This window comes from Ornithorhynchus anatinus, chromosome 8 (genome assembly GCF_004115215.2).
Source record: "Ornithorhynchus anatinus isolate Pmale09 chromosome 8, mOrnAna1.pri.v4, whole genome shotgun sequence".
NCBI classification, from domain to species: domain Eukaryota; kingdom Metazoa; phylum Chordata; class Mammalia; order Monotremata; family Ornithorhynchidae; genus Ornithorhynchus; species Ornithorhynchus anatinus.
In genome coordinates this window covers 3,966,914-4,088,809 of record NC_041735.1, presented here as the reverse complement: position 1 = coordinate 4,088,809, position 121,896 = coordinate 3,966,914, and the positions used below count along the sequence as shown (strand labels likewise).

Here is a 121,896-nt window from a genome sequence, read left to right as displayed (position 1 = left end):
CTGACAGGTGGAATCTGAATATATGGCGTCAACCAAACAGGTTCCATTGCTAAGGCCAGCTGTCTCAAATCAAGGAACTCCAAGTGTTTTCCAATAATAATGCAGAAATGTACCTACTAGAGAGGGCATCCGCTCTGTCACGGTAGCTGCTGCCTTCTTCGACTCCGCCGGGGAGGAGCAGAGCTAACGCACCGCCGTCACGTTATTTGCACGCTATCATGGTCCAGTGGCAAGAACACGGGTCTGGAAGTAGGAGGACCTGGGTTCTAATGCCAGCTCTGCTGCTTTCCTGCAGGGTAACCTAGGGCAAGTCACTTAACTTCTCTGTGCCTCCGTTACCTCACCTGCAAAATGGGATTAAAATCCCTGCTCTCCCTCCCTTTGTTCAGACTGTGAACCCCCCGTGGGACAGGGACCAATCCATTTATACCGTAGCTACGCCGGCGCTTTGCACGGGGCTAGTTCGGGGCTTTGCACATAGTAAGTGCTTACCGGATAATAATAATAACAATAATACGTCTCTTGCGGTCTTCAAATTTCACCCCTACCCACTCAGTGCTATGGGCCAGGCAAGTCCAAGAGGAGGGAAGCCACGGTTTCCTTTCTTCATTTGCTTGTATTAATGTGCAGGATTAAAAGAAAACCCCAGACGACGGTTTAATATAAAATGTTTTTATTGTTTTTGAAAACATTTAAAAAACAATTTTTGAGCACTTTCAATAAAAAAAATAACTGAAATGCTACTGCAATATTCGACTACCGTAGTTTCAGCAGGTACAACAGACAACAAAACACGGGGGTGGGGAGGGGAATCTGGTTTTCTGTACTAAATGAAAATGTGAAACAGGGGTTTTTTTTTTTTTCCTTTACGGTGCAGTAAAGAAAGCACAGTATATAGTACAAGACTATTATATGAACTTCAGATGCACTGCACAAGAATCACTTTCCTCCTCAGTTCAAAAGTCAGTGCTTATTGCAATGATTTGCAAAACTCTTTACTTCATGAAGTCTTTCATCATGATAAAATGAGGCAAAATATTTTAAACATCGGAACAATGAAAACAATCTGTCAAAAGAACAGTCAACAATAACTAAGCAGAATTAGTAAACATAAAAAAGTAAATAACTTGTGAATATGTCTGCCTGGTTCACTTCCAACCAGTTCCAATACAGCCAAAAAGAAAAAAAAAAGTGGTTACAGGAATATACCTAGTACTGTACAAGATAAGTCAATAACACTCATGCACTCTTTGTGATCATGTATTAACATGGTGAAGCAAACTAAACTTAATTTCTTCCTGCTGTAGGTTTCTCATGTAAGAGAATAAGAAATAGAAATATCTCATTGAGATCAATGCACATTGCTACATAAGACAATTTTATCTGTCACTCGGATGACATTTTGCCTTTTCATAACGAAATACATTTAAAAAGGTTTTTTTTTTTTTATCTGTGGGCCGTATTGGTTGCATTTATCCTAAGAGATGTGCCTACCACAGGTTCAACAGAAATTTAGTGCAATAGATGAACCCTAGAGAAGTTTGCGGGACTAACCAACCGAATTTCAAGTGTTTGCTGCAATACTGTAGAGGGGACAGACTTCGCTCAGTCTTGCCGTTTTAGGTTAAAAAAAAAAAAAGAAAGAAAAGAATTTGGAGCTTTTTCGTCGCATTAGTAGGAAGCCAATAATGTAAACGCGAGAGCAGAACTGCCTCCAATTCCCCTCTTTCGGAGTCTTTCGCCCAGCAAGGTTCCCGTCATATATCCCGTTGGAGCATTCATTTGGTATTCCTTTGGATTTTGCATACTTTGGTGTGCAGTAGTGCTGTGTCTCAGTGTACAGTGAGGAAATAACTAGCATTAGGAACGGGCAGCTAACGGGTCGGAACAGCAAACACACACGGATGCCAATAACTAGGACGTGATACCAATGTACAAAGCTCTGAGCTAACCCTAGCACCATTTGATTTGTGAAAATATCGGAACGTTCCCCCTCCTCTCGGTTTTAACGGTAAACCTGTATTCGGTCGTCTGCTCTACTACACGCGTTTCCCACCCGTCCCGCTTGGCTGGCCGATGACTTTACGGGTGAGGTCGGGCCGAACTTAAGCACCTCGTCGGTGGTTTTAAAAGCGCCGCCGTCGGCAGACCAATCTCTAGGGTTCATTTTTAGAGACTCCGTTACGGAGTTCCAAGTGGGGAAGCTTCCGTGTCGCCTCGAAGTTTAACAGATAGATACTCATTAAAAATCCAACGGGAGGGGTAGCGAGGAATTGATTTTAAAATTAAATCCACAAATATGGATTTCCTCTTCAAGTGAAGACGGTGTAACGAACGAGTGAAACAGAGCACTAAAAAGACTCCTCTCTTCCCGAGTATTATTGATAACCCCTCTTCTTGCGGGAGAAGAGTGGCTTGCGGCGAACTGGGTTTAGCTAACGAAACGTTTTTGCAGTCCAGATTTTTCCATCCCTCCTGCTGGTTAGTTGTTATCTTTCCAAGCGATCTCATGATCAAATTTCATTTTTGCTCATGGGAAGTCAATAAATACGATTGATTGAATGAATGAGTGGAGAGCGTCAGCTGATCATACAGGCCGTGCGAGGGAAAAAAAAAAACACCTCGATCCCCCAGATACATTATAATTAAAAAGGGTTTAAAAACAAATCTCAGATCTCAATGATTTAGTATTTGCCTGCGGCCAGGGTACTTAGGAAAGCAAATATTTTTATTTTCCCCTTACATTACCTTTCCCAAACTGTCAAATAAAAAAAACCACCACGGAACAAAATGGTTTCTAACGTGGGGCCGGAAATCCTCGGCTAAGCCTAGAAAGCTCAGAATGATTTACTCGTTTCGGATGATTTTCAGCTCGGATTAAAACCGACTTTAAAAAACGGTAACTAAAAACACTCGCGGGAGGTCACGGGTGTAAATGGCTTCGAGACGAGGTGTCAGCGCACCTTTGGCTCTGCTTAAATGAAGAGATTTTCTCCTATTTAAGTCCTTCCCCGGGATGTCCAGCTGGAGGAGGGGAGCGTTCTCGAGAGGTCTCTCCCAGTAAACCATTCCACGGGAAGCCGCCGCTACGAGAAAAGCCTCTCCGCCTCCAGCTGGCCAAGCCGGAGTTCCTGACCTAAAGGAGCTCGCGGCGGTGAGACGACTTAACGTCTCCAACCGAGCAGGCCTGCTCAGGGAGAGGCGAGCTCCGCAGAACACGACAGGGCCCGCGATGGCCTGGGAGGTAAAAGTGTGAAGGCCGGTTAATCAACTGGTTTCTGAGCAAACTAAACGTGGGGGCGGTTACACAATCCGAATCTCAATATTGACTCTTCAACGGCCCTTCACCTCCGGGAACGGGCCTCGACCTCGTTCCGCGGTGAATCTGCCCGTTTCCCGCTTCCCTGCTGAAGGACGAAGCCCGGTGCAGCAAACCCTTTGAAAAACGCCGCAATTAAGAGCAAGTGTTTCTGCTGCGGGAGGCACTTCCATTAAGACAAATACAATACGTCTGGTCTTTAGATACAGTGTGCTACATATCAGAAACCGCGATTCAACCCAACATCTCGACGGCGGGATGGTCCTTGCTCTCCATCCACTCGAACCCCGACGACGTCATGGAGTTGATGGACTCGTTGCAAATCTGCTGAAAGAGCGGATCGTTCTTCAACTCCTCCAGGGTTGCCTCGTCGTCCTGTCCCTGCTGGCGACCCGGGTCGAAGAGGAGATTGGGGTCAAGGGTGTTCAGATCGTTGATGCTGCCCGAGAGCTCGGAAGACAACCGGATCTCGCTGGAGAAGTCGGCGGCGACGTTATTGAGATCGGCCGCCACCTGCCCCGCCAGCTGCTGGTTGGTCGGCAGGCCGTCCCCGCCCAACAGTTCTTTCACGGTGCTGCTGAAATCCAACTGCTGCTCTCCGATCTCCGCCTGCGCCTGGCCGTCCCCGGCGGGGAAGTGGATCTGGTCGGCGCCGCTGTTTTTCGTGAGGTAAGTCGGTGTCGGGAACTCGTAGAGCGAGGCGCCCGAGTGGATCAGACCCTGCGGGTTGGCACCGGAGAAGGCCGCCGACGTCTCCAGGATCTGCGTGAGATTCATCCTGGCCGTGTAATTGGAGGGCAGGTTGTTCATCCCCAGGCCCCTCACGGCGTCGTCGCTGTCCGAGTCCAGTTTGCTCAGCAACACGTTGGTGATTTTCTTAGTGTTGGTCTGCTTCTGGAGCGAGGGGAAGGCCGTCTGCATCATGACCGTCAACGGGACGGACTGGCTCCTCTGGGCTAGGCTGTTGGCACTGACGTCGGGGTGGATGCCTGCCAGGACGCTGTGGATCTCGGGCGCCAGCGGGCTCCCGAAGGGGGTCAGGTTGGACCGCGGGATATTGGACACCGGATAGAGCGTGCTGCCGCTAAGGTTGCGCTGGCGGTGGACGGCGGGGCTCACGCTCCGGCATCTGAAGCTGTTGCCGAGGGAGGAGCCGGCTCCTTTGTTGTCCAGCGGGGCGGGGACGGCGAACCCTTCCTGTTTGGGGGCGGCGTTCCCGCCGGCCCCCTGGTGCTGCACGGGGGAGACCGGCGTCAGGCGGCCCAAGTGGGGGTCGTGGTGCCGGGGCTGAGACTGATAGGACTGGCTGGGCACCGCGAAGGCGTGCGGCTTCCGGAAACGGTCCTCCACCAGCTCCTGGTAGCTCGGGAGGATGCCGTGGCCGGCCACGGCCGAACCGCCGACCCCGCCGTACCCGTTATTCATCCACTCCAGCTTGGTCTTGTCCGGGTGGGTGGCCGTGGGCCGCTGCATCGGTTTCACGGGGCTGCTGGACACCACGCTGGCGTCGTGGTAGGCCAGGCTGGAGCTGATGGGGGTGAACGCGAAGGGGTTCCTGCACTCGACGGGGCTCGGGGGGACGCTGCTGCTGCAGTTGGAATGCGGCGTGCCGATGGGCGTGTGCCGGCTGCTTCCCAGCGCGCTGTCCACCGGCGTGGTGGGAGCCAGCCTGGAGCAGGGGCTCTCCCGGGACAAGCCCTGCGAGCCGGCGATCATCTCCGACGTGGGGGTGGGCGTGGGCGTGGGGGTGGGGGTCGGGGTCGGGGTGGGGGTGGGGGTGTGGATCGGAGTGCCGTTGCCGTGGACCGAGTGGAAGAAGTGGGGGTTGGCGGGGTGGGACGCCACCGGGGCGCTCGGGGTCACCGCCTGCCCCTGGAGGGCCATCCCCAGGCAGCCGCCGTACGGATGGGAGTTGTTCATCGACATCTGCTCCTCCATGAGGACCAGCTCCTCCACGATGCTGTCCTGGGTCAGCTCGTCGTCGAACGGAAAGTAGTTCTCGTTCGCCTGGGGGCCCGGAGGCTCGAACGCCTTCAGCTCGGACGGCGGGGGTACCCGACTGGGAGCCTGGGCCGCCATCTGGCCCAGGGCGGGTTCCTCCAGCTGGCTCTGGAGCTGCGGGCCGAAGGGGCTCTGCTGGAGCCCCTCGAAGCGCAACGGCTCCCAGACGGATTTCGGCAGGTCGCTCCCGCCGGGGGCTTCGGCCACGTCCATGACGCCCACCTCCCGCCGCTCTTCGCGGTCGGCCGGCGGGAGCCCGGAGTCCTTGGCGGCTTCCGCCTGCTGCCACGAGTTGAGGGTAAAGCCGTCGTCCGGCTTGGATTCGGTTTCCGGGGCGAAGACGTTTCTTTCTACTTTCACCCTGACGCCCGGGGAGGCGGCCGCCGACCGGGGCCCTCCGGCCGAGCCGCCGGGGCTGGCGCCCTTAGAGCTCGGCGGGCAGCTGGCCGCCGGGCGGGCCGGGGCCCCGGGGCCGACCTTCGCGGCCGCCGCCTTGCCGGGAGGCTGGGCCGCTCCCCCGGGGCCCTCCGTCTTGGCCGGCGCGGGGGCTTTCGCGTCCCTCTTGACCCCGCCCGCCCTGGGGCCTTCCGGGGTCCCGGCGGAGGGCTGCTCCACCAGGGACTTCTTGACAAGAGGCACCTGGGACTCTTGCAGCGTGGGAGGCTGGCGCTTCCGCGGGCTTTTAGTGCATAACTTAGTGTCTTTCCCGGCGGGGTCTCCCCCGGGGGGCGAACCGGTGTCGGTGCCGGTGCCGGAGAAGTTCTGAGTGGCCGCTGAGAGCGTGAGAGCGCCGTGATTATTGCCCGCGGAGGAAACCGGCAGCATTTCGCCCGAGCGACTCTTACACCTGGTCCTCGGGTCACACGTCTTAGCCGCTCTTGCGTCGTCAGCGCCCTCGGCCGGAGACTTCTGGGCTCCCCCCTCCAAATGATTCTGCTGCCCCAAAACCACGCCGGGCGTCGCCTTGGGAGCTTTCGACGCCTCGGCGTTCTCTTGGCACGCTACGGGATTCTCCTCCGCCAGAGCTTCCGGTTCCACCTTGATCTCCACGGCCGCCGCCCCCCCGGTCCCGCCCGCCTTGGCGCCGGGGGACTGGAGGGACACGACCGACCCGTTCTTGATCTGGGGGACGGCGCGGGGCTCGTCGGCCGCCCCCGCGCCGGGGTTGGCCGCGGCGGAAGGTTTGAGGGGGGGGCCGCCGCCGCTGGGCGTCAGGGATATCGCCGTCATCTTCACCACGTTCAAGGAACTCACGTGGGGGGCGGGGACGACGGTCTTGATGGGGCTGCTCGTGAAGAGGACGGTAGTCGGGGAGCGGATGGTGAGGGCACTGGTGTTGGCTGGCTTGGGTAGGATCTGAGGGTAGCGGGGCCGGGCCGAACGGTCGCCCCCGGGACTGGCGGGGACGTTCTGAGGAGTCTTTGGTGCCTGCTTCACCGACTGCATGTGCTGGGTCACCACCTGCACGTTGAGGGGAAGAACCTTGCCATCCGGCGAGCCCATCGGACTTGGCGACGTCACCAGCTGCCTGGTTCGGGTTACCTGTTCGGAGAGGGACACGGAATTAGTCACTCGGCCCTTCGGCGTGGGCTGTTTTTGAAATACCCGTTAAGCATAGTTTTAAAATGCGTCCGTTTCTTCCTAAAACTCCACTGCTACAGAATCGAGAACCCACAAGTCGTCAAACGGTAGCATACGTTTTTTTGAATACCAGATGATCTTCAGAATAATAATGTTGGTATTTGTTAAGCGCTTACTAGGTGCAGAGCACTGTTCTAAGCGCTGGGGGAGATACGGGGTAATCAGGTTGTCCCACATGAGGCTCACGGTTAATCCCCATTTTACAGATGAGGTCACTGAGGCCCAGAGAAGTGAAGTGACTCGCCCACAGTCACACAGCTGACAAGTGGCAGAGCCGGGAGTCGAACTCATGACCTCTGACTCCGAAGCCCAGGCTCTTTCCACTGAGCCACGCTGCTTCCCAGAAGATACCTACCTTCACTTCTCTGTGCCTTGGTTTTCTCATCTGTAAAAATGGGGATGAGACACCTGTTGTCCCTCCCCCCTTGACTCTGAGCCCCATGAGGAATAGTGGCTGTGTTCAACCCATGGTCTGTCTATCCCAGTGCAGAGTACAGTGCTTGGCACATAGTAAACGCTTAACAAGTACCACAATCATTACTGTACTGTACCGTGGTGGTCGTTTACCGGGTAGAGAGCACTTCTAGGAGTCCTACGGAAAAGGCACGGTTCCATCTCTAGAATAAGCTCGTCGGGGGCGGGGAAGGTGTCTCTTTACTGTTCCGGTGTAATCTACCAAGCGCTTACTACGGTGCTCGGCACACAGCAAGCGCTCAATAGATTCCACCGCATGAATGAATTTATGGAGATTCAAGTTTTTCTAGAGAGCATGACCATCTGTTCGATTATTAGGAACCAGGAGCTGGCAGAGTAATTTGGCTAGGACAGAGGGAAGCTCCCAATGAAAATCAACTCCTGCAAAGAAACAGACCCAGGCTTATTACCGAGGAAAGAATAGGGTAAAGAACAGTAAACAATAACTCTTCTAATAATAATAATAACGTTGGTATTTGTTAAGCGCTTACTAGGTGCATAGCACTGTTCTAAGCGCTGGGGGAGATACAGGGTAATCAGGTTGTCCCACGTGAGGCTCACAGTCTTAATCCCCATTTTACAGATGAGGTCACTGAGGCACAGAGAAGTTAAGTGACTTGCCCACAGTCACACAGCGGACAAGCTTGTTGTGGGCAGGGAACGTGCGCACCAGCTCCGTTACACTGTACTCTCCCCAGTGCTCAGCACAGAGCTCTGCACCCAGTCAGCACTCAACACCTAGGATCAATCCGGAGAAGAGAAGCAGTGAGGAAGAAACCTGTAGGTCCGTGAATGCACTTTTGGTTTCTTGTGATTTTTTTAATAGCATTTGTTAAGCGCTTATTTTGTACCAGGCACTGTATTAAGCCCTGGGATAGACACAAACTAATCAGGTCGGACACAGTCCATGTCCCACAGGGGGCTCGTAGTCCTCATCCCCACGTTACAGATGAGGTAACTGAGAAGTTAAATGACCTGCCCAAGGTCACAGAGCAGACAAGTGGCAGAGCAGGATTAGAACCCAGGTCCTCTTGACTCGCTGGCCAGTGCTCTATCCGCTAGGCCGTGTATTTCCTGTTTAACGCCCCCATACAACCCTACCTAAAAATGTCTTACACGTGGCCACCTTATAATTTTTAAATTGGGCCTGATGTTCAAAAACTGAGAGTTTCCAAACTGGAAAAGAGTTCAAACTCTTTCACTCTGGATAGACCACGGAGGGGGGCAATTCTTTATGCAGCGCATCAATCAATTAATGGCATCGACCGGAAAATAATATTTGTCACAGGTGAATTTCACCATCAGGGGTGTCTCCTTTGAAAAAAAAAATTTCTACCTGCCACTTATGACTACAAATAAGATTATGGGTAAAACAACTGCCTGATAATACACTTGAGAGCATTCAATTAAAAGGTACTTGTTGAGCGCTTACTCTGTGTCAGGCACTACTGTACTCTGATGCAAGATGAACAGGTTGGACAGTCCTTGCATAGTGCTCACCATCTTTCTCCCCATTTTACAGACGAGGCAACTGAGGCACCAGAAGTGACTTGCTCAGGATCACACAGCAAACAAGGGGTGGAGCTGGGATTAGAACCCAGGTCCTCCGACTCCCAGGTTCACGCTCTTTCCACCGTGCCAAGCGGCTTCTCAAATTCTATGCAGATTCTGGGCAGAAAGTGCAGTTGGGACAACAAATCTTGAAAGTTTGAATACGCACCATTCCCGGGAAGAACTCGGTATGGCGTGAATGGACTTAAGTTTAAAAAATCAGCCTACCTATGAACAAAGCTAGGTTTATGCGTGATATTCCATTTAAACCCTCAGTGGGTTAAATGAGAACATTTAAAAGAGCCTGTAGAGAAGCCTAAACATCATCATCATCTCAAAAGCCACATTTAATATGAATACACCTATGAATCTAATAAAGAAAAGCCTCTTTAAGGAGGAGGATTCTGATTATCGTCCCGGGCGGTTAGTTCATCTGCTATTCTGTATTGGGCTGAATTACGGCAACCCTGAGAGAGTCTTCGTCACCATCCTGGTATTACCTTCTACCTACCCCAGGATTTAGGACAGCGCCTGGCGCACAGCGAGCGCTTAACAAATACCATTACAAACCACCAACGAACACCGTCCATCCCACCGAATGATTCGAGTTTGAGAAGGCAATTCCGTTCAAGAAATAAAAAAACCATTGGACAGACAGGACGGAGGCAAGATTGGTGCTCCTTTGTCACTTAACTGAACTATTTAATTCCTTGGAAGACCACGGTGCTCGGGGATACTACCAAGCAGCGGGGCTTCGTGGAAAGAGCACGGGCACGGGAGTCGGAGGTCGCGGGTTCTATTCCCGGCTCCCCCACTTGCCTGCTGTGTGACCTCGGGCAAGTCGTTTCACTCCTGGGCCTCAGTGCCCTCATCTGCAAAATGGGGATGAAGACTGTGAGCCCCAGGTGGGACAACCTGATGACCCTGTACCGCCCCCAGCGCTTAGAACAGTGCTCGGCACATAGTAAGCGCTTAACAAATGACATTATGATTATGATTATTATTACCGGGATAGGGCTGGGGACAGCCGCCACCACGATTCCGATTGGCTGGGGAGAGAGGATCGCAGAGTTTCCGTTAGAGATCCCGGCTACTCCATTGGTTACCGCTCCTTCCGGTTTCTTGGCTGAAGCCTCTCCTGGCAAAGGTGACTGCAGCTTCTGCTCCTGCTGCTTCTTCTGGATTTTCCGCTGCAGCTGCTGCTTGGCATCAACGGGGGACGGCAGTGTCTTCACTTGAGGCTGAAAGGAATTGCTCTCGGCAGTGGGCACGAAAGCAGAGGGTTGGATGATCCCTTTGATTCCTGGAAACGAAAGGTACGAGGAATCCAATCGATCGGCGGTATTTACGGAGAGCTCCCGTCTTGCGGAGCGCTTGGGCGGGGACGACAGAGTCGGTAGACGCGTCCCCGGCCCACAACGGGAATACTTGCTTATAACTACTAATGATAATAATGTTGGTATTTGTTAAGTGCTTACTATGTGCAGAGCACTGTTCTAAGCTCTGGGGTAGACACAGGGGAATCAGGTCGTCCCACGTGGGACTCACAGTCTTAATCCCCATTTTACAGATGAGGTCACTGAGGCCCAGAGAAGTGAAGTGACTCGCCCACAGTCACACAGCTGACAAGTGGCAGAGCCGGGATTCAAACCCATGACCTCTGACTCCAAAGCCCATGCTCTTTCCACTGAGCCACGCTGCTTCTCTTTCTCCTCTCTTCTGCTTCTTCTCCTACTCCTGCTTTATATTACTGGCTAAAGCCACACCCCACTGGTCTGTGCACACACAAGCAGTTATCCGCCGGTCAAAGCTATCCAATTGTTTTAGGAAGCATTTCTGGCCATTAATTTTCCTCCGACACCTCGAAGGGCAGCTCCCGGACTGAAATTCGCACCCAAATCAAGGACAGGCTTTGCCCGGCATCTGCAGGATCAAACGCCGCGTCCTCAGTGCTGCGTGCTTTACAGACCCATCAGTAGATGGCAGTGAATACTCTTTGGCAGGTCACTAGAAAATAAATCTCTTTAAATATTTTAACATGGTACCAAGGAAATCACCTCTCACCCAAAAAGACTTGTTACACAAAAACTGCTTTAAGACTAGAAGGTGCCTTTTAAAGCTAGGAACTGAGGGAAGTTCTAGGTTACCGAAACCAGAAAGGGCGTCGAACAGGACCCCTAACATTATTTCTCCTAAAGTTATATCCGAAGGGCCGCCATTCGAAAACCTGATTTCAACGATGGAAGGCACAGGATCACCAAGACTTGGCTCAATCTTCTCTTCCCCTTTGAGGCAGGAGATCAAAATTGGGGGGCAACGCCAGCTTTTTAAAACCCCAACTGCTAACTCCAATCACTACACTGCTGAGTGTCACAGAAAATAAATGGAAAAATGGGGTGAATTTGGAGAGACACACCCATTGGCAAGTCCCTTAACTTCTTTGCGCCTCCGTTTTCTGATCTGGAAAATAGGTGTAAGGCCCGAGAGTAATAATTATAATCATAATAATTATGAAATCTGTTAAGCACTTACTATGTGTTCTAAGCGCTGCGGTAGCTACAAGGTAACTGGGTAGGACACAGTCCCTGTCCCACGTGAGGCTCACACTCTTAAACCCCATTTTCCAGATGAGGTAACTGAGGTACAGAGAAGTGTAGTGACTTGCCCAAGGTCACAAACCAGACAAGTGGCAGAGCCGGGATTAGAACACAACCTCTGACTTCCAAGCCCGCGCTCTTGCCACTGCAGGGACCAGGTTTGAATCATGGCCTTGTAGCTACCCCAGCGCTTAACACATAGTATAATGCTTAAGAAATGCCATAATGTCTGTTCTAAGGGCATTTGCATCTTATTCCTCACAAGAAGGAAAAGCTGCTCCTAAGGGGCTCTAAGTGCGGCAAGATCAGGTGAATCGAAGATTTTTTTTTCTGTGACTACTGGCTAGTCTGGGAGTGGCCCTAGAAGTCAGTGCCCAAATGGCTCTAACTTTACAGGTCACCAAATGGTCTTTTCAATCAGACGTCACCAGCACAAGAAATACCAAAACACAAATATTGCACGTCTTTAAATGGATGCGGATTAACAGAAAAAGGGGTGCAGTCAGAGGAGATCCGGGGGTGTCTCCGGAAATCCGACTTTCAGCTCTGTGGCATCTAATACTGAAGGACATTGGTTGGTTAAATAAAGTTCACCTCAGGCCATCATTTCAAGACACTCTATTGTGACTGTAGGGTGGATTACAAAAAAAAAAAAAGGTGGGGATAGCAATTACAACAGCCATCACTGTCACCATCTGTGTTTATCTGAAACTTTCATGTTCATTTTTCACGCAGTGAAGAAGCCTCTTCCATTTTATTACCCAACAACTAATTCCCAACTTTGACCTCCCCTTTCTTTAGGTATTTGGAAAGAGCCCGGGCTTGGGAGTCAGAGGTCACGGGTTCTAGTCCCGGCTCCGCCACCTGTCAGCTGGGTGACTTCGGGCAAGTCATTTAACTTCTCTGGGCCTCAGTTACCTTATGTGTAAAATGGGGATGAAGCCTGTGAGCCTCAACCTGATCACCCTGTATCCCCCCCAGAGCTTAGAACAGTGCTTTGCACATAGTAAGTGCTTAACAAATACCAACATTATTATTATTATTATTTATACCTGAAAAGGGAATCTTTAGGCTTGTGGGCGAGAAAATGCCTCCGGTTTGGAGACCAGGAGAAAAGCGAGGTCATAAAATAACAACTGAGTCATCTATAAAAACATTCTCCCGTAGAGCCGATAATTTTGCCTGGCCTCTCTACCCAGGGAAGCAGTGTGGTCTAGTGGAGAGGGCGCAGGTCTGGGAATCGGGACAACTAGGCGTTAATCCCAGCTCTATCACTGGCCTCACCTGTCTGCGCCTCTCCTGGAAAATGGGGCCGATGCCTGCCCTCCCTATTTCTTAGATCGGCAGTCCCTTAGAGGATAGAGACTGGGTCCAATCTGATGATCTCGTTCCCTACCACAGCAGTGCCCGAAACCCAAGTCGGTTCTTAATATTACGATCATAATCATTATTATCACTGAAGAAAGACGCTGCACATCTGGGGAAGTCGGGAAGAGAGGGAGTGAACTTTGCTAATATAAGTATAAATCGCACATCTCCTGAAAAAGAGCACTCTACATTTATCTCTAGACTCTGAGCTCCTTGTGGGCAGGGAATGTGACTGTTATATTGTAATAATAATACTACTAATAATGTTGGTATCTGTTAAGCACTTACTATGTGCAGAGCACTGTTCTAAGCGTCGGGTTAGATACAGGGGAATCAGGTTGTCCCACGTGGGGCTCGCAATCTTAATCCCCATTTTACAGATGAGGGAACTGAGAAGTGAAGTGACTTGCCCACAGTCACACAGCTGACAGGTGGCAGAGCCGGGATTCAAACCCATGACCTCTGACTCCCAAGCTCGTGCTCTGTACTCTCTCAAGCACTCAGTACAGGGCTTTGCACACAGTAGGCGCTCAATAAATACAACTGAATGAATCAATCTCTGATTCATCAGAGCCTTCTGGCTGAATTTAATGACCATCTTTCCCCCCAAATGCCCAGCCTCTTTCAACTAAACCTCCCATCTACCAACCATAAAATGACAGTGATAATTATTGTGGTATTTGTTAAGCGTTTACTACGTGCCAGGCTCTGGACTGAACACTGGGGTAGATCCAAGCTAGTCAGGTTGGACACAGTCCCTGTTCCACGTGGGGCTCAGGGTCTTCATTCCCATTTTACAGATGAGGTAACCGTGGCACAGAGAAGCTGAGTGACTTGCCCAAGGTCACCCAGCAGACAAGCTGTGGATCTGGGATTAGAACCCACGTCCTTCTAACTCCCAGGCCCGGGCTCTATCCTTTAGGCCCCGCTGCCTTTTATGTCCAGCGTGGCTCAGGGGAAGGAGCCCGAGCTTGGGAGTCAGAGGGCGTGGGTTCTAATCCCGGCTTTGGGCAAGTCACTTCACTTCTCTGTGCCTCAGTTCCCTCATCTGTAAAAGGGGGCTGAAGACCGTGAGCCCCACGTGGGACAACCCGATGACCTCGTATCTACCCCAGCGCTTAGAACAGTGCTTGGCACACAGTAAGCGCTTAACAAATACCATTTTTATTATTTATTTCTATTACTGTCCGTCTCCCCCTCTAGACTGTAAGCTTGCTGTAGGCAGGGAATGTGTCCGTTTACCGTGGCGCCGTCCTCTCCCAAGCGCTTAGTACAGTGCTCTGCACACAGTAGGCGCTCAATCAACGGCTGAATGGATGAGTGATTCTGCTAGGCGACCACCCCAATCCCTTCCAGCCCCAGTGTCGATAGTTGACTGTCAATTGGGTACCTGCTGGTGATGCTGCCATAACGGTAAGAGCTGCCATCGACTTGGTGCCTATGTAGTGACTTTTTACAAGGAAGCGAGCTAAGTCCCAGACCGAATCGAAGGGCTGGCTCAACACCTTCTGGGCCCACTCACACACCAGGCGGCAGGCCGCGGAGACGACTTCCTCGTCCACGCTGCGGAGCTGGCCGGAAGGTTCCGCTCCTTCCAACTGAAGCAAAGGAAAAGGGACGGTTAGCCTGTGCGAACTCGAGCGGGAGAAGAGCCATTCAAGCCCAGCGGCAGAACGGGTCTCCTCCGCGGACAATTCGATGCAAGCGTTAATAATGTTAACAGTGCCAAGCGCTGTTCTAAGCACTGGGGAAGACACAGGGTCATCAGGCTGCGCCTCGTGGGGCTCACAGTTTTCATCCCCATTTTAAAGATGAGGTAACTGAAGCCCAGAAACGCTAAGTGACTTGTCTAAGGTCACACGGCAGGCAAGTGGTGGTGTCGGGAGTAGAATCCACATCCTCTGACTCCTAAGAATGACTTTATCTCTACCTAATAAGGTGGTGTGAAATCTAATGGCATCAGGGAGAGGGCTCAAAAGAGATAACTAACCCAAGCTATGAGGGCATGGTGGCTGATCTAGGCTAGGTATGCTGAGGCCTGGACCACACTTTCTTTTTTAAAGTATTTGTTGAGAGCTTACTACGTGTCAAGCACTGTTCTAGTAGTTATAAGTTAAGCAGGTTGGACACAGTCCCTGTCCCTCCTGAGGCTCACAGTTTAAATAGGAGGGAGGCTGGTATTGAATCCCCATTTTGCAGCTGAGGAAACTGAGGCACGGAGAAGTGAAGCAACTTGACCAAGGACACCCGGCAGGCAAGCGGCAGAGCCGGGATGAGAACCCAGTTCCCAGGCCCGTGCTTTACCCGCTAGGCCACATTGCTTCCACACTTCCCGTAAGTGCACAGTGTGTTTGTGAATGGACAGAATATGCTCAGGGGCTGTTGGAGGATGTACTCTCAGGAGTTCACGGAGACTCCTCTGGGTTCCCCAAAATACCGTACACACAACCCACCCACCGGACAGCAATTATCAAGCCTAGAATGTTGAGGCATCGCTCCCTTTTAAATCGTCCTGACTCGCTCCCTTTAGCATCCTCCTTCCCAGCCCCGAAGCGCTGATATCCATATCTGCCACTTGTCAGCTGTGTGACTGTGGGCAAGTCACTTTACTTCTCCGTGCCTCAGTTACCTCATCTGTAAAATGGGGGTTAAGACTGTGAGCCTCACGGGGGACAACCTGATTACCCTGTATCTAGCCTAGCGCTTAGAACAGTGCTCCGCACATAGTAAACGCTTAACGAATACCAACATTATTATGTCTGTCACTTATTCTTTATATTAATGTCTGTCTCCCCCTCTAGATTATGGGCAGGGAATGCGTCTGCTCTATCTAGTGAACTGTCCCGAGTGTTTAGTCCAGTGCTCTGCACACGGTAAACGCTCAATAAATACGACTGACAGACCGGGCTTCTAGGGGAGCCATCTGGGTGAGGATCCGAGGGCTGATAAGGCTCAGAATCTGTGGGCAAAGCCCGGGGGTGAGGGTAGGGCACAGTTTCTTGAAGCGGAAGAGACAGGTAATGATAAATCTGGATGCGGCTAATGCACTTTTCAGGGCAACGAGAATTTCCGACGCGCAATTACTTTGGAGAGCGCTATATAAGATGCCGCTTAATATAGTTTCCCGGATCTGCCAGTTGCCTGCTGTATGACTCTGGGCTGGTCACTGAATTTCTCTGTGCCTCAGTCTCCTCAACGGTAAAATTGGGATTCCAAACCTGTCCTCCCTCCTCCTAGGACTGTGAGCTCCATGTTGGACGGAGACTGTGTCCATCCTGATTAACCTGTATCTACTCCAGAGCTTAGAAGAGTCGTTGACAAAACGTGAGCGCCTCACACACGCCACAAAGAAAATAAAGCACCAACCTAAAAACCCTGACCTTTAAACCTCCACACTGTGAATTTTTCTGCAAACAGGAATTTAATATACCCTTGTCGCTTAGTGGCATCCATACCAACTTGTCATTCGAGTATGAGGGCAAATGGGCTTTTAAGGTGGGAAGCGAACGGGAGGGGATCGAAGGAGGCGCAGACGGGTAGACTCCAAAGAGTTACGAGGCTAGAAGGGCCGAATCTGGGGACTTTTCAAGCCCTTCTCAGAAGCTATTGGGTCTTCCTAGAGGATTGGAATAAGTGATCTAAGAAGTCCTGCCCCAAAAGTCTCGGGGTAAAAGCCACAGCTTCACTCTCTCAGTGGAAAGTCCAAGGTGAGAATGACTATCGCTGCCTCTGGGGAGTTGGCATTAAGCCCAAGTGCTCCCTGCAACGACATAACTGCTTTAGAGTTTCCGGGAGAGAAGTGCAAATACGATAACATTTTTCCATATGTGGACCAGGCAGGGTAAAAGACATGACACAAGATATAAAACCCCACTCCATTTATGTCCGTAAGATAAGGAGGACTTAAAGCAGGGACTAGAATGGACACAGAGAATTTTAATAAAAATAAATACAACACACGGAGCTCCTCCACTATCTACTCGGTCCTCGGCTGACTCGGCAGAGACACGAAAGTTGGCCAAAATGGGTACTGTTTTAGACAATCCTGTGAACCTTTTCGCAGTGCCATTTACAACCATTCAACTACCACTAGTCGAAGTCGCTCGAGAAAATGGAATATTCCAAAACTCATTCGGGTGAAGTGAGTCACAAATTCCAGGTGTCTGCAGGGGGAGGGATGGGCTGGTCTCAACGGGCAGAATTTTTCATCTTTGGTTTCGCTGACATTTCAATGACGTAAAATACATTTCTACTTAAAATTAAAGGCCTTACCCCATCTCCAGCTTTATGAAAGTCAAGATTGGGCAGTGTCGGCATGTGAACGAACGCTTTCTTCCTCAATCCACTGTAGCAGTATGTGATAAAGAGTTAAGGGCTGAATACTCAATAAAATAACGCGACTTTTGGTAGCATCCAAAATCATTCGAGACGAACGGCATATGAAACCGAAAAAGATCATTTCTACTCATCGTCTTTAGATAGACAAGCTACCATCGGGTTGCCACAAACATTTTGAAAATGATAAGCGAGGCGGAATTTTATCTGGCAATCGTAGATGAAACTAAGGGGGCCCAACCAGCTGTCAGTTTTGTGCATAGGCTTCTCCATTTAAAGTTGTGCCAGTTAAGTGAGACGGGACAGGAGGAAAAAAAGAGCCAGATAGAAACCTGGCCCAAATCAGGGAAACTCTGGCCAAGGACACTGGGGCAAAAACCATCTTATATCTCGTATGTCCCAAGGGAATCTACACTTTTCTCTCCCCTGTCGTTTCTTCCACTGGAGTACGTGGGGCTTCATCTCCATCGCCGCGTGCTTCCGTTTGGTTACTACCTGGGGGGATAAGGCCAAGACCTTGGCATTCCTAGAGGGAGTTAAACTCTTGGGCCTCTCTTCAAAAACCTCACGGGAACAGCTTTGCTTTCCTTGTTCTTTCCCCCCCCTTTTTTTTTAAACACCAAAGTTGCTAATTTTTTACTTTAAAGTCTACGGGTTCAGCAGGCTTTTTCTGGGGTTCAAAACTAAGTCTCATATTCATAAGCGCTTAGTGCAGTGCTCCGCACACAGTAAGCGCTCAATAAATACAACTGAATGAATGAATCCAGCCTGACGTTGAGGGTTCGCTTCCTCTGCTTCTCTTCTTTTAAAGGGCAGAGTTCATACTCGGTCCTTGTTTCAAAAGTCGGTTTCTGGGTTACAAGAGTCACATCTTCTCTTTGACCTGACCATGATTCATATATGCTATTTTTGCTTGCTGAATATATTTGAGGGAGGAGGCTCGTTTAAAGTCAGCACGTACTACCAAGATCGATTTTCTCACCGAATGCTTTCGTCTACGGCAGATGCGTCTCTAATTTGATGTGCTCAACTTGTGGAGGAGGGGAAGAAGCCTAAGGTGTTAAATGGGCATTTCTCTCCACTCCTGTTGAGATGCTTCGCCAAGTTTATCACCACACAGCACGGCTTCAAATATATGTTTTTTAAAGATAGGCTGAGGGATAAGACAATTAGGACACCACAGTGATGGACCCTGAGACGGAGCAAAGGTGACCAGAGTCTTATTTATACATGCACGATTCTTAGTTAAAAGCATTTACCCCCGTCTTTATTCTGATGGCTTCTGAATTCACAAAAAAATTCCCCGGATTCCACCCAACGCTCCTAAGAAGTTGTTTGCGTTTGTTCATTTCACGGTGTCTGGGAATTTAGTCGCTACTTGAACGACAACAACAGACGTTTTCAAAGCGAGTTCAGGAGGGATTATTGAAAACTGTTTTTAACAAAGGATATTTTGATTTGCCTCTTGTGCCCAGGCGGCGTGCCTTCATGTTTGGAAAGACGTTTTTCATGATCTTTCCAAAATCAGCAGCACTTAACGGATGATAGCCAAGATTGTCGCAGTAGCTCCTGTAAAACAGGGAGAGCTAGTTTAGACAACATCATAACTCAGTATCACACAAGGGAGCTTCCTCAATAATTCCATTCGCGTAGGGTAAAGCGAGTTAAATTAATTTACAAATGACCTCCACGTCGTTAAGGTAGTTGATCTGGTGTCAGCCGGGTAACTCCTTTCTGCAAATATGGGTGATCGTAGTGAGCGGACTGTCCTATCAGCATGTCATCTGGATGGGCTGACTACATCTTCTCCCCATGATGCAGGATGGTTTTGAAATACTCTCTCAGATACTAATTTTGTTGTACTGTATTATAATAATAATAATAATGTTGGTATTTGTTAAGCGCTTACTATGTGCCGAGCACTGTTCTAAGCGCTGGGGTAGACATAGGGGAATCAGGTTGTCCCACGTGGGGCTCACAGTCTTAATCCCCATTTTACAGATGAGGGAACTGAGGCACAGAGAAGTTAAGTGACTTGCCCACAGTCACACAGCCGACAAGTGGCAGAGCTGGGATTCGAACTCATGAGCCCTGACTCCAAAGCCCGTGCTCTTTCCACTGAGCCACGCTGCTTCTCCTTTATCCCACGTGCTTAGTACAGTGCTCTGCACATAGTAAGCACAAAATAAATCCATGATTGACAGACTGACAAAGCCAAGGCAAGGCTTCAGGGCCAGTGCTATCTTCGTCTTGAAGAAAGGGAAGGACTGTTTGTATCTGTTGCCGAATTGTACATTCCAAGCGCTTAGTACAGTGCTCTGCACATAGTAAGCGCTCAATAAATACTATTGAATGAATGAATGAAAGGGAAGCAGTGTGGCCTAGTGGAAAGAGCCTGGGAGTCAGAGGACTTGGGTTCTAATCCTCGCTCTGCCGACTGCTTGCTGTGTGCCCTGGGGCAAGTCACTACCTTCCTCTGTGCTTAAGTTTCCTCAACTGTAAAATAAATTCAATTCCATCATTCATTCATTCAATCATATTCACTGAGCGCTTACTGTGCGCAGAGCACTGTACTAATCATTTGGGAGCGTACAACACAACAATAAATGGACACATTCCTGGACCCCATTGAGCTTAAAGTCTAGAAGGGGAGGCAGGCGTTAATATAAAGAAATGAATGACAGATAGGTACAAAAGTGCTGTGGGGCTGGATGGGGGGGATGAATAAAAGGAACCAGTCAGGATGACACAGGAGTGGGAGAAGAGGAAGGGATGGCTTAATCAGGGAAGGCCTCTTGGAGGAGAATACCGGTTCTCCCTCCTACTTCATTCATTCAATCGTGTTTATTGAGCGCTTACTGTGTGCAGAGCATATACTGCGCGGTTGGGAAGCACAATTCAGCAACTTAGACTGTGAGCTCTATGAGAGACAGGGAGTGTGTCCGACCTAATTAACCTGTAATAATAATGTTGGTATTTGTTAAACGCTTACTATGTGCAGAGCACTGTTCTAAGCGCTGTACCTACCCCAGCACTTAGGACGGTGTCTGATACATAGCGAGCGTTTAACAAATAGCACCAAAAGTGGGGAGGTGGGGAGGGAAAGGCTAAGGAGTCCGCTCGGTATACCACCTTTGAGTTCATCGGGGGTAGGCTGAAAGAAAAGCCACAGGAGGACGTTGATGGAGAAGAGAGGTCAGCTAATGGCAGGGCCAATCTGGGCTCCTCTTGCCTGGGATTGTTCTGCGAGGAGTCTACATGAGCCACCCTTCTCACGGACCAGACACCACAGCGTGGCCTAGTGGATGGAGCCCGGGAGTCAGGAGGACCTGGGTTCTAATCCTGGCTCTTCCCCTTGTCTGCTGGAGGCCCTTGGGTAAGTCCCTTCACTTCTCTGGGCTTCAGGAACCTCATCTGTAAAATGGGGAGCGAGACAGTGAACCCCACGTGGGACAGGGACTGTGTCCAATCCAATTTGCTTGTATTCATCCCAGCGCTTAGTTGGTGCCTGGCACAAAGTAAGGGCTTAACAAATACCATTATCATTATTATTATTATTATTGATTCCTCATCGGAGCCACAAGTTTCTACACGGGAATGGAAAAGACGCACTCTGAGACGCTTTCCAATACGAAGAGTGGGCAATGGACTACATATAACATGAACGTGTTATCTTGGGAAGCAGCCTGGGAGTCAGAAAGACCTGGGTTCTAATTCCAGCTCTGCCACATGTCTGCTTGTAACCCTGCGCAAGTCACTTCACTTCTCTGGGCCTCAGATACCTCATCTGTAAAATGGGGATTAAGAGTGTGAGCCCCATGTAGGGCAGGGACCGTGGCTTGCATCTATCTCAGTGCTTAGAACAGTGTGTGGCACACAGTAAGTGCTTAACAAGCACCATCTTGATTATTATCATTATTGTTATAATTTTGACTTCAGAGAAATTTGCCATGGCTCACTTTGGGGAGGGTGGGCCAACTTAGGGCAAGCAATTTCTTTTGTGCTCTACACTCGTATTTTGTGCCTGTAAATGTCATTTTATTTCTCTTTTCTGGTCTGTCAGCAGGCTCCCACTTCCCGTCGGAGAATCCGGTATGGGAGAGAGGCCAATCCGACATGGGTGGTATTAAAAATTTCTTTTTAAGAGAAGCAATAGCAGCAGCACGGCATGTACACTGAAAACAAATAAAACCGGTTGAAAACGATAATGCCATTCAACTCTGAAGATTTCTAACCACGAAAAAATTGGGATCTAGTTGAATAACCCATGTTTACAATTCAGTTTAACTTAAATCTTAAAGACCCATTGAAATGCATATATAGATAAACTTATTAGGGCTGTGATAACAAGCACTTTGGGGTCTTAGAGAGATTACAGAAGCCAAGATGAGAAGCAGGCAACCAATCTACTGAAAAAATTAATTTGTTTTGCCTCTATTGCTTATATTTCATGGCATTCGCTGTGTGAGAGTCTGTATTTAATCCTTCGAACAAAGTGCAATAAGGAGCAATACAAAGGGAAAATTTTCTAGGCCAAATACAATCTTTATGACAGTGTTTTTTGAAAACGATGTGCATCTTTCCTTTGACCTCCACTTTAGGCATACTCTGGGGACTTAGAACTCTAATTATGGTGATAAAGGTAATGACTTCGCATTTTGAAGTAATGGATATTTTTTACAAACGATGACCTTATCCTCACAATACCCTCTAGGGGAAGGTATGAAACCATTTCAAGAGTGTATATGCAGAGTTCAAGTGATTTTCTCTAGGTCATACATTAGGAGGAAATAGAGGAAGAAAAGCTAATATTTATGAAGGAAAACCAGTAAAGAACTCGGTTCTCTTTATATATATGTATATATATTTATATATATACGTGCGTGTTCTTTACAGGTGTACATATATATGTATATATGTTCATGATTGAATAAATTGCAATAAATGTGACTCTACAGTCTATTCCATCTGGAACAGATTTTACTGTTTGTTATAATAATGATAATTATGGTATTCGTTAAGCGCTTACTATGTGCCCAGCACCGTTTGAAGCGCTGGGGTAGATACAAGGTAATCAGGTTGTCCCACTTAGGGCTCACAGTTTTAATCCCCATTTTACAGATGAGGTCACTGAGGCACAGAGAAGTTAAGCAGCTTGCCCAAGGTCACACGGCAGAGAAGTGGCGGAGCCGGGGTTAGAACCCATGTCCTCTGACTCCCAAGCCCGGGCTCTTTCCACCAATCTACGCTCTTTCCCTGAAAGACTGTATCCCCACTGTATTTTAATAGCAGTCCCGAGAAACGCAGCAAGAAGCCACATTTCAGCACTTAGGAGCACTTGGATGGTTGACATTTAATCCTCGTTTGCCTTACCAGAGAAAAATCTGGTATCTAAACCCAACCACGTGCTGTTACTTGTATTTTATACATTAAAAATGAGAAAAAAAGAATGTGATTTCTCACGGTAACGTACTTCAGTCATCGATCGATGATTGACCCCGTCAATCGATGGGTGCAGAGGACTGTACTGAGCACCTGGGAGAGTACAACATAGCAGAGATGGAAGAAGCAATCCCTGCCGTCAAGGGACTTACAGTCTACAGGGAATGTTATTCCGTCTACACTTGAATGTTTTTCCTTCAAATAACTCATCTCCAAACTTTACATTTCTTCAAAAGAATCGGTATGGCATTTTGTGGTCTGAATTTGAATTTCAACTTAAAAATTCCTAAAGTAACTATGTGATATTATTTAAAAGAAAAATACTATCTACAGAGTCAGTGTCTAATGAGAAACTAGTCGTTGTGGGTAGGAAACATGTCTACCAAGTTGTTACACTATACTCTCCCAACTGCTAAGTACAGTGCCCTGCATACAGTCGGCGCTCAATAAATATGACAGCCGTAGTGATGGAATTTAGCGAAAAAATGGGTCTTGCTCGAGTGTTGGGCATTGGCAACATTTGTACACCGAGTAGCTGAAGCCCGGCACAATTCCTGGCCCCTCCAGGCTGGCGGCAGTCAGAGGCTGGCACGCTTTCTGACCTCTGGGGACAGGCTGCCCTGTGAACCCCGCCCAGCCCCCGGCCTTCTCTCCACTGGCACGGAAAAGCGCTCCCGGAATGGCAGAGTCGTTTCTGCCCCCGGTCTCAGATTCAAGTCAATAATAATAAAAATACTAAGTAGAATGCATAATTCTGGTATTTTCTAAGTACTGACTCTGTGCCAAACAGTGTTCTAAGCACGAGATGATCAGGTTGGGACACAGTCCCTGTCCCACATAATAATGTTGGTATTTGTTAAGCGCTTACTATGTGCCAAGCACTGTTCTAAGCACTGGGGTAGATACAAGGCAATTAGGATGTCCTCCATGGGGCTCACAGTCCTAATCCTCATTTTACAGATGCGGTAACTGAGGCCCACATGCGGCTCACAGTCGAAGTCGGAGGGAGTAGGACCGAGTCCCCATTTTACAGATGTGGAAACGGAAGCATAGAGAAGTGAACTGATTTAAGGCGCTTGTTAAGCGCTTACTACGTGCCAAGCACCGTTCTGAGCACTGGGGGAGATACAAGTTAATCAGGTTGGACACCACCCCGTCCCACACCGGGCTCAAACTCTTAACCCTTAACTTCTCCGTGCCTCAGTTCCCTCACCTCTAAAATGGGAATTAAGACTGTGAGCTCCACGGGGGATAACCTGATTACCTTGAATCCGCCCCAGCGCTTAAAATAGTGCTTGGCACATAATAAGGGCTTAACACTACCATCATTATAATTATTCTTTTACAGATGAGGCAACTGAGACTCGGAGAAGTTAAGTGACTTGCCTGAGAGCACACGGCGGACCAGTGGTGGAGGTGGGATTAGAACCCAGGTCCTCTGACTCCCACCCCCCTGCTCTTTCTACTAGGCCACGCATCTTCTCAAAGACTCCTTGGCTGAGGGCTGACTGGGACGGAGGATGGGTGAGGTGGGTGCGAAAGAGCACGGCGTAGCCTTGTCCCTCCCCGACCAGCTAAGAGGTGTCGGGAGCCTGGCACAGGCACTAAAGAGCATATGGTCGGGCAGACGGATCGGCTACCCCGTGGTCGGCAGCTAAGTATCCGTTTTCCTCAGTCTGTGGTCGGGCAGAAATCTGCAGTTGCTGGCAGCAAGAATCAGACCACCATTCATTCTGAATCTTGATGTTGCTGGGAGGTTTTCGTTTTTTGGGGGGTATTTGTTAAGCGCTCACTACGTGCCAGGCACTGGAGTAGATATAAACTAATCGGGTTGGATGCAGCCCACGTCCCACATTGGGGTTCAGAGTCTTCATCCCCATTTTACAGATGAGGTAATAATAACGGTACTTGTTAAGCGCTTACTATGTGCCAAGCACTTTCCTAAGCACTGGGGTAGATGCAAGTTAGGTTGGACACAGTCCCTGTCGCACATAGGGCTCTCACTCTAATCCCCATTTTCCAAATGAGCTGAGGCCCAGAGAAGTGAAATGACTTGCCCGAGGTCACCCAGCAAACGGCAGAGCCGGGCATTAGAAGCCGGGTCTTACCGACTCCCAGGCCCACGCTCTATCCACTAGGCTACACGGCTTCTCAGTAATCTGGACTATTTGGATTTCAAAAATCTATTAATTCATACACTCATTAAGCACAAGACATCTTCCTTTGTACTCACTGCAATTTGCTCCCATATTGGCCCAGAAATAACCCCCCCAGACAAAGATACTACCGAAATGGCTGTCTGAAGGGAGCAAACCAAGGGAAGCAGGAGGGTGGCCCAGTGTAAAGAGGCCAAGCCGCAAGTCAGAGGACCTAGGTTCTAATCCCGGCTCCGCCACCGTCTGCCGGGTGACCTTGGGCAAGTCGCGCCGCTTCTCCGAGCCTCAGTTACCTCATCTGGAAACTGGGGATTCAGACTGTAAGCCCCACGTGGGACAGGGACTTGTCCAACCTTGGATCTAGCCCAGCACCCCATGTGGGACATGAAATGCGACCTATCTGGTACATATCCAGTGCTTAGTACAGGGCCTGGCACACGGTACACACTTGAGAAAGCCCGAAACCCAAAAATAAAAAGGGGAGGGGTCTCCCATCATGGTTGGGGGATCTCATCTGACCTAACAATCAATCACTGGTGTTTACTGAGGGCTTTAATGTGTGTATGGCACTGAGTTAAATACTTGGGAGGATAGAATACAGTGCAATACAGATGGCAGACATGTTCGCTTCCTTCAGGGAGATTAAATGAAATCTAGCAGGGAAGGCAGACCCTAATATACGCCATAGGTAAGGGAATCAACTGATAAAAAGGATATCTATATGTCTATAAAGATATATAGATATATATACATACATATAATATATATATGTATGAGTGTGTGTGTATATATATATATATATATATAGGGCTGGGATGCATATAGATATATGCATCCCCCCATTTTTTTTCCCTATCCAACCCTCTGGTTCAATTCTTTTCATTCACAACCACCCTAGGACAAAGAACTAATTGCTTGCATTAAGAACAAATCCCCTATTGATAAATCATAGACCTTTTCCCGAGGCTACTACCTTGAGATGTAAATCACCGTACACATTTTTCCATCAGCAGTTAATCTGGTCTTTGAATCAGGATCACTTTGTCAAATCCTCAGTTCGTATCTTCCCTAAATATCTCCTCTAGTTCTTTGCTACCTTTATTTTTCTTCCTGTTTTTTGGGAAAGTTCTAAACTGTCCCGAAACTCTGTTGTATTGAACTGTCCCGAGCACTTGGCACAGCGCTCTGCACATAATAAGTGCTCAGTAAATATCACTGATGATGAAAGTCTTTTTCTGAAGGTGTATAAAAAGGAACCAAACGCTCTAGCTTTTTAATACTACTTATAAGGGGGCAAATCGAGCACTGTTGTGACACGGGACAATCTGTACTGTCTTTTTTCTAAAAGAGACACAGAACATAGAGTATAGCAATAGCATTTATTAAGCACTTACTGTGTTCAAATCACAGTTCTAAAGGCCGGGAGAGAATACACAGGTGGGAATTAGACACGGTCCCTGTCCCCCAAGGGGTTCACAATCTGGCTCAAGCGCTTAGTACAGTGTTTTGCACACAGTGAGCGCTCGATAAAAACGACTGAAGGAATGAATGGTTCAACTGTGACGAACAGTGTGTTCGATGCAGCTGTGAGACTCAACTACACTTCCATATTTCGGGGCGAAGCCGCTCCGCAGTTATGCTCGTTTCACATTTGCAACCCACAGCACATTCAAGATCAAGTCTCTGCCCACTGGAGTTCCTACGGCACAGATTCTTAATTTTTTGAATTACGTGGAGAAGTTGAAACCTGACCCCAAGATTTTCCGACCTAAAAACAAGTCGACTGGACAGAAAGTCACCAGGAGCAATCAGCCTCATTTCTTTAATTCTGGAATATCTCTCTCCGGATAGCTCAGCGTAGGGGTCGTCACTCTGAGGCTAGAAGGATCTGTTCGGTTGGAACCCCGAACTAAGTCACTGGTTTAATCCTCTGCATATTATTACAACCTCTGGAGCCGTGGAAGAAATTCCAATTATCCTTTGTCTTGTCTTACGCTGTCGAGTCATCTCCGAACCATATCGACGCCACGGATGCAGCTCTCCCAGAGAGCCCCACCTCCACCTGCAATCACTCTGGTAATGTATCCATATGGTTTTTTTTTTTTGGTAAAAATCCGGAAGTGGTTTACCGTCGCCTCCTTCCGCGCAGTAGACTTGAGTCTCCACCCTCAACTCTCTCCCGTGCCGCTGCTGCCCGGAACAGGGGAGTTTTGACTTGTAGTAATAATAATAATGTTGGTATTTGTTAAGTGCTTACTCTGTGCAGAGCACTGTTCTAAGCACTGGGGGAGATCCAGGGTAATCAGGTTGTCCCACGTGAGGCTCACGGTTAACCCCCATTTTCCAGATGAGGGAACTGAGGCCCAGAGAAGTGACTTGCCCACAGTCACACAGCTGACAAGTGGCAGAGCCGGGAGTCGAACTCATGACCTCTGACTCCGAAGCCCAGGCTCTTGTCCACTGAGCCACGCTGCAAGCAGAGGGCCTTCCATTCGCTAGCCACTGCCCAAGCTAGGAATGGAATGGGTAGCCCTCTGCTTCACTCTCCCTCCCGGAGTCGAGACCGGGGACCAATCGCATATTTTCGGGACCAAGCTTGGGTTTGGCTCACGAGGAGACTCGCTCCCTGGTTTTCTACCGGCCACTCTACGGTTTAGGGTGTCTCAGAGAGGCTTGGGTGAGCGCGGTCAGCCGGGTAGACCGTGGCTGCTGCAAACTTCCCAGCGGGATTTCCAAGCGCTCGTGGCCCAGTTCACCTTCAGCCCCATACCCCCAGAGGCTCGGATGCGAAATGGGAATTTGCTTTGGTTTACTCGGGCAAAAGCACCCGGGGGCAAATGGGCGTAGGGTGGGCTGGTAAAGAGAGAAGAAGAAAAAGAAGTCAGCGAATCACCCCTGCTCTTCACAAACCAATGGAAGGTCTTTGAGGTATTCATCCCTCCATAGGAATGTTTGCAAAACTCATTCTTCCTCGGAGAAGGGGGAGAGTAGAGTGGTCTATTGTAATTAACTAAAGGTGGGTTCTGGATCTGTTGATCGAGGTGGACATACGGATACCTTCAGGAGAAGAAATGGCCTCTCAGGATCAACACCGCAATCAGAAGTGACGGGAGATGACTCTCCCGGTCCTTTCACGATACCCCATTCTCATCAAAGAGATGAGATGCTTCAAAGAGAGAAGCAGCGTGGCTCAGTGGCACGGGCTTGGGAGTCAGAGGTCATGGGTTCCAATTCCCCACTCCGCCACGTCTGCTGTGTGAGCTTGGGCAAGTCACTTAACTTCTCTGTGCCTCAATTCCCTCATCTGTCAAATGGGGATGAAGACTGTGAGCTCCACATGGGACAACCTGATTATCTTGTATCTATCCCAAGCTTAGAACAGCGTTTGTCACATAGTAAGCCCTTAAATACCATTACTGTTATTATTATTACTATTATCAGAGGGAATTTGGGTGTGAAACACTCTGGAGGTCATTTTATTTTGGTCTCATTAGAAAACCTCGGCAGGACATAAGACTGTAAGAAACACAACACGGGGCGAGATTGAGCTGGGTCTGTTCCTCTTAGCATCTGTTTTTGATAGTACAGATGAGAATCTTGGAGGAATTACTGACACTTGCCCTCCTTGACATTAATCAGTACAGTGCTCTCCACATAGTAAGCGCTCAAATACGATTAAGTGAATGAATAATCCTTACAGTTACGGATGTGCCATTTATCGTCCGTAACTTTCCCATTTATACATACCCTGCGTTCAGAGATAACGACGCTGACGGTGAATACTGACCCGTGTGTATGAAAAGGCAGAGCACGTATAGGATTATCTATGTGATTGCATACTTTCCTTTCCCTCATTTATATTTATGCCCTTGATCTTTTGTTTTCTCCACTTAATAACAGCAGTAGTAAAAGTATGTATCGAGCAGCCACTAGGTTCGATACACTGTACTAAGCCCTGAGGAGACTATAACAGATACAAGAGACTCAGTCTGTGTCCGTTTGTCTCACACCCTTTATTCGCTCCTCCCCACAGCACTTATGTCCAAATCCCTAATTTATTTAGTTATATTAATATGTATTCCCCCTCTAGAACGTAAGCTCTCTGTGGGCAGGGAACATGCCCACTAACTCTGTTACAGTGTACTCTTCCTAGCGCTTAGTACAGTGCTCTGCACCCAGGAAGAGCTCAAAAAAAAGAGGATGGATTGACTGATTGATTGAATTTGTCTCCTCCCGCTAGACACAGGCTCTTCAAGGGCGAGGACTGTGTCGTCTTCCTTCTAGGGCACGTTCCAACCTCCCAGCACAGTGTTTTGCACACGGTTAAGTGTCCAGTAAACGTTGCCGCCGCTGCAGACCCGGTCGGTCCTTCCGAACTGTGCCCGGACAAGGCGGTCACCTGCTGTGCTGAGGCATCTGTTGTCTCCAGAGCTTGGCACTCGTTTTTCAGTTTGGCCTTAGTTCGGAAATCCTTCTGGAGCTTTAGCTCAAAGAAGTTACTCTTTTACTGACAGCAACATGACAAGCAAACTAGCCTCGCTGCCTGCGTCTGCACTTTACTATCACTCGAAAGGGTTCCCTCCATTTCAGTAAGAATTGTGGGCTAGACACTTTGATACATCCCAGCTACGTCCCACCGCCGAAGCTGGGTTGAGATGAGTGGATTTTCTTTCCGGGGCCTCGTCCGCTAGGGATTCTTCTCGCTTCTCGATACGGGGTGTGGAGCGTACAGAATACGGACGGAGCCGCCCAGCGTGGTATCCGCAGTGATCCGGATGTCACGGCCGTCGAGGAGGGTGAACGTTACACTTCACTTGGTCTGCTGCCTGAAGTCACGAGGCCACCGAGTTCTGTCCGATCGCCTCTCGGAGGTCGTACCGGCTTTCCGAATTCACTGCTCTGCTTCCGTGTCTGCCAGCGCGTCACCAAAAGGTGTGTTTCCTAGATGGCGGCGTTTTGGGATGGCATTCCGTTTCACGTTACCCGGAAAGATTTTCAGACGTGTCTAAGATTTGCCTGGTGCAGGATGGATATCGCCTCATTTTTCTTCAGATTCTCGATCCACAGTACCGGACCGGATCTGCGTGTGGCGGGGGAGCTGGAATCACCTGCGGATCTTCTTGTGTGTGTTAATTGTAGGCCACGGTTATCTGCACTAAGGAGTCCTGAGTAACTACCTCTAAGGCATTCGATGAGACAAAAGCAAAAACGACACGAGACACAGTAACAACATACGAGCACAACGGAGAGCATTCTCTGTGTGTATCTGTGGGTAGTCTGAAGGGACTATAGGTCTACACTGGCCTCTTCAGCCACAAAGACACCTAGAGAAAAACTTCACTCTCAGTGGCTTCATCTTCAAATTTGTAAGGTTACCATCTCTCGCTACCTAGAATACGCCTAAAAGTACCGAACCTACCACACTATATACGAGGCTACGGTAATCTGAGAAGTTCACCGTGACTCAAATCCTCCCGTGACGTTCTCACCCCTTCGACCGCTGTGGGTAGGGAATAAGTCAATCATCTCTATTGTACTACACTCCCCCAAGCACTCACCAAAGTGCTTTGTACCCAGTAAGCGCTTAATAAATATCACCGAGCGACTGATTGATCAGAGCGACTTGCTTTCCTTCCAAAGCCCAACGTTCCACATAGGATTTACTCAACTGCGTACCATTTTTTGTCTATGACAGCTTTTTGGGAGCTCATCCCTATCTAACCCCATAATTTACCGTTCATTCATCCAAGATATGGGAAAAAATGTTAAATGGCTGTAACCTGAGTTTTAAATGTTCGCAAGGAATGGCGAACACACTCCTTTCCTCGCTCCTCGCCATCCCCCGCCGAAGCAGTGTCAAGGCAACGGGGGCTGGGGCTACGTCTTCTCGACGGAGAAGTCCACAGTACTTCGGGCTGGTATTCCATCTACCACTCCCGGGTTCCTAGGACTCCCGGGTTCCTAGTATCAGCACCACACAGCCGGGAGACGCTTAGTGAAGAGTTTTACCGCTGAGGAAGCAAACTCCGTTACCTCCGGACTCTTAGAAGCCATTTCCACGCCTGACGCAGGTCCGATTGACTTACTTGTACTCATCATAGACTTCCTGTTTGGGGAGCGAAGTCTCAGGATGTTCTTCCAAGGTGTTTCGAATCCACGAAAAGGCGTGCATTTGCTGTGCCCGGTTCGATGACATGGAACTCTGATCGCTAGTCCCAAAAGAATAGAACACTTTAGATCGACTGAACAGTTCCCTGTGTCAGTTTATAAAATAACAAACAAAAAACCCCAAACCCAGCTCAATTAAATGCCTCCCCAAATTACCAACCAGTAACATATGGAAACATGGATTGTTCCTTTCATAAATGTCAGATTTTTCTCAAAAGCAGATGTTTTTGGAAGGCAACCATCAGATAATCTTTCATTCCACCCCAGTGTGCCCTCTTCTTTTTTTCAGTAGAAAGAATGACCTTATAATGTAGCCAGATATCTAATTCAACTATTGGCTTACTGAGCTGTTATTCAATATGCTAGGGAATTATACAAGGCAGAGTACAGAAAAAGAAATTCCCAACTCAGAGGAATCATAAATTAAAAAAATTACAATAGCCTGGGGTGATTAAGGTGGAAGGGTTTGCATTTTTATTTCATTTATTTTCTTCTTTGACCCCTTTCTACATAGTGTTTAAGAGGGAAGGATGAATTATTACTGAAAGCTTGTGGAAGATGGGAATTTCTGACAGAGAGGAGCCTCAAGAACCAGAAGCTAAAATGACTTAAAGGGTAAGCTGAGGCATGAAAGAAAAGGTAGTTAAGGTATTGACAATGAAAAATAGTGAGGAAAATTACCGTCACCAATTGGAGGAAAATACAGAAAGTCAAACGGGAAATACAGAACTGGAGAAAGCACACAAAGAACAGGATGGTAAATACCTTCAAAGCTAGGCAAAAAGGGAGAATCTGACTTTTGAGTGGTTTTTTTTTTTTTTTACAGCACAAGTGGGAACCAACTAAAGATACAAGGCAAGGGTTGGAAGCCTCCATAAGAATATAAGTTTGGGAGACTTAGCAGACAGAAGAATTACCAATGGTGAGATAAGAGGAGGAGTTGTAAAAGTTTTCATTAAGTGCTTACAGCGAAAAGAGCACTGTATTAAGCACTGGGAAAGAAAAGAGAGGTAGGCATTAGATACAGTCTCTGTCCCTGGGGGAGAGGGGGATGGCGACGTGAAGTCCAAACCAAAGTTTGGAGGCTCCAGTGGCTAATCAGCTCAGAATTCAACCATTCTATTTCCTTCGGGGAATCTGATCAGGAGAGGACACGTTCAGGAAATTTTGGAGGCTCAAGATAACTGAATGTGGATGGTAGAGTAGCAGATTTTCCTAACTCCACATGGAACAAAGATTCACCATCCACGGCCAGGGCCTTCCCGGTTACCCGAGGGCCAAAAAAAGGGCGAGGTCAAGAACCAGGAAGCACGATACCTTTTCTCTCCATTGCTAGGACCAGAAGGCAGCTGAAGGTAGAGGTAGAGTTTCTCTAGGTCTGTAAACTTCTCAACTTCTTGCTAAACGACAAGAATGAAAAAGAACTCTCTGAGAACAGTAACTGGGAGAATAAAAATATGAAATCCACAATAATCAATAGGTTAATGAAACATCAATTGCTTTAGTTTAGCTGCCTTAAATTGAACATTTTAACCATGATCAATAAAATGCATTTGACTTTTTTTGCCAACACCTCAGGAGTAGAAAATTGAGTTGCTCAACTCTTGAAAAAAAACCAAAACATTAAAGCAAAATCAGTAACTTATTCATTCTTAACCCCCAGAATAAGCATCTTTCGGGTCAGGACATAATTTCTCAGGTGATAAAGCGCAGGCAGAAGAGTAAAACTGCTTCGGCTCAGGGAAGACTCCAGAGATGCCAAAGGGCAATAAAAATAATCGGAATAATTATAGTATTTCTTAAATGCTTATTACGTGTCAAGCACTGTTCTAAACACTGGGAAAGATACAAGGTAATCAGGCTGGACCCAGTCCCTATCCAACATGGGGCTTACAGTCTTAATCCCCACTTTACAATTGAGGGAACTGAAGCGGAGAGAAGTTAAGCGACTTGCCCAAGGACGCGCAGCAGGTGAGTGGCGGAACCGGGATTGGAACCCAGGTCCTTCTGACGCCCAGGGTTCTACTCCCGGGTCCGCCACTTGAAATAGCTGCAGTGAACTGCAACTACTGTAGGAGGGGTCTGGCTACCAGAAATCAAAATCCAGTCAGTTCTCCTATAACGTGGAGTTGCATTCTTCCAGAACTCACACTAAGGAAAACTTGCATTGTTGCCCTCAGCATCCCAGGCCTGATGGCACATTCAGGTATATAACTGTTTCTTCAGACACCGAATCAACCGTGTGCCATCCGAAAGGACAAGTGTCAACCAAAGAACCTCCCCTTATTCTGCCTCTGCATTCTATCCAAAACGCGTTCTTAAGACATGCCCTGTGGCCGAACTATCATCATCATAATAATTATAGTATTTGTTAAGTGCTTACTACGTGCCAAGAACTGTACTAAGCGCTGGATCACGATGTGGACTCTTGCGATGCTAACCGTATTACTTGAGAAGAACAGGATGACAGCCAAACTCCTTTCGGCCAAAGGTGAGTCGTATTCTCAGGAGTTTTCCAAGACAGAGAAATTAAGTACCTTAGATAACTACCCATCATTTTCCTCTCCGAGCTTTATTAGGATATTAACACCACTATAAATATTACCACCTACACTCTGGAGAATTGGGAAACACAAACACCAAGATGAAGTATTCTTTTCAGGCCCGTAACACGGTTAAGTGGCAGAAGAAAGAGAATCGAAGACTTTACGTTCAATTTACTTGGCACATAGGTAGGAAGGGGATAGCACATTTTTTTTTTGGCTGTAATTGTAAAGCGCTTACTTTGAGTCAGGCACTGTACTAAGCACTGGGGTAGATATAAGCACAGTGCTCTGCACACAGTAAGCGCTCAATAAATATGACTGAATGAATATGAGGTAATCGGGTTGGACTCGGTCCCTGTCCCATATAGGGCTCACAGTCTTAATCCCCTTATACAGAGAAGTGAGGTGCCTTGCCCAAAGTCACACATCAGACTAGTGGTGGAGACAGGATTAGAACCCAGGTCCTCTGACTCCCAGGCCCACCTTCTGTTCATTAGGCCACACTGCTTCTCACTGAGCGTTCGCTGTACTAAGCGCTCGGGAAAGTGCATCAGAAGATGCCGTTCAAGCCCGCTCCCGCTTTTCCGAGACATATTTACAAACAGGGTAATCGGATACGGTCAATTATCATCGACCAATGGAATTTAGTTGAATCCAGTCAATCAATCAATCAATCCTATTTACTGGGTGCAGACCAGTGTACTAAGCGCTTGGGACAGTATGATACAAACTAGCGGTCGAGTGGGCTGGAGAATACATCACGGACGATGTCTCCCAGAGGCGGGAATGGACTAATGTCCACGCCGGGGTGCCCCGTTCTCACGGAGCCACTACCCATCCGGGCATCCTTTGGCGCGTCGTCCCCCAAGGCGCCCAGAGAGCCGGGGAGGCACCGAGCCACCTGCTGACTGGAGGCTCTCTGTGGGCAGGGGATGGCGGCTACCGCCTCTACCGCCTTGTACTTTCCCACGCACTCAGTCCCGTGGTCTGCACTCGGCTGCCGCACCATCCTTCCCCTCCGCGCTCCGGCCCGCCGTCCTTCTCCCCTCCCTCCGTGCCCGGGGTGGGGAGGGCCGGTGGCGACGGTGCCCCCGTTAGAGGGGGTTCAAGTTCCCTTATCGTCGGCTTTAAAGCACTCAACCGCCTTGCCCGCTCCTACCTCACCTCACTACTTACCTACTCCGACCCAACCCGCACACTTGGCTCCTACGATGCCAACCTTCTCGTTTCACCTCCCTCTCGTCTACGTCGCCGCCGATCTCTCGCCCTGGCCCGCGTCTGGCCTCCCTCAAATCCGGCAGATTCTCCCCACCTTCAAAGCCTTATTGAAGACCATCTCCTCCAAGAGGTCTTCCCTGACTAGGCCCTCATTTCTTCTTCTCCCTCTCCTTCTCCATCACCCTTGAACTTAGATTGCTGCTTTTTATTCACCCCACCCTCAACCTCACAGCACTTATATATACATCCACAATTTGTTTCTATTAATGTCTGTCTCTCCCTCTAGACTGAGTTCACTATGGGCAGGGAACATACCTACCGACAATGCTGCATTGTATTCTTCCAAAAGCTCAGTCCAGTGCTCTGCACACCATAAACACACTCAATAAACACCACACACAGATCGACCGAATAGATGCCACCGATTGACTGGCCATCTCTAAACTGAGGCGGAAATGTTTCTTATTATCAGTCTTCACAGGCCAAGATATCGTCTGTCCTCGCCTCGAGATCCTCTGAATAATTGCAGTGAGATACCGGGGATGTTATTACTACCTAATTTATTTTTATTTGTTCATGGTGGCAAAAAGCAATTACATCCAATGAATATAAATGGGTGTAAATGATATAATTTTCTTACATATGCACATTCGTATACATCAATTCCTACTGTGTTTTGAATTAATATGTAGAACTAATTTGATACAAACGACTTCATTCCCTCATTCAATCTCTACCCGTTCCCATTCAAAGCCAATACATTCCTACCTCCCAGCTATTTCTGTTCAGCGAACCAAATCGCCAATCCACTTCAAGGAGAGCAATATTATTCTCCTTTCTAAAGCTATCTGTGAGGCTATTAGAGGAGTCTTTTCAAGACAGATCCCGTTCTTAGAGCGACTCTACCCCCGAAGGAAATTCAGGACGGCTTTCCCCGCTAATGAGCCTCAAGGCATGTGGTTTGGTGGAGAGAGCAGGGGCCTGGGAGCCAGAATGACCTGGGTTCTAATCCCGGCTCCACCACGTCTGCTCTGTGACCCTGGGCAAATCACTTTATTTCTCTGTGCCTCAGTTGCCTCGTCTGTAAAATGGGGGTGGAACCTGTGAGCCCCATGTGGGACAGGGACTGTGTCCAACCCCATTTCCTTGTCTCTCCCCCAGCATTGAGAACAGTGCCTGCTACAGAGTAAGCGCTGAAATACCATCATCATCATTATTATTATTATGTGGGAGAGGGACTGTGTCCAAACTACCTAACTTGTATCTACTCCAGCGCTCAGAAGAGTCCTTGCTACATAGGAAGCGCTTAACAAGTATCATTATGATTATTTTTATCTTAAGCAGGAGGTGGCCGGAGTCAAGGGCCAAAGTTAACCATTAATTCAATTTTATCTATTGAACGCTTACCGTGTGGAGAGCACTGTATTAAGCGCTTCGGAGAGTACAATGTAACAGAGCTCGTGGACAAGTTCCCTGTCCACCACAGGCTTCCGATCTAGAGGGGGGGAATGTCCCCTTCTTCAAAAACTTCCAATGGATGCCCATTCCTCTCCAAATCAAGGAGAAACTCTTGACCGTTGACTTTAAGGTGCTCGATCACTCTTCCCCCTACTTATTCCCGCTCCTTCCCCACCACACCTTGCCAACTCCATTCTACTCACGCCATCTACTCGTAGAGCCTCACTCTTGTCTTTCTCGTTGCTGACCTCTTACTCACACCATCCCTTCCGCCTTGGAGCTCCCTCCTCCTCGTTGGGCACACCGCTGCTCTCCCCATCTTCAGAGGCCCTTTGGGGAACACATCTCCAAGATGCATTCCGGATTATATCCTCATCTCCACATCCCATTTCCCCTGCAACTGTTATCTCGGCATTTCTGGGTCCCCTAAGCGTGTGGGGACGCTTACACGGTTCTCACTGCAAGTATGGACCTACGTTTACACTCGATTGCTTCAGCGTGGCCTAGTGGATAGAGCGCGGATCTGGGAGACGGAAGGATCTGGGTTCTAATCCCGCCTCTGCCCTACGTCTGCTGTGTGAACTTGGGCAAATCACATGGCAAGTCACTCTGCATGCAGTGAGCGCTCGACAAATCTAACTGAATGACATATTCATAGTATTTATGGAACACCTACTGAATGCAGTGCACTATATAAGTGCATATATATATATACACACACACATACACGTGCTTGAAAGGCACAACATAAACACACAGTGTGTTATACTATTAATAATAATTGTAACATTAGTTAGTGGACTGCTATGAGCCATGCACTGTACTGAGCACTGGGGTGGATAATCAGGATAATCAGGTTGAATACAGTCCCTGTCACACAGAGTTTAAGGTGATGGGTATTTAATTCCCATTTTAAAGATGATGAAACTGAGGCACAGAGCAGTTAAGTGACTTGTCCAAAGTCACATAGTAGGCAAGTGGCAGAGCCAGGATTAGAAGCCAAGTCCCCTGGCTTCCAGACCTATGTTTTAAAGAAGCAGCGTGGCTCAGTAGGAAGAGCCCGGGCTTGGGAGTCAGAGGTCATGGGTTCGAATCCCGGCTCTGCCACTTGTCAGCTGTGTGACTGTGGGCAAGTCACTTCACTTCTCGGTGCCTCAGTAACCTCATCTGTAAAATGGGGATGAAGACTGTGAGCCTCACCTGGGACAACCTGATGACCCTGTATCTATCCCAGGGCTTAGAACAATGCTCTGCACATAGTAAGTGCTTAACAAACACCAACATTATTCATTCATTCAATAGTATTTATTGAGCGCTTACTATGTGCAGAGCACTGTACTAAGCGCTTGGAATGAACAAGTCAGCAACAGAGAGAGAAAGGCCCTGCCATTTGACGGGCTTACTATTATTATCTCCTAGGCATGCCCACGGGGACCTACCTGATAATTATTATTATGGGATTTGTTAAAGCTGGGGTACTACTAGTTAAATCAGGTTGTAAAAACTCCCTGTTCCACAGGGGGCTGGCAGTCTAAGTACAAGGAAAAACACGCACTGAACCTCATTTTACAGATGAGGGAACTGAGGCACAGAGAAGTTAAGTGACTCGCCTAAGGACAAACGGCATGCAACTGGCAGAGTCAGAATTCGAACCCAGGTTCTCTGACTTCCAGGCCGTTGTTCTTTCCACTAGGTCAGGCTGCTCCTCCAAATGGTGGGAGAGGAGGGGGACACAGAGACAGAAACAGTCACAGCAGGGGAATCAAAATAAAGAAAACTGAATGTTTGAAAACACCTAACTAAATAAATGCCGCGGGTCTTCCCATATGAATATATAAGTGCATTAGGTGACTGAAGGACCGTTAAATTCGTAAGGCGGGGAGGAAGAGAAATAATTCCTCTGGCTGGTCACAAAACTTGGCGTTAGCTACTGGATCTACTTTTCGAGGGAATAATTTCGGTCGCTTCCTCTTCTGCAAAACCGCGCTCAATCGTCCATGAAGCCTTTCTTTCCGGGCTACCCAACCTCGGTCGAGTCCCACCAAGCCCTGCGGAAAACACCTTCTCCCTTCCATTCTGAATTCTCAGCACCTTCGATTTTTCTGCCCAGTCAGCGCTGTAGTCGGCACCAGAATTAGTCGAGAAGCGACTGCCTCCCGAGTCGAAGAGACACCATCAGCGGAGTGAGAAAATATCTGTTCTCCCCCCGCCCCGCCCCACTTATACTGCGGGTTCCCCTTGGGACAGGGGCCGAGTCTGAACGGATTATCTTTTCTACCCCAGAGTTTAACATATTGCTTTGGCATGGACTAAGATTATCATTACGATTAATGACAATAACTATTACCCAACTGAATATCTGAATGAAGGCTACTGCTTTCCTAGTATACCCCCAGATCTCTCTGGCAGGCAGCTTTGGAAGCTTTCTGGCTCCAAGGGACTAACTATGCTTGCAGCGTGGCTTAGTGCCAAGATCACGGGCCTGGGAGTCAGAGGACGTGGGTTCTAATCCCAGCTCCGCCACTTGTCCGCTGTGTGACTGTGGGCAACCCACTTTCATTCAATAGTATTTATTGAGCGCTTACTATGTGCAGAGCACTGTACTAAGCGCTTGGGATGAACAAGTCGGCAACAGATAGAGACAGTCCCTGCCGTTTGACGGGCTTACAGTCTAATCGGGGGAGACGGACAGACAAGAACAATGGCACTAAACAGCGTCAAGGGGAAGAACATCTCGTAAAAACCGATGGCAACTAAATAGAATCAAGGCGATGTACAATTCATTAACAAAATAAATAGGGTAACGAAAATATATACAGTTGAGCGGACGGGTACAGTGCTGTGGGGATGGGAAGGGAGAGGTGGAGGAGCAGAGGGAAAAGGGGAAAATCTTCTTCCTTCACTTCACTTCTCCGTGCCTCAGTTACCACATCTGTAAAACGGGGATGAAGACTGGGAGCCCCACGTGGGACAACGGGATTACCTTTTATCTCCCCCGCGCTTAGAACAGTGCTGGCCACACAGTAAGTGCTTAACAAATATCACTATTATTATTATTATTATTGAAGAGCTGGCAAGGGCTATCTACAATTTGTAGGGAAAAGATCCTCGCTTTTGTGCAAAAGTGGATTGCGCCGCCTGAGAAAATAGAGATAAATATAGCAGGAGAATCAGGCACTGTCAACAGGTGGCCCGAGTTGTCAGATGTCCCAAGCGGAAAAGCGGCAGCCTGGCCTGGTGGAAAGAGCATGGCTTGGGAGTCGGAGGACGTGAGTTCTAATCCTGAGCTCTGCCACTTGTCTGCTACGTGACCTTGGGCAAGTCACTTAACTGATTATCTTGTATCTACTCCAGTGCTTAGAACGGTGCTTGCACGTAGCAATAAATATCATAATTATTATTATCACGGGCTTGGAAGTCCCAGCTCTGCCAAATGCTTGCTCTGCGACCTTGGGCAAGTCGCTTAATTTCTCTGGAACGCAGTTCTGCTGTTTTCCCTCCTACTTAGACTGTGAGCCCCATGCGGGACAGGGACTGCGTCCAATCTAATTCACTTGGACAATGTTTGACACAGAGTGAGCACTTAACAAATACCATTAAAAAAAAAAGGTGAAGGCTGACTGCCGAGGAGATTCATCAAGAGGGGAGAAAAAAAAATCAAGGCGCACCAAGAAGATACTGATTTAAAGGGGTTTTTCTTCCTTCAGGCCAGTCTCTTTGGGATTTAAAATTTAACGGGAAGCTGAAAATTCCTGGAATCAATTACCCAGAAGTAGCTCCTTTCCGCATACACCACCTCCCCAGGAGACCCCTTTATTTTTGGGAGGGGGGAAAGGGGAGGCTACTTGTTAAGCTCTTACTATAATAATAATGGTGGTATTTGTTAAGCGCTTACTGTGTGCAAAGCACTGTTCTAGGCGCTGGGGGGATATAAGGTGATCAGGTTGTCCCACGTGGAGCTCACAGTTTTAATTCCCATTTTACAGATGAGGGAACTAAGGCCCAGAGAAGTGAAGTGACTTGCCCAACGTCACACAGCTGGCAAGCGGCGGAGCGGGTACTTGAACCCATGACCTCTGACTCCCAAGCCCGGGCTCTTGCCACTGAGCCGCGCTGTGTCCAATGTGATTAACTTACAGCTACCTGAGCTCCTCCCAGTACAGGGCTTGACACATTGTAAGTGCTATGTGCCAAGCACTGTTCTAAACACTGGGATAAATGCAAGTTAGTCGGGTCAGACACAGTCCCTGTCCCACTCGGGTCTCAGAGCCCCGGTACGAGGGAGAACAAGTATTGAAACCCTCTTTGACAGCTGAGTAAATTGATGATGGTGATGGCATTTAAGCGCCTACTATGTGCAAAACACTGTTATAGGCACTGGGGAGGATAGGATTGTCCCACGTGGGGTTCACAGTCTTCACTCCCATTTTACAGGTGAGGTCACTGAGGCCCAGAGAAGTGAAGTGACTTGCCCAAGGCCACACAGCTGACAAGCGGCAGAGCCGGGATTGGAACCCACGACTTCTGACTGCCAAGCCCGGGCTCTTTCCACTGAGACACGCCGCTTCTCAATCGAGGCACAGACAAGTGAGGTATTCAATAAATACTACTGAATGAATGAAGTGATCTGCCTAAGGTCACACAGTCGGCGGGCGGCGAAGCCGGGATCGGAACCCAGATCCTCCGCCTTCCAGGCCCGTGCTCTTTCCGCTAGGCCACGCTGCGTCCTCAACTTTGGGGCACCGTAGAATTTTAGCCCTGGAGCCTTTCGGAGTGGCGCCTAAGTCTCAAGGAGGAAGCCCCGAGAGAGGGGCTCGCTTCTACGGGGCCTTTAGACGCTGGGACTCATCAAAGGGCTGATCGCTGAGGAAACTGTCGGCAGATGATCGACAGAGGGGCAGGCAAGAGGAGAAAGTGAGTACCGGAGGTGGGATGAGGGCTGGGACGGAGTTGGGGGAGACGGTCCAGGGAGAAGGGGCTTGAGAGCCAGCGGCGGCACTGCTCAGTGGAAAGAGCCCGGGCTTAGGAGTCAGAGGTCACGGGTTCTAATCCCGGCTCTGCCACCTGTCAGCTGTGTGACTTCGGGCAAGTCACTTCGCTTCTCAGTGTCTCAGTTCCCTCATCTGGAAAATGGCTGTGAGCTCCATGTGGGACAACCTGATCCCCTTGCATCTCCCCCAGTGCTCGGAACAGTGCTCGGCACACAGTTAGCGCTTAACAAATACCAATATTATTATTATTATTGTTATCTCGAGGGAAGGAGCACAGGCCAGTTGTTGTCTCCCAGTCTCCCACATATAACCGGTCCCTTTTTCCAGACGAAACATACAGGGGTATGTGCTAACATGTGCCCTATTGGCTGAAACTGATATATACATGTTGCCAATTTTAGCAAAGAAGTTGGCAAAATGAATCGCTGTGGAAAATAAACCAACTGCAGGCTATCTCTTTCTCTCTCACACATACACACAGAAAAACCAGCTCTGCCATTGGCCACATTCTATTTTTTTCCCCTTACGGAGAGAGAGTAAGACTGTCCTGAGATAAAAATAATAATGTTGGCATTTGTTAAGCTCTTACTATGTGCCGAGCACTGTTCTAAGCACTGGGGTAGACACAGGGTAATCAGGATGTCCCACGTGAGGCTCAAAGTCTCAATCCCCATTTTACAGATGAGGTCACTGAGGCACAAGAGAAGTGAAGCGACTTGCCCACAGTCACACAGCAGACAAGGGGCAGAGCCGGGATTCGAACCCATGACCTCTGTCTCCCAAGTCCAAGCTTTTTCCACCGAGCCAAGCTGCCTCTCCTAGCAACGCAGTAAACGTGCATCATGAACCCTAATTAACCCCACAGCGCTTAAGTACATATGTTTAAATTGGGTATTCTAAGTTATAATTTATTATAAATGATATTATTATTTATTGATACTGTCATCCCCTCTAGACTGTTAGCTCACTGTGGGACAAGTCTGCTGGCTCTGTCGTATTGTACTCTCCCAAGCACTTAGTTTGGGGTTCTGCACATAGTAAGCACTCAATAAAGACCATCGATTGACTATTTTACCAAGCCCAAGGGGAAAAAACCCAAAATTTAACCTTTTTCTGTGACCAGACTTAAGGCCACAGGCACTGTATTCAGCTCGGTTGAAAAATGTCATTTCTAGCTGGTACAATGTATAGAAAAAATATCAGCCAAAGCAAGAATCTGCTTTGAAAACACATTTGATTATAATTGATTGCTACATCTTTGGATTCTAACATACCACATCACGATTATCTTATTAATTTCAGAGAATTCTGGTTTGGCCTGTCTGCGTTCAGAGAGTGTGAGACAACCACGGGACGAGGTGGCTAAATTCAGAATTATTCATGGTGTAAAGCCTGATGAAGATACAAGGTCAACTTTTAATCTTTCCTTCTTGAAAAATTCCTCCTAGAACCTTTACCTTGATAAGACAACCAACTGATTGGATGAGTCTCAAAAGAGTTATACACACTCGGTCTTCTGGCCTGACTGATAACAGCAGTGCGCTCTCAATATGAAAAATACCTCTGAGCAGGGAATTCAAGAACAGCCTTTATATACAGTCACTACCGGCACTGGAAGGTAATTACTGGTTTACCAGAGGCTTAGACTGCATAAACCAGGTCCCTTTTGGGCAATTTCCCTAGATCAATTTGTAGTCATTGACCTACTTTTTGGGCAACTTTTTTAAAAAAAAATCTATTTTTTTAAAAATTGGAAATAGAATAAAAATCTTCCGGCCATTTCCAAACAACAGGAGTTGTTTGGACTATGGTGCAGTTGTGTGACAGCTTATAACAAAGGAAAGGAAACGTCTCTTTGGATAGAACCAGCAGATACGTTTCTGTTTCAATGGGAAAACCAAAGAGGAAGTCCGACGTTCCCGCGAAACGGCGAGCGGCAACTATTGGAGATCCCTTTGACACAGACAGGTTCTAGAATGCTAATCCAAATATTGGCTTTATGAGCTGATTCGCTGCCCTATCTGAACTGCAAACGGAGGTCAATTACAGTCAGTTCTCCCGCAAAGCCAGAATTGTCTTCTGGAAGAATCCTTCGTTAAGGAAAGCGTGCGTTACTGTCCACGTGCCTGGACCGAGTCCACGCCCATACACGCAACTCTCCTTCTGCACTGCATCATCCCAACAGATGTGTGTTTTCGGAAGAACATTCCCAAATCCGCCCATCGTGTTCTACCCAAAATGTGAGGGGGACAAAACCCTTTTTGGCAGAACGGACGGGAGGCTGGGTTCTCTGAGAATGTGTTTTCAGTCATTCCTTCATTCCTCCATTTCTATTTTTTGAGCGCTTACTGTGTGCAGAGCGCTGTACTAAGCGCTTGGGAAAGTACAAGGCAGCAATAAAAGGAGACAATTCCTGCCCACAATGAGCTCACAGTCTAGAGGCGGGGAGAAAGACATCAATACCACTGACATCAATATAAATAAATAAAAAATCAGATAGATAATAATAATAATAATGTTGGTATTTGTTAAGCGCCTACTAGGTGCCGAGCACTGTTCTAAGCGCTGGGGGAGACACAGGGGAATCAGCTTGTCCCACGTGGGGCTCACAGTCTCAATCTCCATTTTACAGATGAGGTAACTGAGGCACCGAGAAGTGAAGTGACTTGCCCACAGTCACACAGCTGACAAGTGGCCGAGCCGGGGTTCGAACCCATGACCTCTGACTCCAAAGCCCGGGCTCTTTCCACTGAGCCATGCTGCTTCTCTAAGATACATAAGTGCTGTGGGGCGGGGAGGGAGGGGAAGAGCAAAGGGAGCGAGTCAGGGTGACGCGGAAGGGAATGCGACATGAGGAAAACCGGGGCTTAGTCTGAGAAGTTAACCGATCGATCAATGGTATTATTGAGCACTGGAATGATCTTATATCAGTGCTAGGCACACGGTAAGCGCTTAACAAATGCTACAATTATTACTATTTTTATTACACCACTACCAAAAGAAACAGGCTTCTCGCTGGCAATCTCAAAATCATGAGCAGGAAAAATGGTATCTCAACTGCACACAAGCTAAAATCAAATACGTATCTGAGATTCCTCTGCTCAACTTCAAACACCCAAGGATCCACCAACATTAAGCAGTGGACCCAAAATCAACATTAAATGGAAATTTCCTTAAACTTCAGTTTACTAACCTTTTAAAACAACATTCCTTTCTTTTGTTTTCTATTTATTCACCTGCCTTTCCTTTTTATTAATTTAGTGTAAAATTAGTGATCGAAAATGGAGAATTTCTGAAGGTGATCTGCTTGCGAACAAGGGGAGACTCATGAACTCAGTATCCTAAGAAAAAAGAGACAAAAGAATTCATCTCACAATCTGATGGAGGAGGAAGAGAAGTAGAATAAAAATAATCTGAGAGATACCTAGGGAAAAAATGCAGAGATTAAAGAGTACGTGGAAAATTCCTAGGCTTTATGGAGGGAAGAGAGAGAGTGTGAGTGAGGGAGAGAGTACAGGCAAGCTCCGTGAAAGATTCGCTCCTGGGTTCTAATTCCAGCTCTGCCCCACGTCTGCTGTATGACCTTGGACAAGTCACTCACTTCTTTGGGCCTCAGTTACCTCATCTGTAAAATCCATCCATTCAGTCGTACTTATTGAGCACGCTTACTGTGTGCAGAGCGCTGTACTAAGCGACTGGAAAGTAAAATTCGGCAACAGAGACAATCCCTGCCCACAGCGGGCTCACAGTCTAGAAGGGAGGAGACAGACATCAAAACAAGTAGACAAGCATCAATAAATACAATTATAGATATATATAATCATTAATATAAACAGAATTATAACTACATACATACATACACAAGAGTTGCAGGGTGGAGGGTAGAGCAAGGGGAGCGAGTTGGGGCAATGGGGAGGGGCAGCAGAGGAAAAGAGGGGATTAAAATGGGAATTAAGACTGTGAGCGTCATGTGGGGCACGGACTGTGTCCAACCTGATCATCTTATATATACTCCAGTGCTTAGTGCAGGGTCTGGCACGCAGTAAGTGCTTGACAAATAACATAAAAAACCCTAGGGTTATTTTTATGGAGCAGGGAGGCTTATTGCCCTTTAGTGTACTCCGAGAAGCATCCAACATTGGCAACCCATTGTGGAGCTACATACTGAAGAAAGGTTAAGGTTAGCCGACCAGAAGAGTGCCCCGCAAAAGATTAAAATAAAACTGCTTCTGGCTGGAGTGGCCCTCGGAAAGGCCGATTATATTACCCGTGTTGACCAACCTGCAAAATACACACGGGCCTCTATTTTGATGGAACAAAGGTCAATGCTGGAATTCCTCTTCGTCGAGTTAAGATGGAAAAAAAAAAAGGAAAAATGACATTCTAAATTCAGTCTGCTTCTCCATGACCCGATGGCACCATTAGAAAGTAAAAAGGCACACCCACGGAGAAACAGATTCGCAGCTGACTGTGGTGTAAATAACACGGGCAATCTGCCCGACTCCCAAGCTGCGGCAAGAACGCTGGGGGTCGGAAAGCGGGTGGAGGTCGGGCGTCCGGGAGGCTGAAATACGACCGCAGCTCTGGGTTCTTCCACAGTGGTGAGGGGTGAGGGGTGAGGAGACCGTAAGCTCGTTGTGAATAGGGAACGTCTCTGTTTATCGTTCTACTGTCCTCTCCTGTGCGCTTAGTACAGTGGTCTGCGCACAGTAAGCGCTCCATAAATACCGTTGACTGATCGATTACACCCATCTGGGACACCGTGAGGGGAGGGATACGCTTGAAAAGAGAAAGCTCGCACCTTAACTTTGTGGTCCAAAAAGTGCATCTGTAAGTCAGTCGGTCATCTGTATTTACTGAGCGCTTACTGCGCGCAGAGTGCTGTACTATGCGCTTGGGAGAGCACGATGTAACCATATAACAGACACATTCCCTGCCCACAAGCATTACAAGTTTGTAACTCATGCACGGAGTTTTACAAATTTACAAAGCGGTGGCCTCCATTTTCTCTGTGAACAGAAAATGGCCACCCCATGGGTTCCATCTTTGGCTCAGAGAAGCAAGGGCCAAGCTTTCTCAGCTCTTAGGCCCAGAAGCTCCGCACCACCTCCTCCTCACCACCCCAACTGTTGACCCTGGCCGAAGGTTAGTAAATTAGCAGGCTGGCTCTCCGACAGAGGAGGCAGAACAGGATTGTTGTATTCTCCAAGTGCTCAGAACAGTGCTCTGCATACAGAAAGCGCTCAGTAAATACGAATGTGTGAGTGAGGATTTACTGATTTATCGAGGAAGTTGAAAACCAGGAGGATTGGGGGACTGAGGAAGAAGGAGAGGGAGAGAGAAAGGTGCGGGAAGCAGCGGGGCCTAGCAAAAAGAGCCCGGGCCTGGGAGTCGGAAGAACCTGGGTTCTAATCCTGACTCCGCCTCTCGTCTGTTTGGGCAAGTCGCTTCTCTGGGCCTCAATTCCCTCATCTGAAAAACGGGGACTAAGACTGGGAGCCCCACGTGGGACAGGGACCGTGTCCACCCTGAACAGCTTGTGCCTACCCCAGCATTTTGTACGGCGTGCCTGGCACATAGTAAGCGCTTAACAAATACCATTTAAGAAAAAAAAAGGGTGGGGAGGAAAGGGCGAGGGAGGGGAAGGGCGAGAAAGAGAAGGCCTGCAGTCACAAGTCTGAAGAGCGAGCGGGAAGCGTTGGCTGGCAGCATTAAGGGGTTCTGGGGATCGGTTAGGGCAGACTCTCCGGTTGGTCGGGGCAGGCCCGGCTCAGGACGCCTTTAAGGAGCCGGTGCTCGGAAGCCGCCCGGGCCAGCCCCCGCCCGAGGAGGCATCGGGTTCCGCTCGCCCGCGGATGTGTCTCGGCAAGACCGAGGGCGCTACGGATACGTTCTAAAATTAAACTCTTGAACTTCTCGTGGACTGGGCTCTTAAAGAGCTACGCGACTCCGAGAGGGCGGTGCAGCGTCGGGAGCGTCTTCTGGGATTTTAAAAGCCCGGGAGGCGGAGCGGACTAGTGGAAAGGGCCCGGGCCTGGGAGTCAGAGGACTTGGGTTCGAGACCCGGCTCTGCCGGATGCTTGCTGTGTGACCTGGGGCAGGTCTCCTCTCCTAAGCAGCATGGTGTAGTGATAGAGCACGGGCCTGGGATCAGAAGGTCATGGGTTCTAATCCAGGCTCCGCCACTTGTCTGCATTGTGGCCTTGGGCAAGTCACTTCACTTTTCTGTGACTCAGTTACCTCATCTGTAAATTGGGGATCGAGACCGTGAGCCCCACATGGGGCGGGGACTGTGTCCAACCCAATTTGCTTGTATCCACCCCAGAGCTTAGAACAGGGCTTGGCACATAATAATAATAATAATGATGATGTTGGTATGTGTTAAGTGCTTACTATGCGCAGAGCACTGTTCTAAGCACTGGGGGTAGATACAGGATAATCAGGTTGTCCCATGTGAGGCTCACAGTTAATTCTCATTTTACAGATGACGTAACTGAGGCACCGAGCAGTTAAGTGACTCGCCCACGGTCACGCAGCTGACAAGTGGCAGGGCCGGGATTTGAACCCATGGCCTAGTAAGTGCTTTACAGATCCCATAATTATTATTATTATCATTATTACTTAGACTGTGAGCCCCATGTGGGATGGGAACTGTGTCCAACCCAATTAACTTGTACTGAGCTTAGGACAGTGTTTGACACACAGTAAGCACTTAACAAATACCATTTAAAAAAATGTTGAAGCCTGACTGCTGAGGGGATTCATCAAGAGAAAAAATAAATCAGCACTAAGAACAGTGTTTGACACATAGTAAACGCTTAACAAATACCATTTAAAAAAAAAAAGCCTGACACCAGAAAAATGTCCATTTATCACCAACGCTTGACTCAAAAGCTGACTGTTCAGGAAGAGTCAACAAGCTTCAAACAACTGATGACCTACATATAAAATCCCATCTGGACTCCCTTGAAGTCTGCGGTCTTCGCTGTATGGACCGCTGTTATGACAAAAACACTCCGGCTGGATTGAAATGATGAATATGGAACCTTTAATAGAGGTTACTTTTAAAATCATTATCTACCATAGACTACTGTCTTCTGAACAACAACAGTAAAAATAAGCCTTGTGAAAGGAGACAAATCTCTAGAATATCAATGGCGTTACTTACCAAAATGCAGTCCACCTTAGATTGTACAGGTTTGCTGAAAAAGAAAAAGAAAATTAAGTTAATCACTACAGTAAATATAAACACTGCAGACTGCGGGCATTATTCCTTTAACACTGGATGCTCGTTACAGGCAGGGAACATGTCTAATTCAGTCGCTCTGCAGTCTTCCAGGAGCTTAGCACAGTGTGCTGCACACAGTAAGCGCTCAATAAATACCTCTGATTGATTGATTACCTCAGAGGAAGACAGGCTGAGTGAGGGACCAATCCCCTTTTCAGAACGGGAAAATGGACAAAATTCTCATGGACTTTTTTCCTGCTCATAAAAAATAATGAGAATAATCATAATGGTACTTGTCTTAATCCCCATTTTACAGATGAGGTAACCGAGGCACAGAGAAGTTAAATGACTTGCCCAAAGTCACACAGTTGACAAGCGGTGGAGCCGACATTAGAACCCATGACCTCTGACTCTCAAGCCCGGGCTCTTTCCACTGAGCCGCGCTGCTTTGCAACCCCCAGGTACAAAAGTTTGGTGAAAATGAATGAAAAAAATATACTGTTTCATGCTAGGGCTTCAAGTACAAAGCTCTTCCACATTTTATCAAAACTGGCAGTTGGAAATTTTCTGAAGTCCCCTGTTAAATAAATGCATTGTCGTTACGCATGGCTATCACTAGCTATATTGAACAGTCTCTCACGTGTTCAACTCGAGACACTCCTTGAATTTTTTTTTATTTCCTGTTTGTTTCCTGAGGTAACTTGCTTAGAATTTAAAGACTGGTGACAAAAGATTGGTAACATTTTTGGAGACAGTACAAGGAGCAGTACTTTTTAAAGGCGGAAAAAACAGTTGACTAAAATCTGTGGGGGTAGAGTCATTTAATAAAGTATAGGAGCAAAAATAACGGCAATGAATAAATCAATTTGCGTGGGAAAGATATACAAATGAGCCAAAAGGTCACTGCGTTCACTTCCATTCACTCGTATTTCATTCATTCGTATTGAGAGCTTTCTGTGTGCAAAGCATTATACTAAGCGCTTGGGAAAGGACAATATAACAGCAAACAGACACGTTCCATCATCACAACGAACTCACAGTTTAGAGGGGGTGACAGACATTAACATACACACATACGTAAATTACAGATTGAATTATGATTTGTATTTTTGGGTCAGAGCGAGCAGCAGGACAACAGATGTCCTGAAATGTGGCTGCTTAAGTTCAGTAAATAATAATGAATAATAATAATAATGATGATGGTATTTGTTAAGCACTTACTATGTGCTGAGCACTGTTCTAAGCTCTGGGGTAGATATAAGGTACGCAGATTGTCTCATGTGGGGCTCACGGTCTGAATCCCCATTTTACAGATGAGGTCAGTGAGGCGCAGAGAAGTGAAATGACTCGCCCAAAGTCACCCAGCTGATAAGTGGTGGAGCCGGGATTCGAACCCATGACCTCTGACTCCCAAGCCCGGGGTCTTTCCACTGAGCCACGCTGCTGCTTCAACTAGAGGAAATTGAGGAAGCAGCACGGCCAGCGGATAGAACCTGGGCCTGAGATGCAGAAGACTTGGGTTCCACTCCCGGCTCCGCCACTTGTCGGCCGCGTGATCTTGGGCAAGTCACTTCACTTCTCTGTGACTCAGTTGCCTCAAAACGGGGATTAAGACTGTGAGTCCCAAATGGGACACGGATTGGGTCCAACCTGATTAGCTTGTATCTACCCCAAGGCTTAATACAGTGCCTGGCACATAGTAAGTCTTAAACAAATACCACTGAAAAAATACTTAGTCTTAGCCATGGCTGGCCCTTTCTCTTTTTTCCTTGTGTTATTTCTGTTCCTCTCTACTACTGATCCTAAACTCCCTTGTCTCTTTTTCTTGCATGCGTGTGAGACAGAGAGAGAAAGAGGTATCGTGTCACATCTGTGTCCCAGTTACCTTTAAAATGGGGATTAAGAGCGTGAGACCCACGTGGGACAAGGAACGTATTCAGCTTGACTGGCTTGTATCTTCCCCAGCGCTTGGTACAGTGCTTGGCACCAGTAAGCGCTTAGCAAATACCATTAAAAAAAAAGTCTGTAGCTTTATTCACGCTGGCAGAGATTCGATGAATTGCCAATTGGCTCCAGCAAGGCCACTGCGGTGACCTCCTGGGGACGACAGTAACTCATTCATTCAATTTATTGAGCGCTTACTGTGTGCAAAGCTCTGTATTGAGCGCTTAAGTGCAGTGATCAGGCTGCGAAGACGTGGGAAGAGAATTTCCTCCCCTCTCCCACATCCCCTTTAATATGTAATATCAATGGTATTTCTTGAGCGCTTACTGTAGGCAGAACACTGCCTTCAATATTGCACGTAAGGACCCAGAAGGAGAGGTGGGTGCTAAAATAAGTTACGGATATGGAAAAGTGCTGTGGGGCTGACGGTGGGGCGGTCATAGTATTTATTAAGCACTCGTGTCCAGAGCACTGTGCTACATGCTGGGAGAGAACATACGCGTGGGAATTAGACATGGATTCAAGTAAAAGGGTGACACAGAAGGGAGAAGGGGAAATGAGGGCTTAGTCAGGGAAGACTTCTTGGAGGAGATGGGATTTTAGTAAAGCTCTGAAAGTGAAGAGGGTGGTGGTCTGTTGGATTTTTTTTCCTAGTGGTATCTGTTAGGCTTTTGTTATTTGCCAGGCACTGTACTAAGCGCTGGGGTAGATACAAGCTAATCAGAATGGACGCCATCCATGTCCCGCATGGGGCTCTCGGTCTTCATCCCCATTTTCCAGATGAGGGAACCGCGGTCCGGAGCAGTGAAGTGACTTCCCCAAGGTCACACCGCAGACAAGTGGCAGAGCGGGGATTAGAATCCAGATCCTTCTGACTTCCGGGCCTGTGCTCTCTCAACGAGGCCACGCTGCCTCCGTACGGGTAGTGACAGTATTGCTTTAGCACCTATTAATTGTATTGCTACTATCCTAAACGCTTAGGAAGCAGACCAGAAGTACGAGCCCCATTCCCTGCCTTCAAGGAGCGTCCCATCCCATTCCAACCTCCCCCAAATGAGGACAGTTCCTGCTCCTTGGCTTCTCTCAGCCAGCCAGAAGTGAGAAGAGCAGCAATCTCACACTGATCATTCAGTGGTATTTAGGGAGCGCTTCCTGTGTGCACAGCACTGTACTAAGCACCGGGGACTCATTCATTCAATCGCATTTACTGAGCGCTTACTGGGTGCAAAGCACCGTACTTGGAAGAATCTGATAAAGCAATAAGATACAACAATGATACAACATAAGAAGCAGCGTGGCTCAGCGCTAAGAGCCCGGACTTGGGAGTCAGAGGTCGTGGGTTCTAATCCCGGCTCCCTCACGTGTCAGCTGTGTGACTTTGGGCAAGTCACCTAACTTCTCTGTGCCTCAGTTCCCTCATCTGTAAAATGGGGATGATGACTGTGAGCTCCACGTGGGTCAACCTGCTTACCTTGTATCTATCCCAGCGCTTAAAACAGTACTTGGCGCATATTCATTCATTCATTCAATAGTATTTATTGAGCGCTTACTATGTGCAGAGCACTGTACTAAGCGCTTGGGATGAACAAGTCGGCAACAGATAGAGACAGTCCCTGCCGTATGACGGGCTCACGGTCTAATCGGGGGAGACGGACAGACGAGAACGATGGCAATAAATAGAGTCAAGGGGAAGAACATCTCGTAAAAACAATGGCGACTAAATAGAATCAAGGCGATGTACAGTTCATTAACAAAATAAATAGGGTAACGAAAATATATACAGTTGAGCGGACGAGTACGGTGCTGTGGGGATGGGAAGGGAGAGGTGGAGGAGCAGAGGGAAAAGGGGAAAAAGAGGGACATAGTCAGCGCTTAACAAATACCAACCTTATTATTAATAAGAATAGATATATTCCCTGCCCACAAGAAGCTTATAGTCTAGAGGGAGAGACAGACATGAATATAAATGAATGAACATATTAATTACAGCTACGTATATAAATGCTGTGGGAAAGAACAATCCAACAACGAGTTGATTCGATACAGTGGGCAATCTAAGTCACAAATCTGGGATGATATATGTGGGGAAATAAAGTCAGAGAACATTTACACAATTTGCTAAAGCACAAGGCTCTGAAGACTCAGTCCCTCCCTGCTAGTTAGTGCGATCCACATCACTAATCCCGGCTCCGCCACTTGTCAGCTGTGTGACTTTGGGCAAGTCATTTAACTTCTCTGTGCCTCAGTTCCCTCATCTTTAAAATGGGGATTAAGACTGTGAGCCCCACGTGGGGCAATCTGATTACCTTGTACCCACCCCAGCGCTTTGAACAGTGTCTGTAAGCACTTAACAAATACCATTTTTATTACTACTACTTTATTCCTTCCTCACGGAAACTTGTAAAAAATTGACCCGGATTTTGCTGTTTTGAGTGTAGATTTAAATTCTATTGCTTTACTAGCAGAGTTTCTTTGTTTTGCAACAAATAGCATTATTTATTATTACTTTATTCTTTCCAAATGGAAACTTGCAAAAGATTGACCCCCTATTTTGCAGGTCTGCGTGTGGATTTTAATTCTGGATTTAAATTCCATTGTTTTACTAACAGAGTTTCCTTGTTTTCCATCTAACTCTGATACCAGGTCACTTCTTAGGAGAAAATGCTCTTCTGGCTCAGTGACTGGAGCCATCACGACGCACGCATTCCAGGACACCTGGCCAAAACCCAGCGTAATACCAGCAAGAGAAGGAGCGGAAGCAAGAGGTCAGCCTTCCTATCAAGGGCTTGAGGTTGGCACCTTCTCCCACAGTTCAGTGGCCGGCTCAGAGAGGGTCCAAACGGCTTCAGAGCTCCTCAAAATTGTCCTCCATCGATCAATCAGTTGCATAGAGAAGCAGCGTGGCTCAGTGGAAAGAGCACGGGCTGGGGAGTCAGAGGTCATGGGTTTTAATTCCAGCTCCGCCACTTGTCAGCTCTGTGACCTTGGGCCAGTCACCTAACTTCTCTGTGCCTCGGTTACCTCATCTGGAAAATGGGGATCAAGACTGTGAGCCCCACATGGGACAACCTGATGACCTTGTGGTGGAAAGAGCATGGGCTTGGGAGCCAGAGGTCATGGGTTCGAATCCCAGCTCTGCCACCTGTCAGCCGTGCGACTGTGGGCAAGTCACTTCACTTCTCTGGGCCTCAGTTCCTTCATCTGTAAAATGGGGATTAAGACTGTGAGCCTCATGTGGGACAACCTGATTACCCTGTATCTACACCAGTGCTTGGAACAGCGCTCTGCACATAGTAAGTGCTTAACAAATACCAATATTATTATTATTACCCTAGTGTTTAGAACAGTACTTGGCAAATAGTCAGTGCTTAACAAATACCAACATTATTATGAACAAATACGATTAAAAAAAAAATACATAAGGATGGTTCCTTCGGGGGCTCCACACAAGTAGAATATGACACTGAAATAACGATCAGCCATGAACCAGTCTGTCTCTCCTCCTCCCTATCCCACCCGTCTCCAAACACACAAATAGTCATTGATCTAATGGTTTGGAGTGGATTTCATTCCCCTTCTCCCTATCCCAATACCTAAATTTCTTCAGAAGGCCTCTGCCTTCTACCACACCACACCCACACAGTCTCTCTCTCTCTCCCGCTCTCCCTCGATAAATTCAGTCATCTCTGGAGAGAAATTTGATGCTATGAGAAACTAGGATGAAAAAATAGCCACCTGAACCCTTCAGTGACCCATACCCTGCCGAGAATTAGAACTGAAACCCAAATGATCGATCCCAACTAGCTCTTCTAGACGGCAGCCTGGATCAGCAGCATCTCGTAGGTTTACGTTGGGTTTCGAAACAAGCGATGTTATTTATTGAGCGGTTACTATGCGCAGATCACTGTACTAAGAGCTTGAGAGACTACAACAAAAAGTGTCTAGCCGACCTCCACCATAGCAGGTCTAAATTGGGGAACATTTTTCCATGCACAAACAAATCCCTGTATTTATGCAAATGAAATTTCAACCCTTCTATAAATTAAATACTTTTGCACTGAGAGGGGCCCCTTTCCTTTGTTCACATGCTCTGAAATCGCCAACAGAGGTTATCACCCTGGCTTGATTTTGAAAATGGCACCTTTCGCTTCAGTGGTTCTTGGGAAGCAGCATGGCCTAGTGGAAAGAGCCGGGCCCCGGGAGTCAGCGGATCTGGGTTCTGATCCTGGCTCCGCCACTTGTCCGCTGTGTGACCTTTGACCAGTCTCTTTGCTTTTCTGGGACTCAGTTACCACATCTGTAAAATGGGTATTAAGACTGAAAGCCGATTAACTTGTATCTACCCCAGCGCTTAGTACAGAGCCTGGCACATAGTAGGCGCTTAACAAACACCATTAAAAAAAAAAAGATAATACGGATCAGTTTGCAGCTGCGATGAACAAATCACAGGAATCCGAAAGCAAAAGAGTTGAAAAGTGATGTCTGGTATCCAGGCCAGCGGCTGATTTACACACATATTAGTAAGAGTGAGCAAACGAGTCCCCCCCCACAACCCCGCAACTTTGAAAATTTAGCTGGATGGCCAGCGTATGTCCGCTTATGCTATTTTAGGGTTTGCAGTAACAACCTCGTTGTTACTAGACAGCGGCAAGAATAGTAATTGAGTCACAGAATGTAATCTCTCAAAAATAGTTACAATCTGGAGGGGAATCTTTTGCAGAATCATTTGTTCTTTCTGTGGATTTTCTTTGCTGCTGCATTTTGATTCCCTACTCTCCCGTCAAGAGACGTGGATGGCTCCGGGCTCCCTCCCGCCCTCTCCCCGACCGATGAGCCTCACAACCTGAAGATGGTTTTGGTGACACTGAACCAGGGAGGGGGGGCGTTGAGGGGAAGCATTTCCTGAAACTTCGATCTGCAGCCAAATAAAAAAAGGGCACTATTTTTTCTATGGTTTTTGTTAAGCGCTTACTACGGGCCAGGCACTGTACTGAGTGCTGACGCAGATTCAAGCTAATCTGGTTGGCCACAGTCCACGCCCCACATGGGGCTCACAGTCTTAATCCCCATTTTCCAGATGAAGGAACTGAGGCACAGAGGAGAGAAGTGGCTTGGCCAAGGTCACACAGCAGACAAGTGAAGGAAGCGGGACTAGAACCCAGATCCTTTCGACTCCTGGGCCCTTGGTTCTATCCACTACACCGGCTACTTTTCTCAATTTACGATTCGTCAAAGGACAACGAATCTGGGTGAGGAGGGATCGATTTCCACCAAATTAAAAATGAATAAAGTCAGTTCTCCTACATGGTGGGAGGTGTCTTCCTGAAGAACTCCCCTCGATGGAAAAACCAGGTTGACTTCCTTATGCCTCGACCGACACCGTGTGAAATGCCTAAGTGTTTCTGCCAACACTGCTTTGTGTCCTACCTGAACAGAAGCTTGATGTGGGAGCAAACAATCCCTAATTCGATCAATCCACCCTATTTATTGAGCCCTTACTCAAGCATTTGGGAGGGTACAAATATACCAGTATTGGTAGATATGTCCCCTGCCCACAACGAGCTTTCAGTCGAGAGGGGGAGATAGACATTAATGTCAATAAATTACGGATGGGGACATAAGTGCTGTGGGGCTGAGGGAAGGGGTGAATAAAAGGGCGTGACTCCAGGGGCGAGGGCGATGCAGATGGGAGGAGAAGAGTAAAGGAGGGCTTAGTCAGGGAAGGCCTCTTGGAGGAGACGGGCCTTCAATAAGACTTTGAAGAGAGTGCGCTTGTCGGAGTCACTCGGTCGCATTTACTGAGCGCTTACTGTGTGCAGAGCACTGTACTAAGTGCTCGGAAAGTACAATCGGGCAACAGACGGAGACAATCCCTGCCCAATATGAAGAGCATTCTACAACGGCACTCTGTTCAAATACAAACCGAAAAGCTACTCTGCGGCAGAGCTGACTGTCCAGAAAGTGCCATTTTCATATGCCACGTGTGTAATGGACAAAATTCAAAGACCTCATTCCCAAAGGCCCCACTGGTCCTTTAAAATCAATACATGCAAATACATGCTAAATCCATTAGAGTGAAAAGTCTTCAATTAATTTTTTTTCTTCTGCTTCCTATAAGGTGTCAAATAATTGCTCTCTGTTTACTGACTCTTTGATGCAGAAGGATTATGTAACTGGTGCCTATGAGGCATATGGATTCAAGCCAAACCCCACCTGGGTAAGCCCTATTTTACAAAGGATCTGAAGGCATTAATAACAATCAGGTAGATAAAAAGCTTGGAAAAATAAGGCCCATTTAGAGGAGTGCTGCCATGAAAATCAAAGCCAAGTGGTTAAAACGGAGAGTAGGAAATCAGCCAGGTAGACAATCAGTGGTACTTATTGAATGCTTACGTGTGCAAAGCACTGTACTAAGCACTTGGGAGAGTACGATATAACAATAAACGGACACATTCCCTGCCCACAATGAGCTTACAGTCCGGAAGGGGACACAGAAATTAATATAAGTAAATAAATGACAGGGATGGACATAAGAGCCTGCGGGGCTGGGAATTAATAAAGGGAGCAAGTCAGGGTGATGCAGAAGGGAGTGGGAGAAGAATAAAGGAGGGCTTAGTCAGGGAAGGCCTCTAAGGAAGGAAGGAAGCAGTGTGGCCAAGTGGAAAGAGCCCTGGGCTGAGCTCCTCATCTTCCCTCCCAAGCCCGGTCCGCTCCCAGACTTCTCCATCACCGTGGATGGCACGACCATCCTTCCCGTCCCGCAGGCCCGCAATCTCGGTGTCATCCTTGACTCGTCCCTCTCGTTCACCCCACACATCCTATCCGTTACCAAGACCTGCCGGTTTCACCTCTACAATATCGCCAAGATCCGCCCTTTCCTCTCCACCCAAACGGCTACCTTACTATTACGGGCTCTCGTTATATCCCGGCTAGACTACCGTGTCAGCCTTCTCTCTGACCTCCCTTCCTCCTCTCTCGCCCCGCTCCGGTCTATTCTTCACTCCGCTGCCCGGCTCATCTTCCTGCAGAAACGATCTGGGCATGTCACTCCCCTTCTTAAACAACTCCAGTGGTTGCCTATCGACCTCCGCTCCAAACAAAAACTCCTCACTCTAGGCTTCGAGGCTCTCCATCACCTTGCCCCTTCCTACCTCTCCTCCCTTCTCTCTTTCTATCGCCCACCCCGCACGCTCCGCTCCTCCGCCGCCCACCTCCTCGCCGTCCCTCGGTCTCGCCCATCCCGCCGTCGACCCCTGCGTCACGTCCTCCCGCGGTCCCGGAACGCCCTCCCTCCTCACCTCCGCCAAACTGATTCTCTTTCCCTCTTCAAAACCTTACTTAAAAATCACCTCCTCCAAGAGGCCTTCCCAGACTGAGCTCCTCTTCCCCCTCTACTCCCTCTGCCATCCCCCCTTTATCTCTCCGCAGCTAAAGCCTCATTTTCCCCTTTTCCCTCTGCTCCTCCACCTCTCCCTTCCCATCCCCACAGCACTGTACCCGTCCGCTCAACTGTATATATTTTCGTTACCCTATTTATTTTGTTAATGAATTGTACATCGCCTCGATTCTATTTAGTTGCCATTGTTTTTATGAGATGTTCTTCCCCTTGACGCTGTTTAGTGCCATTGTTCTCGTCTGTCCGTCTCCCCCGATTAGACTGTAAGCCCGTCAAACGGCAGGGACTGTCTCTATCTGTTGCCGACCTGTTCATCCCAAGCGCTTAGTACAGTGCTCTGCACATAGTAAGCGCTCAATAAATACTATTGAATGAATGAATGAATGAGTCAGAAAGTCATGGGTTCTAATCCCAGACAGGCCACTTGTCTGCTGTGTAACCTTAGGCAAGTCACTTCACTTCTCTGCATCTCAGTTACCTCATTGGGAAAATGGGATTTAAGACTGTGAGCCCCATGTGGGGCATGGAGTGAGTCCAACCTGATTTAGCTTGTATCTATCCCAGCACTTAGTAGAGTGCCTGGCACATTGTAAGTGCTTACTATCATAATAATAAAAAAATTAAGGGGCTAGTTGGTTACACTGCCAGGATGATTGCAAATGGAGGTGGGGCGTTCTGGGAGAGATGTGGGCATTCTGGGAGAGATGCGTCGATGGCGTCGTTATGGGTCGGAGACGACTTGAAAGCACAAGACGACAACAGTTGGTTATAATTCCCAGTCTCCGATACCATCCTAGAGCCACAGACAGGTTCAGGGCAACTCTCTTTAGGAAAGAGGCTTAGAAATTATTTCCATGCACTAGTATCCAGGTTGTCCTATCTTTCGTAATACAAATTTGAAACTTGGGAACTAGCAAGTTGAAAAGGGCTAGCTATATCGCTCTAAAGGCTCCTCTGATATATTCCCTGGCACCAGAGGATACTCAGGTTTTGATAGGCACCAGTTCTGTACAATTCAAGTCCAGACACGGTGGAATATGAAATTTTGATTGGATCTCTGACCTAATAATTTGCAGCTGGCAGTTAAGCACGCTCAGTCCAATCGTAAAAGTTAGACATTTCAGGAGGTTCCACTTCATCCCCATTAAGCAAGACCTTCAAAAGCCAGATGTGGGCGAGTGGCCCAAGAAATATGGTTCGCAGATGGACAAGAACTACAAAAGCTTCTGCAAAATCTAAGCACTCTATGCCCCAAGAACTATTGGACAAAATACGACAGCTAGCTAGCTAGGAGCATGGTGAGGTGACCAGATGTCCTGCTTTCAAGAAATGTGTCCTGCTGACCCTCAGAATCTTTAAGGAATACAAAAGTGCCAACTTCGGAAAAAAAATGGGTTCATCTATCGCATGTTTTTAAATTATGACATAAGGAATACGCAATTATCTATTTTCAAAAAGGGATATCGAGCGACGGATGAGAACACAGCATCAATCGACAGCATTTAATCAACAGCAAGGTAATCCAGCGGAAAGAGCAGGGGTCTGGGAGTGAGGAGAAAAGGGTTCTAGTCTCCACTCCATCTCTTTCCTGCTGTGTACTCTTGGGCAAGTCACTGAATTTCTCTGTACTTCAGTTTCTTCAGCTGTAAAATGAGGCTATGATTTTTTTTTAAGTGGCATTTGTTGAGTGCTTACCATGTACCAGGCACTGTTCTAAGCGCTGAGGCAGATAGAAGCTAATCGGGCTGGACTCAGTCCCCATCCCACCCTGGGCTCAGACTTTTAATCCTCACTTTACAGATGAGGGAACTGAGGCCCAGAGAAGAGAAGTGACCGGTCCAAGGACCCACAGCAGACAGGTGGCAGAAGCCAGAATTAGAACCCAGGTCCTTCTGACTCCCAAGCTCGTGCTCTATCTACTAAGCGACACTGCTTCTCTACTCCTTCCTTCTTAGAGAGGCTAGGGATCACAGCTCCGTGAATCCACCACACTCGCTATAAAAAGAAGTGGAGAAGTGAGTTTGGGACTGTACTAGTGGGATGGGAAACGGGGGGGGCGAGGGTATCACCTCAAGGAAAACTTTCTCTAAGTGGGCGAGTTTGCTCAGGACTGTGTTTGAGAGGATGGGAGTCGTAATTCAGGGAACAGGCATATGAAGCCTGTTGATCCTTAAGCAGCAGCTTGCCCATCTTTAGGTTATTATAGTTTCTACTCTTTTTAGCAGGGTGATACTCCACCTGAAAGAGCACAATTTTTGGAATCGATTTTTAGCCAAGGGAGGTTTGCATTGACTCTTGGCAGCATGGCCCAGTAGAAAGAGCAAGGGTCTCAGAGCCAGGAGATTCAGGCTTTAATCCCAGCTCTGCCACTGCCGTGTGACCTTGGCCAAGTCACTTCAACTCTCTGGGCCTCAGTTCCCTCATCTGGAAGAGAGGCACAAGATACCCTTTCTCCCCCACATCTTAGATTGTAAGCCTTGTATGGGACCAGCGACTGTGTCCGATCTAATTATGGATCTGCCCCAGTGATTAATAAATGTCATTAAAAAAACAATGCATTGTTCTCTTTTACATGGCGTAGTGGATAGAGCATGGGTCTGGGAGTCAGAAGGTCATGGGTTCCGGCTGTGCCACTTGTCCGCCGGGTGACCCTGGGCAAGTCATTTCAGTTCTCTGAGCCTCGGTTCCCTCATCTGAAAAATGGGGATTGAGACTGTGATCCCCACGTGGCACATGGGACTGTGTCCAACCCGATTAGCTTGTAGTCACCCCAGCTCTAAGTACAGTGCCTGGTACATATGGTAAGCACTTAACACCATAATAACGATAATTTATTATTTAACTATCTTTACCTCCTAATAACCTCCACCTCCAGGCTTCTAGAAAATTATTTCATAGACATTCAATCTCAAGCTTGCGACCCTCTCATCAATAAGGCACACCCACAAATATAGCCCCCAATAATTTCTTAATGACTATCACTTAATTTGGGGGTTAGACAGAGCAAGCTTAGTTACTGTCAAAAGTTTGTGACTCGAAAAGAATACCCAGAGAGGAATGGTGCGCAATCCTATCACAGCCAAAATTCCTTATTTATTAAATTCATTTCATGCCCATTGTTGGGTAGGGATTGTCTCTATCTGCTGCCGAATTGTACTTTCCAAGCGCTTAGTACAGTGCTCTGCACGTACTAAGCTCAATAAATACGACTGAATGAATCTGCGGTGGCACGGCAGAGGAACAGTGACATGATTAGCTGAAATCCACATGCAATGGAAAAATCTCACTTTAGCCCATAGCTTCCACCTTTTACCGAGCCACTGGAGAGCCAACACATTATCCAACTTGTCGTTTCATCTTTTTACTTCTCCTGGCCTCTTATGTGGCGAGACTAAGGACAAATTACACGGTGATAAAGGCTAACAGCGGAATTAATCGTTCCCTTAACAAACGTTTATCGATTACTGTATTGCCTCGGATAATTGCCAACTTCTTGGCATAATTTCTGCCAAAACAGGAAGAAGAAGCTAGAAGAAGCCGATGAGAGAAGCTCATGCCATTTCCGCAGCATGAGGAAGTTCTGTTTGCAGGCAGGGAATTTGTCTACCAACTCCGTTGTACTGTCTTCTCCCAAGCGCTTAGTACAGTGCTCTGCACACCTAGTAAGTGCTCAATAAACACTACTGATTGATTTTTTCATACCCCAGAGTCCACACGTCTCCTTGAACCTGTATCCGCATCACTCGGACTCTTCTCAGCTTTATACAGTGTAGCTTAGTGGAAAAAGCCCGGGCTTGGGAGTCAGAGGTCATGGGTTCTAATCCCAGCTCCGCCACTTGTCAGCTGTGTGACTTTGGGCAAGTCACTTCACTTCTCTGTGTCTCAGTTCCCTCATCTGTAAAATGGGGATGAAGACCTGATGCCCTCGTCTTTCCCCCACTGCTTAGAACAGTCTTGGCACATAGTAAGCACTTAAATACCGTCATTATTATCATTATTCTACCCCAGTGCCTGCTGCTATCGCTGCTTACAAAAAAGTCATCTTTTATTTCCTCCTCAAAAATCGAGGTGGGGGGGTTAAATTATGCGGTGGAAGTCGGTGAATTCGGCATCCCCCAGAAAGCAGAGCGTGACTGGTGCCCAGATAGAATAATCGGCTCGTGAATAATCGAGAGTTGATGGAAATTAAGAGAAAAAACTGAGCTATCTTGGAGAAAAAGAGCCAGGGGCATCACAGTCTGATCCCGCAGAGCTGAAAATGACTAATGTTTGGGAAATCTGAAGACACAGAACACTCTTTTCCTGCCTCTGGATGGAGAGCAGCCCCTGAAGATCTGAACGCCCAGAGAAGAGACGTGCGAGAACTGGCCCTAAGCCGAAAAATGGAACATCATTCCAACTGAACTGTTGGGAAAAACCTTGTTCGAAATCGCAGGGGTTGGGGGTGGGGTGGGGGTGTTCCGGGAAAAGTGTTATAAGCTGAACGGTCTTAGTGTAAATTCAGATTTCCCCCAAATGCAGTGGTGGGAATTCCTGGCAGTTCCTTGACCCTTCTTTCAACAGGTTGCCTGGCTTACTCCCATCCCAGAGAAAACAGATGTGGCTCAGTGGATAGAGCCCGGGCTGGGGAGTCAGAGGTCGTGGGTTCTAGTCTCGGCTCCGCCACTTGTCAGCTGTGTGACTTTGGGCAAGTCACTTCACTTCTCTTTGCCTCAGTTATCTCATCTGTAAAACGGGGATTAAGACTGTGAGCCCCACCTGGGACAACCTGATTACCTTGTCTCCCCCCCCAGTGCTTTAGAACAGTGCTTGGCACATAATAAGCGCTAACAAATACCATCATTACTATTATTATGTGTCAGGAGCAGTAGATGTCGCTCCGATCCCGGCTCCTCCTTCGTCGCTCCTGTGAAGAGCCCGGGCCTGGGAGTCAGAGTCCCACTTGTCACCACTTGCCCGCAGCATGACCTTGGGCAAATCACTTCACTTCTCCATGCCTCAGTTCCCTCATCTGCAGAATGGAGATTCCATACCTGTTCTCCCTCCTACTCAGACTGTGAGCCCCATGTGGGACCTGATGATCCTGCCTTCACCTTAGCGCTTAGGAGAGCGCTTGGCATGTAGAAAGCGCTGAACAAATACCACGGTTATTACCGTGCTCCCATCGAGCTGGAGAAATGAGTTGTGCTGTATATTCTGTGGCCTTCACTGACTGTCCACGTCAAGTATCTTGATACTATCTTGATAATGTCTTGCTTTTGTTTTGTTCTGTTTGGCTCTGCTGTCTGTCCCCCGTTTATTCATTCATTCAATAGTATTTATTGAGCGCTTACTATGATTAGACTGTGAGCCCGTCATTGGGCAGGGATCGTCTCTATCGGTTGCCGAACTGTACATTCCAAGCGCTTAGTACAGTGCTCTGCACATAGTAAGCGCTCGATAAATACTGTTGAATGAATGAAAGTAGTAAAGCGAGGAACAATACGGAAATCTCCTTAAGGAAAACACTTGGCTGTGAACCCTTTAATAATGTTGGCATTTCTTAAGCACTTACTATGTGCAGAGCACTGTTCTAAGCGCTGGGGTAGATACAGGGTAATCAGGTTGTCCCAGGTGAGGCTCACGGTCTTAATCCCCATTTTACAGGTGAGGGAACTGAGGCCCAGAGAAGTTAAGTGACTTGCCCATAGTCACACAGCAGACAAGTGGCAGAGCCGGCATTCGAAAAGCACTCTGATAGTCGCCCAAGCCTCCAGCATTTATGCAAATATTCTTATACTCTCTTAGTGAGTCCCCCCATCCCTAATCTATTTTAATGTCTCTCTCTCCCTGTAGCCTGTGAGTTCCTTGTAGGCACGGTTCAAATCCAACAAATCTTTCGTATGTACTTTCCCAAGCGCTTACCCCATGCTGATTACCCCATAACTCCCCCAGCTCTCGCCACCTAGTAAGCTCTAAATAAGCACCATGATTATTATTAATAATATTAATTATTTCCATCTGGAAAAATGGCATTATGGATCCGGGACCTTAGGAGTTCCAGAGGTTTGGGAATCTGGGCCAGTGGGAAGCAGCATGTCGGAACGGATAGAGCGTGGCCCGGGGGGTCAGAAGGCCATGGGTTCTAATCCCGGCTCTGCCGCTCGTCTACTGTGTGACCCTGGGCAAATCACTTCACTTCTCTGGGCCTCAGTTACCTCATCCGGAAAACGGGGTTTAAGACGGTGAGCCCCATGTGGGACAGGGACGGTGTCCAACCCGATTTGCTTAGTGCTCAGTACAGGGCCTGGCACATAGTAAGTGCTTCACAAAGACCATACTTATTCCTCTGCACACAGTAAGCAGTCAATACTACTGACGATGGAAAATACCTACTCTGGAGAATTTTCCTGGATCACAGAGGTTGGGTTCTTGAAGAACCTTGGGCTACGGGAAAAATCAGATTAAGGTAAACCATTGATTCAGTGAGAACTGATGGGTTAAGGGAGATTCGGTTTGAAGAGCCCACCATGAGTGGAATTATTCTACAAATAATCCCGGATTTTTATGCCCATCACAAGTAGAATGTTACACACCCTTCCACCTGCTGCCATTTTCCACTGAGGTGGCACTGGCAGGTAAATGTCACTGGTCCAGATTCCCAAACCTCTGGAACTCCTAAGGTCATGGATCTATAATGCCATTTTTCCAGATGGGAATAATTAATATTATTAATAATAATCACGGCATTTATTAAGTGCTTACTAGGTGTCAAGAGCTGGGGGAGTTATGGGGTAATCAGGCCGGACACAGTCCCCGTCCCACCTGGAGCTCATGGTCTAAGAAGGAGGGAAAACAGGTATGGAATCCCCATTTAACAGATGAGAAAACTGAGGCACCGAAGTGATCTGCCAAAGGTCGGGCGGAGCTGGGATCAGGCTCGTGCTCTTTTCTCTAGGCCATACTGCTTCCCTCCTGCCACAGTCATAATAATAACTGTGGTATTCGTTAAGCGCTGACTATATGTGAGGCACCGTACTAAGCGCCGGGGCAGATACGAGATAATCAGGACCTATATGGGGCTCACAGTTTAAGCAGGAGGAGAACAGGTAAGGAACCCCCACTTTGCAGCTGAGGGAACTGAGACGCAGGTAAGTGAAGTGACTTGCCCAAGGTCATACGGTAGGGAAGTGGCAGAGGCAGAATCAGAACGCAGTTCCTCTGCCTCCCAGGCCCGTGCTCTTTCCACTAGGCCACACTGCTTCCCATCAAGAGAATCGAGGCCATATTGGGCTGTTTTTATTCATAGTCCTCCTGTAGTACAGATGGGAGAGGTTGAAATTTTTGCTTTGTTTTTGAAAACCTAATTGAAAGCTCTCATGAAGGAGGCTGTGTAGGCATTACACCGTACTCCCATAGAGGAACGTCATTCAGAAAGACTTTAGAATGCATAAACAGAATTTATCCAGTAAATTCGGGGCAGACAAATTCAATTGGAAAGCTCCTAGATTCAATCTGAAAGTTCCCTTGTTGCTATTTTAGCACTTGTGGGGTTAAGATGAAAATAAAACCAGAGACAAGCTGCATTCCCACACCCAGTACTTTTTACCTCTCTACCCCCAAATTTCACTACATTTTGAGGAAGGCAGAAAGTACCTTATTTTCGCTTTGTGCGTAACCAATAAGAAGCCCTTAAGACTCTTTTTAGAACAAGAAGTCTAGAATAGTGTTTGGCACATAGTAAGAGCTTAACAAGTACCGTAATTATTATTAAATTTGATTCACACAATTTCCTCTTCAAAAATTCAAGAGGAATTCTAATTCATCTTGTATCTGCCCTAGCATTTGCATGGCCTAATAGAGAAAATACGGATCTGGGAGTCGAAGGACCTGGGTTCTAATCCCAGCTGCTGTATGAACTTGGGGAAGTCACTTTGCTTCTCTGGGCCTCAGTTACCTCATCTGTAAAATGGGGATTAAGACTGAGCACCCCATGAAGGACGTGGACTATGTCCAACCTGATTAGCTTGTATCTACCCCAGCGCTTCAGTACAGTGCCTGGCATCTAGTAAGCAAATACCATAAAAAAAAAGGAGCCACCTCTGCTCACCCTTCCCTTTCTCTCTTCCTTCCATCTCTGAGCTCCCGATGCTGAATTCCTGGCCCACTGTCTCTCTTTGACAGCTAGATAGCACCCAGTCATCTGGGAAGCTAATAATAATAATAATGTTGGTATTTGTTAAGCGCTTACTATGTGCAGAGCACTGTTCGAAGCGCTGGGGGAGATACAGGGTAATCAGGTTGTCCCTCGTGAGGCTCCCAGTCTTCATCCCCATTTTACAGATGAGGGAACTGAGGCCCAGAGAAGCGACGTGACCTGCCCACAGTCACACAGCTGACAAGTGGCACAGCCGAGATTCGAACCCATGACCTCTGACCCCTGGCCTAACCCTAACCAACCCAAACCCTAGCCCTAATGATGAAAATAATGGTATTTGTTAAGCGCTTACTATGTGCCAGGCCCTGTACTAAGCGCTGGGGTGGATACAAGCAGCGGAGAGATGCAGCGTGGCTCAGTGGACAGAGTCCGGGCTCGGGAGTCAGAGGTCATGAGTTCGAATCCCAGCTCTGCCGCTTGTCAGCTGTGTGACTGTGGGCAAGTCACTTCACTTCTCTATGCCTCATTTCCCTCATCTGGCAAATGGGGATGAAGACTGTGAGCCTCATGTGGGACGACCTGATAATCCTGTATTTAGCCCAGCGATTAGAACAGTGCTCTGCACATAGTAAGCGCTTAACAAATACCAACATTATTATTATTAGTATTACAAGCAAATCAGGTTCGACACAGTCCCCGTCTCACATGGGGCTCGCCGTCTCAATCCCCAGCGTACAGATGAGGTCACTGAGGCCCAGGGAAGCGAAGTGACTAGCCCCGGTCACCCGGCAATCGAGTGGCAGAGCCGGGATTGGAAGCCATGACCTTCTGACTCCCAGGCCCGTGCTCTATCCACTACTCCGTACCCTAACCCTAACTAAGCCCTAACCTAATCCTAGCATAATAATAATGTTGGTATTTGTTAAGCGCTTACTATGTGCCAAACACTGTTCTAAGCGCTGGGGGAGATATAGGGTAAAATCAGGTTGGTCCATGGGGGGCTCACACTTTTAATCTCTAACCCAACCCTATCCCAGCCCTAAGCAGCCCCTCAGCTTCGTGGTCACCTGGGGATGTGCCCAGGTCACAGGTGAATCCGGAGTTATATCCAGCCGGAGCGAGGGCAAGTCCTCACTTTGGGGGAACCGGAGTCACCCCTTGTCCCCACTCATTATGATGAGGTTCCCATTATTTTAGGGTTTTAGCTGTAGCATCAAATCCTCTCCCTCTCAGCTTGCTCACGTGAGAGACCGTCAGTTCTAGAAACATGGCGTCGGCAAAGGATTTCCATCCACCATTAAGTTTGCTCCCGAGCAAATCCCTCCTACTGGAAAGAGCCCGGGCCTGGGAGTCAGAGGTCATGGATTCTAATCCCGGCTCCGCCACTTGTCTGCTGGGTGACCTTAGGCAAGTCACTTCACTTCTCTGTGCCTCAGTGACCTCATCTGGAAAATGGGGATTAAGACTGTGCACCCCATGTGGGACAACCTACCTTGCATCTATCCCAGCGCTTAGAAGAGTGCTTGGCACAAAGTGCACGCTTAACAAATATCATTATTATCCGGGAGTCAGGGGACTTGCATTTTAATCCTGGCTCAGCCACTTGTTTGCCCAGGGACCCTGGGTAAGTCGCTTCATTTTTCTGTGGCTCAATTCCCTTATCTGCAAAATGGGGATTCCACACTGAGAAGCAGCGTGGCTCGGTGGAAAGAGCCCGGGCTTGGGAGTCAGAGGTCGTGGGTTCTAACCCCAGCTCCGACGCCTGTCAGCTGTGTGACCTTGGGCAAGTCACCTCACTTCTCTGGGCCTCAGTTACCTCATCTGTAAAATGGGGATTAAGACTGTGAGGTCCATTTAGGACTGTATTGTATTTTCCCTAGTTAGACAGTATGTCTTCAAATTAATTTTGAAAAATGCCCTGTTCATCAAGGTCATCAAGGTAGGGAGTTTCAGGCTCCAGAACTTTAGGACAAAAAGCTGCATTCTTGTTGAACCATAGATAAAATATCATAACTGCAATGTGAGGTTTTTTCTAGGTGAGGGCAAACAACATTTGAACCCAAGTCAAATAGTTTATTGTTAATACAATTTTAACATATTTCATAAGAACAGCGATACATCGACACAGTGCTAAACATTAAGTTGGAAACTGGCTAGAATCAACAGGCCTTGTCTTGAACTCACTCATCATTTGAGGCATTTAGGAGAATGTGAAGAGCGATAGTTTAAATTACCAAATGAAGCAAAAGAATGATAAAAGACCACTAAGTTTTTCATTTATTTGAAACCTTTTATTAATGAAACTAAATTTGGAACTGTTCACTTTTAAATGAACTCAAAAATCTGATCGCCGTCACACAACAAAAGCACCAATAGTTCACTCCGGGTTGATTTTTCACTGCTGGATTTTTTCATAAACTTCAACTCACCTCACATTTCCAAATTACTGTGGCTTTTCCCTCCTAATTGTAATGAACACGTCATAAACAGGGAAGCTAAAAGCCACACCTAGGACTCAGCTTAGGACTCAGCTTGATCTCTATTTCCTACACCTCAGATTTCCACAAATTTACAGATTTTTCCCCTGCACAGAGCGAGTGACTTCAGTACTCAATAAAAAGGGGAAGACACGCTGACTTTTACAGATATTAGAGACCGGCTCTAAATACATTTCTTCTCAAGAGCTTCGGTACCGATTTAGATACTCTACCAGAAGTCAAGTGACTCGTCCAAGGTCGTACAACTGACAAGTGACGGAGCTGGGATTAGAACCCCGGTCTTTCCGAATCCCAGGCCCGGGCTCTATCCATTAGGCCACGCTCCTTCTCACGCCACAGCGATGTTCAAACTGGAAGAACGCAGAGCCGGGTCTGCTCCTGAGTGTGCACACAGAGCTAGTCAGTGGTGTTTATTAAGCGCTTCCTGGGAGCACTGTACTAAGCGCTTGGGAGGGGAGACAATACAACAGACTTGGCAGATGCGTTCTCTGCCCACAACGAGCTTACAGTCTAGGGAGGAGACGGTCATTAACGTAAAGAAATAATGTGTAATATGTGATTTAGAGATTTTGTACTTAGGTGCTGTGGAGTTGAGGGTGGGACAAGTATCAAATACCCAAAGGGCCCAGACCCAAGGGCATAGATGACGCAGAAGGAAGAGGGAGCCGGGGAAAAGAGGGTTTAATCGGGCAAGGCCTCCTGGAGGGGTGACCTGAATAAGGCTCTTTGTGATCCACAGACTACACCCATTCCCTAGCCAACTGGCTCATAATGCGCACACTGTTGGCTACCAGGGGACTATGAAAGAACGTGTAGTTCAGCACGGTGTAGCGGCTCAAGCCCGGGCCTGAGAGTCAGAGGGTCCTGGGTTCTAATCGCGGCTCTAACACTTGTCTGCTGTGTGACCTTGGGCAGTCACTTCACTTCGCTGGGTCTCAGTTACTCATCTGTAAAAGGGGGGTGGAGACTATGATACCCGTGTGGGACGGGGGCTTTGCCCAACCCAATTTATTCGTATCCACTCTAGAGTTTAGCGCAATGCCTGGCAGAGAGTAAGTGCTTAAGAGATACCATAATTACTACTATTATTCAGCACAAACCAACACCACTACCCAAGACAATCAAATCTTACCAATACCTCAGTAGCCTCTCTGACTTAAATATTTTTGCCCATCTTCAGCACGTGCGTATATGGATATGATTGACGACTGTATACCTCATTTTATTTATTCTGATTCCACCGCTATTAATGATAATAATTTGGTATTTGTTAAGCGCTTACTTTGTGCCGAGCACTGTTCTCAGCGTTGGGTGGATACAAGATAATTAGGTTGTCCCTCATGGGGCTCACAGTCTTAATCCCCATTTTACAGATGAGGTCAGTGAGGCACAGAGAAGTTAAGTGACTTGCCCAAAGTGACACAGCTGATAAGTGGCAGAGCCGGGATTAGAACTCACGACCTCTGACTCCCAAGCCCGGGTTCTTTCCACTGAGCCACGCTGCTTCTCATATTAATATTTCTACATCTGTCTAGTCCATTAAAAGGTCAGCTCTTGTGGTCAGGAAACCTATTTTGTGCTTCTGTTATACTACCTGAATGCTCTGCATGGTACAATACCTTCAGTAAGAACTCAATAAATACCCTTAATATTACTACTGTTAATAATAATGATAATAATAAGAATAATAACACTCTAAGTCCTACTAACGGTGGGGGTACCTCACAACTCTTGGTATTTGCACGACGCAGTTGGGACCGTTAGTTTTGTACTGGCATTTTCTGTCACTCGCATACCCATAAGATTAATATCTCTAGCAGTACATAGCATGAGATCTCTAGAGAAGCAGTGTTGTCTAGCGGATAGAGCATGGACCCAGGAGTCAGAAGGACCAGGATACTAAACCCAGCTCCGCCACTTGGGCAAGTCACTTCACTTCTCTGGGACTCAGGGCTCACATCTGTAAAATGGGGATAAGGATGATTGTGTCCAGTTGGATTAGCTTTTATCTCCCCAGCACGTAGAACGGTGCTCGACACACTGTAAGTGCTTAACAAATACGATTAGAAAAAGTACAAAGGACAGATATGTAAGTCACCATATTTGCTACTGTTTTAATGAGCTGTTCATCCCCTTGATTCTATTCATTGCTATTGTTTTTGTCTGTTTCCCCCGATTAGACTGTAAGTCCGTCAAAGGGCAGGGACTGTATCTGTTACCGATTTGTCCATTCCAAGCGCTTAGTACAGTGCTCTGCACATAGAAAGCGCTCAATAAATACTATTGAATGAATGAATGAATGAATTTTTATGCTTTTCTTGTTGTTGAAAAGTTTTTACTCGGTATGTGTCCAGTTTTCCTCTGGAAACCAACCTAAAGACCTAAGGCCTGTCTGATTCATAGAACGTTGATACAAAAGGTCATAACTGTGCAGATATAATTTGATTGCCTCTATTCCCACAGGGCCTCTTTAAAGACCTAACACATTTATCGATGAATAAAAGTGCTGCAGTCATTTTGCCAAATTAAAAAAATGGTTTGGTGGGTTTTTTTGAGCTGAAAATGTCCTAAATCACATGCAACACCCGATTTTCCAAGTGAAATTTTAAATTTTGTTACAAAAGAAGGAAAATAGCAGACTTATCCTTCTTAAACCTGAGAATACTGGCAATAGATGGGATGAAAGAAGCAACCAGTTTAAACAATGCACTTAGGTGATATCTTGTGGTTCTTGGAAGAAACGGAGGCCCACGGCAGGCAAGTGGCGGTGCTGGGATTAGAACCCAGGGGCTCTGCCTCCCGGGCCCGGGTTCCTTCCTCTGAGCCACGCTCCTTCTCCTACACAACAGGAAGACCGTAAGGGACTTGGGCAATGGTGAGAAGGCTCTCCTATGTGGGGATGGCAGCAACAAGTCCAGCTGTTTCAACCCAAAGATGAGAAAGAAAATTATACTTGGATTCTGGGTCAGCACACAGTTCTAAGTCTTTTGAGCACGCTCTGGCTTATAATCATTTAACATTTTTTAAATTATGGCATTTAAGTGCTTGCTATGTGCCAAGCACTGTTCTAAAAACTGGGGGAGACACGAGGTAGTCGGGCTGGCCCAAGTGGGGCTCACGGTCTTAATCCCCATTTTTCAGATTAGGTAACTGAGGCCCAAGAAGTGAAGTAATAATAATAATAATAATGATGATGTTGGTATTTGTTAAGCACTTACTATGTGCAGAGCACTGTTCTAAGTGCTGGGGTAGATATAGGGTAATCAGGTTGTCCCACGTGAGGCTCACAGTTAATCCCCCTTTTACAGATGAGGTAACTGAGGCACAGAGAAGTTAAGTGACTTGCCCACAGTCACACAGCTGACAAGTGGCAGAGCCGGGAGTCGAACCCATGACCTCTGACTCCGAAGCCCAGGCTCTTTCCACTGAGCCAGTCTGCTTCCCCTTCGTGGCTTGCCCAAGGTCACACAGCAGACAAATGGCGGAGCCGGGATTAGGACCCATGACATTCTGACTTCCAGGCCCGGGCTCTAGCCACTGCGTCATGCTGCTTTTCTGCATCGTCTTTAGAGTAACAGGGAAAAAGAGGAGACAGCCACATCCAAAAGGTGGAATTTGGGTGCTCTCTCCAAGACGGGATATTCAGTACGACTCGGCCCTCCTCTAGCCTCTCAGGTCTTTGCATAGCTAGTATGCGATCTTCTGAGGAATATCATCAGTCCACCTTCTCCTGAGCTTCATACGCTCTGTATCCTTCCTCTCTCCCTCTACCTTTCCTCTAGTTTCTTCATTTCCTTTTTCTCTTCCTCTTTCCCCTGAAGAACATAAACTAGACCGTTTCTGGGATTTAACCAGTGCTCTGACGATAATAATAATAATATTCATTCATTTGGTAGTATTTGCTGAACACTTACTGGGTGCAAAGCACTGTACTAAGCACTTGGGAGAGTTCTCTATAAGAATAAAAAGACATTCCCAGTTCACAATGAATTTAGTTTAGAGATGACTTATTAATAACGATAGTAACAATATCATTTTTAACGGTATCTGTTAAAGGCTTACTATGTGCCAGGCACTGTACTAAGCACTGGGGTAGATACAAGCTAATCAGGTTGGACAGAGTCCATGTCCCACATGAGGCTGGCCGTCTTAATCCCCATTTTACAGATGAGGTAACTGAGGCATCGAGAAGTGAAGCGACTTGCCCAAGGTCACACGGCAGACAAGTGGCGGAGCAGGGACTAGAATCCATGACGTCTGACTCCTTAACCCGTACTCTTTCCACTGAGCCACGCAGCTTCTCTAATTATAATAGTAATAGTGCTATTTGTTTAGCACATACTTTGGGCCAACACTGTAATAAGGGCTTAAATACCATTATGATAATGATGATGATGACTGGGAGTAGATATTTCATTCAGTCAATAGCATTTATTAAGCTCTTACTGTGTGCAGAGCGCTTGGAAAAGTACAATACAACAATAAAGCATGACGATCCCTGCAGACAAGGAACTCACGGTCCAGATACAAGAGAATCGACTCCCACATGGGGCTTCACAGTATAAGCGGGAGGGAGAACCGGGATTGAATCCCCATTTTTTAGATGAGGGAACTGAGGCTCAGAAAAGTTAAGTGACTTGCTCTAGGTCAAAGAGCAGTTAAGCAGCAGAGTCTAGTCAGTGTCAGAGGACTCCCAGGCCCGAGCTCTGTCCCCTAGACCATGCTTTCTTTCACATAATAATAATAATGTTGGTATTTGTAAGCGCCTACTAGGTGCAGAGCACTGTTCTAAGCGCTGGGGGAGATACAGGGTAATCAGGTCATCCCACGTGAGGCTCACAGTTAATCCCCATTTTACAGATGAGGTAACTGAGGCACAGAGAAGTTAAGTGACTTGCCCACAGTCACACAGCTGACAAGTGGCAGAGCTGGGATTCAAACCCATGACCTCTGACTTCCAAGCCCGGGCTCCTTCCACTGAGCCACACTGCTTCCCCATATACTCCTTGCCTTTCCTTTGAGCTATAACAAGGATTAGAAGACCAAGATGAAAGGGAAAAAGGAGTAAAAATCAGAATTTAATTTTATTTCACAGGCTTGAAATAAAATATACTCTGTCACTTTCCCCCACCCCTCCACTCAATCCCTTCTCTCTCCATCCAACTCCACCCCACTCCACTAGTTCTCTCTCTGTGGCCATTTCTTCTCAGCAATGTGGCATGCTCAGGAAATGACAACGGTCTACCAGCCAGATGAGGCAAGCAAGACACACGCGGCTCAGGTCCACGAGGAGGGACCCTCTCTCCAGAGAAGGCTCCTGGTAAAGAGCATCCCTAAGTGGAGAAAGTACAGAGAAGCAAAACTACGCTGCCGATCTGAACCAAATCCACCGAAAAGAATCCATTTCCCCTATCGACTCCTATTGCCAGTCACTATGAGATACAGCGGAGTCATCTAAAACAACCACAGAGTGTGAATCGGTTTCCCAGAGACACCAGGCTGGGGGAATCCGGCCCGCGTCAAGGCAAAAAAGAAGTCCCGGAAAAGACGAATTCTGTTTTCGTGAACACGACAGGAGGCTCTCCCTTTAAATCGGCAAAAGGAATAGACGGACCATGTGTGTGATCTAAAAGGCTGCCTTCTCTAGCAGCTAAAGGAAGCTCAGCATTGACAGAAAACTGCTATGTTCCAATTGACCCACTTAATGGCTGGTTTTTTTTGCTGAATATGGCAGATACAACATTGGCCTAGAAGTCACGAGGCCATGGGCAAGTCACCACTAGCCACTGCTTCCATCTCTTTGATTGTAAAACAGGAACAGGCCCTGCCCCTGGTCTACTTGAGGGACAACTTTTAGATAAATAAGATAACATGAACCCTTTGAAACTCCTAGAAGACAGTGGGTAAATCCAAGGCATCCAATTCCAAATCACTATTATCAAAGTCCCCTCAAAAATGATGGTATCTGTTAAGTGCTTACTATATACCAGGCACTGTACTAAGCTCTGGGGTGGACACGAGTAAATCGGGTTGGACACAGTCCCTGTCCTATGTGGGGCTCACAGTTTCAATCCCCACTTTACAGGTGAGGTCACTGAGGCACGGAGAAGTGAAGTGACTTGTCCGAGGTCACCCAGCAGACAAGTGGAGGAGCCGGAATTAGAACCCACGACCTTCTGACTCCCAGGCCCGTGCTCTATCCACTACACCACGCAAGTCTAGAATACCTTGCTTCTAGGGACAAATGTAAAAAGAAAAATCAACCCCCGAGATATTCTGGCAGAAGGTCTTGAGGCCACAGTGAGACATCTTCGTGAACGTTATCGTTCCATCGCAGAATTTGGAGCTGGAAGGGACCTCCCGAGGTAATCTGCTTTAACTCACTGTCTACAAGCAGGAGAGTGTCTTCGAACATCCATGCCAGGGGATCATCTGCTTTTTTAAGAGATCGGTTTCACATGTTGCAGAGTGTGTGCTTGTCATTCCTGTACCTCCACTAAAAGCAACTAGAGATATTAGCTGGAATGAGGAAAGCCAAGTGACCTCGCTAACCTGCAGCGGGAATAAAAAGAAGCGATCGTCACTTTCTACAAACCCACCAAGGGTAAGGTTGTCTTTGTGGAGTTCTGAATGTGGGCAGGGAATGTGTCTGTTTATTGTTCTGTTGGACTCTCCCAGGCGCTTAGTACAGTGCTCTGCCCGCAGGAATGAATGACTGAATGAGTAGGTGGTCAGCCCAGGATAAAGCCCTAGGAGGCAGTGTGGCTTAGTGGAAAGAGCCAGGGCTTGGGAGTCAGAGGTCGTGGGTTCTAATCCCAGCTCCGCCACTTGTCAGCTGTGTGACTTTGGGCAAGTCACTTCACTTCTCTGTGCCTCAGTTCCCTCACCTATAAAATGGGGATGAACACTGTGAGCCCCACGTGGGGCAACCTGATTACCTTGTATCTCCCCCCGCGCTTAAAACAGTGCCTGGCACATAGTAAGCACTTAACAAATACCATCATTATTATTATTATAAAGGATCGGTGCCGCTGCCTGCTATCAGCAAGGCAAGCCAAGGGCTCTAAAAGTGAAATTCCTTCATGGAAGAGCCTGATCTTCCCTCACGGCAGCAAACTGAGGTTCAGTGAGATTTGCCGCTCTGCTGCCTAGTGGTTAAGCTAAGCGTGAGGCAGTAGGGATCCGAACAGGTCAAGCCCGGCCTTCAGGTCCTGAGGGTCAGATGGGATCAGGATGGGTCAAGCTTGAAACCAGCCAGATGGGGATACCCCCTGGCATTCCTGCAGTGTCCCCCTCCTCCCCCGCCTTCCTATTTCGCGCCCGGAATCCTGCAGACTTGGGGGGGGGGGGAGGGACAGCCAGGAATTGCCAAACACCGGAGAAGGTTCTGCAAATGCACCGTCGTCTCCTGAGCTGGGGAGGATTGCAATGCTTTGCGGCTCCAGGGGTCGACCACAATTGCAGGAAACCACAGCCTACGTGCAGCGGCAGCACACCCCGGAAGTGACTCCCCAGAAGTCAGCCCCCAAACCGTGTCTGGTTCCGCTCGGGCTCACTTGCGGGCCCACCCGAACCCAGATCAGATGCCGTGAAGCGGAGCGTTCCGCTTCGGCTGGGTGGAGGCCAGCCGGCTTTCCGACCGGTAGCCACTCTCTTGCTGAATGGCTCTGCTTCAGGCTGCTGAGCAGCCCGGGTTCTTGAGAAGCAGCGTGGCCTAATGGAAAGAGCAGGGGCCTGGGAGTCAGACCACCCGGCTTCTGATCCCGGCTCTGCCACGTCCGCAGGGTGACTTCTCTGTACCTCAGTTTCCTTCCCTGCAAAATAGGGATTCGATACCCAGTCACCAGCGTGGCTCAGTGGAAAGAGCCTGGGCTTCGGAGTCAGAGGTCATGAGTTCGACTCCCTGCTCTGCCACTTGTCAGCTGTGTGACTGTGGGCAAGTCACTTCACTTCTCTGTGCCTCAGTTCCCTCATCTGTAAAATGGGGATTAAGACTGTGAGCCTTATGTGGGACAACCTGATTACCCTGTATCTCCCCCAGTGCTTAGAACAGTGCTCTGCCCATAGTAAGCGCTTAACAAATACCAACATTATTATTATAACTCTCTTTCCCTCTTCAAGGCCTACTGAGAGCTCACCTCCTCCAGGAGGCCTTCCCAGATTGAGCCTGCTCCCCCCCACCCCACCCTCTGCTCTTCCCCCTTCCTCTCCCCTCTGCATTGTGCTCATTTGTATATATTATTTATTACCTTATTTATTTTGTTAATGAGGTGTATATCTCCTTGACCCTATTTACCTAGATGATTCTTGTTTTGTTTTGTTCTGTTTTGCTGTGCTGTCTGTCTTCCCCGTTTAGATGTGAGCCCATCACTGGGCAGGGATTGTCTCTCTCTGTTGCCAAATTGTACATTCCAAGGGCTTAGTACAGTGCTCTTCATATAGTAAGCGCTCAATAAATACTACTGATTGAATGAATGAATGAATTAGACTTAGAGCCCCACGTGGGACAGGGACTGCGTTCAACCTGATTAATCTGTATCTACCCAGCGCTTAGAATAGTGCTTGCCATGTAGTTAGCGCTTAAAAAAATACCCCATTAATTATTGTTCCGCGACAGATATAATCCAATAATTTACTTGCCTACACTGCAGTTTTCTAAGGGAGTCTGGAGAACATCTAATGATTTGCAAAGCAATAGCACGGTCTCTATTTAAGAGTCTAACATTTTAGAAATATAAAAAACATACCCCCTTTCTCAGAGTCGCTCATATAATTTGGAAATAAAATACATCTCCCGTTCTTTGTATCTCCAATTTCTTTTATGGCGCCCATGAACGACCAAAGAAATGTCACAATTCACTCACGGATCAGAGGAGGTGAAATGAAAATAAAGCTTTACAAATGCTATTATAATCAAACGAGGGTAAACGAACAAAAAAAAAATGATGGAAAGTACATGCTGGTTAGGCTTGCCTGGGGAAGGCGGTGTTTTGGTAGTTCCCTTTAGAGTAAGAATCCTCACAAGAACAGCTTTTAAGCTTATCAAGAGCAAGGAAATAAACAATAAGCAGTGAATGCTGTTGGAAATAAGATAGGGGTTTGGAGGGGCAGCCTGCAAGACAGGGGGAGGCGGCAGCAAATCTTACCCGGGGCTTAATTTTACTCTTACCATTTAGCAAACTTGAACTTCACCCTCTGGGAAGATTTGACATTAACCAGTGACCGAAAGACGAGAAACTTCCATGGTACATACGCTCCCCTACTTAGACTCAGGACTTCCAGAGAGGGAGAGAGGAGGAGGAACAAATAAACTGATCATTTGCAAAGTTCTGAGCTCGGTCAAAGGCCCTGCCGTATAAAGCGGGCGGGGGGGTAAGGACCTAGTACAATACACTGCATTCACTAGACGCTCAATAAATACCATTACTATTTGCAGCTTAGCAGGAGAATTGTAGCTACAGGACACAGGGGCTGAAACTGATGTTACAATGGGGTAGGGTGAGCAGCCTGGGGAAATTTAACGGAACAGGGGTCTCTCCTCAGCATTCTGTACTTCTTTTTTGGTTTGTTTGTTTTAATGGTATTTGTTAAGCACTCGCTCTGTCCCGGCACTGTGCTAAGTGCTGAGGAAGCTACAAGATAATCAGGTTGGCCACAGTCCATATCCCACGTGGGGCTCACAGTCTTAACCTTTATTTTAAAAGATGAGGGAATTGGGGCCCAGAGAAGTGAAGTGACTTGCCCAAGGTCACACAGATGACAAGTAGTAAATCCGGGATTAGAACTCAGGTCCTTCTGACTCCCAGGCCCGTACTTCTCCTCAAAGCACCCCCCCCCAGCCTTTTCTCTGGTCCTGTGCAACCAACACCCACTCTGCACTAACAAAGTACATGCCTAATTTAATATTACAAAACAGATGCCTAATAAAATCAGTGCTGTCAGAAAGGTGTTTTAATCCTTCAGAAAGTGACAGGACAAAAACAGAAGAAATGTCCTTAAAGCTACATGGCAGATAAACCACCTGCCATGTAGCTTTAAGGACATTTCTTCTGTTTTTGTCCTGCACCCTGAGTACTGGCTAATACCTTGAGCTGGCAAGCTTTCATTTTCCAAAGCACTTTCGCACCGAATCTGCAGAGACTGATCACTCGGTAAACACCCCTGATGATTTCATTTTGTCCGACCAACGTCCCCATCAGTTAAGCAAGGAGTAAGTATAATTATTCCCACTTTCCAGATGAGGAAACTGAGGGCCAGAGAGGACAGGAGTCGTGCCCAGCATAGCAATCTGCACCTCGAATACTAGCTAATACCTTGAGTTGGCATGCTTTCATTTCTCAAAACACTTTCACGCCAAATCTGAAGACGCTAATCACTCAATAAACACCGCTGGTCACCTCATTTGGTCCAACATCTCTGTCAGACAGAAAGGAATGAGTACAATTACTCCCATTTTACAGATGAGGAAACTGAGGACTAGCAACACTAAGTGTCAGGCTGCAGGCCGATGGTAAACCTGAAAGTAGAAACTACTCCCTAAACTGAGGTTCATTCCTTTAGAGCCACCTGCCCTCAAATGCACAGATAATAATAAGAATGATATTTGAGAAGTGATTTCTATGTGCCAAGCACTGCTGTAAGCACTAGGGTAGTTAGAAGCTAATCAAGTTGGACACAGTCCCTGTCCCCCACAGGGCTCACAGTCTTAATCCCCATTTTGCAGATGAGGTAACTGAGGCACAGAAGTGACTTGTCCAACATCACACAGCAGACAAGTGGTGGGCCGGGATTAGAACCCATGTCCTTGTGACTCCCAGGCCTGTGCTCTGTCCGCTAGGCCATGCTGCTTCTCACAACCAAGTGTTCTGCCCTGATAATTTGTATTTAACCCAGCATTCAGTACAATGCTTGGCACATGGAAAGCGCTTAGCAAATGCCATTTAAAAATAAAATGAAAATAAAAGCCTGGGCTCCAGTTTCTGGGCCCCAAATGCTTGACCCAGGTGGAGACTCTTCAAATCCAATTAGGATTTTCTCTGTTTGCGGAGTTCCAAAAAGGTTCCCAATCTTCCTTTGACTTCCTATCTATACATTAATTTAGCGTTTGCCTCGTCTGCGACATTGGTGACATTGTAAGCTTCTGACGGCAAGGATTATGTCCACTAATTCCATTGTGCTCTCCTAATGGCTGAGTAGAGGGCTCTGCATATAAATGGTGCTCAATAAATGCAATTCATTGATTGAGGGCCCATCCTGAACCAAAAGAGAACAATTCCCATGCAGAGCTAGTTTCTTTTCTTCACCTTTAACCTCACGATTCGTCATATTTTGTGTAGAAACGCGAACTGCTTTCCTGTCGGCATTTTTTCCCAATCATCAAATTTTAAAGGTTCAATACATGCAAAATTGAGGATTATGCCTTGCACTTCCAGAATCTTAAACTGCAGTACCCAAAGATGGAAGTGGAACTGTAGGAAGATTTTCGTTACTTTAATTTTTATTATGAAATTAAAATAAGCTATTCTAGAGGTTGCAATTCTGAACTAAACATTCTAGAGAAAGGCTAAGGGAACTTCAAAATTGATTCATTACAGTGATTAGATGTTTACTGTATAATCCTTCTCCTAAATGTAAAATGAAAGATGTTAAATTAACTGTTCCTCCTATCTCAAGCCTCAGGGAATATATTCAAGTCATAGTTTTTTACCATCGTTCTATAAAAGTCTGGTGGATGTGAATCAAGCCAGCCAAAGATAGAAATTAAAAAAAAAATTACTGGACACAAGGCAGGCTAAATGTGACCATTTATTCCTTTAATGTCTTATTCAAAAAAGTCAAAGTGCATACCCACTACATTTAAAGGGTAAGTTCAATAAAAGCATAGTAGTGTTTTTAAACCATTAAAATGTTAAGCAAAGTCAGATTCTGAGCCAAAGTACAGTGTTTCCGATTAAAAATATTACTCCTATTGGAGTAAGAAAATTCACCAGCATACTTTAATAGCTCAAATCTTGAATACTCCAGAAAACTGCACAGTCAAATCAGCAAACATAGCGTATTAATACAGGCCATTTTCTTGATCGAAAGAAAACACAAATAGTTTTAATGGTATAATAATGATAATGGCATTTCTTACGCGCTTACTATGTGTCCAGCACTGCTGTAAGCGCTGGGGTAGATACAAGTTAATCAGATTGGACACAGTCCCTGTCCCACATGGGGCTCAGAGTGTAAGTAGGAATGAGAACAGATATTTCATTCCTGTTTTACAGTTGAGGAAACGGAAACCCAGAGAAATGAAGCAACTGGTCCAAACAACAGACAAGTGGCGGAGCCGGAATTAGAACCCAGGTCTTCTGACTCCAAGGCCCACGCTCTTCCCACTAGGCCAAGCTGCAAATGTCATAGCAATATACAAAGCAACCTACTACAAAAGCTATTTTGCATTTTCCACTTTCCTGCCAATCTTTTTTTCATTATTGAGCTTCTGGATGGAAATTTCTGACACTCTTCCATCCCACCTTGCTCCCACTCTTTTCCTGATTTCTGGTTTTCTTTCCCGGACATTTTTTGCACTACTCTCTCACCCTCTCTTCACCCGCCTCAGGAAATGAAACCGAGAAGAGATCAGCAGTTCCCTCAGCCCCTCCTCAACCTTTCTGATGATCTAAACATGGCATCTTTAAAAGTCAAATGCAACCGAAGGCAGCCTATTCTCCTGATAATCCTTCAACCACGATTTTAATGTCAATCCCAGATTTCAGAAAATGAAGAACGTGAAGCCGCATGTGGGCAACAGCACAGTTTGATGGATAAAGCCCGGGCCTGGGAGCTAGAGGACCTGTGTTCTAATCCCAGCACTAGCGCTTGCCTGCTGTGTGATCCTGGGCAAGTCACTTCTGTGTGCCTCAGTTTCCTCAAATACAGAATGGGGATTCAATACCTGTACTCCCTCCTACTTAGACTGTGAGCCCCTTGTATACCTAGCCTGATTAACTTGTATTTACCCCAGTGCTTAGAACAGTGCCTGGCACATAATAAGTGCTTAACAAATACCACAATTATTATTAGTATTGGTATTACTAACAACAGTGCCTGACACATAGCAAGCACTTAACAAGTATCATATATTTTTAAAAAAGTAGGAAGAAACGGTTGTGCGGATGCACGCAGCGTTCAGCACAGCGAATGGGCTATAATGCCAGTTTTCCTTAATCTGAGGCTCTTCAAAAACCTCACAACCGTGGTACTGGAAAACTGTTTCTTCTTCAGAAAAATAAGCCAAAATTCAAGTCTTCGATGACCACCCGGTAACTGCAAAAGCCAGTATTCCACAAAAATTCCACGGGACACGATTTTCACACTCCCCTCATTGCCTAATACAGGACAGACAATACTTCTCTCTATCTCGGCTCCGCCACTTGTCTGCTGTATGACCTTGGGGAAGTCACTTCACTTCTCTGTGCTCGTTCCTCATCTTTAAAATGGGGATTGAGACTGTGGCTCCCACACGGGACAGGGGCTGTGTCCAACCCGATTTGCTGATATCCATATATATATATTGCTTATATATTTGCTTATACAGAGAAGTAGCATGGCTCAGTGGAAAGAGCACAGGCTTGGGAGTCAGAGGTCATGGGTTCGAATTCCAGCTCTGCCACTTCTCAGCTGTGTGACTTTGGGCAAGTCACTTCACTTCTCTGTGCCTCAGTTACCTCATCTGTAAAATGGGGATGAAGACTGTGAGCCTCATGTGGAACAACCTGACTACCCTGTATCTACCCCAGCACTTAGAACTGTGCTCCGCACATAGTAAGCGCTTAACAAATACCAACATTATGATTATTATCCAGCCCAAGGCTTAGTACAGTGCCTGGTATCTAGTAAGCACTTAATGAATACCACATTTATTATTAGTTATTATTAGAAGGGGAGTTTGAAGGGAGAAACACACAGGGGTTAAGCTGTGTTTCCCAGAAAATGATTTCAAGGAAATGGAAGCTATTTATATAAAAATGATACCACTCCCTGAAGGCCCTTGCAACAAGCCAAAGGCACAGATTCCTACCTACCACAAAAGCTTAAGGTACCTAAAGGAATACAGTGTATAATAAATCTGGGTAAAATATATTATGCAAAGAATGATATTCCAATAAGCTTCTAGGAAGGTGCTTATCAACACCTTTAAGTTTAAAAGTTGGGGGGCGGGGGGTAATGACACCTAAATGAAAATTCCTGTTTTTTCTGGGTTGTTCACAAAGCCTTTACAGGTTCAGACACATTAGATCCAAAACTTACAATCTAAATCACAGACTGTCAGATGCCCAAGTACAGGGTTTCTGCAACAGAAACTACTTAGGGAAAACTGAGCAATGCTGAAACACCTAACTGACAAACTGTAATAAAGCAATTTCTAAGAATGCCGTTTCTCAAACTACAGGCAGTTGTTTTTAACAAAAGCCAGTTTTTAAGTTGCACACAGAAGTAAATGAGAAATAATAAACAGTGGACACCTAAGTTCGACATTCCTTGTGTGATTCTTACCTTAAGAAGATGAGTTATGCCGCCAATTTAGTGGCCAAAAAAAATCACAAAACCCTTTTTTCCCCCATCTCTCTCCAATCCACTAAATTAGTTATGACCTTCCAACCTCTCAGCAGTCCAAGTTATACCAATGAAAAGTGAACAAAACATTTATCTCCCATGTGCCATGAGGTGGAGATGAAAAAAAAGCTTTGATAAAAGCCTCAGAAATATCATCAAGTTGTTTAACTTCTAGTTTGGTTTCATTGAACGGTGAAAAATCATTCAAGTTGTATTCCTACTCTCAACAATAAGCACAGGTTGTAATGATCAGATTTCCTCAATTTATTTTTAGAAAACAGTGTTTAGACAGTTTAATTTGATGGAATAAATAATTTTCCACACTATTTTGTTATTTTGTTTTGAGAAGTCGTGTGGCCAAATGGAAAAAGCATGGGCCTGGGAAGTCAGACGACCTGAGTTCTGAATTCAGCTCTGACACCTGTCTGCTGTGTGACCTTGGAGTCGCTTAACTTCTCTGTGCATCAGTTCCCTCATCTGTAAAATGGGGATTCAAAACCTGCTTCCCCTCCTACTTAGAATGTGAGCCCTATGTGGGACCTGATTATCTTGTATCTACTCCAAAATTTAATAAAGGGCTTGGCATATAGTATGCACTCAAATGCCACTAGTATAATGATTATTTCTACTATTATTATTATTATTAACAACTGAGATAATTATAAGGGCAAACAATACAGAGCAGAATTTGCTTCTTATGTGCAGGGAAAGTGTCTCCTAACTCTGTTGTATCAATCAATCAATGGTACTTATTGAGTACTTACTGTGTGCAGAGCACTGTACTAAGCATTTGGGAGGGTAATGATAATAATAATAATAATTGTGGTATTTGTTAAGCACTGACTATGTGCCAGGCACTGTACTAAGCACTGAGGTAGATACAAGATAATCAGGTTGGACATCATCCCTGTCTCACGTGGGGCTCACAGTCTCAATCCCCATTTTCCAGATGAGGTACCTCAGGCACAGAGAAGTGAAGTGACTTGCCCAAGGTCACACAGCAGACAAGTGGCAGGGCCGGGATTAGAACCCATGACCTTCTGACTCCCAGGCCCATGTTCTATCCACTGCGCAATGCTGGTAAATACATTCCCTGCCCAAGAGGAGTTTACAGTCTAAAGGGAGAGACAGGCATTAAAATAAATTACTGCTGTGCACGTAACTGCTGACAGTAATAATAATAATAATAATTATGGCATTTGTTATGAACTTACTATTTGCCAAGCACTGCTTTAAACACTGGAGTAGAGACAAGGTAATCAGGTTATTCCATATAGGGCTCACACTTTTAATCCCCATTTTACAGATGAGGCAGCGGAGGCACTGAGAAGTTAAGTGGCTTGCCCAAGGTCACACAGCAGACATGTGGCAAAGCCGGGATCAGAACCCACGTCCTTCGTCTTTTAAGCCCCTGCTCTTCCACCGAGCCTCACTCTGACGGTGGTTTAAAGCCGATGGTAAGGAATTTCTGTTCGATGTGGAGGTGGATGCGTAATTACTAGAGCTTCTTGCTAAGTGGGGAGATGGGGGAGTGAAGGCTTTTTTTCCTAGAAAAATGAACCGGGAAGGCTTAGTACAGTGTTCTGCACACCGTAAATGCTCAATTAATACCACTGATTAATTGATTCAGCGGAAAAGCAAAGGCGACTTGAAGACATATGGATGATACCGGCATATTAAGTCCTTTTCCCCATATTATTCAAAGGGTTTTCAATAAGCAAATCAAAGCAATGTCTATTTAACTGCCGTGCCCTTGGTGAATTCCTCTTATTTTGGACAGGCAGCTGCTTATAAATAGACATTTTAGCCCTTTTGCTGAAGCTGGATTGAAATGTACATTATCTTGGAGTGAGGGTCGAATGGAAGTGAGAGCCTCCACTGAAATGACCCAGGTCAACTTTTTCATCACTAAAACCTCATCATTTTGGAAAAACAGGCTTCCTATTTCCTGTGCTACATTACTAGGATTTTAATTTTTATGGTATTTGTTAAGCACTTACTATGTGCCAGGCACTGCACTAAGCACTGGGGTAGATACAAGCTAATCGGGTTGAACACAGTCCCTGTCCCACATGGGGTTTAGAGTATGAATCCCCATTTTCCAGATGAGGTAACAGAAAAGGCAAATGACTTGTCCAGGGTCACCCGGCAGACAAGTGGCAGAGCCGGGATTGTTTCACAAGAGAGATGACCATGTCTTACATTGTGAAATCAACACATCTACTCGCTAACCACCTCACATGCCATTAGTAACCATTTTTCTGTAAGCATTTAAGTGAAATTTGGGGAGGCGGGGCAAACGGCTAAATGATTTTTGAATGTGTGGTAATAATGAGAACCACCTGTCAATTGGTTATCGCTGAGCGAGACCTCTCCAAAGGGCCAGGACGGCTTCCCACTCCCTTTTCCTGCCACTACAGTGTTGAAACTGCCAGGTTACAGAACTAGAAAGATTCAGAGGAGGGTGGGGCTGGGGTTGTTCTAACCAAGCCTCTGCACGTTTCTGAAGGAGGACTGGGCTGAGGTTTTCCTGATAATAACTGTGATATCTGTTAGACGCTTACTATCTGCCAAACACTGTTCTAAGCGCTGGGGTAGATTCCCGTGGTTCAGGTCGGGCACAGTCCCGGTCCCACTTGGGGCTCACAGTCTTAATCCCCACTTTACAGGTGAGATAACTGCAGCACAGAGAAGTTAAATGACTTGCCCATAGGCACACAACAGATATGTGGCGGAGCCGGGATTAGAACCCACATCCTCCGACTCTCAGGCCCAGGCTCTTCCACTAGGCTGCGCTTATACTCCTATGGGAGAAAGTGAGCCAGGATCTTTTATGAAAACTTCACCTAGGTTCAAAAACAAAGACAGTATTCATTTTAGTATTCATTGAGAAGCAGCATGGCATAGTGGATAGATTCCGGGCCTAGGAGTCAGAAAGTCATGGGTTCTAATCCCAGCTCCGCACGTGTCCACTATGTGACCGTGGACAAGTCACTTCACTTCCCTGTGCCTCAGTTCCTCCATCTAGAAAATGGGGACTGAGACTGTGAGCTCACATGACACAGGGATTGGGTCCAACATGATTTGCTGTATCCACCCCAATACTTAGTACAGAGCCTGGCACGTAGTAAGCGCTCAAATACCATAACTATTATTTTAATTCCAATAATTTCCTGAACCTTATACAAGCCGCTCGACTGAATCACCGGCTTCGAGGTGAATTTCGTCGATATGCAGCTGGAGTTCCTTAGTCCAAGTTGTGTCAGCCTTGCCTTTTTTTCCCCTGAGTCTGGGGACAAATCCCTGAGGAGGTAATAATTAGTGTTTATTAAGCACTCACTGATGTGCCAAACACTCTGAGCGCTGGAGTAAAACACAGGATAATCAAACGGCACATACTCCGTCCCACAACGGGTCTCTCGATCTAAGATGGTGGTGAAGCAGCGTGGCCCAGTGGATAGAGCACAGGCCTGGGATTCAGAAGGACCCGGGTTCTCATCCCGGCTCCACCTCTTGTCTGCTGTGTGACCTTGGGCAAGTCACCTCACTTCTCTGGGCCTATGAAAAATGCAGATTAAGACTCTGAGCCCCATGTGGGACAGGGACTGGGTCCAACCCTCTAGACTGTGAGCCCGCTGGGTAGGGAATGTCTCTATTTGTTGCCAAATTGTAAAAAAAAAATTAAAATAAATGGTGGTATTTGTTAAGCGCTTACTATGTGCAAAGCACTGTTCTAAGCACTGGGGGATACAGGGTGATCAGGTTGTCCTACGTGGGGCTCACAGTCTTAATCCCCATTTTACAGATCAGGTAACTGAGGCACAGAGAAGTCAAGTGACTTGCCCAAAGTCACACAGCTGGCAAGTGGCAGAGGCGGGGTTAGAACCCACAACCTCTGACTCCCAAGCCCGGGTGCTTTCCAATGAGCCACGTTCTGAGCGCTTAGTACAGTGCTCTGCACACAATAAGCGCTCAATAAATGAGATTGAATTAGCTTGTGTCTACCCCAGGACTTAGTATACTGACTACCACACTGTAAGCACTTAAGAAATATACATAAAAAAGTAGGTATTTTATTCCCTCTGTTACAAATGAGGCAAGTGAGGCCCAGACTAGTTAGTGATTTGCCCAAGGTTTCACCGCAGACTGGGGCAACTCTTGGATTAGAACCCAGGACTCTCGACTCTGCAGCCCATTCTCTTTGCACCAGTTCAATGATGAGTTTCTTCCCTGGCTGAGTACCAGAAAGAATCATTAATCTTTTCCAACCAACAATAAATAACGGCAAATATCACCCACCGAGGTCAAAATCCTACCTCCACCAAGGAGGTGATCGACCCACTTCCCCCTTCTCCACCGAGAAGCAGTGTGGCCTAGTGGAAAGAGCACGGGTCAGAAGACCTGGATTCTAATCTTGACTCCACCACTTGCCTGCCGCGTGACCTTGGGCAAGCCACTTGGTTTCTCTGTGCCTTAGTTACCTCATCTGTAAAATGGGGATTAAAACTATGAGCCCCAGGTGGGACAGGGATGGTGTCCAATCTGATTAGCTTTGGATCCACCCCAGAGTCTAGTACAGTGGCATCTAGTAAGTGCTTAACAAACATCATTAGGCAAACACCCAAATAGGCACTTGCTGATTTCTCTAGTCTCAAAGGGTTTTTCAGTCAATCGATGAAAGGCATTTACTGAGCAATTACTATCAATCACTGGTATTTATGGAGCAATTACAATCACTCAATCGTATCTGAGCGCTGACCTTGTGCAGATCACTAGACTAAGCGATTGGGAGAGTACCATATAACAATAAAACACATTCCCTGCCCACAGCGTGCTTACAATCTAGAGGACCTCGCGCAGAGCACTGTACTAAGCAGCTGGGAGAGTACAATCCAACAATTTACACGAAGGAGCGGGCTTTCGATAGGTTTTATCTAATGAGATCCACTCAGGGGAGACCAACACTCAGCTAAGCAGCGTCGCTCAGTGGAAAGAGCCTGGGCTTGGTCGTGGGTTCTAATCCCGGCTCTGCCACTTAGCTGTGAGGCTTCGGGCAAGTCACTTGACTTCTCTGTGCCTCAGTGACCTCCACTGTAAAATGGGGATTAAGACTGTGAGCCCCACGTGGGACAACCTGATCACCTTGTTGCTATCCCAGGGCTTAGAACAGTAGTAAGCGCTTAAAAAATATCATCATTATTACTCTACCATAGTAAATTTGCGGGACATCGTCTGAAACGGCTGACGAGACTCAGAACAGGAAATAGTCTCCCTTCTCGCACGCGTATTTGAGCTCTCCATCCCTCTGTCGGTTCCCCGACTTCCTGAAGCGTAACTCGCTTCCTGATCTTCGGCAGTGGGAAATCCTGTAGCCATTAAGCGGTCAGTCTACTTGAGGGCCAACCTTCTTTATAGCCAACGGGCTCCATCTCCTGCAGAAAATTTCACCCCGGTTTCTGAATTAAGTCCGAAATTGACAACGTTTCAGGTGAAATAAATGTATTGACACTACAAAGGAATGCAGCAATTCTATTTAGACCACCCCCTTACATGAAGTGAAAATCAGGGGCACCTGTCACTGCACAACTGCTGCGCGAAGCCCCCCGTAACGTGGTCTAGTGGAAAGTGGAAGTCAGAGGATGTGGGTTCTAATCCCGGCTCCGCCACGTGTCAGTGTGACCTGGGGCGAGTCACTTAACCTCTCTGGGCCTTGGTTATCTCAGCTGTAAAATGGGGATTAAGACTGTGGTGAGATGGGACTGTCTGACCTGATCACCTTGTATCTACCCCAGCGCTTAGAAGAGTGGTTGGCACATGGTAACCGCTTAGCGAATACCGCAGTTATTACTATTATATTCTAGCTTTACACTCTATCCTCCCTGTCCACGGGGTTCAAAAGGCTGGGTCACAGAGCTAAAAGGATTGGAGGACAGTGAAAACCCTGCCTCTATTCTATCCCTTATTCGTTCAATCATATTTATTGAACACTTATTGTGTGCAGAGGACTGTACTAAGCGCTTGCGAGAGTACAATACAACAATAAAGACACATTCCTTGCCCACAATGAGCTGAAAGTCTAGAGGAGCAAGAGAAGCTTACAATTTAGAGCTACAGTCTCCCACATGCACTCTGACTCTGCTATTTACACTAACAGTTCTTGGATCACACGACTGAGGGAAAAATGAGCCATTTTATCCCAGAACTCAAATTGGAAACTCGTTTTTCCTTTTTTATGGTATTTGTTAAGCACTTACTGTGTGGCAGGCACTGTGCTAAGCGCTGGGGTAGATATAAACTAATCAGGCTGGGAACAGTCCATGTCTCACATAAGGCTCACAGTTTTAATCCCCATTTTACAGACAAGGTAACTGAGGCCCAGAGAAACGAAGTGACTTACTCAAGGTCACAAAGCAGTCAGTCGTTCGTATTTATTGAGCGCTTAGTGTGCAGAACACTGTAGAAAAAGCTTGGGAGATTACAATATAACAGACACATTCCCTGCCCACACGACTTTACGGTCTAGAGGGGGAGACAGGCATAAGTATAAATAAAATTACAGCAGACAAATGGTAGAGCTGAGATTAGAACCCAGGCCCTCTGACTCCCATCCCATACTCGATCCACTAGACCACGCTACTCCTTGTGGGAAGGGAACACGTCTACCAATTCTGTGGTGTTATACTTTCCCCAGCGCTTGATACACTGCTCGGAACACAGTAAGCACTCCAAAAAATTGATTTATTAATTGATTTCCCCTCCCCCACACTTCCTCTTAATGATTTCCCCTTCCTTTTATATCTTCATTCTATCTATTGCGGAACCCCACGTGTTACAAGCCCCAATTCCAGCACGCGCTCACTACAGCTACATCAGCTTTCATCTCGAGGATCGAGGCCGCCAAAAACGACTTTCCCTCAGGGAAACTTATTCCCACTTCCTTCCTCCTAATTTCTTTTTCTTTAATTCTACATGCCATCGACATTTCTGCTCTTTCGATGCCTCATAACACATGTTTAATATACTCTATATGGTTGTACAGTCCATTCATTCATTCATTCAATATTCATTCAATAGTATTTAGCGCTTACTATGTGCAGAGCACTGTACTAAGCGCTTGGAATGGACAATTTGGCAACAGAGAGAGACAATCCCTGCCCATTGACGGGCTTACAGTCTAATCGGAGACAGATGGACAAAAACATGAGAAGCAGCGTGGCTCAAGTGGAAAGAGCCCAGGCTTAGGAGTCAGAGGTCGTATGTTCTAATCCCGGCTCTGCCGCTTGTCAGCTGTGTGACCTTGGGCAAGTCACTTAACTTCTCTGTGCCTCAGTTCCCTCATCTGTCAAAGGGGGATGAAGACTGTGAGTCCTATGTGGGACAACCTGATGACCTTATATCTCCCCCAGCACTTAGAACAGCGCTTGGCACCTAGTAAGCTCTTAACAAATACTAATATTATTATTATTAATTCAATTCAGTCTGCTGTACTTACTGAGTGCTTGGGAGAATACGATATTACAATAAACAGACCCCATTCATTCATCCAATCCTATTTATTGAGCGCTTTCTCTGTACAGATCACTGCGGTAAGTGTCTGAGAGAGTACAATCTAACAACAGACAACTCCTGCCCACAATGAGCTCAAGTCTAGAGGGGGAGACAGGCATCAACATAAATAGATCAATAAATACTTTACTATACTACTATACTATACTATAGTGTATACACTTATTGTATACACTTATTGTACTATACATTACTATACATTACTATTACAAAACAATACAATCAATACATTACAGAGATATACCTGCCCACGACACGCTTACAGTCTAGACTCTTGTCCCAATCGGGGATATGGTTAAGGCGGAGGAAGGCCGAGTTCAGCTCCTTGATTTCCTGAGTTTCGTTGGCTCCATTTCTGGAGGGGCAGAGCTTATTACTGTCCACCCCAGCACTCAGCACAGTGCCCTGCCCAGAGTAAGCACTTAAAAAAACATAAAAAAGAGGCCCTAGCCTTATAAAACAGCCATTCTGAAATACCTGGAAATCTGTATTGTGTGGTACTCTATCAATATGGAATAACAATAATGATTGTAGTATATGGTAGGCGCTTATTACATACCAAGTACTGGACTAGGCACTGAGCTAGACACAAGTTAATCAGAACTAGCATCGCTCCTCTTCCCAACCCCCCATGAGGCTCACAGTGTAAGTGGGAGAACATCTATTTAACACATAAGGAAACTGAGGCCCAGAGAAGTTATGTGACCCACCCTAGGTCGCCCAGCAGACAAGTGGTGGAGCCGGGTTTGGAAGCCAAGTCCTCTGACACCCAGGCCCATTTGCTTTCCACTAGGTCACACTGTTTCTCTAGTTCCTCCAGCAACTACAAGAGTTCCTTATTTAATGCAAAAGACCCAGTACATTTGAATGTTCAATTTATTAAAATAGAAAAAAAGAAGTTATTTTATTAAAATGTCAAACTCCACATTTATTTCTTGATTGACGACCTAGAGCATATTGAATGCAGTTAATTATTTTAATCACGTTGCTGCAAATACTTCACACACTTAAAGGCTGCATAATGAGTGTTCGATCACCTGACGTATTTTTTCATGAATGTATTTCAATTCCCTTCAATTGCTTGCAGTTGTTTTTTCAAGTGATTTTGGTCCAGGTGTTTTAGTTCGTGTTTTAAAAAGCTTGGTCGGAAATTCAATTTCTATACTAAAGAAGAATGTTCCCCCCGTGCAAAAACAACCATTTTTTTCCAGAGAAAAGCACACAGTTCAGCAATAACTTCAACTTTCTCCCTCGCAAAAAGCCAAAAAACCTGCAGAGGCGCATCGGCGAAGAACCAAATTTTCCTTCAGCCTTGCAATCCAGAGTGTGTTTCCCATTCCAAAAAGGAATAGTGAGTCTTTAAAAATAAATGAGGAAAGACATTCCTCCAAACACACAGATGAGATCTTGCCTCATTTAAGCGTTGCCGGTGTTCTCTGCGTCTTTTTCTGAAGGGAGATGGGGAATCCCAAGCTCCTCACGGCTGAGGGTGCCTCTAAGATACTCATTTTCCACTACCTGTTGCCTGTTCTTCAGGGTGACAATTCCGCCTTTTGAACTCCCAATAACTCCAAGGGAGAAGTATTCACTTCTGGGACAGAGTGAATGCCTGCCTGAAGACAGAGGAGAAAGTCATCAACCGCAAGACCCGGGGTTAAGTCAGAGAGCCCAGGACTGAGAAAGGCTTCACTTTAGGCCCTGCTAATGTGTCATAAAAACGGCTCCTGGAAACAAAGATAACAACTAAAAGAAAATCCTTTAATACCCTGGTGCTGAACTGACAACGGAAACCAAATCATCTGATCTGATTGGAACTGCAGAGAACTCAGCAATTAGGGGAAAAGGGAGGAATGACCTCCGCCGGATTTCCTTTGAGCAAGAAAGTTCGGCAAAAATTTCCCAGGACCGCATCTTCTGGGATGAAGAGAAGGCTTCTCCACATAGGATCCCATGGAGACCCAGTCTTCAAATTCAAAGTTGATGCTCCTGATAGTGTGACTTTAGTAGGAACAGCATGGATTAAGTGCTTACGGGGTACAAAACACTGTCATAAGTGCTTAGTACAGTGCTCTGCACACGGTAAGTGCTCAATAAATATGACTGAATGAATCAAATGAATACTAAACTCTGGGAGAGAATATACAGTTGGGGATTAGATATAATAATAATAATGATGCTAATTATGGTGCTTGTTAAGCGCTTTCTATGTGCCAAGCGCTGTTTAAAGCTCTGGGATGGACACGAGGTAATCAGGTTGGACACAGTCCCTGTCCCCCATGGAGCTGACAGTCTTAATACCCATTTTACAGATGAGAAAACTGAGGCACAGAGAAGTGAAGTGACTTGCCCAAGGTCACACAGCAGACAAGGAGCAGAGCTGGGATTAGAACCCAGATCCTTCTGACTTCCAGGCCTGGGCTCTATCCACTAGGCCGTGCTGTTTCACTGAACGCGCCACGCACTGCTCTAAACACTGGGGAAGGTACAAGTTCATCACATTGGACACAGCCCCTATCCCATGTGGGCCTCACACTCTTAGAGAAGCAGCGTGGCTCAGTGGAAAGAGCCCAGGGTTGGGAGTCAGAGGTCATGGGTTCGAATACCGGCTCTGCCGCTTGTCAGCTGTGTGACTGTGGGCAAGTCACTTAACTTCTCTGTGCCTCAGTTACCTCATCTGTAAAATGGGGATTGAGACTGTGAGCCTCATGTGGGACAGCCTGATTACCCTGTAAATTTAACCCAGAGCTTAGAACAGTGTTCTGCACATAGTAAGCGCTTAACAAAGACCGACATTATTATTAACCCCCATTTTACAGAGAAGTGAAATGAAGTGACTAAGGTCACGGAGCAAACACGTGGTGGAGCCAGAATTAGAACCCAGGTCCTTCCGACTCCCAGGTCTGTGGTCTATCTAAGCCATGCTGCTTCTCATGGTCCCTGTCCCCTTGTTTGGACGGGGGAGGGAGAAGGCGAATCCAAATCTAAACCTTCACCCACGTTTGAGCTCGACCGTGAAAAAGCCTCTTCCACACTTTACACCCGTAGGATCATACAACACTTTTTCCAGCACAAGGGAATTGGAAACCAGTTTTCGGTTTGTGGGTCCTTTTGGTTATTTCTTCTTCCAAACAAGGTAGTGGTTCCTTACCTAACTACTTCAAAGACTTCTTCTAAAGAATAATTGGGTCCCCATCTACTCTACCAAGTAAGTGCTACATAAGATCAAATCTCTTCTTCCAAATTCACAATAGTTCAATCTTTAGGAAATCTGCTAACTCTGTCGTATTCTCCCAAGCGCTTAGTAGAGTGCTGTGCATGTAGAAGGCACTCAATAAAAAACATTGACTTCTTGGAGCTAGAACTGGACAGAGGATTTTCTGCATTAAAAACTACTAATACTCAATCGAACTCTCTCCTCTCTTGAAGCCCTGAAAGCTCAGCTCTGCAAGACTGAATGATTACTAACAATAATAATATCTGGTATTTGTTAAGTGATTACTATGTGCCGGGCACTGTACTAGGCACTGGGGTGGATCGGGTTGGACACGGACCCTGACTCCCTTGGGGCTCACAGTCTCAATCCCCATTTTACAGATGAGGTAACTGAGGCACGGAGAAGGGAAGTGACTCGCCCAAAGTCACACGGCAGATAGATGGCAGAGCCGGCATTAGAACCCATGACCTTCTGACTCCCAGGCCCATGCTCTCTCTACTCTATCCACTACACCACACTGCTTCTCTAATAATTATTACTATCGCTGTTGCTATTCTCATGCCATTTATTCTACACACGAACTACGTGCCAACCAGATACAAGGTTACCAGACTGGACCTGATCCAATCTATCTTATTCCCATTTTCCCGATGAAGACTGCTTCATGACAGACGCAGCGTGGCTCAGTGGAAAGAGCCCGGGCTTGGGAGTCAGCGGTCATGGGTTCGAATCCTGACCCTACCACTTGTCAGCTGTGTGACTGTGGGCAAGTCACGTAACTTCCCTGTGTCTCAGTGAGCTCATCTGTAAAATGGGGATGAAGACTGTGAGCCCCACGTGGGACAACCTGATGACCCTGTATCTACCCCAGCGCTAAGAACGGTGTTCTGCACCTACTAAGCGCTTAAATATCAACATTATTATTATTATTGACTTGCCCAGAACGGGAAGGAGAAATCCAGTCTCCTGATTCTCCGGGTCACTCTTTCCACTAGGCTGGAGTGTGGTGAGGTAAAGCCACAAAAATCACCGCCGGATTCAAACTCACTTGTTGCGTTCCGCCCAACGCTACGCCCTTGACTTTACATTACACCCCCTCCAAAATATCGGTGAATCCGGCTCTGTATATGAACCTTTTCAGGCTACCTTCCTAAGGTACGCAAGACAACTACTATATAGTCTCCGTTCTTCCCTAACGTGTGTGTTCATTCTGCATTTTGGGATGGGACGCTGTTAGGGAATTAGGGAACGTTCTCATGACAACAGGCAGCTCTCTGGATAGAATGGGATTTGATGTCGGAAGGAAGGCGTGGCTTCAGTCAAACCGTATCTGCCTTAACGTGAGTTTTCCTTAACCCGGAACTCATCAAAGACACAGCCAACCATGGTCAAGGAGTGAGCATATCACATTTTGGATAAATACGTCAAGGACCCAGGAACACAGATCCAACAGGCATTTCTACAATATTCAATTATAGTACAGGTTACTGAACTGGCTGAGGTAAATTTCCTTTGGTTTATTGTCTGGGCCAACAGGTATTAAAGCTTATATGAATCTTAGACTAGCCAAATAAAGTCCTAATGGCCACAAAAGATGGGAAGCCTTACAAACCTGCCCAAACTAACACTAAGCGGAAAATCTAAGCAATGCGAAGGACGTGTTCTTTCCGGTCCAAATTTATAATCCATCATCAGGAAAAAGCAGTCTCATAATCCAGGCCCTCACATCAGAGTGGTAAGAAAATGTCCAAATCTGAGAAAGACACAGGCAACCCAGATTAAAAGTGTCCCTGGCCGAACGGATCAAAAACCAAACCTGCAAGCCTAAACGATATTCCCAACAACTGTTTTTCTACATTGGAGAAATTTTTCAGATCGATTTTCCTAATAATAAGCAGATCCCTGCTAATTTAGAGTCTTCTACAAAGGGGCAACTGTGCTTTCGACTTTAAATACTAGTACTTTACTCCTTCACTGGATTTTAAAGACCTATTAGATGTTTGCAATTACAATAGACCTTCTTCTTTTGTCAAATGGCATTTTAATTTAATAAACCGAATAAATTAACTCCAAGCCATGATAATGAATAACTCATTGTCCATTACAGGCCTACATCATATACTATATTTATATTTGTACAGTGGAAGGACAAGCGCAGGCTTGTTTGTGATCTGCAAGTCCAGTGTTTTACCAGCTACTCTATTCTCCCCTCCTGTTTTCCTTGACAGCCCATTTGCAAACCAGAAACTGCAATTGCGTTTTCAATTAACTTCTGCTGGGGATCCAAATAAAAATAAGGTAAGACTGGATCACAACGTAGCTCAAGCCTGCTGCATCTTTCGGAGACTGTGGGAAGTTAACGGATGTCTTGAAAGGACAAATAAAACCATATTCTCACCTCAAAAACTGGGAATTGGACGCCCACACTGCCTTAAACTGATCGATTTTACAAACGTAGCTTGGCCACTTCATTTTCTGGGCAACACATCTACTTCGGAAAACAGTACGTCTTAGAGAAAGACACATGGGGATGAACGGCCATTGTTTTATACGTGGGGGTTTTTTTTTCCTTCTTTCCCCACAGCCATCCTCATTTCCTGATGAATAATGGAAATCAAAGCTCTGCAAAAAGATGCCGGCAATTATTAAAGAAACCCAAAGCAGTTACCGCTGCTTGTTCTACAGATGCAAATACTGCACGAAGGAGGAAGTGTTTTTCCTAAGATTTCTAATGGTGCAGACCCCAAATAAATCGATATCAGGAAATAGCGCCTTGTTTTTAAAATACAGAAACGCTATTTAAGCAATACGGGATCAGTGAGGTGTTTTTCCCCCCCCCCCCACCCGTTAGATTTTCAAGGAAAGAGCTGAGAATGGATTGATAACGTTGAGGAGTTCTACATATGTCAAAGCTGATTTGACAGTTCTCAGCTGTTACGGTCATGAGAATATGAGGGGTCAAAGAGATGGAAAATTGAACAATTTCCGTGATTGAAAGAAAACATTTCTATCACCGCTGCTGAAATCCCAGTTGGTTTCGAAGACTTTCTATTGAGCGGCACATTAATGATACAGTAGGTAGAATTATTACTTTAATGAGAAATTGAAGGTTTCCTTCAACTTTGGTTAAAATGACCCCCAAAAATGTAAATTATAACCTGCTTTTTTAAATTCCCTTTAAGAGCTTAAAGGAGAGGGTATTAGTAGCCATTTTGTCTTCAATTTAGGACATGATACACAATCTGAACATAATGAAAACAGGAGTAGGTAATTCTAGCTGATGATAATTTGGATGCTAATTTCCATCATCATGTTTACGGGGGGGGAAAAAAATGTTAAATGCTTTGGCTTCGGTACAACCTTAATGCTGAACAAAACCCAGCAAATTCAGCATCCCTTTCCCTTTAAATTACATCATGTGTTTTGGTTTGTGTGCTTTTTTTTTTGGTTTTTTTTTTAAGCCCAGGATGAGGTAAGACAAAAAATGTGCATCGATATTCTAACGCCCTAATTGCAGGTAGATCACCTCAAAATATTATTGCTTCGCAGAATCCAGGAGGTTTCTCTGCTAAATATAGACACATCTTAAAAATCTGTACTGCAAGTAAAATATACAACTGCCAGCTCTGGTGTGAAACTACAGACACTGCACTGACCTATTTCAAATTATGTATCATCACAACATGGACACATGCCAGAAAAATATGAAAATTACTGTACACCACCAATGCCAATTTTGCTTAAAAACCTGGCAAATGTAATCACTGCTTTAAATCTGATGTGTCTAACTGTACGCAGTGCCTGGATTATTTTTTTATAATTGTGCTGTTTAAAATAGAGGTTAAAAATAAGATATATGGATACATTTATATTAAAGAAAGGCTCGCAAAATACTCCATTTGTCATAAATCAAGGAGATTTTTGCCCTTCGGAAATATCTGATTTCAGCCCATTTCTACCTCTTAAAAAAGGCTGTAACAAATTTTGAAGAACATTGGGCTTTTTATCCATTTCCTTTTTGAAAACAGATGAATTATACTGAAAATGTGATTTGGGGTAAAGACTCTTCCACGGCGATATGATCGTGTTCAAAGCTCATGTCTCCAACCACACTACAATCCCACGAAAATGGGGTTTTTCAATGAAAATCTTGCTATCTTTCATCACGTAGGCTGTTAGATCCTCCTTATTCCACTTTTTAATGATACGGGGGTCACCTAATCCTATCAATCTGGTTTTTTTTTAATTAAAGCTAAACATTTTAAAGACCGCCAACGAGGACCTGAGTTCCTGACACCCTAAAAAAAAATCATAATCCCTCAACCTCTAGCAGTCTTAAATTTCAAAACGTCCAACATCTGAACTCTTGGACCGATCTGCTGGTGAGCTATTCTCTTTCCATTAAAGAATCACTCCCCTTCTGGGTGAATGCATCAGTTAAAATCCAATTCTGTATTTTGGGCAAGTCGTATTTTTCACAGGAAATGCATAAGAATGAACTCTCCCTCCCATCCCCCTCTCCCTTCATCCCAGCCTTCTTGGAAGGATTACAGTCTTGGAATAAACGGTGCAAAAAAAACATCCAGAAGAAGCAGCTAATCCCTGGACAGGGGGAGAAGTGGGGAGGATGGCAACAGACCAGGGTTTTTTTGTGCTGCATATTAATATTCGTGGGCACAATGCTCGGTTGGACGAAAATTCACAATACGCTCCTTCCTCCCTCTTTCTGAGTGACTGCAAAAAGGAGTAAACACATTTCCCTCTCCCCACCCCCAGGCTCAGATCCATGCTACCATCATGCGATGTAACTTCTCTTCCAACCATCTCCCTCTCCCAGGCACCAAAGAAACAAGTTATTTCCTAGTTTTAGGCGTGTTTATCTGCAGTCGCTTCAAGTCCTTTTTTTTCCCATTTATGGGGGGATGGGGAGAAATTACAGATTTAAGGCGCGCACACACACATTTACAGCTATAAGGCTCACACGTACAGCTTTAAGGCACAAACACACACAACTACAGATTTAAGGTACATACACATTTACAGATACAAGGGACATACACTTACGGATATAAGGCACACACACACTTTCAGATTTAGGGCGCACACAAACACTACTTGCAGATTTAAGGCACACACACACACTACTTGCAGATTTAAGGCACACGCACACACTACTTGCAGATTTAAGGCACACACACACACTACTTGCAGATTTAAGGCACACACACACACTACTTGCAGATTTAAGGCACACACACACTTGCAGATTTAAGGCACACACACATTTACAGATATAAGGCACACACACACATCTGCAGATTTGAGGCACACACACGTTTGCAGCTTTAAGGCACACACACGTTCGCAGCTTTAAGGCACACACACGTTTGCAGATTTAAGGCACACACGTTAGCACATTTCAGGCACGCACACGATTGCACATTTCAGGCACGCACACGTTTGCACACTTCAGGCACATACACATTTGCGGATTTAAGGCATACCCACGTTTACAGATGTAAGGCGCACACACACAGCTTTAAGGCACACACACGGCCTTAAGGCCCCCCCCCCCCACACACACATACATTTGCAGATCTGAGGCCCACACACCCTTGCAGATTTAAGACACACATGCACACACCCATCTCCGGAGGTCCTATAAACCTGCCCGCCCCCCCCGGGTCCCTGGCAGCTCCCACGCAACCGACCCCACCGGCCACCTTCCGCTGCAGAAATGCGGCTGGGGTGGCATCTCTCTCCCAATCTCTCCGTGCACGCCTCTCCAGCCACGCACCCCGCAAGGCAGGGCTCCACTTACCAGATGGATTTCTTGATCTTGTGTTGCAGCGCGTTGGCCTCGGTGCCCGGCAGGCCTGGCAGCAGAGTGGGCAGAGCCCCCCCGGGGCTGAGGGGCAGCTGCTGAGGGGCATCAGGGTGGGGAGGGGGGGGCTGCTCCTCTGCCATCGCTGCTGGGGGGGGGGAGGGAGGGGAGGGGGAGGGTGCAGGAGGAGGAGGAAGGGAGCTGGATCCACTAGGCCTGCAGCCCAGAGCTCGAGTGAGTGGCCTTGCCCTGCTGGTCGGGGACCATGGCGGGAGGGTTGGGGGGAGGGTGGGGGAGGGGAGGCGGAGCTGCTCCTCACCGGGGGCGCGGCATCGTGGCTCCCCCTCCACCCCCCCCCACCCCGGCGGCGGATCGGGGGGCGGGGAGGCCACGGGGGGGGGGGGCGGCACCGGAAAACCGGGCTGCACGACCTCGCCCGCCTTCCTCCTCCTCCCTCTCGCCTCTTCTTCCTCCGCCGCCGGCGGCCCCCGCTGCTGCAGCCCCGAGCTCAGCTCGGCCGGGCTCCGCTCCCCGCGCCGCTCGGCTCCGCTTCGGGGACGTTCGGCTCCGCTCCCCGCGCCGCTCGGGGACGTTCGGCTCCGCTCCCCGCGCCGCTCGGGGACGTTCGGCTCCGCTCGGCGACGTTCGGGTCCGCTCGGCTCCGCTCCGGCCGGCCCCCGAAGCGGCCCGAGGCCGCGCAGCCGCAGTGCGGCCCGGCGCAGCCAGCCGCGGCGACAACACCGACCCCCTCAGGCGGAGGGAGGGGGGAGGGGACTCTGTGTGTGTGTGTGTGTGCAAAGGGGGGGCCCCTAGAAAAAGAAAAAAAAACCCAATAAAATGTGGGTGCGGGTGACGAGGGGAAAAGGGGGGAACAAGGAGGGGAGAAGGCCAAGGGAGGTCAAGGAGGGGCCAAGAGGAAGGAGGAAGAGGAGGTGGATGGAGAGGGGGACAGTCAAGGAAAAAGGAAAATGGGAGGGTGGAGAGGGTGACAGGGAGGGGGGGCAAAAGGGCAAAAAAACCCCAAAATGCAAAGGAGGAAACATGGTGAAGAGAAGGTGATGGGGAAAGAGGAGGGGAAGCAGCATGGCCTAGTGGATGGCGCAGTGGCCTGGGAGTCAGAAGGATCTGGGCTCTAATAATAATGTTGGTATTTGTTAAGCGCTTACTATGGGCAGAGCACTGTCCTAAGCGCTGGGGTAGATACAGGGTAGTCAGGTTGTCCCACATGAGGCTCACCGTCTTCATCCCCATTTTACAGATGAGGTAACCGAGGTGGGGCTGCTTCTAATGTCAACTCCAGCCCTTGTTCCTTCATGCAGTCCTTTTTATTGAGTGCTTACTGTGTGCAGAGCACTGTACGTAAGCGCTGGGGAGAGGACAACAATGAACTGATTCGTGCCCTGCCCACAAGGAGGTTACTGTCCAGCTCTGATTCTTAGGAAAGGCGCGGGTGAGGTGGATGATAATGTTGGTATTTGTTAAGGGCTTACTATGTGCAAAGTGCCATCAGGTCGTCCCATGTGAGGCTCACAGTCTTCATCCCCATTTTACAGATGAGGGAAATGAGGCCCAGAGAAGCTAAATGACTTGCCCACGGTCGCACAGCTGACGAGTGGCGGAGCAGCGATTAGAACCCATGACCTCTGACTCCCAAGCTCGGGCTCTTTCCACTGATAGAACAGGGGCCTGGGAGTCAGGAAGTCAGGGGTTCTAATTCTTAGTGGAAAGAGCACGAGTTTGGGAGTCAGAGGTCGTGGGTTCCAATCCCGACTCTGCCACTTGTCTGCTGTGTGACTTGGGGCAAGTCACTTCACTTCTCTGGGCCTCCGTTCCCTCATCTGGAAAATGGGGTAATTAAGACCGTGAGCCTCACGTGGGACAACCTGATGACCCTGTATCTCCCCCAGCGCTTAGAACAGTGCTTGGCACATAGTAAGCGCTTAACAAATACCATTATTATTATTAAATCGGGATCTGCCACTGGTCTGCTGTGTGACCTTGATCACTTCACTGGCCTCAGTTCCCTCATCTGTCATATGGGGATTGAGACTGAGGCCCAGGTGGGACAGGGACTGCGTCCAACCCGATACGCTTGTAATAATAATAATAATGTTGGTATTTGTTAAGCGCTTACTATGTGCAGAGCACTGTTCTAAGCGCTGGGGGAGATACAGGGTCATCAGGTGGTCCCACGTGAGGCTCACACTTAATCCCCATTTTACAGATGAGGTCACTGAGGCCCAGAGAAGTGAAGTGACTTGCCCACAGTCACCCAGCTGACAAGTGGCAGAGCCGAGGGTCGAACCCATGACCTCTGACTCCGAAGCCCGGGCTCTTTCCACTGAGCCACGCTGCTTCCCCAGTGGATACAATGGGAGCTTGTATCCATCCCTGCTCTTAGTACAGTGCCTGACACATAGTAAGCGCTCAACAGATGTCATAATTATTATGATTCTTTGTGCCCCCCTACCCCTCCTAAAGGGACAGCTGGGGGATAGGTGCTGTGCCGGTGTGGGGAGCTTTATTTACACCCCGGGACTCTAATCTGTTGCTTCTTATCTCTCCCCTTGCTGCTTTTAAACTGTCCAAACCACCCACCCGCGGTTGCAGATAGGGTGCTGAGAATGAAGGGTGAAGGAGCATGGGCTTGGGAGTCAGAAGTCATGGGTTCGAATCCCTGCTCTGCCACTTGTCAGCTGGGTGACTGTGGGCAAGTCATTTCACATCTCTGTGCCTCAAATACCTCATCTGTAAATGGGGATTAACCGTGAGCCTCACGTGGGACGACCTGATGACCCTGTATCTCCTCCAGTGCTTAGAACAGTGCTCTGCACATAGTAAGCGCTTAACAAATACCAACATTATTATATGTTTCCACCACCTAGGGAAGCTGGCCTTCACTCACCTCCACTTTAACCTCAAAACTGTCCCGCCCCACAATAGAAAGAGAGTGTTGGGGAGATCCCATGGGATCCCCCAAAACCAGGAAGAAGGGTTCTTCCTCAGGACTAACCTGAGAGGGAAGCAGCGATTAGACTGGAGGCTGGGAGTTGTGTCCATAGGTGTTTGTCTGTGAATGTCCATTTTATGCTTCCCAAGGAAGAGCCCTAAAGTAGAAACTCGAGAAACAGGCTCCCAGGGTTAGAAGGACAAAAAGCCACACCTGGTTAGGCCCAGAATCGGTCTTGGCCCCTTACAATGGCCCATTTCGGACAGGGAGGGCCGGAATTCGACTTCCGGGACAACCTCGCAAACTTCCAGAAAGTCAGTGTCATCATTTCCTGTTTGGCCAGGAGCAATTCCAATTCAGCATCACCACTGCCATGCCAAAGCTGTGCTGGGCAAACTGGACACGGGCGGAAACCAGAGCCGGCCAACCTGATTTGCTTGTATCCACCCCAGCGCTTAGTACAGTAGCTGGCATGTAGTAAGTGCTTAAATACCACAATTATTATTATGATGGGCCAGTTTGGCCCTGGATTTTTGGCCCAAGCAAGACTCTAGCCCAAGAGCATTATTCCTGCTGCAAAACCAAAAGTTGCAATAATAATAATAATACTGCTGGTATTTGTTAAGCGCTTACTATGTGCAGAGCACTGTTCTAATCGCTGGGGTAGACACAAGGGAATCAGGTTGTCCCATGTGGGGCTCACAGTCTTCATCCCCATTTCACAGATGAGGTAACTGAGGCCCAGAGAAGTGAAGTGACTTGCCCACAGTCACACAGCTGACAAGTGGCAGAGCCGGGATTCGAACCCATGACCTCTGACTCCAAGGCCCGTGCTCTTTCCACTGAGCCACGCTGCTTCTCTCCGAACTCTCCAATACTCTCCGAACAGCTCTGTAGAGTCATTTTGGCTTCTAGCATCTGCTCAGCTCCCTTCCTAACAGACTCGTACCAAAACCCAGATACTTTTCTTAGTAAATGCTTCCCAAAGTATACGCTATGTTGTTCCCCAGAAAAGGAGCAGCGCGGCCTTGTGAAAAGAACCTCGGCCCGGGGGGTCAGAAGGACCTGGGTTCTGATCCCGGCTCTGCCGCTTGTCTGCTCTGTGACCTTGGACAAGTCCCAAGTGAATTGCTTACTATGTGTGTAGATATATATAGAAATCAGGTTGGACACAGTCCCTGTCCCACGTGGGGCTCACAGTCTCAATCCCCATTTTACAGATGAGGGAACTAAAGCACAGAGAAGTAAAGTGACTTGCCCAGGGTCACACAGCAGACAGGTGGCGGAGCCGGGGATAGAACCCATGACTTCCTGACTTACAGGAAGTCATCTATCCACTAAGCCACGTGGGAGCCCCAGGTGGGACAGGGATTGCGTCTAACCTGACTAGCTTGTATCTACCCCAGTGCTTAGTACATAGTAAGTGCTTAAATACCATAAAAAAAGATTGAAGAATCATCAACTTGTGAGGTACAATAGGAAGTATTATCATTACCAACAAATACTGGGTTCTTACGGAGCAGGTCACTCTACAAAGTTTTTACAGCCCGAATGGTCATTCTCCTCATTTCCTCATTTCCCATCATCAAGGAGTTAAAAATCATTCATTCATTCATTCATTCAATAGTATTTATTGAGCGCTTACTATGTGCAGAGCACTGTACTAAGCGCTTGGAATGGACAAATCGGCAACAGATACAGTCCCTGCCCTTTGACGGGCTTACAGTCTAATCGGGGGAGACGGACAGGAATAATGGCAATAAATAGAATCAAGATAAATAGAATCAAGGACACGATAATTAAAAGACACGATACAAGGTCTAAATGCAAGTTTATATCCAACATAATGATACTGTGCTCATTTGTCTATATTTGTATTACCCTATTTATTTTAATGAGGTGTCCATCCCCCATGATTCTATTTATCGTGATCATGTTGTTGAGTTTTTGTCCGTCTCCCCTGATTAGACTGTGAGCCCGTCATGGGGCAGGGATCGTCTCTATCTGTTGCCGAATTGTCCATTCCAAGCGCTTAGTACAGGGCTCTGCACGTAGAAAGCGCTCAATAAATACTATCGAATGAATGAAGTGCCTACTGTATGCTACACACTGTCCTAAGCGCTGGGATAGATACAAGAGAATCAACTTGGTCCCTTTCCCTCCTTGAGCTCACAGTTTAAGTAGGAGGGAGAACGGGTATCGAATCCCCGTTTTACAGGTGAAGAAACTGAGACCCAGAAAAATGAAGTGATCCGCCCTAGGTCGCACAGCAGCCACGGGGTGGAACCAGGATTAGAACCCGGGTTCTCTGACCCCCTAGGCCTGTGGTCTTTCCACTAGGCCACGCCGCTTCCCAAAATGCCCAGTGACTTGGAAAATGCTATATTCCCGTAGAATAATCAACTTGGAAGCCACGGAAAAGTCATTAAATCCAGTCAGGATCAAGCTAGCTCACGGAGATACCGAGGAAATCCCAATGGGCCTGAACCTGCCAGGCTCCCCGAGCACTTAGTACAGCATCCAAAGCGCTTAGTACACTGCTGTGCACACAGTAAGCACTCAAATATGATTGATTGATTATCTCTGGCTCAGATCAGCTCTCCAAGCTCCACTCAGAAGCAAAACCCGACAGATTTAGTTAAGAAAAGCTCTTCCCTCTCAAACCACCCCCTCATTGCTCTCCCCTATCTCCTGGAGATAATAATAATAATAATAATGTTGGTATTTGTTAAGTGCTTACTAGGTGCAGAGCACTGTTCTAAGCGCTGGGGGAGATCCAGGGTCATCAGGTCGTCCCACGTGAGGCTCACGGTTAATCCCCATTTTACAGATGAGGGAACTGAGGCACAGAGATCTCCCCTCACCATCTTTGGAACCCTTCTAATCCTGTTTTTAGTCACTTTTGTAACTTTTCTCTGGACCATCTCCATTTCCCTATAACCCTTTGAAAACGTAACCGAAGCTGGTTATTCTATATTCTAATAAGCAGCCGATCCCTGCGGTGAATAGCAGGATGATGATTAATGTATTTATTAGTAATAATGTTGGTATTTGTTAAGCGCTTACTATGTGCAGAGCACCGTTCTAAGCGCTGGGGTAGATACAAGGTAATCAGGTCGTCCCATGTGAGGCTCGCAGTTAATCCCCATTTTACAGATGAGGGAACTGAGGCACAGAGAAGTGAAGTGACTTGCCCACAGTCACACAGCTGACAAGTGGCTGAGCTGGGATTCGAACCCATGACCTCTGACTCCCAAGCCCGGGCTCTTTCCGCTGAGCCACGCTGCTTACTAGGAGCCGAGCACCGGCGTAGATACAAATTAATCATACTGGATACAGCCCGTCCTACATGGGCCTCAAAGGCAGGGAGAGCTGTGGTCCTTCTCCCCAATTTACAGATGAGGAAACTGAGACCCAGAAAAGTCAAGTGGGCTGCCCAAAGCCACAAAGCAGATCATTGGCCTTGCTGGGATTAGAACCCAGGATCCTGACTCCCAGGCTCACTCGCTCTCCACCAGGCCGCACTGCCTCTCCGCAGGATTACTTCTTGATTCTTGCATGTCATACTCCTGTTGATTCAATCTAGTAATTTGTTGGGGGGTTTTCAAATAACGGTCCTGCGTTGCCCGATCCCTATTCAGTTTGTGGCCAGTGTGTTTTAGGTGAGGAAAGATGGCCACGTCGCTCAGACGTTAGGGGTAGCCGTCTAGATTTCTGTAGCCAACATTTATTCGGTCATTCAGTCGGCAGCGTGGCTCAGTGGAAAGAGCCCGGGCTTGGGAGTCCGAGGTCATGGGTTCCAATCCCGGCTCCGCCACCTGGCAGTTGTGTGACTGTGGGCAAGTCACTTCACTTCTCTGGCCTCAGTGACCTCATCTGTAAAATGGGGATTAAGGTTGTGAGCCTCACGGGGGACAACCTGATGACCCTGTATCTCCCCCAGCGCTTAGAACAGTGCTCTGCACACAGTAAGCGCTTCACAAATACCAACATTATTACTATTATTATTACTCCAGCGCTTAGAACAGTGCTCTGCACATAGTAAGCGCTTAACAAATACCAACGTTATTACTATTATTATTACTCCAGCGCTTAGAACAGTGCTCTGCACATAGTAAGTGCTTAACAAATACCAACATTATATAATTATTGAATGAATGAATGAATGAATAACAACAGACACCAGAAATCTGTTGCTATTTCCACAGCCTCCTGCAAAGCCTCATGTTCATATTATTTATCATATCACTTTATATCATAGCATTGCCCATCTAGCATATCATAACATCAAATATCATATCGCATTTCATATAGAAAAACAGCATGGCCTAGTGGAAAGACCACAGGCCTGGGAGTCAGAAGACCCGGGTTCTAATTCCGGCTCCGCCACCTGTCCGCTGGGTGACCTTGGGCAAGTCACTTAAACCTTCAGGGCCTCAGTTACCTCATCTGTAAAATGGGGATTAAGCCTGTGAGCCCCACGTGGGACGTGGACTGTGTCCAACCTGATTCTCTTGTATCTCAGCGTGGCTCAGTGGAAAGAGCACGGGCTTTGGAGTCAGAGGTCATGAGTTCGAATCCCAGCTCTGCCACTTCTCAGCTGTGTGACTGTGGGCAAGTCACTTAACTTCTCCGTGCCTCAGTTACCTCATCTGTAAAATGGGGATTAAGACTGTGAGCCCCACGTGGGACATCCTGATTCCCCTGTGTCTACCCCAGCGCTTAGAACAGTGCTCGGCACATAGTAAGCGCTTAACAAATACCAACATTATTATTATTATTACCCCAGCATTTATTACAGGGCCTAGGTCATGGTAAGCGCTTCCCAAATATCATAAAAAAAAAACACCATTTAAAAATCTCATTTATTTCAAAATGTGATCTTGTGCTCTGAATTACTGTAATAAAAATTAAACAAAAGGCTAGTGATGTTTGTTGCAGAATAGAGCATGTAAAGGATTTTCATATTTCCTAAGGGTCTGGAAAGGATCCTAATTGGTAATGTGTGGGAAAAGATATCCCATCATGAAAGAACCACGGAGTCAACCACATTTTCAGGAAACATAACCCAGTTGTATCGGGAGTGTAGCCGGTAGAGTTTTTTTAGGAATACGTACAATTTTTCCCAAAAAAAACCCAACCCCCCACCAAAAAACCAATTTATTTATTCCATTCTAAATCTGGGTTTATGGACCTTTAATCTGGAACGCATCTAATGTATCAATACACAAACTGCTGTTTTCTACTGCTTCTGTCTGTAGCCTATACCACTTAGGTACATATCGTTAAATGACATATAAATTCCTTATTTATACTGACTAGCTCCCCTTCTAGACTATTATCTTGTTTATTCATTCATTCATTCAATAGTATTTATTGAGCTCTTACTATGTGCAGAGCACTGTACTAAGCGCTTGGAATGTACAAATCGGTAACAGATAGAGACGGTCCCTGCCCTTTGACGGGCTTACGGTCTAATCGGGGGAGACGGACGGACGAGAACAGTGGCAATAAATGCGAGCGGGGAATGTGTCTGCCAACTCTGTTACACTGTACTCTCCCAAGCATTTAGTACAATGCTCTGCACATAAAAAAAGCTCAATAAATACCGTGGATGATGATGATCCTGGAAACCTATTTTAGGAACCTAGGACCAAGTGGGAAAAGACAGGACAATCCATTAAAAGAAGACACTCACTCTCCCTAACCAGAATAGACTGGTTTCTCTTCTCTTTCATTTATTTTTCACGCGGTCACCTCCCTCGGGCTTTCACGCTTTCCAACCCTTGTTCGTACGGTCTCGTGCCCGCACGTACAAACGAAAGCATCATCTTTTCAGCTGGGCTCCCCGTGGAAGAATGCCAACCGCCATTTCAGTCAGTCAATAATCGTATTTATTGAGTGTCCACTGAGAGCAGAGCATCGTGCCGACGGTTTCGGAGAGTACAATCCAACAGTAAGCAAGACACGCTCCCTGCCCGCCACGAGCTTACGGTCTAGAGGAAGCCTTTGAAAATATTGCTTTTGCCTGTCCTCGTTGGGGGTTTGGTAAAGTACAGCACAGAGTAAGCGCCCAATAATACGATCGACTGATGGATGGATGGATCGAGAGGCACTGGATGAACTCTCCGACAACCTCAGAACAGCAGAATCATTTATGAGCACCGTATGGGAGAGGGACTGTGTCCGATTTGATGATCTTGCCTCTTCCTCAGCGCTTAGTACAGCGCTCGGTCCACGGAAAATGCTTAATAAACGCCACAATTAGTATTAACATCATCCCACTGAAGAGTCTCCCAACCCCCGTGGTTGCGTTCACTTCCACATAACTTCTGCAGAGACCCCATAATAATAATAATGATGGTATTTGTTAAGCTCTTACTAAGTGCCAAGCCCCGGTCTAAGCGCTGGGGTAGATACAAGGTAATGAGGTTGTCCCACTTGGGGTTCGCAGTCTTAATCCCCATTTTACAGATGAGGTAACTGAGGCACAGAGGAGTTAAGTGATTTGCCCAAAGTCACACAGCTGAGAAGCGGCGGTGATGGGATTGGAACCCATGACCTCTGACTCTCAAGCCTGGGCTCTTTCCACTAAGCCAAGCTGCTTCTCCAAGCACTCTAATAATAATAATGTTGGCATTTGTTAAGCGCTTACTATGTGCAGAGCACTGTTCTAAGCGCTGGGGGAGATACAGGGTCATCAGGCCGTCCCACGTGAGGCTCACAGTTAATCCCCATTTTACAGATGAGGGAACTGAGGCCCAGAGAAGTGAAGTGACTCGCCCACAGTCACACAGCTGACAAGTGGCAGAGCCGGGAGTCGAACCCATGACCCCTGAGTCCGAAGCCCAGGCTCTTTCCACTGAGCCGCGCTGCTTCCCCAATTGAGGGAATTGTATTGAGGGAGCAGATACTTTGCAGTGGATACTTTGCAATTTAGACTTTTTCTTTCTCACGGAGAAAGTGGGCTGAGGGCACCGGTCGAGGAAACGAATAGCCCTCAGCCGGTAATATTACTCATTCACCACTGACCTTGAACCAAACTGAAATAGAAGACCCAGAGGGAAAACGCCTAATATCAACAGGATTTTCACATTTAAAAGCCTTTGCAAGCAATTGCACGCTCAAATTATACACTTACACCGCACGCAGCTGGTTTTAGATTTAGAATTTCCTCGAGCCCGGGTCTCGGGACCGCGGCAGTGTCTCCGGCCCTCTGGTCCTCTGCTCTGAGGTCTCGGAGGGGAGGCTGGAACATCTCCCCTCCCGCCCTGCTTCTCTGATGCTTTAATTGGAGAATTGTCAACGAGCTCATTCTCCTCCCCCTCTCCTCCAAGCGCTTAGTACAGTGCTCTGCACATAGTAAGCGCTCGATAAATACTATTGAATGAATGGCTCCGGTGCCTCCTTCCCCCACTGCCCCAGGAAGCGAACCCTGATGGCTGAAACAGTGCCAGGGCACGTCAGCAACTCTGTCCCAAGGCATTTTTAAAAGGTATTTGTTAACTATGTGTCTGTAACTGTATTAATAATAATAACGTTGGTATTTGTTAAGTGCTTACTATGTGCAGAGCACTGTTCTAAGCGCTGAGGTAGATACAGGGGTCATCAGGTTGTCCCACGTGAGCTCCCAGTCTTCATCCCCATTTTACAGATGAGGTAACTGAGGCACAGAGCAGTGACACGGCTCTGTCACACAGCTGACAAGTGGCAGATCTGGGATTCGAATTCATGACCTTTGACTCCCACGCCCGTGCTCTTTCCACTGAGCTACGCCGAAGCACCAAGGTACAGTCGGTCAGTCAACGGCATTTATTGAGCGTTTACTGTGTGCAGAGCGCTGTACTAAATGCTTGCGAAGCAGCGTGGCTCACTGGAAAGAGCCCGGGCTTGGGAGTCAGAGGTCATGGGTTCGAATCCAGGCTCGGCCACTTGTCAGCCGTGTGACTTTGGGCAAGTCACTTCACTTCTCGGTGCCTCAGTTACCTCATCCGTCAAATGGGGATTAAGACCGTGAGCCCCACGTGGGACGACCTGATTCCCCGGTGTCTACCCCGGCGCTTAGAACGGTGCTCCGCACATAGTGAGCGCTTAACAAATACCAACATTATTATTGAGAGAGTACAATGCAACAATAAACAGACATATTCCCTGCCCACAATGAGACTACAGTCTTGAAGGGGAGACAGACATTAATATAAATAAATGCCAGATATGTTCCTAAGCACTGGGGGGCTGGGACGGGGGATGAATAAAGGGGGCCAGACAGGGAGACCCAGAAGGGAGTGGAAGAAGAGGAAAGGGGGGCTTAGTCAGGGAAGGCTTCTCGGAGGAGGCGCACCTTCAGTGAGGCCTTGAAGGGAGGGAGAGCAATTGTCTGTCGGATAGGAAGAGGGAGGGCGTTCCAGGCCAGAGGCAGGACGCGGGTGGGAGGCCGGCAACAAGTTAATCGGGTTGGACACAGTCCACGTCCCACGTGGGGATCACAGTCTCGAACCCCATTTTACAGATTCATTCATTCATTCACTCGATCGTATTTATTGAGCGCTTACTACGTGCAGAGCGCTTGGGATGGACAATTCGGCAACAGATAGAGACAGTCCCTGCCCACTGACGGGCTCACGGTCTCATCGGGGGAGCCGGCCGGACGAAAACCGGACAATTTAATCCCGATAGATAGAATGAAGGGGATGGACACCTCATTCACAAGATAAATAGGGTCATAAAAATATAGATAAATGAGCCCGGTGCTGAGGGGAGGAGATGAGGAGCAGAGGGGAAGGAGGCTTAGCTGGGGGGAGGGGGAGGGAGCAGAGGGAGCAGAGGGAAAAGGGGGCTTAGCTGAGGGGAGGTGAAGGGGGAGGGAGCAGAGGGAAAAGGGGAAGCTCAGTCCGGGAAGGCCTCTTGGAAGAGGTGAGCGCTCAGTAGGATGAGCCCAGAGAAGTGAAGTGACTCGCCCAGGTCCTCCGTCTCCCAGGCCCTGGCTCCATGCACTAGGCCACACTCCCCCTCAATCTGCCCTGTGCACCATCGGGGACACACCCTGGGCAGAGACTCTAGAAGCAGCTCGGCCTAGCGGGTAGAGGCCGGGCCCGGGAGTCAGAAGCTCCATGGGCTCCAATCCCAGCTCCACCACTTCTCTGCTGGGTGACCTCGGGCAAGTACTTGCCTGTTCTTGTCAGATCAATTACAGGAACGGATCAACTGAGGAAGCAGCATGGCACAGTGAAAAATAATAATAATAATAACTTTGGTATTTGTTAAGCGCTTATTAGGTGCAGAGCACTGTTCTAAGAGCTGGGGGAGATACAGGGTCATCGGGTCGTCCCACGTGAGGCTCACGGTTAATCCCCGTTTTACAGGTGAGGTCACTGAGGCCCAGAGAAGTGAAGCGACTCGACCACAGTCACACAGCTGACAAGTGGCAGAGCCGGGATTCGGACCCATGATCTCTGACTCCCAAGCCCGGGCTCTTTCCACTGAGCCACGGAGCACGGGCCTGGGAGTCAGAAGGGCGTGGGTTCTAATCCCAGCATCACCACTAGTCTGCTGTGTGGCCTTGGGCGAGTCACTTCACTTCTTGAGGCCTCAGTTACCTCATCGGTAAAATGGGGATTAAGACTGTGAACTCCACGAGGGACAGGGACTGTGTCCAATCTGATTGGCATATATTCACCTAGTACAGTGCCTGGCACATAGTAAGCGTAGCTAAGTGGAAAGAGCCCGGGCTTGGGAGTCAGAGGCCGTTCGTTCTAATTCCAGCTCTGCCACCTGTCAGCTGGGTGACTTTGGGAAGTCCTTTAACAATAATAATAATGTTGGTATTTGTTAAGCGCTTACTAGGTGCAGAGCACTGTTCTAAGCGCTGGGGTAGACACAGGGGAATCAGGTTGTCCCATGTGGGGCTCACAGTCTTCATCCCCATTTTACAGATGAGGTCACTGAGGCACAGAGAAGTGAAGTGACTCGCCCACAGTCACACAGCTGACAAGTGGCAGAGCCGGGATTCGAACTCATGACCGGTGACTCCAAAGCCCGTGCTCTTTCCACTGAGCCACGCAGCTTCTCTGTGCCTCCCTTACCTCATCTGTAAAATGGGGATTAAGACCGTGAGCCCCACGTGGGACAACCTGATGACCTTGTGTGCCCCCCGGGTGCTTAGAACAGTGCTTGGCACACAGTAAGCATTTAATAATGATGGCATTTGTTAAGCGCTTACTATGTGCAAAAGCACTGTTCTAAGCGCTGCAAGAAACATTACCAAATATCATAATTATTATTATCCAACACCCATGCTCAGGGTACAATAGGGCCAAGACCATTGCTAGAAGGAAGGATTCCAGGAGACCCAACCGGTAGGAAGCCAGTTGGTGGGGCCTTTGCACCGGGTTCTCAATCACTCCCGCCTTCCCTCCGGCGCACCTCACGGCAACAACTTTCTGGACCCCCATATTTCCTCAGAGGACTGGGGCTCCGAGGCCTCCCAGAGGCCTAGGATAACCCGAATCCGCCCCCCAAAGCGGGGGAAGTACGTCCCATGAGTCCTGCCCTTTCCTAAAGTCGATCAAGGAGCGAGGAAAATTTTAAAGGGAGGGACTTCCACTTCTCCAAACCCCGAGCCAGTGCCGGAGAATCCTTACCTGAGGCGTCTTTTCGTCCAGTGACAGTCTTGCAAGAAGGAAACGTATTTTGCACGGAGATTTACCTCACCCAATTACTCCCCTTACTTTGGCAGGAGGGGTCAGAGCGGAAACTGGAAGAGAATCAGGGCGAAGGATCATGCTTCCTTGAATGTTTAGGGGACCTTTTATTCTTCCAAAGCACTTTCACATCACTTTCAGCATATCGCTCTTACAGCATCCCTGTAAAACGGGGAGGGCCAGGGATGGATAATAATAATAGTGGTATTTGTTAAGCGCTTACTGTGTGCAAAGCACTGTTCTAAGCGCTGGGGTAGATACAGGGTAGTCAGATTGTCCCACGTGGGGCTCACAGTTTTAATCCCCATTTTACAGAGGAGGTCACTGAGGCCCAGAGAAGTGAAGTGACTTGCCCAAAGTCACACAGCTGGCAAGCGGCGGAGCCGGGATTAGAACCCATGACCTCTGACTCCCAAGCCCGGGCTCTTTCCACTGAGCCACGCTGCTTCTCGGACCTTTGTACCCGTTCTATAGATGAGGAAACTAAGGGTTCATTCAGGGACTGGCAGGCAGCAGCTCTGCACCACAACTTCGAGATTCCCCAGCAGAGTTCCATCCCCATTGCGAATTTGTTCACCGCTTACTATGTGCCAGACACCGTACTAAGCGCTGGGGTGGAGACGAGCAAATTAGATTGGATACCGTCCCTGTCCCACGTGGGGCTCACAGTCTCAATCCCTCTTTTACAGATGAGGTAACTGAGGCACAGAGTAGTGCAGTGACTTGCCCAAGGCCACACAGCAGACTAGTGGTGGTGCTGGGATTAGAACCCACGCCCTTCTAATAATAATAATGTTGGTATTTGTTAAGCACTTACTATGTGCCGAGCACTGTTCTAAGTGCTGGGGTAGACACAAGGGAATCAGGTTGTCCCACGTGGGGCTCACAGTCTCAATCCCCATTTTACAGATGAGGTAACTGAGGCACCGAGAAGTTAAGTGACTTGCCCACAGTCACACAGCCGACAAGTGGCAGAGCCAGGGTTCGAACCCATGACCTCTGACTCCCAGGCCGGTGCTCCGTGGCTCCTTTTGTTCATCCCCCTTCCCAGCCCCACAGCACTGATGTCCGCATCTGTCGTTTACTTATTTATATTAATGTCCGTCTCCCCACGCTGCTCTAGCTCGCCGTGGGCAGGGAATGTGACTGTTTATTGCCGCATTGTACTATCCCAAGTGCTAAGTACAGTGCTCTGCACACAGTAAGCACTCAATACGATCGAATGAACACATGACTATTTAGTTCTTTGGATGGCCACCTACTTTAAACCGCCAGACCAATTCAATAGCTTCAACCCCACCTCGTTCCCCTCAGAAATTCTAGTTTCTATATCGCCAATTCTGCCCCGGCCGAAAATAGGCAACCGGTGAGGAATTTTCGCCAGTGAATAGTTTGGGGATTTTTTTCAAATGAATCAACAGGCTCAAAAATCCCAAATCAGTGTCAAATTGTGGCCGCTTGAAATGCGAATTTCAGCTCCAAAGCAAGAAGGGGATTATAGGTGAAAATGAACCCATCTGTAATGTGTAGCGCTTAAATTACGGGGGTGTATTTGTGTGTGTTTTCCAGGAGATTGAATTTGTTTTCCGGTAAGCTCATTGTGGGCAGAGAACATGTCCAGCGACTCTGTTATACCGTACTCTCCCGAGCGCCTGGTACATTGCTCTGCACACAGGAAGCTCTCAATAAATTCGATTAATCGCTCCACTACTGAATGGTCAGAAAGACTGCGGTTTCCAATCTAGATCGTAAACTCGTATCTACTCACTCTCTTGCAGCGGACTCTCCCAAGTGCTTTGTACAGTAATCTGTAATAATGATAATAATGGTGGTATTTGTTAAGCGCTTACTATGTGCAAAGCACTGTTCTAAGCGTTGGGGGGATACAAGGTGATCAGGTTGTCCCACGTGGGGCTCACAGTTTTCATCCCCATTTTACAGATGAGGGAACTGAGGCACAGAGAAGTGAAGTGCCTTGCCCAAAGTCACCCAGCTGACAAGCGGCAGAGCCGGGATTCGAACCCATGACCCCTGACTCCCAAGCCCGGGCTCTTTCCACTGAGCCACGCTGCTTCTGTCCATAGTAGGCACTCCCTAAATACTACTGATTGATTGAAAAACGAATCTATCAAATGACTCTAGAATACCAATGTGTCAACTGAGGCCCAGAGAAGTTAAATGACTTGCCCGAGGTCTTGCAGCAGGCAATGGGCAGAGCCGGGATTAGAATCCAGAACCCACGTTGTAACATGCCCCGCAGTTGTAAGGAACGCCTGTATGATGAAAATATGAATTAGGAGCTCAATCATAATTACTTTGATTGCTATATAAAATGAGCCAAAGGTGAAAGAGAAATCGGGGGAGGATAAATACTGGAAGCAATTCTTCGTCTTCTCTTTAGGAATAATCGAGAGTCTGGTTTCAAAAGAGTAATAATAATAATGATAATGTTGGTATTTGTTAAGCGCTTACTACGTGCAGAGCACTGTTCTAAGCGTTGGGGTAGATACAGGGTAAGCGGGTTATCCCACGTGAGGCTCACAGTCTTAATCCCCATTTTACAGATGAGGTAACTGAGGCCCAGAGAAGTGAAGTGACTCGCCCACGGTCACACAGCTGTCAAGCGGCAGAGCCGGGATTCAAACCCATGACCTCTGACTCCCAGGCCCGGGCTCTTTCCACTGAGCCACGCTGAGTACTTAACATATTTTTTTGGTAAACTGTTCAGATCAGAGGAAGGCGCAAGCTAAAATATCAATAAAGCATTTACCCAAGTTGCTGAGATGGTGGTGGTATTTGTTAAGCGCTTACTGCGTGCAGAGCACTGTTCTAAGCGCTGGGGTAGATACAGGGGAATGTTTAAATATCTCTCTTCGCTGGGTCTTTATCTGGCGTGTACGTGCTGCATCGTCCTCGTCCGTCCGTCTCCCCCGATCAGACCGTAAGCCCGTCGAACGGCGGGGACCGTCTCTATCTGTTGCCGACTTGTTCATTCCAAGCGCTTAGTAGAGTGCTCTGCACATAGTAAGCGCTCGATAAATACTACTGAATGAATGAATGCTGCGGAAAACACCACCACTGTGGTACACAATCACAACCCAGAAAGGCTTGTGTACCTTTAAATCTACGCTGAAAAAATATCTTGGACCGAGAGGAAACAGATTACTTTGTCAAGGCAGAAAGTTGGGCTAGTTGATACACGGCAAAAACAGGCAACCCCCTTTTTTAAGAAGTCCACAGAATCGGGCTTGGCTTGAAGATAATTGGTCTGGGAATTTAGCCAGAGGGTGGTTGAATGGTTGGTTACTAGATTAACCGAGACGTACGTGAATTATAAGATTAGAAGTGTCGAGGGAGTCAGGCAATAGAGAATTCAGCTCGGGCCAACATTTCCCAACCCGATCCCACCTAGCCTGTTCCCGGCCAAGCCGGAAGGAGCCCCGGGTCTGCGATGAGAAGGCCCGGGACGCGTCGGAACGGAGCCAAAGGTGGACCGTAAGCTCACTGGGGGCAGGGAGCGTGTCCGGTTCCTGTCATATTGTCCTCTCCCTAGCGTTTAGTACAGTGCTCTGTACACGGTAAGCGCTCGGGAAACACGACTGAACGAACGAAATGGAGCCGTCTGGCTGGCGGAAGGGACGGCCACGCGGCCCGATGGGAGTGGGAAGAAGAGAAGCGCCGAAGCAGAGAAGCAGCGTGGCTCAGTGGAAAGAGGCCGGGTTTGGGAGTCAGAGGTCGTGGGTTCTAATCCCGGCTCCGCCACCTGTCTGCTGGGTGACCTCGGGCAAGGCACTTCACTTCTCTGGGCCTCAGTGACCGCATCTGTAAAAATGGGGATTAAAAAATGGGAGCCTCAGGTGGGACAATCTGATGACCCTGTATCTACCCTAGCGCTTAGAACAGTGCTCTGCACCTAGGAAGCGCTTAACGAATACCATCACTATTATTATTATAAGCACAAGTCTCCGCGGCCCACGGGAACAGCTCTATTTAGATGAAAAGTCTTTGACTGAAGTCTTTCGACCCAGGACAGACATAAAAGGGGGAGACTGAGGGAAGTGGGGGGAGTGTGGCTGGATCGAGCCCAGAGTTAACCCCGGGCCGCTGTGGCCAAGTTTTTCTGTTCTGTTTTTGGATTGGATTTGTTAAGCGCTTACTATGTGTCAGGCACAAGGGTAGATCCAAGGTAATCAGGTGGGAGAGAATCCATGTGGAATCCTAGTGGATTCCTAGTGGAAAGAGCCCGGGCTTGAGAGTCAGAGGTCGTGGGTTCTAATCCCGGCTCCGCCACTTATGAGCTGTGTGACGCTGGGCAAGTCACTTCACTTCTCTGTGCCTCAGTGACCTCATCGGTAAAATGGGGATGAAGACTGTGAGCCCCACGTGGGACCACCTGATGACCTCGGATCTCCCCCAGCGCTTACAGCAGCGCTTGGCACATAGTAAGCGCTTAACGAATACCATCGTTATTGTTATTTTACAGAAGAGGAAAGTGAGGCCCAGAGAAGTTAATCGACTTGCCTATGGTCACGCAGCAGACAAGTGGCGGAGCCGGGATTACAATCCAGGGCTTTGTGGTTCCCAGGGCCGTGCTCCATCCACTAGGTTATGCTTACTTCTCGTTGGGATCTAATGTCAACCTACTCACTGTATTTCAATTCATTCATTCAATAGTATTTATTGAGCGCTTACTATGTGAACACCGTACTAAGCGCTTGGAACGGTCACTTGGGCAACAGATAGGGACCATCCCTGCCCAATGACGGGCTCACGGTCTAATCGGGGGTGGGGGGGGGACGGACGGACAAAAGCAAGACAACATCATCACGATAAATAGAATGGAGGGGATGGACACTTCGTTCACAAGATAAATAGGGTAATAAAAATATAGATAAATAAGCACAGTGCTGAGGGGAGGAGATGAGGAGCGGAGGAAAAGGGGGCTTAGCTGAGGGGAGGGGAAGGGTAGGGAACAGAGGGCGGAGGGGGAGCAGAGGGAGCAGAGGGAAATCTCATCTGTCCCTCCGCTGACCCCTTGCCCTCACCTCAGAGAAGCAGCGTGGCTCAGTGGAAAGAGCCCGGGCTTGGGAGTCAGAGGACCTGGGTTCTAATCCCGGCTCTGCCACTTGTCAGCTGGGTGACTGTGGGCAAATCACTTCACTTCTCTGTGCCTCAGTTCCCTCGTCTGGAAAATGGGGATTAACTGGGAGCCTCACGTGGGACGACCTGATGACCCTGTATCTCCCCCAGCGCTTAGAACGGTGCTCTGCACGTAGTAAGCGCTTAACCAATACCAACATTATTATTATTATTACCTTTCTCCTGGCCTGGAACTCCCACCCGCTTCATAGCCGACAGACTCCTAAGCTCCTTGTACTTTCCCCAGTGCTTAGTCCAGTGCTCCGCACGCAGTAAGAGCTCAATCGCTTCCTCCGAGTGGTCGTCTTCAAAACCATATCTCCTCTAAGAGACCATCCCCGACCGGCCCTAATTTCCCCAACCTATTCGATCTCCCTTCTGCACTGTCGATGAACTCGGATAAGCGCTTGGGCACTTTGATATTCTCCCCACCTAATAATCAAAATGTTGGTATTTGTTAAGCGCTTACTACGTGCAGAGCACTGTTCTAAGCGCTGGGGGAGATACAGGGTCATCAGGTCGTCCCACGTGAGGCTCACAGTCTTCATCCCCATTTTACAGACGAGGGAACTGAGGCCCAGAGAAGTGAAGCCACTCGCCCACAGTCACACAGCTGACAAGGGGCAGGGCCGGGATTCGAACCCGTGACCTCTGACTCCCAAGCCCGGGCTCGTTCCACTGAGCCACGCTGCTTCTCTGTGTGCTGTGGGCACCTACACACACGGCACACAGTAAGCGCTTAATAAATGCGATTGAATGAATGAATGAACAAATGAATGCAGGCGTCTAGATGCAACGCTCCATAGGACGGACCACAGGCCTGAGAATCAGAGGGTCCTGGGTTCTAATTCCGGCTCTGCCAGGTGACCTTGGGCAAATCACTTCACTTCTCTGGGCCTCAGTGGCCTCATCTCTAAAATGGGGATTACGACCAGGAGCCCTGTGTGGGACGTGGACTGCGTTCAACCTGATTAGCTTGTTTCTAGCTCAGCGCTTAGTACAGTGCCTGGCACGTAGTAAGCACTTAACAGGCAGGATGATAGAAAAAAGTGTCCGCAAAGGGCAGACCTGCCGACGAGCTGAAAACTCTTCCCGGATTATGCCTGAATCTTAATAGCGCTAACCGGACTTGAATTATTAGTCAGCCAGCAATTTACTCCTACCTCTTTTCAGCATAATGGGGATGAAAATCTAGAAGTTGGAGGACTTTAGACATGAAATGGAATTGCCTTCTGGGGAAATTTCACCTGAAACTGCCAAATCCCAAAGTCCTAAAGCCCTGTTTGATCTGCATTGAAATGACTTGATTAATGCACCGCATCAAAGGCAACACAATACATGCTCATTTTGTTTCTGTCCTCAGCGTTCATGTACTTTATTTTTTTATCTGTGCATGTAATTAGTTATTCTATTATTTCATCCAGGCAATATCTATTATCTAACAGATATCCATTATCTAATAGTCAATATCTCTCCTCCCAGGCAAATGCTTATTTTTACGTTTAATGATATTTGTTCAGGACTTATTACGTGTCAAGCGCTGTTCTAAGCACGAGGGTAGATTCAAGTTAGGCCAAAGACGGTCCCTGTCCCCCATGGGGATCACAGTCTAAGTAGGACGGAGAACAGGTATCGAATACCCACTTCGGGGTCGGGGAAACTGAGTCACAGAGAAATCAAGGGACTTGCCCAGGGTGACACAGCATGCAAGCGACGGTGTGGGGATTAGAACCCAGGTCCTCTGGCTCTTTCAGCTTGGTCAGGGGGCTTCCTCATGCATTTCCACTTTGTAAATAACTTTTATCTGCCTCCCCCATTAAATGATAAGCCCCTGAGGGGCAGGGAACAAGTGTCTTCTTACATTTGAATGCCCCCCTCCAAACCCCAAGGGTTTACTACAGTATTTAGCATTCAATAAATGTTCAATAAATACCACTAAAGAATGGATTTTAGGCAATCCAAAAATGGAATCACAAGAGGACTCACTGCACCCTCACCCTCTTCTAATGCTACCTAAATCATTAGATTGAGAGCAAGCTGTACATCTGTATCCAAATAAACTCCTGGTTTCACCTGGTATCTAAATTATAATGGTATTTGTTAAGCGCTTACTATGCGCCAAGCACTGTACTAAGCGCTGGGTAACGAGGGGGGAAAAGGGGAGAGAATTCAAAAGGAGATCAGAGTCTTTTACTTCTTTTTTTAAGATGATTGCAACATTTCTTTGGGCATGTGCTAATCTGTCCAGTAGCATTAAATCCATGGTTACATCCAATTAGGCAGAAATTCTCGCGTTGTAAACAACACAGTCAGGAGAGAGTAACTGTGAAATTCCCTAGAAGAGGATATAGGACAAATACCATCTTTCAGTATATTTATGTTCCAATGTACAATAACGTACTGTACTTAGAAAACCACAAATAGTGATGTATAATCAAATCTGATTCTGGCAGGGCTCGTAGAGGACAGACAAAACTAATAAAGCTTGAAAACAATTTCAGAATTCATTCATTCATTCAATAGTATTTATTGAGCGCTTACTATGTGCAGGGCACTGGACTAAGCGCTTGGAATGAACAAGTCGGCAACAGATAGAGACGGTCCCCGCCGTCTGAGGGGCTCACGGTCTCATCGGGGGAGACGGACGGACGAGAACGATGGCGATAAATAGAGTCGAGGGGAAGAACATCTCGTAAGAACAATGGCAACTAAATAGAATCGAGGCGATGTACATTTCATTAACAAAATAAATAGGGTAATGAAAATATAGACAGTTGAGCAGACGAGTACAGCGCTGAGGGGAGGGGAAGGGAGAGGGGGAGGAGCAGAGGGAATCCACATACCTTACACTGTTCTATTGAAATAGGCTGCGAGAGCCAACTAATGAAGGGGGATTTGCTACTAATGATTTTTTGGGGATTTATCACGGAAGGACGGAAGCCCATTAGGCTGAGGTCAGTCAATCTATCAGTGGTACTTATTTTTTTTTAAGGGGATTTTGTCAAGTGCTTCCTATGAGGCGGACGCTGTCCTAAGCACTGGGGTAGATACCAACTAATCAGATCGGACACGGGCCAGGTCTCACATGGGGCTCACAGTCTTCATCCCCGTTTTACAGATGAGGTAACTGAGGCACAGAGAAGTTAAGTCATTTGACCAAGGTTACACAGCGGCTTAGGGGTGGAGCCGGGATTAATAATGATAATGTTGGTATTTGTTAAGCGCTTACCATGGGCAGAGCACTGTTCTAAGCGCCGGGGTAGACACGGGTTGTCCCGCGTGAGGCTCACAGTCTTCATTCCCATTTTACAGATGAGGGAACGGAGGCCCAGAGAAGCTAAGTGACTCGCCCACAGTCACACAGCTGACAAGTGGCAGAGCTGGGATTCGAACCCATGATCTCTGATTAGATCTCCGGGATTAGAACCCAG

At 47.3% G+C, this 121,896-nt stretch overlaps 1 protein-coding gene and 2 long non-coding RNA genes across 3 annotated transcripts; 2 read left to right on the top strand and 1 right to left on the bottom strand.

Moving 5' to 3' along the window:
• Positions 1–656: 656 nt before the first annotated feature.
• On the bottom strand, positions 657–99,819 carry RFX7 (regulatory factor X7). The gene is made up of 9 exons (XM_029070533.1): positions 99,674–99,819; positions 48,434–48,467; positions 32,370–32,452; positions 30,971–31,093; positions 18,739–18,855; positions 17,224–17,308; positions 14,342–14,549; positions 9,994–10,289; positions 657–6,862 (listed from the first exon to the last, which is right to left on the bottom strand). The coding sequence occupies exons 1-9, from the start codon at positions 99,817–99,819 to the stop codon at positions 3,554–3,556; spliced, it is 4,401 nt and encodes a 1,466-aa protein (XP_028926366.1). The 3' UTR covers positions 657–3,553.
• LOC120638553 lies at positions 10,218–11,405 on the top strand. The gene is made up of 2 exons (XR_005660259.1): positions 10,218–10,302; positions 11,185–11,405. It is a non-coding gene; the product is annotated as an uncharacterized LOC120638553 (long non-coding RNA).
• LOC114813755 lies at positions 95,166–96,655 on the top strand. Its single transcript, XR_003761498.2, has 3 exons — positions 95,166–95,353; positions 96,081–96,150; positions 96,437–96,655. It is a non-coding gene; the product is annotated as an uncharacterized LOC114813755 (long non-coding RNA).
• Positions 99,820–121,896: the final 22,077 nt, after the last annotated feature.

What these genes read in the sequence shown, in the direction of transcription:
- RFX7 (XM_029070533.1), bottom strand. Translation starts at nt 99,819, where the DNA reads ATGGCAGAGGAGCAGCCCCCCCCTCCCCACCCTGATGCCCCTCAGCAG. An exon ending in AAGATCAAGAAATCCATCTG is followed by an intron (nt 48,468 to 99,673) that starts GTAAGTGGAGCC and finishes TTTCTTTTTCAG; the next exon opens with CAAACCTGTACAATCTAAGG. An exon ending in CCTAGCAATGGAGAGAAAAG is followed by an intron (nt 31,094 to 32,369) that starts GTATCGTGCTTC and finishes TTTTGGGACTAG; the next exon opens with CGATCAGAGTTCCATGTCAT.